Here is a 111,109-nt window from a genome sequence, read left to right as displayed (position 1 = left end):
TTTGTGGCTATTTAATAAAAATAAATTAATTATATTTTTGAAACATGCTTGAAGTGTTGTTTACAATAGAATGCTTCTGTTTGTATTATGAGAACGACTGTTGTAGGCACAGACTGATGACTACTGTTTAAGGTTCGGTTGGAAGATCACACTGTACTGCAGATTGTGCTGCATCACTTTCAGCGCAGTAGAATGTCAAGACATTATCACGATAGAATAAAAGTTGAATTTTTAGGTCTCATTTTAACTTCTGTTGTTTCTGACTTTAGGGATTATTTATAGATGGTGTTGTTTTTACATTAAAGAAACATGCTGAATCTGAGCTCAGGCCATGGGAACTTGAATGTGCCAATGTGACATTTTTACTGTGTGAAGAATGAAGTGCTCTGATGTCACTGCTGGATTCTTTGTGCTTATTTGCCCTTGGTGTTTTGCTGCAAATGTCTCTTATGATCAGCTAAAGCGTCTTAACATTGTATCAGTGCAGCACAGAATAATGTATGCATTTGTTATTCAAAATTAAAATTATCAGTAGTACTATGTTTAGAAATAAACAAGGACATGCTGTCATGATCTCCGTTGTGTATGAGAGACTGTTGAATAAATGTCATTTCCATATGAAAATCCTGAACTGGATCAATTGTCTTTACTTTTTTTTGTATGAAAGTTTTTAGTTACAAAATAAATGTAACCAATCTGTTACAGTTACCAGCAAAAATGTGTAATTACAACTACTTATGAAAATGTTAACCACTACAAAGGGGGTTACATCTGAATATGTTCACACATACACTGATTTTATTGATTTCTTTCCCAAATTGCATTGCCTGCTCTAAAATACGAGACACCAATGTTTCAGGAGTTTAGGACACATGCTTATTCAATAACGGTTTTATTTCCTATTTGGGTTTATGTACTTTAAATGCTTTATTTTTTTAAATAAAAGTTTTTTTCCAAGGCATTGTTAGATGCTTACGGTCATAGCCATGCAAGGATTAAAAAAAAAAAAAAAAAAAAAAAAAAATTATAATAAGCATTACCATATTTTCCGGACTATAAGTCGCACTTTTTTTTCATAGTTTGGCTGGTCCTGCGACTTATAGTCAGGTGCGACTTATTTATCAAAATTAATTTGACAAACCAAGAGAAATGAACCAAGAGAAAACATTACCATCTACAGCCGCGAGAGGGCGCTCTATGCTCCTGTAGTATACACTGAAAACAGAGCGCCCTCTCGCGGCTGTAGACGGTAATGTTTTCTCTTGGTTCTTGGTTCTAAATAAATGCGACTTTTAGTCCAGTGCAACTTACATGTTTTTTTTCATCGTCATGATGTATTTTTGGACTGATGCGACTTATAGTCCGAAAAATACGGTAAACCTGTTGTTCATGGGGACTCGCGTCAAGGCAAAGATTTGTTTTCAAACATTAAACAAACATTTTATTTATTAAAATTGGTGAGAACAAATACAAAATAACGAACAAACACAAATAATGAACACAAAATACACTAATAACCATGCTTTTGCACTTTAAGTAGCAGGTCATCACACAGTTCTGTGACATCTTTGACTTCTTTAGCCTGAGAAGAGAAAATAGTCACATTATAGATGTAACAACCTTTTTTAAAAAACTATTCAGAATTACATTCAAAAAAGGACACCAATGTAAGAGTGTCTTCCCTGTGTTTGTTTACCTTTTGTTCCAGATCCTTTTCTAGGGACTGAACTTTCAGCTGTTCTCTTTTGAGCTGCACCTGCAGTGCTGCCACTTCTGCACCCTGTTTAGTACGAACCTCATTTATGGCCTTATTCGCTCTGAAACAACATTAGTGCCATTAGTGACGCTTCTAGTCATGTTTATCAATTATGCAAGATTTTATTATCACATTCATAAGAGAGAATGTGTTTCAGACTGCTTGATAAGCACATACTGATCTAGCTTCTCCTCAGCATGGGCTTTCAAAGCTTGATAACGCTTTTCCTCTTTCTGCAGTCTGTCCATGCAGTTCTGTGCATACTGCTTCAGAGTTTCCTCATTCTTATAGAAGAAAAAGTGAAAAAAAAAAAAAAGACCATTATACAGTAAACTAACCTCTTGATTTGAGATGAAGTCTTAATTCAGAAGCATACCTTTTTGAATCCCTCAATGACTTCCTTGCATCTGTCAAGACGTTTGACAACGGAGGAGAAGGATCTCTCCAACTCATTCAACTCTTTGGACAGCTGGTCTTTTTCCTGGAGGACTCTCTCTAACTCAATTTTGGCCAAATCTTCCTTCTGTTTATGTTCATCTGTAAACACACAGGAGTGCATTATTATCTGACATACTGCCTTCAAAATAATGTACTGAAAATAATCAAGCAACGGTCATACCAGTGATTTGAGTGATGGTGGCCTCAAATTCTGACACTATAAACCTGAAAAGAGAAGAAAAGCGTTGAAGACTGGCGTGCCGTCCAAATGTCAGTCATACATCAGGGGTCCCACACAATTCAATCAATCCAGTAAATCACAACTAACTGGAAAAACACTTTCAATCATTCATTAGAGAAGCCAGTGATTGACTCATTTGAGAATTAAACTAAAAAAAATAAAAATAAAAGACATGAATGAATGATTTGCTCACAATTCAAGAGTAACGAATATTAGCACTTCAATCACATTCCCAATTCTAAATGACAACTCCAGCGTTTCCATGATTGTAGAAACCCTAATAATCCATTCTCTAGGTACCATGTGAAAGTGTTTCTCTAATCAGAGACTTACAGCATATGCTGATTCTCCAGTTGCAGCTTCTCAATCTGAGTCGTAAGCTCTTGCTGCTGTTTCTCTGCCTAAGAAAAGAAAATTCAAAACATTAAGAGACCAATCAGACATGTGTGCCAGTCATCTTGTGTGAGGCTATGGGAACTAACCAGCCTCTCTGCTTTCTGTAGTGCAGCATCCATGTCTCTCTGGCTGTACTTCAGAACCTCTATTATGGAGTCCTCGGTCTTCATTGGCTGTTTTAATGTGGGAACCAGCAAATCCAGAACAGTTGGATCTGGCACCACAGTTTCCACTGCCTAGAGGTTAACAGACATTGTAAAATGGACTCCACTGTGTGAAAGACTGAATGATTGAGTGCCTAGTTAGAATGTTAAAGTGCAAAACAAAGCATTGACATGTGTCATCTTACTGGTGGAGGCAGATCATCCAGCAGCTTCATACGGTCACGGTGTGATTTCTGCTTTACTTCAGACTTCGCAGCTTCCATCATCCTAAAATGCACACAAAAAAGGTTTGCATGATTACTGTTACATGCGCATTGGGCCAGTTAACTCCATTTGAAACCTATTTTGAACAAGGAGGGTTGAAGACTATGAAACATTGTTAATATGGATGTTTGTGAAGACTGACCTAATAGCAAGAGAAGGCCGTGGCATGCTAAATCCAGAGTTGCCACTGTCCATTCCAGTTTTCTTTGGACTCTCCTTAAACAGTGGGTCAAACTTCATATACAGTGACTGCTTCCGCAAGGCCGACTCCTTAAACTAAAAAAAGTGTTTTAGTAGAATCGCTGAACAACTGAAATGTTGCTTAATTAATAAACAATGTACTCTACTATATTTGGAGCAACATTCTAAACAGATGAATGCATTACTCACACACTAACTGGGTTTATGGAAAGGAAAAACTCACAGTGCTTGATCCAAACTGCTCCAGATAATCAAATTGCCCATCAAAATCTTCCCCTGGCATGACTGAGAGAAAGAGAATGATATTGCTCACAATTTCAAAAGCTTGCGCTGGATGAGTCCGTGTAGTTCAAATACAAATGCAACCATGTATACTCACACAATGCTCCTGGCACAAACTCATCTTCACTTGGTGCCGCCACACCAAGATCATTAGTCTGGTTCTGTAGATCCACTTTAGAGTCTGGTGTTGCCATGAGGTCTGGCACCTGAAATGCTGGATTCTGGGGCATGTTAGTGCTGGACACAGTGAATGACTCTACATCTTCTGCCTGCTATTAAGAGAATGAGCATCAACAGGATCATAATTTGTGGGAACACATATTTTCTGTTGAATTTGTACATTTAAGACACTCTTACCCTCTTAGTGACCGGAAGATCAGTTTCTGCAATGTTTTCATTGGTTCCAGAAACTGCTGGGGGAGAACTGAAGGAGAAAAAGGAAAAAGTCTGAGCTCAATTATTATTTACATTCATGAATTTTGGCAAATGCTTTTATCCAAAGACACTTCCATTGCATTCAGGGTACTTATTTAACCATTCATGCATTCCCTGGGAATCAAACCCATGACCTCAACTTTCAGGATCAGAAGCATACCAGTATCTCAAAAGAAATTAGCTTATACAGATAAGAAATCACTTGTTTTATGTTTACATAACCTGTACAAATTCTAGTTTCTGTACCTATGCTCTGGTTGGTTATCTTTTACAGGGGCTTCAGGCTGGTCATCCTGTGCAAAAGCCTCAGGCTCCTGAACCGGGCCAGTCTGAACACCGCGTGGTGGAGAGTTACCCATTGTAGCCTTTGTGCCAAAGGGGTTAAAGTTGGTGTAGTCAAACTTGTCAAAATCTATGGTGTAAGAACCTTTAGGAGGAGGAACATCCACAGGTTCCATCTCTTCCGGATTGTTAGGGAGCAACTGCTTGGGTTCTGGTTCTTTCTTTTCTGTTGCAACTGCTTTTTTGGTCACAGGTTTTGCACCTACAGATCTTTTGACCCCAAGACGTTTCGGAGGAGGTTTGCGCTTGACTTCGGTACCATCGTCAAAATTAAACTCCAGTAACATCTGGTTCTCTTTAGGGGGCGCTGTAGATAAGGAGCCCTCTGTGGCAGTAGAGTTCTCCTGAGGTGATATGGAGGCATCTGAAGATATTGACCCTACATCTTCAGCTGGCTAGTAAGAGAATGAGCATCAACATGATCAATTTGTGGAAATACACATTTTCTATTGAATTTGTACATTTAAGACACTCTTACCCTCTTAGTGACAGGAAGATCAGTTTCTGCAATGTTTTCATTGGTTTCAGAAACTAAAGGGGAAGAACTGAAGGAGAAAAAGGAAAAGTCTTGAGTTCAACGATCATTTACATATGCATTTGGCAAATGCTTTTATCCAAAGACACTTCCATTTAGGGCAGGGACAATAAATCGATTCGTGGGTCGATTTTGAGATTTTCAGAATGCATCATGATTATCTGTTGGATAGATTCTGAGCTTAGGTTTTAACAGCAGATGGCGCTCTAAGCTAATTTTTAACGGCACACTCAGATGTTCACGAAGAAGAGCGCTTGTTTAAATGTACTTGCACATCGACTTATGCTTTTACGACGCAAGATTAATGTAAACACAGCCCACTGTGCACATCCTTGAAATTCACTTTAACCTTTTCCAACTTTATGAATGATTATTTCAGGTTCAAGTATTGCGTGTGTAAGGAAATCGAAGAAAGCAAATTATAACTACTTCTAAAGCACGCAGGGCCATCTGCTGTTAAAAACTAAAGCTCCGTTCACACCACCAGTGACTTTTTCGCTGCTTGTTGCTGGCAACTGAGGTCGCTTGTGAGTGTTCCCAATACTGGTTGCCTAATTACCCCCATAACACTCCACTACAGCAGATGAATCAAGTGCTCTCCACTGACTTCACTCCCATTGGTTGTCGCTTGCAAGATTTGCTGCTTATTTGCATAAAGTTGAAGAATTATTAACTTTTGTAGCTTGACACGCCAACATTCCTTCGCCAGGGTCACGGTCGCTCATGTCACCGGAAGTCACCAGCTCTCCATTGAAAATTAATGGAATTATGTCGCTCTGTCACTGGTAGTGTGAATGGGGCTTAAGCTCAGAATCGATTCAAGAGAGAACTGCGATACCTTAAAAATATAATCTCAGAATTGATGCAAATCGAGAAATGATTCTGCAATGCATTGATTTACTGTTCCAGACCGACTTCCATTGCATTTAGAGTACATATTTAACTAGTTAATGCATTCCCTGGGAATCAAACCCATGACCTCAACTTTCAGGATCTGAAGCATACCACTAGCTCAAAAGTAATTAGCTTATACAGATAAGAAATTATATGGTTTGTGTTTACATAACCTGTACAAGTTCTAGTTTCTGTACCTGTGCTCTGGTTGGTTGTCTTTTGCAGGGGCTTCAGGCTGGTCATCTTGTGCAAAAGCCTCAGGCTCTTGAACTGGAGCTGGTGCTTTCATCAAAACCGGGCCAGTCTGAACACCGCGTGGTGGAGAGTTACCCATTGTAGCCTTTGTGCCAAAGGGGTTAAAATTTGGGTCATCGAACTTGTCAAAATCAAAGGTGTAAGAACCTTTAGGAGGAGGAACATCCACAGGTTCCATCTCTTCCGGATTGTTAGGGAGCAACTGCTTGGGTTCTGGTTCTCTCTTTTCTGTGGCTGCTGCAACAGTTTTTTTGGTCACAGGTTTTGCACCTGCAGATCTTTTGACCCCAAGATGTTTCGGAGGAGGTTTGCGCTTGACTTCAGCTCCATCATCAAAATTAAACTCTAGTAACATCTGGTTCTCTTTAGGGGGCGCTGTAGATAAGGAGCCCTCTGTGGCAGTGGAGTTCTCTTGAGGTGGTATGGAGGCATCTGAAGATGTTGGGACATCTGCAGTGTGGACTGAGAGGTCTGGTTCCTGTTTAGCTTCTTGGCTTAAGAGGTGTGGATCGGAAACTACTGATGCCTTGCCAATTAGAGGAGAGTTTGGGATCTTTGAGCCACCGGTTTGGAATGGGTTGAGCGAGTCAATGTTGTCAAAATCCAAGTTGTAGTATCCCACAGGGGGTTGTGCTGAGTCCTGGGCCACAGGCTGATCTTCCAAAACAGGAATCTGTTGTGACACTGGTGCTGGTTCAGTCATATCAGACTCCTCCACATCTGTGGCACTGTTTTCAATGTTGTCAGTCTTGATGATGACCGTGCCCTCTGCTGAAGACATGCTGGCAGAACATTCTGCAAGGGAATTCTCCACTGATGGGACAAAGGGAAGAGTCTCATCAAGTGCAGTTTCAGTCACCTCTGGCTGAGGTTCAGAAATGGGGGCTGCAGTTGTATCTGATACTATAATCTCTGATGTCCAGGACTCAGGTAAGGTCGAACATTTAGGAGGAGAATTCTGCATTTTACTGGACCCCTGGAAAGGGTTGATGGCATCTAGATTGTTAAGATCAAGGGTATAGGCCCCTATGCTCTGAACAAGCATATCTTCATCAGGGTAGGCAACGCTGTTACTCTGCATGTCAATTGATGTGGTGGAAGGTTTACTCAACAGTGAACTCCTGTAAAACAAAAAATAAATGTTATACGTTAGTGGATTGTTCACTCAGAGCACAATCGTTATTTGAACATTTCTGTTCCTCTGAAACCAGTTTGAGAAGAAAAACATACCTGTTAATAATGGTATTTTAAAACTTTTCCTTTGCCAATAGTAATAACAACAAAAGTACAGTGCACCGATTTATCGGCTACTGATCACTATCGGATGATAATCATGTTGGGATGATTGATTGGTGGTCTCTAAAAGGCTGATCTCAAGCTGATGATGAGTTTTTTGGCATGACATGCCACGACACCATCTCAATCTGTCTGCTCGGGTGAAATAAGTTATGCTGAAGGTGTGGTACCCACCTTCATATTTATTTTCATTAAATAACTTTGTGAAATTTGAAAACTTTGAGTGAGATGTAATTTCACAAACAGCATGAGTGAATCACCGCACACTCTCTCTCTCTCAAAATACGCAAATTGCTTCAAATTACCACACATTGCATTGGTCTATAAGCTGCACAGTTGACAATGGAATTGTCACTTGCACAGATGAGGCAGTGTCACATCGTCACTAAAGTTTATAAACTGAATTTCTATTTACTTTTTTGCCAGTGTTTAACCATTCAGTTTTCACGCGCTCTCCTGGAGACCATACGCTCATTCACTCTTGCAGCACACAAACATACCGTATTTTTCGGAATATAAGTTGCACCTGAGTATAAGTCGCATCAGTCCAAAAATAGGTCATGATGAGGAAAAAAAGCATAAGTCGCACTGGACTATAAGTCGCATTTATTTAGAACCAAGAAAAAACATTACCGTCTACAGCCGCGAGAGGGCGCTCTGTGCTGCTCAGTGTAGGATACAGGAGCACTGAGCAGCATAGAGCACCCTCTTGCGGATGTAGACGGTAATGTTTTAACTTGATTCATTTCTCTCGGTTCATGTCAAATTAATTTTGATAAATAAGTCGCACCTGACTATAAGTCGCAGGACAAGCCAAACTATGAAAAAAGGTGCGACTTATAGTCCGGAAAATACGTTAATGCCAGGTTCACATAACTCCGTTTACAGTGCATATGTGGTGTGTATTTTTTCAGAGCTCATGTTAACAGATTAAAGCATTCAATGTACACGGTTGCTGTCCGGCATTCAGGAGCGGTGCGTCTCCTGCAGTGCAGAGATCATTTCCACACCGAGTCTATTGCAGCGCTACAAGTGTTGAATTAAAGTAACAGTGCATTGTTTGCAGTAAATATGAACAAAAATGTAGTAATTACACCATAAATGCATGTTATTAAAGTCTACTGTATTTCAAAGTCAACACATATGGCTTTTTGGCTAGGTTTAAATGCAAAGAGCACTTTTAGATAAAAATAATAATATATGGCACTTGTGGAGGTAGACTGACAACAACCGTGTAATAAATGTTGTTACTTTTGGTCAAATAGCATTATAAAAAGCTTATTTCTCAGGCTAGATCAGCCAGTGCGCATGCGCATGAGCACGTCTAAGAACACTGTTTCTATAGCAACCGAGACACTTTTAATGCGATGCCTTTACCAATTAGCTACTGGCTCTTTTATTCAGAAGGAGGGGATCCCTGCGATAGACCAGCCATATTGAGCGTTGCATTTTCCCCATTCAAAACTATACAAGTGACATGTCTTGGGTATTCTATAGTCTTGGTATGGTATTACTGTAATGTGTAAAAAAAAAAAAAAAAAAAAAAAGAAAGAAAAAAAAAAAAGAATTGCAATGCTGGAAAATCTTTTTCAGTGAAAATGTTTGGATTTGAAATCAAAATAATCGATAATGTTGTGTTTGTGGTATAGACACATTTGCATATGGCCATACTATGGCGCCTAACAAACTATATTTTGTACAGATTTTATTCTGATAAGTATTTAATTATTTTGCCCAGAGAAAAACATTGGATTATGCAACAGATTAGGGGAGTGTTGATCCGATATTCAGTATCGGTATCGCTCCAATATTGGCATAGAGGTATCGGTCAGACGAGACCAATCCAAATTCCGATATAGCACATATACTATTCTGTGTTATTATTAAGCCCCATGAAAGCCACAGAAAAATTATAAAGCACCATAAAGTTTCTGTGCACTATATTTCAAGTGTTCTGGTTGTTCTATAGTTTAATGTGAGGTACAAATGAATATTAAAGTCAAGTTTACGTAAACTCTTCTCTCTGCTGCAGTGGTCTGTCATCCTCCATTCAGCATTCAAAATGCATGTTGGTTCGGTTATGACAGTCAAGGCGATAAAACTCTCTCAAAGATGATTAAATGTTTCTAAATGTTATACTTGATCTTTATTTAAAGATAAATGGTTTTGCACAAAAAGGAAATTATCTTGCGGGATTATCTTGCAATGAAAGATTATTAATAGTCTCTCTTGTTCGTCTTATCATATGTTGCTACCTCATTACTCTGCTATAGATTTAAAAGAAATGTCTTTTCATTTATACAGTAGTAAACATTTGAAGTGGATCAAAAAAGTTAATAAAAGTTGTCCTAAGACAAGAACGAGTATTGTTTGGGTTTTTAGGACAAATTTGATGAAAGTTTTTGATCCACTTCAAATGTTGACTACTATAGTATATATTCATATATAAAAAGATTACTTGTTTTTCCATGAATGTATTTTACAACCATACATAAAACAATGTGTAGGCCTACCAGATTTATTCCTACACTTATTCACTTATTTGTTACCCACTAAATATTTTTTTCACTAAAAATTAAGGATTTTATTAAATTATTGTGCACTCATGATTTTTTTAGAATAACTTTTGCTACGGATTTATCCATTAACCTAGTTTATAATAGTATTTTTTCCACAGATTATGATTATATATTTTTTTGTTTGTTATTTTTTCTTTAATGAAGCGGTCTATATTTAGTAGATTGTGCGTAACATACAAAAGAGTGATGATCGACCTACACTTAAAAAGTATAGAAATTCTACAATAAAAAATAAAAAAATGCACTGGTATAAGATTGATATCGGTAGATCCTCAGAATTTTTGGTATTGGATCAATTCTGAAAAAGTGGTATCGAGCCACCCCTACAATAGACATGCAACTTGTAGTCTCCATGCAGTTAAAGGGATAGTTCATCCAAAAATGAAAATTGTCATTTACACATCCTCATGTCGTTCCAAACCTGTATGAGTTACTTTATGTTGAACAATAAAATAAGATATTTTGAAGATTGCTGGTAATCAAACAGTTGGTGGTCCCTTTTGACTTCCATAGTAGGAAAAAAAAATACTATGGAATAGGGCTGGGACAACGGGTCGATGTCATCGATGACGTCGACGTATTAAATATGCGCATCGATTCGTCGACCTGTTTTTATTTCTCTAAAAAACGTTTGCAAAACGTTTACCTTATGTGCGCTGAATATACGCGATGGCCGGATCAACATTCTGTCCAACGTTATATAACCAATCCAGGGGGTTTTTTGCATTGATCTTTTTTTTTGGCGGCTGTCAAAGCCTTATTTGATCGGTGAGTGACAGTGACAGGGCGCGTACGAGAGAGAGCCCCGGCTGCGCGCACACTCACAGTCTTCAAACAACACGAGCGCTTCTTGCTCTCTCCCTCCCTTGTGCATATTAATCAAAATCATTAAACACGATAGAAAAAGGGCGAAACACCAAAGTTTCACGCGCACTCACAGTCTTCAAACTACACGAGCGCTTCTTGCTCTCTCCCTCCCTTGTGCATACTAGAAAAAGGGCGGAACGCCAAAGTTTCACGTGGAGCATTCAGAGATTTTTTGTCTCCATGACAGGCTGCTGGCTCCCACTGTTAATTTTTTTTTTTTTTTTGTAAAAGCACTCTCTGTATTAGCTTAAAGCCCTCAAGTTTACATTTACATACTGTATTCTTTCAATTGCTCTAAACAAGTATTTTGGGTGACCTTTTTTATTGAATACTAGACATCAAGTTGTTGTTATTTTCATCTGAAAGAACTTCTTTTTTCAGTAAGCTAGGCCCTATGTGTTCAGTAAGCTTGTTTCAGTAAGCTATGTGTTTTCAAGGTTTCATTGAATGCTATCTCTATACAAGTGCAAAGTAATGCATTCTTAGTCAGTCTTTTATTTTGTCATTTTAAGAGCAATAAACATATGTTGCAATGTTAAGCAATTGATGTTTTTTTCATTCAGATATGTAAATCAACATGTATAAATTGTTAGTAGTCAATTAATGGGGAGATAATCGAAATCAAATCGGTCTGAAAAATTAATCGTTAGATTAATCGATGCATCGAAAAAAATAATCGCTAGATTAATCGTTTAAAAAATTATCGTTTATCCCAGCCCTACTATGGAAGTCAGTGGGAACCACCAACTGTTTGATTACTAGCAATCTTATAAAAAATCTTGTTCAACTCAAACAGGTTTGGAATGACATGAGGGTGAGTAAATGACAACAGTAAAGCCATTAAATTAATAAACCATCAGTATCGGCCCTTTTCATGCCATTTCCGATATGCATATGGCTTTAAACTAATTTTTTTTTTAAATCAGCCGATCAGAGGTGGTCAATGGTCCAGGACCATTTTGAAGGAAACTGGTTTTGAATATGTACAAACAAACAGGACACTTAAAACATTGAGGTCCAGGAAATTTGCTCACTGGTCAGAGGCCGCGAGAGTTTCCAGGTTTTTACTGCTGTCCTCTTGGCTGGATGGCCTACTACCACGGCTCGGGGACATGATCCTCTTTGTGACTGGGTCTCGCCGTGGAGTTTGAAAACAAACCTATACAAAAGCAACAAAAAAAAACTATGTAAATCTAAACTCTAGTACAAGCCTGACAATGCAGTAAACAAATGCTTAACTGACGAAAAAAAAAAAGATGAATACACCTACGTTAAACACTTCAATAAAAATGTTGCCATTTTGAAACTCAAAAACAGAGTATATGCTTCCAACAAAAATAATCACCACAATCGGTTTTAAAATTGATAAGTTTCCTAAGCACCAAATTAGCATGTAGGCATGATTTCTGAAAAATCATGTTAAACTAAAGACTGAAATGTGTGTGTGTGTGTGTGTGCAAGTAATTTACAACAGCTGAAACAGCTGTTTAATTACACAAAATGAGGAGCACACAAATTGCATGGAAACCTCATGAAAACCCACCTTTGCTCCTCTATGCACAGTCCTGCTGATGTTGTCAACCTGTGACTGCCGCAGGATCGAGGGCCTGCCAGTAGGCTGTTCCAACGCGAAAAGGTCACAAGCGGCTTCAGAAGTGCTGTTCATCCGTACAGCTCCCTGATTCTCCTTTAGCGCCTCAGAACTCATACTGCAAAACAGAGACGCATAGAACATGACAACATGGGTTCTGGAAAGCCACGCCCATTGGGCAGCACACACACAGCTGGTTTTACTGATAAGACCCGGAGGCGGTCATCTGACCTTCTCAACGACACCCAGCGACCCTTCAAATCTGTTGCATTTCTTTTGAGCATCAGTAAGTGATCAGACTAACCCACTGTGAACCCAAACATGTGATATCAACCGTTGCAACTCAGCCATGTGCTCAGGGAACAAAGTGGTTCTGTAACTGTGAAGGAATAATGCCATGTGCAGCAAAGGTTATAACAGACAACCAGCAGATAACTAAACATTTTGATGGTGGCAATATGGTCTTTGTGATCGGGATAATAGTGGCATATAGTTTACCAAGGCATGTTTAGGAGAATAAGGAGGAACAAGGAAGAGACTGATAAAATCTTCAAAGAATCATTACCAATTTTGGCCTCATCTGTCCTTCCCTGGATTCTGCTCAGCTATGTAGGACTGACAAGATGATTGTCAGCTTTGTAATGACAGGCACTTTTGACAGCTTCTCTCTTCTACAGTCTACCTGGACAGGTGAGAAACAGCTGACCATCATAAATTAGATTATCAAGTTGTAACCAGGACAGAGAGAGAACTCAGACCAAGCCCTCAATCCAGAGCGAATGAACGCAAGAAAGAAACTAAACAAGAACAGCCTGAGTGGGAAATTGAACCATTTCAGAAATTAACTCATTAAACTAGTGAAATTGAAGGAATTTCCAACTAGTTTCCACTTAGACTAACTTGTGCCCACACGGATGACAAAGCTGATTAGAAACCAAAACATGAAACTACCACAACGTTACATTTCAGCACAGGGAAAACATTAACTTTTTTTTATTTGAAATAAAATGTCGCTAACGTAACGTTTGATCGTCTAGTAACGATCAAACAATTTATTTCCAAAACAATTCGTTATCATTTAAATGGTTACATCTGTTAACAAAATAAGAAGTAAAAATTGATGCATAAAATTATACGTAAACATGGCAGCATCATATGCGCAGTTATCAACGTTCTATTAGCACTAGCAAATTGGTCAATAGCAACTAAGTTCCATGTAACGTTACAGTTTATTATCAGGCAATATTTCATTATCGTTTTCCTAAACATTTGTTGAGGGTTTCCTAAAATACGTACCTTCTTCAGGATGCTCAAATCTAACACATAAACCGTTTTCTTCTCAGAGAAAGACAAAGTGACACAGAGAAACTCCTGTACGTTTATAACATTGACCCTGTCCCTGTTTGAAACGATTCAAATTTAAACTGCGCTGTCTCAGCCAATTAAACGCAAGACTCGGCGCCCGTCAGGCGGGGCGATCATATGAATTGACCAATAGCAAGGCACGTCGCCCTGTGTCATACTTGTGGACGTTGCTTTGATAGACGTCCAAATCATCCAATGGAGAAAAGCCGTGCGGAAGACAACTTATGAAGCCAAATAAATATGACCCCGTCTTACCCTTTTACCAGTAGACTATTTGTCAACGTACACTATTGCTGTTGCATTTTAATATTATAATATTAAAATATTAAAAGTGTCAGTGTTGTTTTCGTCATAGAGTATTTCACACTTTTTCTAAAGGGATAAAGGTTTTATATTGTTATTTTTCGATGTTAAAATGTCACAATTTACTTTCATTATATCTTTTTTTTCATATGATGAACATGACCACGGGGTTGCAAATAAAGTAATATTGTCAGAATTATTTTTTTTGGTTGACTATCACTTGAACGTAAAGCACTGAAAATAGATGCTCATTGTTGTGGATTTCAATAAAAACGAATACAGGTGACCTGTAGGCAGTAAAACAATAAAACGGTTCATAACATCACAAACAACAGAAAAGATCATTGGCTCCAATCGAGACTATTATTTATGCGTCTTTGTTCCACCAGAGGGCAGCATCGGCTCAACTTACCGTATATCACACTGCATGGCTTTTGTGAGATCATCAATGGGTTGAGTCAGATGAAAACAGAGAAATTGCTTTTATGTTTATTAGACTGTTTATGCATAGACTATGCATGTATATAAAATGCTTATTAATGCGTTTGCGGATTAAAGCTAATTTTATTTTCTGCCAAAAAGCTTAAAAATTCAGAGTATGAATATTAAAAAAAGCAAGAGCGAGAAAAAGAGGGAGGGCAGAAAAGAGAGTTACATAACAATGGCATGTCTGTGCTGAGGTCAGCCAGTGCACTCGCTCTCCCCACACTACTAACCTATATTCAGCTTATATCAGTCAAGGTGACTGTATTTATTTATTTATTTTTTTACATTATTGTACAGTTTTAAAATATATATGCATTAAGTCTGAAAATCATTTAAGTATAGCTTTTATAGTACCTGCACAGTACAAAAATAAAATTAAATATACACCACAAAAGTACAGTTCTTGGTTTTGAACATGATGAATAGATCCCATATACAGAGAAAATGCATGCAGACAAGAGTAAGTAGCACCTTTTTCCCCTCTCTCTCTCTCTCTCTTTTAAATAATTAATAATTCAAAGCATTTGCCTAGCTGCATAACACACCCTCACATATTTAAGAATTATTGTTCTACTGCCTTTTAGAAATTATGCATCTCCATACCTAATATATCTAGCTTGTACACAGAATTCCTGTAATTTAATACTGCATTCATGCAAACTGTAAACGGCTTCAGTGATTATGCATTGACAGTCGTGGTGTTGCCAATAACTGAAGCTTTGGTCTGATGGCTGGGAGTCTAAAATCTCATTATAGACAAAACCCCGAATAGACAAAGACCCCCCACCAATCTAATCCCCCCCTCCCCATGTCTGAGGTACAACCTCTTCAGACAATCACAGCACAGAGGGCTGTGAGTTTCAAATGATGCCACTGGGTCTAGTTGAAGGCTTTCTCTATTCTTCTGAGATTGCATCCACACAATGTAACCCCTGAAATCCTAAAACCACTTAGGAATGTAATACACTGTATGACACACACACAACTGTTACAATTGCATTTGTAAATAAAACAAAGATTAGGGTATATTTTACAAGAATATACAATTTCAGTTTTTCTACTCTAAAATGTTTAATTGTTGAAATTAATTAATGTGTTATAATTTACCAAAAACAGCTATCTTTGTTTTTGTTTTTCATTGTACTATTGTACTATTTTATGTCCACAATATCAAGCACAGGCATGTATTTCCTGCATTTAAGGCAGCAATTTAATTTAACTGCAGTTAATTAGATGTAATACAAGATCATCATTTAAATCAAAGTCTTCCAATAATAAGGATGGCCCAATGTCTCAAAGCAAGTAAAACACACTGCAAATGCAAAACTTGCTTCTGTGCCACACCCAGACCAAAACGTTCAAAGACAGAGAGGGAGAGACATAAACACTGCCTGTTCTCTATCTAACTGCAGTTACATAACTCTCTGACGAAGAAAAAAGGAGAATTGAAAGAGACTGAAGAGAGAAAGAAACACAGTCAGGGATTAGGAAGTGGTAATGAAATTAGAGAGTGTGTGTGGCATTGATTAGCTTCACTAGGATCAGTGGGTCACTGGTTGTTCGGAGCTGTCTGACTTGCTGTGATTTTATGGGAATGGAATCTGGGTCAGTCGTTGGCTGCGATGGTGTCAGTATAAGGTCTGTATGTCTGAGAGAGAGAGAGAGACTTTTTATGTGTGGATTCTTATGTAATAGACTTTGAATAAAAGGGAGAGCGATATTACCTTTTTAGCACTGATGGAAAATAAACACACCAATAGCTGCACTATAACAAAAATGTCTAGTAGCTAAAGTTAACATTTTTAACAGTGGGAACAGTACGCAAGTGTCATATCCAACTTCACCCATAACACTTCTTACTCTTTTTTTTTTTTTTCAAATTAAAGCAGTAAAACATTAATATTGTTAAATGTTATTGGTTAAAAAATGAAATTACACCAATTATTTAAAATTGAAATTTCAGCAACCATTTCAGTCTTCAGTGGCACAAGATCTTTCTGAAAGCAATATAATATGCTGATTTTGGTGTTCAAATAACATTTATCACTGCTGAAAACAGCTGAGCTGCTTAATACTTTTGTGGCAACCATGATACTTTTTGTTCAGAATTTTTTTTAATCAAAGTTCAAAAGAACAAAATTTATTTGAAATAGAAAGTTTTGTATCAACAGACTAAACTAAACCCAATGTGAGGAAATTCAAAGGAAAAGGCATGCTGCTTACATCACTTCCTCTTTGGGCTTCCTGCATCCCAAAATGGACCTTTCCCACTTCTGCAGATTGAATTCATTCGAACAAATAAATTCATTCGAACAAATAAGACACGGGTGACTGCATGAGGGAACGAACAAGCTTCCGTATGTAACTGGCAATTTTTTTTTATTCAAATAAAATTAGTAAAATGATACTCCCATAAGCACAAGTCAGTTTTCACATCTCTATGTTGTCACCGTTTAACCTGTTGTTCAGGATAACTGGGGTAAAGGTGATTTTTGAACTACCGGTTTTTCATTAAATATCCAGGCTACATCCTCTTTCTGCTTTAACAGCAGGCACACCGAGGGAAGGATCTGAAAACTTTAAAGCTTTACTTTAGCCTTAATCGTTTTGCTGCACAAGACTGATCAAGTAGTGCAAGACAAACATCTCCCTTCGGAATCAAATTTTTACACTAGCTTAAACCACATTTTATTAGTTGGATTTTGTTCCAGTTGCTTTAGTGGATCAAGAACTAGAAATAATCTCAATTTACAGTTATTTGGCAAGTCTTAGTTTTGGACCCAAGTTCTGCCCATTAATTAAAACAAACAAAAAGAACAGGGAAAACCACTTATCATTTTAGATGCTTTATTCTTTAACAAAATAGAATCTCTGTGCAGTTTGTGAGTAGATACAAGAAGAGGACATCCTCTGAATATAGTATTTACAGCAGATTTTGTACAGATCATGTTATGAACAAGACTCTTCAAATTTTCTACACAACGTGTTCAGACACCATGCTCCCCTCACATTATACACCCTACACACCACCCACATGCATACAAACACCCACCCTTATCGCTACGGAGGTAAATTCATCAATATAACTCCCTCTGCATCGCCATCTGCTGAGGTTTATAAAAAGGCATTGCATGTGCACATTGAGTTCCCCACAGCTCAACTCAAGTGTAAAGTCCAGCACACACACATATACAGATCAAGAAGGGCATAATTCAATGTGGTTTTAAAGACCTCCCTGCAGTGTTTTAAGTGTCATTTTTGTGAATGATAAACAATCTTGTCCATAATGAGCTTTGGAAATATTGTTCCTAGTTAAAGCAGACTTTTTCTTTAGGAGTTCTGTAAAACACTGATCCTGCGGAGAAGCTGCTGTTGTTTGGCTTTGAGTTTTCTCTTCTCCTGAGCTTGACGCCGCTGGCGTGTGTGCAGCTGCAGCAGGTATTCAGTCGCCTGCGTCAGAATCGCCACCTTTGAGGTCTTTGAGGTTGCAGACAAACCTGGAATCTCCTCCCGGAGCGCCTGGAACCTCGAGCGAAGGTCGTCTCTCCTCTTTCTCTCCAGAAAGTTCCGACGCAGCTCACAGGAGTCCTCGGAGTCTGATGTGGCAGGGGAAGAAAGTAGATATGAGGGAGAGGATGAAGGCTCCAGACGAGGCCGCTTGCTCACAGACTCAATCTCATCGAAGTCATCCTCAGGATCCGTGTCAGGGGATGGGGCGGCGTAATTGTGCTGCTGCCGATGCAGAGATACGTGGAAGCGCTTGGGACATGGTCCAAATGGATCAGCACTCACTGTAATGGTTACTGGCGTACGCCGACTCTGAGGGCGGCCACGTTTTGGTCGGTTGTCTACGGTCACCACGTCAATCTCGTCATCGTCCTCATCTGAGGCAATAAAACATTTGGCACATTTAGCAAAAGCACTTCAAATCAATCAAGACATTTTACAAATGCTAAAACACTTGATCAGACTCAAAACATTTCACAAAAAACAAAAAGGACAAGGAATCAAACGAATTCCAATCAATGCATCCACTGTCAATCTGTTGAATGTTTACGGGTCTAAGCAAGAAGTTGCAATCTGTCTCTACAGCTACATAAGCCATTTTTAAACTTGTTTTGCTTTTTTTTTTTTATTATGCATGGTTTAAATGACCGAACTATTTAAAACTAAAAACATTACTTTAAAGACCCATTATAATAAAGAACAATTCCCAAAACTGATGTGTGAGCAGTGCTGTTGTTGTTGTTAGCTAAAACTATACAAAATTAAAACTGGAACAAAAATTTTACAAAAAAAATGCATTAAAATGTGTAAATAATGCCGTCTTGGCCACCATCTAAAAAATAATTTTTTACATAAATACTTTATTAAAAAAGTCTGAAAGTTCTCTTTACATGGAAACGACACATTACCTTGCCTGCAGCAAAAAAATGTGTTTTATGAAGTTAAGTGTCTCTGGTGAAAGGGAGTTTCCCCTCGCTACTGTACAGAGAGTAGGAAAAACTGGGAGAGGAGATGGAATGGACTACAGTACAGTGAGGAGAGGAATGGAATAGCATCAACTAATTCACATCAGCTTTTAGCCGCTAAGTGGCTTCGGCTTCTTGTGGAACAATATTCTTTGGAGATATGTGAAGTTAAAGATTACTTAAATTCCATCTTCATAAAACATGGTACACAGCAGACCATCACCTCATTGTCTCAGCATCATTCTGAAGTACAGATCAACTCATGCCATTAGTCTGGGAGATAATCACATTTAGGCTCTTACCGGATGAGTCGGAGCGACACTCAGAACCGGAGGAGCCCGCAGTCACTTTCTTGTTATGCGGGACAGGGAGCTCCAGGACTGCGGCGGGGCTCACACATTGTGACGCTTGGGTCCCGGTCACGGGCGTGCCCGATGCGGCACGAGCAGCTTTCTGTGCGCTCGAGGTCTGAATCAGAGCGGTCACCGGAGCTCGCTCCCCATGAGCCACTTTTTCCAGCCGGTGACTCGTGGAAAAGCCGCTCCACATGCAGTCTTTGATAACGATAGAGCCCAGATTCCCAAAAAGGTCTAGTGGGTCAAACTTGTGCAGCCCCTCGTACTCCTCATCACATGTTAATAGCTTAGGCGGCGCCCACCCGAGCCGGTCCCCCGGTAACGACAGAAGCCAGTCCCCATCCAGCGTCCTTGAGGGCGACATGGGTGGGGTAGGAAGCAGCTCGAATTTCTTCCATATATTCTCGCTAGGAGCTGTGGACTTCAAGAAATCTTCCTCAGTGTCAATCTCGTCGTAAAAGTAGTGCTCCATGTCCCAGCCGTACAGTGTGTGAGTGTTTACTCCAGGCATTGCTGCAGAACTTCTACAAGATTATCTGTGAAGACAACGAGTCATTAGATCAAATGATGCCTGCCCACGTGGAGTTCAACTGCGTCGCAATGCACAAGCAAAATCGCACACCCTAATTACAAATGCTCGCTCAATGCATTGCTCAATGCACACTTGCAATGCTAAAAAGCTCAATATTTACATGCAAACTCATCACTAAATGCATTACAAACTTGATTTTTACACGCAATCCCTTACGCTCGCGATTTATCAATTGCATTTATGAAATGCACTAATTAAAGCAAACATAACATTTCTGTATCACATGCATACTTGCATATAATCTCATATAAAGTGTTTGTGCAACACCAAAACAACTAAAGTAACAAGTCATGTTTACGATCACTAACAGGAAATTTTATAACCAACCACTGCAGATTAAAAGTCTCAAAGAAACCAACGGTTTGCAATGTAAATACGTTTTTGCCGTAAAGATTAGACGCACTAATGAGGGGGTAATGTTAAAGGGAGCACCCGGTCCGATTAAAGGATCCAGGAAATGTTCAACAGCCCACGGGTTCACTCCAAAGTTTACAAAGAAATGTACTTTGAATTAATGTCAGAAAAAGTTAATGGTATTCTGGTGTAAAAATGCACTTACCATGGGGTCGCAGACCTGCAAAGTCCAGGCAGAGTCCACGGGACGCGCAGAACAGAACAAAGAAGCGCAGCGTCCGGTAGAACTCCGGTTCACACGCGCTCACTAAACAATAGAGCGCTTCTCCAGCCGCCTTTGTTTTACGGTCGTTTAACCTGAACAACGAGACAAGCTTTTTTTTCGCTTGCGGAAATAAAGCGGGTGTCCTGTTACAACGGCAGCAACGATCGATCCGCGTGGTGCAGTGCAGCCGCACCCTCCCCCAGCCCGCTGCCGGTAAAAGTGCTTTCGCGCCAGATCTGCGTCTTTGTGTGCGAGAGCCCTCCGTGGACCCACCCACCGGAGGCGTTGGGCGGGGAGAGCGTGTGAACCGCCGCTTATTGTGAATGTGAATGCAATTTGCAGCACTAAAATAATTATTTGAATGAAAATAGAAGCCTCTACGTCACAACTCCAATCTAATCACGACTGAGCTGATGAGTTCTTCTAATTTTCTTCTGATGCATGGCGCACTAATCAATATTTGTGTCTGAACTGGCGATGAAGACGCGCATTACTGCACTCTGTACCTTTTATTAAAGGATCTGTTGATAAATTCAACAGATTCTTTTAAAATTATATTTGTTGTTTGTTTTATTAACACGATAATAGGTATTAAACATCACCAAAGTGTTGCAGGCAGGAAAAGATAAAATAGTAGGCTACTTCTAAAAATAGAAAAATTAAAGCAATGCAATTTTTAATAAAAACGGAAATAAAACATAAAATGCCATTAATTAAAATAATAAAATCAAACTACTAGATTTGATTATTGTTTTGCATCCTTATGCAAATACGCTTCAAATCCTAATAAAAGAAAAAGAAAGTGTGTGTCATAGAATATTTGTAGCCTATTAATATTATCTTCTCTTTCTGCTTCGATTTCTTACAATTATTTTTCCCTCGCCCATTAAATCATCACTTGTCCAGAAAATGCTTTGCCTTTCCCCCAAAAGTCCCAAACAATTTCTTTACAAGATTATATCTTGACACTTTGCTCAAAGCCTTCATGTATAATGCATTAAAGGGTATAATGCATTCATAATGTGTTTTATAATATATTAGTCTATATCTTGTCATAAATACCAAATTTAAAAAACATATTGTTACAATTAATTTATAAGTGATATAATGTATTAACCGTGGTTACAATTATTCAAGAGATTGTACAATGTTATAAATTGCATTATAAGGCATAATCCATGCATTAAAACTACTTTTATAATTTATTATACATAAGGGCTTTAAGTAAAGTGTTACGGATTATCTTAGATGAAATATTTATTATATTTATTTATTAATAAATATTACATTTATTTATTTTTAGTAAATCTTTTTATCTCAAATAATCTGTTCCACAGACTAATTGCATGAAGTTCTTTTGTCCATGTCTTATTAACATTTGTTGGAGAACTGTTTGTGCATTTCTTTTTATTACATGACTTCAGTCAGATATTCCAACTCTGATACTTTTGTTCTGGCAATATAGCCACATCTATTGTTCTTGTGGAGCCAAGATTTATTTTTAATTTTTTGCCATTTGGATTTTGCACTCACACAGAAGATTTGTGGTTTAGTATAGAGGAGTTAATGGTTGTGTTGCTGTTGACGTCAGAGTCTGTCCATGCACCCCTCCACCCCTGGCCACACAACACACTCCTCACTGAGAGCACAGCATGAATGATAGACGAGTAGAGGTGTTATCTAATGCTTGACCTCACAGGGAATCACACATCTACGCAAATGACCGGAGCACATCCAACAATATGTGGAGAAATGTCTAGCAGGTCATATCATGCCAAAATATCTCTAACTGGTCTATTTCAGAAGCTGTGTACAGATAATTTGTAGATATGGAAAGTAAAAAGTTTATGTATTACAGTAAAAAATGTCAATGCTAAAAGAGAAATGTGTCTGGTGTGCTCCTCATGCATGATGAAGGATAAAGACAAAGAAAGGGTCCACTAATGTAGGAATGCAGTGGTTGTCTTTAGTAGCCTATACTTTTGTAATCTGAAAGTGTTTACAGCTGAGCAGGAAAGGTGGAGAAATGTGAGTTCTGGAACAGTGATTTTTGTCCTAACAACCAGTTCAACATTTCTTATAATGTACTGGCCAGAACTGTTGTGTACAGTCAGTTTATTTTTACTAAATATAAAAAGTCTGGGAGACACATATTTGAGCGTGCTGTGCTCTATTAACTGCAATGGACATCTATTGTATAAGTCTGGTCAGTCAAAACAGACAGTCAAGGGGTCAAAAAGCTTATAGAGGGCAGTCCGTCCACGTACAAAGAACCCCCCCCCCCCACCTCTCTAGAAGCTAATGTACACACTCACCTCAGACGCTCGGGCGCCTCCTACTGCATAAAGGATCCATGACATTTCCTTGCATGAAAGAAACAAAAGATTTTATTTGCTTTCTTCCATCCCCCATTCAGAAAGAAAGCTCATACTCTCTTCTTTCCTGCCGGAAGGGTTTGCATATAGAGAATTGCATAATACTAACAGTAATAAAATGAAATGACATAGGACAAATATCAACAACAACAGCAACAATAATATAATGATATAGAAAAAAATAGACAAGTAGGACTATCTATCTATCTATCTATCTATCTATCTATCTATCTATCCGTCCGTCTGTCTGTCTGTCTGTCTGTCTGTCTGTCTAGTCTTTCAGACCAAACAAAACCAAATAATGTAATCCGTTTTTAAATTTAGTTGAATTTTAGCATCTTATACCTTTATCAATGAACCGTGATGTTCATGTAACATTGTTTTATTGTTACCTAATGTTTCTTTTATTTTATAATACTAGAATATTTTTACATTTAACTTATTTTTACATCCTTGGGTATTTAAACTCTAGACTCAACCCTCTCTGAGCATCACTTACTGACACAAAAGCTGTTGCCCAAAGACATGCCAACAGTATCCAAATCGCCCGCTCCTCAGTTCTTTTTTTTCGCTCCTCTTCTCCCACTCCCTTTCTTCTTCACCCCACCATCCCCCTCTTAAGCTTGCCAATGTCTTTGTTAAGGCAACAGATTATCCACTAAGGACGCTCCATGTGCTGGGAGCTGGTATTGTTCTAGCCTCAGTCTCATATGCGCATGTGAAGGAAGGATGGAGGCTTGACACCTTTTGGCAGTTATTATAACCTCTTATTTACACACATTCACACTCTCTACAGAGGAATTTAAAAAGAGTAAACAGCTTCATTAGGTGAAAATGAGGTTCTGTACATGAATAATAATTGATTGTACACATGCAAATTGACTGACGGTGAAAGGCCTAGTATGTTCAGACACAGAGTTAAAGTAAACATAAGCTATAGAAGAAGACAAAAGATCTGCTGAAATAGTCCCTCAGTCATTTGTAGAGTGTTTGAGAATAGTCTGCATGATCTTTAGACCAGCTCTTGTTTCTGCTCACAATCCCTTTTCATCTCAGCTCACCTTTAACCCCTTTGACCCCCAATAACCTCAGACTTTCTTGTCTTATAGAGACCACTATGCAGAAAGATTTTATGTGAGAACTCTGAGCTGTGTGCACATGTTGCAAGTTTATGAAGTTTATCTTGTTGTTTATACTGTTCAAAAGTTTGGGTCAAGATTCAATAATTTTCTTTTTCTCTTTAAAAAAAAAAATATTCAGCAAGGATACGCTAAACGTATCAAAAGTGAGAGTAAATATGTTTGCAATATGAAAATATATATTTAAAATAAATGCTGTTCTTTTGAACTTTCTATTCATCTAAGAATCCTGAAAAAAGTATCAAAGAAATGTTAAGCACCACAACTGGGGGTTGTTTCATAAAAGAAGCTTAGAAAAGCGGGGATTAAAGTCCAAAACCTGACTTGAATGAGCCGAGCTAAACATCCGCGCTTAAATTGGTTCCATAACAGTAAGTTGAGGATCATGTGATCTTACTAATTTGAGTCAGGTTTAAATAGTCTAGATAATTGCGCGTGCACGCCATTGTTTAAAAGTCCTGAAAAGTCGAGCATGGGTCAAACTATTTACTGTGGGCTACCATGGCAACAAAAGGAAAAGATAGAGCAGCGATGTTCACGGCAACGGAACAGCGTTTGCTATTGGAAACATATGAAGAATTTAAAGATGTCATCACCAAAAAAGGCAATACAGCAGTAATAAATAAAGCAAGAGAGAAAGGTTGGCAGGAAATTGCTGATCGTCTCAATGCGTAAGTACGCTACTGTGCTATTTAAAATACCTTATCAACATTGAATGTGTGTCACAATACATTGCAAAGTTTGTGCGTGAATAACCGTAACGTTAATTGCTTTCACGCAGCAGCAACTTAAGTGAAGGAAAAAGAACCTGGCAGCAGGTGAAAATAAAATATAAAAATATAGTTCAGAATGGTAAGTAAATCCAATGGTATGTATATATGTAATCAATGCCAGCTTGAAGTTACAACTATTCAGGTTTTTTTAAATGTATTTTTTTAAATTGCAGCGACCAAAAAGAAGGGAGGGCCACCACCAGCCAGCTTCACTCCTGCAGAGGAGCTGGCTTTGGAAATTAATAAAGGGAGGCCCGTCCTTGAGGGTATAGAGGGGGGGGGCATCATCTAAAATTATATCACGTAGTATAAGGAGTGAGTATATAAAAGGTGTGTGTGTGTTTTATTATCATTATTCCTTCCTGACTAACTGATTTCCTCCCTCCTTAGGCATTGTAAGCCTAAGTACACCATAGCAGTAATATCACGTAGAGGTACTTGTGCTACTGTAGTGGTGCATTTTGGTAAAACAAAAAAAAAAAAAAAATTCTATCAAGATTCTGTATGCTTTATGGATCCACCAGACATCATGTTGCCTGTGAGTATGAGACCTTTTAAATCAGTCATGTAAGCTAATGAGTTTAATCAGTGGTCACCAGGAGAAGGCCCATCAGTTGAGGAGGATGAGGAGACTGTGTCTGTATGTTCAAGGAGGCCTGAGGTAGTCACAGGTTCCATGTGATGCTGTATTGAATATTAAAAAGTGTACTTGTGTGATAAAATGACCATAATGTGTTTTCAGGATGCTGACACTGTTCTAAAGCCCTCTCAGTCTGGGACCACATGTGACAAAGTGAGTATTAAGAAATGCAAACAATGTGACAAGAGTATTCAATGAAATAACTTGAATCTATGTTGCTACAGAACCCAGAAAACATAAGTAGTGTATAAACGCTACCTCCTTAAACAAATGGACGCGATTTATATCGACATCCAGTATAAAAAACTGAAGATGAGGAAGTTGGAGCTGGAAATTCAACAGCTACAGAAAAATGCAAGTAGAACTACCATTTTTAAAAAAGGAAAAAAAAAACGTTACCTTTTTGATCACTTTCCACAAAATTTATTTGTGTGTTTTCACCCCTAACAGGCAGATTCACTCTGAATAAAGACAAATCACATTAAATACTTTGACTTCTGTGTGTTTGTTCAACTAAGGAGAAAGTTGAGGGGCCAGTGGAAAATTTTAAAAGCTACACATGGTTTAGACCATATTAAGCAAAATAATTATTTTCATATGTGTCTCGTATAAGTCTGCCTGTTTAGTTTTCTTCCAATACTGCTTCATTGCCCCAGTCTTCCTCTTCAACAATCCTTGGTTGCCTCCCTCTCCTCAGACAAGCAATGTTATGGAGGACTACACAAGCAACTACAATGTCACATGCCCTAGGTGGAGTCACTCTGAGGTGCTTCAGACACTGAAACCTTGACTTTATCAGCCCAAATGCCATCTCTATACGACCTCTTGTGCGTGCATGGGCAATGTTGTAGTGGTGCTGTGCCTCTGTCTGGGGCTCCTGATAGGGAGTCAAGAGGTAAGGCAGGCATGGGTATCCCTTGTCTCCCAGCAAAACTCCTGAGAATTATCCTGCATAGACAGAATGAATATATATATAATGTAGTGTGTTTTTTTTTTTTTAAGACTTTTTGCGATTTAAGTGATTACTAGCATACCTCTTGCTAGTTGCTGGTAGAGAGATGAGGCTCTAAAGATTCTGGAGTCATGCACAGAGCCTGGCCATTTGGCCTCTACATTTGTGATGATGCAATCTGCATCACTAATCATCTAAAATAAATTAAACCTGTAGGTCACTACATTTTAATTGCAATGAACTAAACACTGGTGCCCAGGTTAGTACAGAACACTTAGTGCTAGAGCATAGCCTTCAATATCATCTCAGTGGGACCGTACCTGTACATTGATGCTGTGTACTGATTTCCTATTCACAAAGTCCGTTTCATGTGGACCAGACGGACACTTAATACGCACATGGGTGCAGTCCAATGCACCGATAACATTTGGGAAACCTAGGAAAATTATGTTTGTTTTAAATATGTCCCATGTAAAATCAACAGTCAAGAAATATTTCCATGTTTTATAGTTATTTGAACTTACCAGCTATTCCATAAAAGGCATGTTTAATGGTACGAATAGCTTCGTGGCCAGGGAATGTGATGAACACATTGAGTAGTCTTTTTAAAGAAAGGTACACCGTTCGTACAGAGCGGCAAACTGATGCTTTGCTGATATTCTCTGCATCCCCAACTGTGTACAAAAATGTTCCACTGGCAAAAAAGCGAAGTGCAATGCACACCGTCTGTGGGACTGCGAGCGCTCTGTTGCGGCGAGTATTATTTTCAATGTATGGGTTTAGTAATCTACAAATATATGCAATCCCATCTCTTGAGTACCTATAACGCTCATACAGGTAGCTGTCATTAAAAGCCAATGGGTCTGACCTGTCTCTGAAAGTTCTCTCTCTTTGAAATGCCCTCCGCAAGACTATAGCTCCCTCATCCACCACCTCATCTATGAAAGGACATTAAGTTTGGAAACGATTTCAGCTCCCTATTTATATAATTTTAATTACCAAACTCACCAATTAAACACACAAGTTTTGAACATTTCTTAGTGTATTTATACCTTATAATTTCTTACATTTATTAGTAAAGTACATTTGCTTATTTATTTAAAAAAAAAATTATTAATAGTGGTTAAGTAAAATAAAATGACATCGAAATACCAGAAGGTGAGTATAAATGGTATGCTCGTTAAGCCTGAACTCAGACTTAGCCTGACAGTTAGCCTGCCCCGGACCAGGTTAATTTGCCAGCATAAGTTGCCGGGGTAACGGAGTTTGAACTTTTGTAAGTTTGATTTATGAAACCGAATCTACCAAAAATAAGCCTGACTAACCGAAATAAGCCTGGCTTATACTCTAATCTTGGTTTATGGAACAACCCTCTGTTTTCAATAATAAGATAATGATAATAATAATAATAATAATAATAGGAAATGTTTCTTCAGCACCAAATCAGCCAATTAGAATTATTATATAATAATGAAGACTGGGAAATTCAGCGTTGACATCACAGGAATCGATTGGATTTAAAATATATTAAAACAGTAAACAGTTAGGTTAGATATTTAAATTGAAATAATATTTCACAGTACACTACATTTTGCTGTAATTTTGGTCAAATAATCAGTTTGGGATATAGTTAAAAAAAATAATGGCATTGTTTTCTGAGTATGGGCCATCCAAAAAGCACAATTCACATGATAAGTGAACTGTAGAGATCAGAGAAGACTGTTTAAAATGTATTGTCATTGTATTTGTTTGTGTGCTCATACTGATTTTTCACAGTGACTTTAGAAAGTGACGTTAGAATCTCTCTAAGGTGGCATTTTATTTTCTATTTTGCAGTGTTTGGCTAAATCATATGCGTTTATTTTTCAGTCTATGTAATTGTATTGCTATCCAGCAGATGACGCCACAACCTAAAATTCATGCAGTCATATCCTCAGTCAGAACGCAGTTTTTGTTGATAGTTGAGTTTAATTTGAATAGTTTAAATGCTAGTCATGTTACTTCTCTGAAGCCATATGATAATAATAGATAACAAGAATACAGAGCATATATGTAGCAAATCATGACAATAACAGAAGAGAAATCAGTTTTAGAAATTAAATAAACTCTTACGAGTAGGCTACACACAGAAGAAATGGAGCAACGCATTTAACAAAAATCTCAAGCCATTTTCATGCCTTATCAAGCAAACAACGTGTGTCCATGAATGAACATACATGCTTATGAGAACACATGCGAGTTACAGAAGACAAATCCACAGTATCAGTTTCACATTCAGCATACTCATTTCAGAATGTTTACGTGTGTTTTGTTACTGACCACAAAAGCTGAGTGCACAAAACCCACTCACACGCTCAGGTTTGATGTGAAGATTCTAAGTATATGCGTCAGTCAATCTATGAATATTTACACTGTCAAACATCGTATAGATTTTAAAATATTGCTTATTTATAAAGCCCTGACCCTTACGAAAAATAACCATGGTTTTATTATAGTAAAACTGTAGTAACCCATGGTTTTTTGGCGTGTTGACTACCATTTGTATAACCACAGATTTACTACAAATACCATGGTTAAACTATGGTTAATATAGCAAAACCATGGTTAATTTGTGGTTACCATGGTTTAACTGTAGTAACCATGGTTTTTTGGTTTTATTTGTAGTAAAACCATGGTTAATTTTCGTAAGGGCATGGTATAGCACCTCAGTATTTGAATGAGCTCTTGTTACATTATAATCCTCCACGTCCGCTGCGTTCTCAAAACTCAGTTAATTTGAAAATACCAATATCAAAATCAACTGCGGGCGGCAGATCCTTTTCCTATTTAGCGCCTAAACTCTGGAATAACCTATACCAACATTGTTCGGGAGGCAGACACACTCTTGCAGTTTTCATCTAGATTAAAGACCCATCTCTTTAACCTGGTTTACACATAACATAATATGCTTTTAATATCCAAATCCGTTAAAGGATTTTTAGGATGCATTAATTAGGTAAACCGGAACCGGGAACACTTCCCATAACACCCGATGTACTTGCTACATCATTAGAAGAATAGCATCTACTCTAATATTAGTCTGTTTCTCTCTTATTCCGAGATCACCATAGCCACCAGATCCAGTCTGTATCCAGATCATAGGGTCACTATCCAGTAGGTATCCAGACCAGATGGTGGATCAAGTCAAGTCACCTTTATTTATATAGCACTTTAAACAAAATACATTGCGTCAAAGCAACTGAACAACATTCATTAAGAGAACAGTGTGTCAATAATGCAAAATGATAGTTAAAGGCAGTTCATCATTGAATTCAGTGATGTCATCTCTGTTCAGTTAAATGGTGTCTGTGCATTTATTCGCAATCAAGACAACGATATCGCTGTAGATGAAGTGACCCGAATCGGCAAGGAACCGAAACTCCAACGGTGACAGAATGGAGAAAAAAAACCTTGGGAGAAACCAGGCTCAGTTTGGGGGCCGGTTATCCTCTGACCAGACGAAACCAGTAGTTCAATTCCAGGCTGCAGCAAAGCCAGATTGTGCAGAAGAATCATCTGTCTCCTGTGGTCTTGTCCTGGTGGTCCTCTGAGACAAGGTCTTTACAGGGGATCTGTATCTGGGGCTCTAGTTGTCCTGGTCTCCACTGTCTTTCAGGGCAATAGAGGTCCTTTCTAGGTGCTGATCCACCATCTGGTCTCGATACGTACTGGATCCGGGTGACTGCAGTGACCCTCTGATCTGGATACAGACTGGATCTGGTGGCTACAGTGACCTCGGAATAAGAGAGAAACAGACAAATATTAGCGCAGATGCCATTCTTCTAATGATGTAGCAAGTACATAGGGTGTTATGGGAAGTGTTCCCGGTTCCGGTTTACCTAATTAATGCAGCCTAAAAATCCTTTAACGGATTTGGATATTAAAAGCATATTAGTATGTTATGTATAAGCCAGGTTAAAGAGATGGGTCTTTAATCTAGATGAAAACTGCAAGAGTGTGTCTGCCTCCCGAACAATGTTAAGTAGGTTATTCCAGAGTTTAGGCGCTAAATAGGAAAAGGATCTGCCGCCCGCAGTTGATTTTGATATTCTAGGTATTATCAAATTGCCTGAGTTTTGAGAACGTAGCAGACGTAGAGGATTATAATGTAAAATGAGCTCATTCAAATACTGAGGTGCTAAACCATTCAGGGCTTTATAAGAAATAAGCAATATTTTAAAATCTATATGATGTTTGTGTATGATGATACATCTTCATTCACTGCTACGAACTGATGGCGGTCATATAAGTACGATTTAAACCATGCTAATGCACTTCCATTAATGCCAACAAAGTGTTCAAGTCTATGCAATAGAATGTTGTGGTCAGTTGTGTCAAACGCAGCACTAAGTTCCAATAAAAACTAATAGAGAGATACACCCACGATCAAATGATAAGAGCAGATCATTTGTAACTCTAAGGAGAGCAGTCTCAGTACTATGATAGTCTAAATCCTGACTGGAAATCCTCACATATACCATTTTTCTCTAAGAAGGAATATAATTGTGAGGATACCACCTTTTCTAGTATCTTGGACAGAAAAAGGAGATTTGAGATTGGTCTATAATTAACTAGTTCTTTGGGGTCAAGTTGTGGTTTTTTGATGAGAGGCTTAATAACAGCCAGTTTGAAGGTTTTGGGGACATATCCTAATGACAATGAGGAATTAATAATAGTCAGAAGAAGATTTATGACTTCTGGAAGCGCCTCTTTTAGGAGCTTAGATGGTATAGGGTCTAGCATCCATGTTGTTGGTTTAGATGATTTAACACGTTTATACAATTCTTCCTCTCCTATAGTAGAGAATGAGTGGAACTGTTCCTCAGGGGATCTGTAGTGCACTGTCTGATGCGATACTGTAGCTGACGGCTGAATGGTTGCAATTTTATCTCTAATAGTACCGATTTTAGAAGTAAAGTAGTTCATAAAGTCATTACTGCTGTGGTGTTGGGAAATGTCAACACTTGTTGAGGCTTTATTTTTCGTTAATTTAGCCACTGTATTGAATAAATACCTGGGGTTATGTTTGTTTTCTTCTAAAAGAAAAGAAATCGGATCTAGCAGTTTTTAAATGCTTTTCTGTAGGATAGGTTACTTTCCCACCAAGCAATACTAAAAATACCTCTAGTTTTGTTTTCTTCCAACTGCGCTCCATTTTTCGGGCTGCTCTCTTTAGGGTGCGAGTATGCTCATTATACCATGGTGTCAAACTGTTTTCCTTAACCTTCCTTAAGCGTAAAGGAGCAACTGTTTTTAAAGTGCTAGAAAAGAGAGTCCATAGTTTCTGTTACATCATCAAGTTGTTCTAAGGTTTTGGATATGCTAAGGAATTTGGATACATCAGGAAGATAACTTAAAAAGCAGTCTTTTGTGGTAGAAGTGATGGTTCTTCCATACTTGTAACAAGAAGTAGAATTTACAATTTTGGCTATATGAATTTTGCAAAGAACTAAATGATCTGAGATATCATCACTTGGCTGCATAATTTCAACACTATCAACATCAATTCCATGTGACAGTATTAAATCTAGAGTATGATTTCGACAATGAGTGGGTCCTGAAACGTGTTGTCTAACCCCAATAGAGTTCAGAATGTCTATAAATGCTAATCCCAATGCATCTTTTTCATTATCAACATGGATATTAAAATCACCAACTATTAAAACTTTATCTGTAGCCAGAACTAACTCGGATGTAAAATCACCAAACTCTTTAATAAAGTCTGTATGGTGCCCTGGTGGCCTGTATACAGTAGCCAGTACAAACATAACATGGGATTTATCATTAACATTTGTTTCTCTGGATAATGTTATATGAAGCACCATTACTTCAAACGAGTTATACTTGTAGCCTGCCCTCTGAGAAATCCTGAAAATGTTGTTATAAATTGAAGCAACACCTCCCCCTTTGCCTTTTTAGACGCAGCTCATGTTTATAACAGTAATCTTGGGGGGTGGACTCATTTAAAATAATGTAATCATCAGGTTTTAGCCAGGATTCTGTCAAAAAGAGCACATCTATATTATGATCAGTGATCATATTATTTACAAAAAGTGTTTTCGTAGAAAGGGATCTGATATTCCATAAGCCAAGCTTTATCATTTGTTTATCCATATTGCATCTGTTTTTTATTTGTTGAACCTCAATTAAATTGTTAATCTTAACTTGCTTTGGATGTTTTTTGCATTTTCTAGTTCGGGGAACAGACACAGTCTCTATAGTGTGATATCTACGTAGGTGAAAGAGTCTCTATGTGCTGAGAATAAACTGACCTCTGTTTAGCGAGTCTGTCTGCTTCCTGACCTGGGCCCCAGTTAGTCAAGTATAAACACCAAGACTATTTGCCATATTTCTAGAGAGAGAATAGTGGCGCCACCCCAGGAGGGATGAAGACCATCTCTTTTCAACAGGTCAGGTCTGCCCCAAAAGCTTGTCCAATTGTCTATGAAACCTATGTTATTCTGTGGGCACCACTTAGACATCCAGCCATTGAGTGATGACAATCTGCTATGCATTTCGTCACCATGGTAAGCAGGAAGGGGACCAGAGCATATTACAGTGTCTGACATCGTGCTTGCAAGTTCACACACCTCTTTAATGTTATTTTTAGTGATCTCCGACTGGCGAACATCATTAGCGCCGGCATGAATAACAATCTTACTGTATTTACGTTTAGCATTAGCCAGCACTTTTAAATTTGCCAAGATGTCAGGCGCTCTGGCTCCCGGTAAACACTTGACTATGGTGGCTGGTGTCTCTATATTCACGTTCCGTACAATAGATTCACCAATAACTAGAGCACTTTCATCAGGTCTTTCAGTGGGTGCATCACTGAGTGGGGAGAACCCGTTTAATGTTTTGATCGGAAACAGAAGAGTGGTGTTTTGACCCAGGACTACGCCATCTCACTGTCACCCAGTTGCCCTGCTGCAGGGGCTCTGTTGCCGGAACTGAACAATGTACAAGAATCCCTGAGCTAGACGCATCCAAAGCCGCATCTAGAGCCCTAACATTCTTACTGTCCTCAATTAAAGTTTGGATGCGTGTCTCTAATTCTGAAATCTTCTGTCAGCCTAACTATTTCCCTGCATTTATCACATGTGAATCCCTCATCTGCGACAGAGATAGATCTGTACATGTGACAAGAGGTGCAAATAATAATAGCAGGAGAAGCCATTACTCACCGTGCTTGATGAAATATTCTTACTGAGGTTGTTTGATGAACTTGTGAAAAACTGGAGCGAGAGAGGAGATGAGAAAAGAAAACAGCGATAGTTTCGAATGAAAACGCTAATGACAAGCTAACAAGTGCTCACCTAGAAAGGACCTCTACAACCCTGAAAGACAGCGGAGACCAGGACAACTAGAGCCCCAGATACAGATCCCCTGCAAAGACCTTGTCTAAGACGACCACAAGAAACAGATGATTCTTCTGTACAATCTGACTTTTCTGCAGCCTGGAATAGAACTGCTGGTTTCGTCTGGTCAGGGGAGAACTGGCCCCCCAACTGAGCCTGGTTTCTCCCAAGGTTTTTTTCTCCATTCTGTCACCGATGGATGACATCACTGAATTCAATGATGAATGCCTTTAACTGTCATTTTGCATTATTGACACACTGTTTTCCTAATGTTATGTCCCACATATGTCTAGGGGTAAATGTGGACGCAACAAAAGTAAAATATTTTAAAGAGCGTTGCTCTGAGTCCTGCCACAGCACCACAAGTTGTTCAGAAAAAGATTTTATTATTTTACAGCTCGTGGAACACGAACAATAAAAGAAAGGAAGCATTAACTTCAGGAGAGGATAAGGCCAAAACAACAAACAAAACAAGCTAACTGGAATTAGTGACCTATAACTATACTAATAAAGAAGAGAAACAAATAACAGGTTTATACCCTAGCTCCCTTCCTAGCCCAAAAACAGGAGAAAACAGGGTTAAACAGAAATGGCATCCACCTCCCTACAGCTTCCAAATCAAAAATAGTGAACAAAACACAAGTAGGCAAATAAAGTAGCCACTAAGAGAGATGTTAATACTAGCAGCTACCAACTAAGCAACAAACTAAAAAGTGAAGGACAATACAAATCTCTTAAACTAAGATAACAAAAGGTAAGTATTAAAGAATCACAATAAATAAAGAAACAAAACTACTACAATACCAAAGCACAACACTAAGCAGCTCAACAACCACCAACTGAGACAACAAGCTGGGCAGAACACAGGCAACGCTCTGGAGAAAGCTCTTGGGGAAATGTTCTCTCTTCTCTGGTAGCTGGAGCTCTGCTTTTATTCGGACTCACTCTTGATTGGTAGGCAGGTACAGCTGGGTGCAATCAACTACCTGTCAGACAGTTTGAGTAGGAGAAGTCAAGAAAAAACACGGAAAGAAAACACATTAAGAGAAACTATAGATCAATAAAGACTTCGTCTCTGGATGTAACACCCCCACCCGTAGTTACAAACTATGATTTCTTGTAGTTTGTAAAAGAGAGAAACAAACCACACATTTGAGCGGTTCAGTCCTCAATATGAGCTCTTTATAAAGCATCTGCTACTACATTCTCCACTCCTTTTTTATACTTTATATCAAGAACAAACTCTTGCAGCATAAGAGACCATCTCATTAATCTCTGGTTTGAGTTTGCCATCCGAGACAGGAAGATGAGAGGGTTGTGGTCAGTGTATACAATAATAGGGCCCATATTACCGTTACCCACGTAGACCTCAATTTTGCAGTGCCAACAACAAGGCGAGAGCTTCCTTTTCGATGGTACTGTAAATTTCTTTGGCACCTGGTGAATTTCTTAGAGAAGTAGCATACTCGATGTTCAATTCCTGCTTTGTCATCTTGCAGCAACACTGCCCCGGCACCCACGCCGCTAGCATCCACCTGTAGCTTAAGGCAAATCAAAATTCGGAGCAGACAACACAGGAGCATGACATAACAGATCTTTAGCAGAATAAAATGCAGCTTCACACTCAGCATTCCACACAAACTTCTGTTCTGCTTTAAGGAGATCAGTTAAGGGTGTGACAACAGTGACAAAGTTCTTACAAAAGCCACGGTAGTACCCTGTCATCCCTAGAAAACGGCGCAGCTCCCGCTTGTTACTTGGCTGTGGGAAATCTATTATAGCCTGTATCTTAGCTTGCACAGGCCTCACTTGGCCCTGGCCAACTAATTTGCCGAGGTAGGTCACTCTTGCCTTAGCAAATTCACACTTAGCTAAGTTTAAGGTAAGCTTGGCTTCCAGCAATCGTTTGAACACCAACTGAAGACTCTGAACATGTTCCTCCAACGTGCAGAGTAGACAACGATGTCGTCTAGATAGACTTCACAGTTAGGCACACCCGACAGTACCTTCAGCATCAACCGCTGGAATGTTGCCGGTGCATTTCGCATGCCAAACGCCATAGATTTATACTGTAGGAAACAATCAGGGGTCACAAACGCTGAGATTTCAGAGGCACGGGGGGGGGGGGGGGGGGTGAGAGGAACTTGCCAGTATCCTTTTAATAAGTCTAGCTTGGTAACAAAGTTAGCCGACCCCACCCAGTCAACAGTCCTCAATTCGAGGAAGAGGAAAGGAATCAGGCTTAGTTACAGAATTCACCTGCCTAAAATCAGTACAAGATCGCCACGAGCCGTCAGGTTTGGGTACGAGCAAACATGGTAAACTCCACGGACTTTGACTTGGCACTGCAAAGCCGTGAGTCAACAAATATTCTACCTCCGTCTTCATAACCTGACGCTTATTGGGATTTGCACGGTAGGGATGCTGTTTGATAGGCCTGCATTCACCAACATCAATGTCATGAGTGACCACGGTAGTTTGTGATGGTACATCATTAAACAGCATATGATACTTTTCAATTAGTTGGACCACACGATCACACTGGGGGGCAGACAGAGAAGATAGATGTGACTGCAAGATAGGCAAGAGGGTAGAGTTAGACAGGATATCACATGAAGCAGTGGCATCTTTACTCCAAAGACCATCTAAATCTGGTCACTTTGGATGACTCTTGGCAAGCCAAAAACTGAACAGAACTTGATGAGCTCATGGGCTACAGTTTTAGCTTTGATATTCCGCAAAGGAACAGCTTCAGGGTAACGAGTACTAGCACACATAATTGTTAAAAAGGTATTGGTGTCCAGTTTTAGCTTTAGGCAATGGGCCTACGCAGTCAATAATAAGCCTCTCAAACGGTTCTCCAAAAACTGGGATGGGCTGTAGTGGAGCAAGTGGAATTGTTTGATTGGGCTTTCCACCTAACTGACAGATGTGACATGAGTGTACGAACCTAGACACAGCAGTTTTCATGCCCGGCCAAAAAAAAAAAAAAAAAGTGTCTGGCAATTCGATGATATGTCTTTGTGACACCCAAGTGTCCTGAACACACATGTTCATGGGCCAATTTCAAAATCTGATTACGGTATGCCTCAGGTAACACAATTTGGAACACGGTCAAAAATTCTGCATCTGTGGCACGTGGTCTCCACCAACGCATGAAAACATCATCCCAAAAATACCCAACTGTTATCTGAGGAATTACAGCCTTGTCCACAGTACCACCAATACATGTAGCAAGTGACTGATCAGAACGTTGTTCAGTAGCTAACTGGGTTCTATTCACTTTTAAAAAGGGAGTTTACCTTCACTACTCATGCCACTTAATTCTGACGAAACAGGACTGATATAGAGCTCACTCTCTACAGTCTGTGGCGAAGACAGAAAGGAATCAGATATATCGATCACATTTTCAAACTTCTGTGATTGAGCACGAGTTACTGCGCATGCTGGAATAGTAGTAGAATGCTGCATTAGGCCGTTTTGAGCAGACCAATCAGGATCTTCAGACACAATTGGAGAAGGAAAGACTTTGCCACCAGCTAAATCATTTCCTAAAATCATGCTTACCCCTTTGACGGGCAGTTGTGATCGCACACCAATGTTCACGCAACCAGAAACTATATCAGACTTTAAATAAATACTATGCAGCGGAAGTGAGATGCAGCCCAATTCAATCCCACGGACTAGTACACTAGAACCAGTGTAAGAATCAGCAGAGAATGGAAGCACGTTGTCTAAAATTAAGGACTGCGCTGCTCCTGTATCTCCAAGCATCAGGATTGGCCTAAAGTCAGAATCTTCAGAAAGAGCTACCGAGCTCTTCATTACAAATGGACTGAAAGTACTCGGGCCAAATTGTAAACTTACAGAACTCTGAGGAACAGCATTAACGAATGCTACGCTTTTAGATTTAGCAGAGTTTTTCTGTTTCCAGGCTTTGCAGTTTGAAATAAGATGCCCTGGATCAAGACAGTAAAAACATACCCGCTTATCCTCGATTTTCCTGGAGCCTTGCGAAATCGGTTTAACAGGGTTAGCCACAGACAAATTCTTAGCGAATTTCTCCTCAGAGGAGAAAGTTTTAACAAAATGCATAGAAGGAAAAACAGTTCTGTGCGTAAGCACATACTCGTCTGCCAAAACTGCCGCCTCAGCAAGCTTACTCACTTTTTGTTCATTCATATGAACTACGACGCCCTCAGGAACACAACTCTTGAAATCCTCCAGCAACAAAAGTTCCTGAAGTTCTTCAAAAGCCATGACCCTGCTTGCGACGCACCACTTCTCAAATAGTACCCACTTTACTCTTGCGAACTCAGTAAAAGTTTGGTTCGGCAGCTTCGAACACAGCCTAAACTTCTGCCTGTACGCTTCAGGGACTAATTCATAGGCACGGAGCACAGCGGATTTAACAGCATCATAATCTAATGAACTCTCAACTGGCAATGCCGCACATGCCTCTTGAGCTTTGCCAGCAATATTGCTCTGCACCAAAAGAGCCCACAAATCCTTTGGCCAGTTCAATTTTGTGGCAATACGCTCAAATGCTACTTAGTACGCATCCACTTCACCTTCACGAAAGGGAGGGACCAATCTCACATACCTACTCACATCAAACGCCGTTTCTACTGGTGCAAAAGCACTGTCTGAGGGAGGACGAGACCTAGGCAAAGGAGTCGGCCTATTATGAAGAGTCTGGGCTTCAAGATCCAACTTTCGAAGCTTAATATCTCGATCTGCCTCAATTTCTAGAGCGCTCAACTTTAACCGCTGAGTTTCATACTCCTGCTTCTTGAGCTCAAGCTCTAATTCTTTTAAACGAAGTGCAATCAAGGATCAGAACTTGCATCGCCACCTTTACTAGGAGAAATTGACTGTTCTACCGTAGCTTCCCCACCCACGTTAGAATCTACTGGCAAAATACCTTCTTGAACAAGCTTTCGGTACAACTCATCTTTTATACGTTGTTTCTTTGCCTCCTTGCTGACAGGAATATTAAAAAACTCTGCAATCACAATCAGATCTTTTTTTCTACACCTGTCAAACTCTTCCACTGTCGGAGACAAAGTAAACTTAACCAAATCAAATTCCATTATTCAAATTATAAAGTATACACTTCCTCACCCACACAAGTTCGAAGCTGCTGAAAAACTTACGACACTCAAATTTAGGTTAAGAGAAATGAACTAATATGTTCCACGAAATAGTTGAATGGACGAGCCCCCAATTGTTACGTCCCACATATGTCTAGGGGTAAATGTGGACGCAACAAAAGTAAAATATTTTAAAGAGCGTTGCTCTGAGTCCTGCCACAGCACCACAAGTTGTCCAGAAAGAGATTTTATTATTTTACAGCTCGTGGAACACGTACAATAAAAGAAAGGAAGCATTAACTTCAGGAGAGGATAAGGCCAAAACAACAAACAAAACAAGCTAACTGGAATTAGTGACCTATAACTATACTAACAAAGAAAAAGAGAGACAAATAACAGGTTTATACCCTAGCTCCCTTCCTAGCCCAAAAACAGGAGAAAACAGGGTTAAACAGAAATGGCATCCACCTCCCTACAGCTTCCAAATCAAAAATAGTGAACAAAACACAAGTAGGCAAATATTAAAGTAGCCACTAAGAGAGATGTTAATACTAGCAGCTACCAACTAAGCAACAAACTAAAAAGTGAAGGACAATACAAATCTCTTAAACTAAGATAACAAAAGGTAAGTATTAAAGAATTTCACAATAAATAAAGAAACAAAACTACTACAATACCAAAGCAGAACACGAAGCAGCTCAACAACCACCAACTGAGACAACAAGCTGGGCAGAACACAGGCAACGCTCTGGAGAAAGCTCTTGGGGAAACGTTCTCTCTTCTCTGGTAGCGGGAGCTCTGCTTTTATTCGGACTCACTTTTGATTGGTAGGCAGGTACAGCTGGGTGCAATCAACTACCTGCCAGACAGTTTGAGTAGGAGAAGTCAAGAAAAAACACGGAAAGAAAACACACATTAAGAGAAACTATAGATCAATAAAGACTTCGTCTACGGACGTAACACTAATTAATGTTGTTCAGTTGCTTTGACGCAATGTATTTTGTTTAAAGCGCTATATAAATAAAGGTGACTTGACTTGACTTGATTGTTAAAAAAAGGGGGTTGTAACCTTTTAGGTTTTATGGATAGAACTGAAATTGACCTAACCGAAGTAGCCTTTTGAAAAGTTACAGTTTAACAGCACAGATGTAGCAGTAAACCTTAATGTGCATAAGCGATGACAAAAAGCATTGTTTCTAACTTTTCAATGAAACCCCATGTAATGTGTCACATAGGTACAATACTGTCAAATACATTTTTACAATGAAAATCACAACAAATTTTAATACTTTTTTACAACGACTATGAAAAAAAATCCCTCTAAGTACTTTAATTGTGGCAAAATCCAGTACACTTAATACCTGACACCCATCCCTGAGTTTAAATCTTTTTCAAAGGAACATCATGTTAATGGATCAACACTTGTGATCTTTTCCTGCAGCTGTGATCTTTAGTCTTTTACTCAATCTCCATACAGTTGGTTTTGTAAAGTTTCCAACTTTCCTGACATTCCACAGAGTCTCAGCTGGATTGAGATCGGGCTTTGACTCGACCAATCCAGGATATTAGCTTCTTCCTCTTCTTTTTTTTTTTTTTTTTTAATTTTATTTTTTGCTTAAACCACTACAGCAGCTTATCTTTTGCTCTGTTTTCATTTATTGTTCTGCTGAATGGTGAATCTTCCTCCCAGTCACGCAGGCATTGTTAAACTTTGCTCCATCTATTCTCTCTGTTCTCGCTCGTGGCTGTTCAGTTTCTAATACTCAAAAATATAAAATCTAAAGAAATATATAAAAATACTCAAATAAAGGATGCCATTGATATAATGTGCTCTGTCAAATTGATCAGTTTGCACTGCACAAAATATATGTTTTGATCTCATATGATTATTTCCTGAAATTATTGCATCTTGATGGACTCAAAATTACTGCAAAAACAAATACTTTGAGATGCTCTGAACTCTCAGCTCATCTAAGTTCTTTAAGTGCAGTGTACAACATGATGGTGGTTTTCCTGCAAGGGGTTATTCTGCCCTCTCATCAAGAACCTTAACCACAGGTTGTTCCAAAGCAGATTTGACTCTGTAAAAAAAAAAATAATAATAAAAAAAATAAATAAAACGTTGATTGATAAAAAAAAGGTCATGGTCTGAATTTCTTTGGAAATTCAGTGGGACATTTCAATATGTAGACTTCAATAAGAAAAGAGGATCAGCAACTTTTAGAGGTAGAATGTAGAAGATTAATATTTATTTTCTGCTTTTAACTTTATTGATTTAATGAATAGAACTGATGAATAGAACCAAGTCCCTGACTTACTTTTTATTTTTCAAGAATCTGTTACAATATGTCACAATTTCATTGCAACTTTAATTTACACTTCTATCAATGGGAACAGTGAACTTATTACAGTAACATTCAAACAAAGTACCTGGCTCGAAAGTGATTTTGGGCTTACACCAATAACCCTCCTGTTACTAGTCCTGAGCTCTGGCCCAGGGCCAAATCATGATTCTATGAGGCCCCTGATTCTTTGGAGTATCCCCCACTTGTTAAACTTATCCTTATTAAGGGCAATTTGGCTATAGAATCAAAATAGTATTTTTACTATTAATATAGTAATAGCACAGTAAACGTGTCTCGTTGTCTTAGTGGTCATTTACACGGTTTTCAATTAAAAGTCACTTCTTTCACTAATCCTGGGCCATGCAAAAAAAAAAAAAAAAAATGTTTTTTGAGGGTCGATGAGGCTCTGGGGCTCTGCATTGGTCAATCATCAAACCTAATCTTTGCCACTATGCTTCACCAGACATATTTGTCATAATTAAAATTATTGCAATTATAAAATGTTTTTTTTTTGTGTGTGTGTGTGTGTGTGTGTGTGCGTGTGTGTAAATATATATATATATATATATGGTTGGGTGGGTGGATGGGTGTGTGTGTGTGTGTGTGTGTGTGTGTGAGTGAATTTATATAATCTTTCGATCCGTGTCAGTGGGGGAAAAAATCCGCGTGGGCGTTGACTCAGTCAGCAGCATTCAAACGAGGCAGAAGTAGATTAGCATCTCGTTCTTCGCTCGTGGAAGCAGCACTTTATCAAACAGTGTTATTTAACCTGAACACAAGCGTAAAGCAGCTCGATCTGCTCCTGAAATAAAACCCCTTTGATTAGTGTTATGGCAAGAGGAGAGGGAGCCGAACAGTTCTCATCCGGTTTGTTACATACACCCAAAACTGTGAATGAAGATGGAATCAAAATTGCCAAGGTAGGTTAACGTTACCTGGATAAGAATTAAATAATTTATATTTATTTTTTGGCTCCAAGTCGCTAATTTCAGAGCACATGGTGGGGTTTATTAATAAGGCGAGAATATAATAATTACAGCAGCACGTGCTGTACACTCGCGTTGATGTGGGTTTTGCGGAAGAGATTACTTGCTTCCCACAACTGACATTGATATCATATTTGTAAACATGGAAATATACGTTCAGCCGATGAACTGTATATTTGTGAATATACATATCTGTTTGTAATGCACACTTGCAATGCTTCATTATGGCGTGTCTGCGAAGAAAAGCCGGATTTAAAGGGGACGTGTTAATTTACCCCGGGGAGTTTGACTCGACAAGCAAACAAGATGTATTAAGGCATAATTTGCTGTTATCTACTAGGTGTTATTGGCTAACCGATTACAAAAATGTATACGTTTTCAGAAATGCATGCTGTCCTTGACGTAAATTAGTTATGACTCTTAGTGGCCGCTGATTACAGAGCAAAAATTGTGAACTGTCTCATGCTTTTCCACATCAAATTCAAACCTACCCCTAAACCTACCCCTCACAATAATGCAAAACAATCATTATTGATATACAGTGGGAAATTACTCCATATTGATGTGCGCATGCACAGTAGTTTTAGCGGTATCCCTTTTACCCTTAACCAGTGCACTTTTGATAGTAATAATAACATATATATAGAGAGAGGGACTAATGAAAATAATAACAATAAACTGTAATTCTCATAATGTGAGATCAGTCTTTCACAGCATTTTCCAGTCAGAGAAAGTTATTCTTTAAGCATCTCAAAGTTGTTAACTAGACCATAGATACAGTCGGCATCTAGTCATAGCTGGGGGCGTGGCGAAGGGCGGAGTCGGCGTGGGGGAAAACACAGCGAACATTGTGTGTATCTGAATGACAAAAATGCACATATTGAGCACTCATTCCCAGAGACACGTAGAACAATTGTAGTCTCTTTTAACTTTAATATTCATATACACTAGTCCATATCGATATTTTATTCATTTTACAGCCCTAATGTAGATGTATTAATTCAAAAATAGCCAAATTCCGTGACCTTCTGCTTTATACAGCAAGTTCTATTTTCGACTGGATTCCACGATTCAATCGTTTCGCAAACACAGACGGGGTGAATTTATGAATGAAAGTGTAAAAGTTCTGACACAAAACTAAGTTGTTACTTGTCCAAACGCTTTTTAAGTGGGTTTATGTTCGACACTAGGCTAACGTTACATAGTTTTGCTTCAGGTAGAATGATAAGGCTAATTATATATGCATGCCACTTTCTGAAACAACCTTACACCGTTTTGACAACGTTAATAATGAACACGATGTTAATATTGCCTGCCTGTGATGAAATGCCGACTGCACACATACACGTTTTGTCTTGGGATTCCACAACTTCCCTTGATCATCCTCACAATTTATTGCTTGTAGCCATTTTGTCATCCTTTCCGGCTCTGTATGTTTATTAGGAAGGATGTAGAACTTCAATTCATAATTTGTTGGTTTATTGGAGGTACAGAAAACGACACAGCAACTCTTCGGCATGATTGTCCCATGTATTTCAATTGGCGCCAAGGCAATGTTTTCCCCCACGGGCTAAATTCACATCACGTGACGGGGCGTTCCCGGGGGCGTTCCCAGACCAACCGTCTGTATCTATGAAAGACAATTGTGCAAGCAGTGACATTAGAATGAAGATACCCTTAAAATGCATGAAGAAGTGTTAAAAGTCCAGTTTAAGTGTAATGTCCCTGCAGAGGGTACTTGAGGGCTCTTATCACTGCTGGACTGAAATGTTTAGAGCACCCCAGCAGTTCTGAATGGTCTTTGATTCAGAGTACTGGGATTTTTTTTTGTAAAGCTTTAAATGAAACGTTACATAAACGCAAAGAGTCCAAACTAAATCAGCTCCTTCGGTTAGAATTTTATCGTGTCCTCTTGCGGTGAAGAGTTAATCTCTCATGGTTCTTGTTTTCCTTAATACAGTCATTGTCCATCTCTTCGTAATCTCTGTTTTTGTCCTCCTTTCAGGTCTCCCCACAGCAGGAGAGGAAAAGAGCTCTGACTGTGTGGAGCAAGGTGTGTTTTGCAATCGGAGGGGCTCCGTATCAGATCACAGCCACTGCCCTGGGCTTCTTTCTGCAAATCTTCTTGCTTGATGTGGCACTGGTGAGCATACATATGGGAACGCTATAAGTGATTGGTAGAGGATCTCAACACCTGATTATAAAAATAAACTGGCTCAGTGATCGTTTTTGTTTCTGTATCATATCACTCCATATCGCTAGATAGAATGATGAGAAAATTATCTCTCCTTGCTGTAATCAAACAAAGCAAGCAAACAATGGCTCAGAGCCCCAGGTCAAGGGCAGAAACAAGTGTGGGAAAGAGAGAAAGAGAGCATGTGAAAGGCCAGAAAGAAGACATAAACTTGATCTGTCTTACTGTGTGCACTGCATCCCTGTGACTTTAACAATTCTCAGCTCCAGTTATCTTGTTCAAACCTTCTGCTGCCTCATTATTACAACAGTTTCCATAGCGATAGCCAATCAGATCTTCTCATCGGAGTCAGCCGAGCAAATGAAGGATTGGCACCAGATGAAGTGTGATGTGGTTGAAGAACAATCAATTATTGGCTTGATATTGCACATTTTAATTCATTATCATAATCATTAACACACTGGTTTGTAGCGCATATAGTTTTAGTGTTTACTTCACTTTGTTATTTTTCTAGTTATTTACCAATAGTGGCTTATAAATTATACATTTCACACATTCAAACAGAATAGCTTGCTTTTGTGTTTTTATATCTAGAGCTGTGCGATAATGTAGTTAAATTTTGCGTGGGTATAAACGAAAGAATCATGTAACCAGGATTTGCTAGATAAAATCTCTTTTATGTGGGTATACTGTACATATGAATAAACATATATTTAACTATATAATAGAACGGTGTGATAATAGGCTACAGTTTACATTTTATGACCTTTTTCACATTTTTAGGTTTCTCAGCAGCAGAAGTCATCATGGTTGGGTAAACTTTGAGAGCAGTGAATGGGAAAGTACCACAGACATATTTTCCAAATACATTCCCAATTCCCATTTGCTAAAATGGCAATAGAAAAACTTCACGATAGTTTTTTCACAACTTTCAAAAAAAGGAAAAACATTGAGAGAACCTGAATGGCAGTCAGAAGAGAGAAAGATATCAAACTTACCATCCCTCCCACAGATGCTGCATTAGAAACCCCCTTGCATTCGTATTAACTAGCGGTTGTTTTTTTTGTAATTTGATGCAAACATGATAGTGTCATAAATGAACATACATTTAAAAAATCACAGTCTTGTGAAAAGTGTCCAAACAATCACACAGCTGAGAATTGCTATGTATGTGCAACTTTTTCGTTTATATACAATCATAGTCAAAAATATTGGCACCCTTGGTAAATATGATCAAAGAAAGTGGTGAAAATGTATCCGCATTGTTAATCCTTTGATCTTTTATAAAAAAAAAATCACTAAAAATTTATCCTTTCATTGGATAATAATAATTTAAAATGGGGGAAAATATCATTATGAAATAAAGGTTTTTATCAAATACTCGTTGGACACAATTATTGGCACCCCTAGAAATTCTTAAGAGTAAAATATCTCTGAAGTATATTCCCATTCATATTCACAATTTTGAGCACTCCAGCGTGATTATAAACATGAAATTATCCAGCCATGGCTTCCTGTTTCACAGAAATATAAAGAGGGGAGAAAAAAAAGCCCAAATTCCCTTAATCATCCATCAAAATGAGAAAAACCAAAGAATATATTTCTGATGTGCAGCAAAAGATAATTGAGCTTCACAAATGATTTAAGTGGCTTTAAGAAAAGAGCTAGAACAGTGAAAATTCCCATTTCCACCATCAGGGCAATAATTAAGAATTTCCAATCAACATAAAATGTTATGAAACTGCCTGAAAGAGGACATGTGCCTATATCATCCCAATGCACGGTGAGAAGGAGAGTTTGAGTGGCTAAAGACTCTCCAAGGATCACAGCTGGAGAATTGCAGAAAATAGTTGAGTCTCAGGTTCAGAAATCTTTAAATAAAAAAATTGTCAAACAGCACCTACTGTACATCACCATATGTTGTTAGGGAGGGCTTCAAGAAAAATTCTCCTAGCTCATCCAAAAACAAACTCCAACATATTCAGTTTTCAGACATGACTGGAACTTCAAATATGACTGTCTTCTATGGTGAGATGAAGAGGAGAAGCACCAACATGGAGATGGGAATCTAAAGGGTCTGGAGTGATTCTGGATGAAGGAATGGTCTCTGACCCCTTGTCCGGTATTCTCTAACCTCATCAGGCATTATAGGAGAAAATTTAGAGCTGTTAAATTGGCAAATGGAGGTTTCAAAAAGTATTAAATAAAAGGGTGCTGGTGTGGCCAATGTGTATTAGAGAAAAACATTTATTTCATAATGATATTTCTCCCCATTTTAAATTCTTATTATCCAATGAAAGGATACATTTTTGTGAATTTTTTAAATAAAAGATCAAAAGGATTAACAATGCAAACCTTCTTTGATCATATTTACCAAGGGTGCCGATATTTTTGGCTACGACTGTAATTCTGGGTGATACTATTGTTTACATTCAACCAAACACAGACTAGTTACACACACTGTATTGTGGTGAATTATGTCTTTTAAGGTGGGATGTTCCAAACAATTAAAATTTTTCTACAGTAATTCCACTGGAATCTGTATTTAGGACCTTTCAGAGAGAATTACTACATGTACTGTAAATGTTACATCAACTAATGACTGAATCTGTTTTTTTGTTTTTTGTTTAAACTTTTTTCAGTTGGATCCCCTCAATGCTTCTGTTATCCTGTTTATGGGTCGGGCCTGGGATGCTGTGACTGATCCTGCAGTTGGGTTTTTAATAAGCAGAAGTCCATGGACACGGCATGGTCGTATGATGCCCTGGTATGTGATAGTCAGAAATGCACACATTGAAATGATCCAGTAATGTCTGCTGGATGTGGAATATGCATGTAGTGTTTTCTAAATTCATGAGGAAATGAAAACTCTGCATCTATTAAGCTCTGGGACTGGGTGGGAATTTACAAAGAGAGAAAAATGAGCAGTAGCCATGGTGATAGAGCTGAGTCCATCTGCTCTGGGTCGTGTACAGGAGGTTACAGGAGAGTGTAAAAGATCACCACGTGTTATCATTTCTCTGGGATTTTGCTAACTGTTTATGCATGTACTTTCTGGTTGTTTTTATAAGTCTTCATTATGAATTCATTATAACACTATCCAGCCTAACAATTCTGAGAAAATTATACTTGTTTAATGGTGTGAAATAGAAATTTTTTAAGAAAACTAATGGATTGAAGATTGTCACACCAATATTTAGTTTGTGCAGTATGAATACAGGCATACAAAACAAGATATGATCTTTATTTGAAGTCAAATAAAATGCAAATTTATTGTTATGTTTGTAAGGTGTGTGTGTGTGTGTATACTATTAATGGCATGTGGGAAAACAGATGTTGAGTGCAGTAAAAAAAAAAATAATTCCTCTTGCTTTCTGATTGGCTTAGTCGACCACACCACCAGAATTGACCAATCAGAGTGTAAGCATCATACAGGAGAGCTGAGCTGGGCAGTTTAAAATGGTGGTTTGTTAATTATGCTATTAAAGTCTATGGTAAGACACTGTTTTAGTTTTAGAATAGACCACATTATAAATACTTATTTACAATCTATTTAGTAGAAATGTATATATTTTTTAAATGTATTTAAATAAAACAAAAAAAAATAGAAAAAAAACAGATTATACAAATTAATAAAAATTTAATTCAATTGGAACCACATATACTGGCAATATCTGAAGTCTGAGACATTCTACGTATGTCTTTTTATAGGATGTGATGCATTGTGTATATATAGTTTTTTTTAGTTTTTTAAAATTTAATACAAATACATTCCACATACATTCCACATATTTTGTTTTGACTGCGTTGTCCCTTCTAACTACGAGATTAAAAATTAATTTGCCCTTTCAAAAATCAGTACCTGCTGTCAATGAATTGATGTAGTATCATGAAAAGCATGTATTGTGGTGCTAAAGTGCTCTGCTAATCACCTGGTTTCTGTAGGGTATGCACTTTAAAAGCCTAGTGAAGACATCAGTCATGCATCTGCAAGACTGAATAAGACATTAACCGTTCCCTGTCTGCACATCAGGCAGCCGTCTTATGCTGGTGACTTCACTGCTGTTTATGCGGTGCTGAACAGTGATGAGTACACACTACCATATACACAGTCAGTCAATAATCAATTATGATATTAATATAAATGTCCCGAATTGCACAAATGTTGCTTCATTTATAGACTGACATTGCTTAAAGTAATAATACATTACATATATTCATTTAGCAGACACTTTTTAATCTAGTCATGCACCAAAATAATTGTTTGTCGAATACAAAATGAAACTTTTTTTTCTTTTAGCTAAAACCAAAAATGATGTTTTGAGTTATTCAGTTTGGGTGATTACATAATTCAGGATGCTGTTCTGTCATGTGGTCAAGGTGATAAATTGAACCAGTTATAGTTGGCTAATTTTGGTCATGGTGAAGCAAACACTGCTGTTGAATGTCCCTGATTAGATCAATGATTTTGCTTTCAAAAATTCTTTGATTTTGTGTGTTTTGGGCAAAATGTTGGTGCATCACTCCTTTCTATTAGAATGATTCCTTAAAAGGATTTCCCTTCTTTTAGTCACTTGTTTGTGACTCATAACACACAGATTGTGCTGCAAAAAGTATGCAATGGAGCACACACCATGGAAAATACTGTATTCCAAAATGAAATATGGCCAATACATATTCTGTAGTCTCCTCTGCCCCTGTGTTGATCATAGATATGAAAGAAGAGCTCATTGTAAGATGTTTTTCTCTCCTGCTGTATACACTGCCATCATTGTCAGTTTGAACTTTCGATTTCAAAGTGTCTCTTAATGGTCACTGTTTTCCTAGTTTCTTTGAATGGATTAGTGTCTGGAGTTTTGAAATAAGGTGGTGTGATTAGAGAAATCCTTTTCACATCCTGCCAAAGTCTAGCTGGCTCGGTTAGGTAAACATCCAGTGAAACCCTGCGCTAGAGAGGCTCTTGTTTAGAGCCACAGGGGAAAGATCAGGAAACCCTAAGAGATGAGGTTCACTTCATTACCTCACTTAACCTCATACAGATGAGTAAACTGTGACCATATTCAGCCTCAAAACTTAAATGAGCAGAGATGTGTGGGATTTTTGCATCAGTTCTTAACCGATCTGTGCATTCCCGGTTCTACCTCTAAAGCTTAACATCTGCAACAATCCTTCATACAATTAGATGAAGATGACTGTTTTCTCTCTGCAGGATTCTGCTGTCCACCATACCAGCTGTGTTGTGTTATTTCCTGATATGGGTAGTTCCACCTATAGAGCAGGGAAAGATGATGTGGTATCTGCTCTTCTACTGTCTCTTCCAGACTCTCCAGACAGTTAGTACACATTCTTGTAGTTTTTGAGGAATTCAATTTAACATTTAACTGTGATGCTATATATTTATATACTTGTATGTCAACTACTTATCAAACATTGAGACACAATAAAAAGGGTTTATCTAAATTATGCTTAAATGTCTTTTCAACTAATTACTTAAATACTCATTATTTAATGTATTTATTTTTTATTTATTTTATTTTTTTAAGATGTAGGACAAGATGCATTGGATGCATCCAGGAAACATGGCAAATCATAGCAAAAATAGTTTACATCACATATTCATACTTCCATTTGTGTTGTTTTGTTGTTTTAATAATAAGAATGAGAAGATGTTTTCAAAAGTTTGACTGGTATTGCATGATAATTGCATTTGTTAATTTGCATATTTATGCCATTCTGTTGTGAGCCAGCAGTGAGTAACTGTGTGTGTGTGTGTGTGTTTAGTGCTTTCATGTGCCTTACTCCGCTCTGACCATGTTCATCAGCAATAAACAGCAGGAACGAGATTCAGCCACAGCATACCGTAAGAGCATTTACACTCATTGTTATGCTTACTGTTGCAATCAGCTAGAAAACACATGCAACAACAACATTATAATTATAAATACATTAAACATTTTTTTCTTATTATCAATGTTGAAAAAAGTTGTGCTGTTTAATTCTTTTGTGGAAACCTTTATACATTTTTTTTAGGATTCTATGATGCACAAGTTAAAAACAACAGGATTTAATTGAAATATACATTTTAGATTATGATATAAGTGTTTTTTACTGTCACCTTTGGTCAGTTTAAATGCATCCTTGCTGAATAAAAGAATTAATTCTGAATGGTAGTATGTTATGTGTGACACCTGTTCTTCTCAGTGTATACAGTCTGACTATTCTTCTGTTCTCTTTCTCTCTCAGGCATGACTGTAGAGTTATTGGGTACAGTAGTTGGCACTGCCATTCAGGGGCAGATTGTAGGCATGGCCAACACCCCCTGCATTAACAACACATCCCCGACCAACAGCTCCAATAAATCTCAGATCTTTCTGGATAACAAAGCTTTTAATGAGGTGAGATTAAAAAGGCAATTTTAAACAAGAAGACGGCTTCATATCACATCAACATCTGGCACCTCAATCATCGTATCTTTCTCTTTCATAGAGGGATGCGTATATGATTGCATCTGCAGTCATAAGTTTGATCTATGTCCTGTGTGCTGTTGTGCTGTTTTTTGGAGTGAGAGAGCAGGACAGTGAGTTACTTTCTTTTACATACATATTCACATTATTCACACTGAATCTTTACAAAATATGGAAAAATAAGCCTAGAGAGACCAGTTTACAGCAAGGAATAGCGATATGATGGTAATACTTTTATTACATTACAATAGGACAATATTTGACCAAGACTTTTTGAAATTCTGGAATCTGAGGGTGCAAAAACATATTAAATATTGCGAAAATCACCTTTTTAGATGTCCAAAATAAGTTCTTAGCAATGCATATTATTAATCAAAAAATGAAGTTTTGATATATTTACAGTAGGAAATTTACTAGATATCTTCATGAAACATGATATTTACTTAAATGTCCTAATGATTTTTGGCATAAAAAAAAAATCTATAATTTTGACCCGTACAATGTATTTTTTGCTATTGCTACAAATATTCCCCAGCCACTTAAGATTGCTTTTGTGGTCCAGGGTCACATATTTGAAGTATTATCAATGAACATGGATTAACAATAAACAAAAGAATATTTATAAAACATTAAACCCAGATTAAAAAATGCTATTTGTTCAGTGTTTATTGATGAGATCAAATTAATTAATAATGCTAACGAATTGAACCTTACTGTAATGTATCATCTGGTGCATTACCTGTGCAGGTAAACAAATAAAATATTTCATATTTGTATTAAGTGTCTTATAATTTTTTGTAGATTGTATTTTTAAATGATTTATAATTTTACATTTTTAGAATTGTACACATAAAATACAAATGTTATTTTTATCATTTAAATGTTGTCATGTTATAATTTGAAATATTACCCTCTCTGGAACTCCCTGCAGTTCCCTTCATGAACCCCCAGGGGGTTCCAAACCCTGGTGTAACTGTAGACTTTTACATTCACAAAGAAACATGGTGCATCAACATGAAATGTGTATTTTGATACATTTATTGATTTTCCTTGTCTTTTTCAGATCGGGGTGGTTTAAAAGCACAGAAGCCTGTGTCATTTCAGACCGGTTTACGGCTGGTGATGGGTCATGGGCCGTATGTTAAACTGGTGCTGGCCTTCCTCTTCACTTCTCTGGCCTTCATGGTAAGAAAGCACTTTAGAGATTCATCTAAAACATGTCACATTTGTTCTGAAATGCTTAGTTGTACAGATGTTCATTTCTGTTGTATGATGAGATCTCATCCGACATAATTTACAAAGATGCAAACTAGACAGTTTTTCTGGTGATATGTATGAGAGAAAGCAGTTTCTGAAACTCACGACAGCACATCTCTACATTACAGAGATGAGCTCTGTGTGTTAAAATAAAGAGAGAGAGACAGGCTGCCATGCAAGTGATTAGTTTTAACATAGTATATATTGTAACATAGTCAGCATCAGGACAGGTTTGCAGTCAGAGGTGAAGTTCAGAATTGTTTTGAGACTGAGGTTGGGTTTGAAATGAAGACACTGTATGGGCAATAATCATCAGTCGCTTGATGGAATCTCATTTCATCAGTATGTTTTCCTTTCTCAGCTGCTGGAGGGAAATTTTGCTGTGTTCATCAAGTACACACTGGGATTCAGAGAGGATTTTCAGAACATCTTACTGGTCATCATGGTGAGATTGTTTTCAACCGAGTGTTTTTGTGCTTCTGAATTGTTTGGTTTGGTGTTATAACAGCACTCAGCAGTTTGGATGAGGTTAGAAGTCTCCTTAGTGATGAAAGACATGCGTTTCTGGTTTAGAAGCAGATGACTTTGAGCTGACAGATGAAAAGACTGTTTAGAACTTCAGCAGTGTTTGCACTATTATCTTGGAGTTGCATAATATGGTAAAGAGGTTTTGTGGGGGGTCAAATATAAATAACTGTTTGTGTGATTTGTCTTCCCAGCTGTCTGCCACTCTTACTATTCCTATGTGGCAGTGGTTCCTCTGCCGGTTTGGCAAAAAGACTGCTGTGTACATTGGAATACCAGTGAGTTTCTGAAGCTTGTTATACATTAGTGTGAGATGTGTGTGTTGGCAGCCATGCTAAATCGTGTGCATGTGTGTGTGTGTTTAGTGGGTGGTGCCCTTCATGGTCCTGGTGGTGTGTGTAAAGAGTAGTCTCTTGGTGTCCTACATCGTATCAATCGCAGCTGGTGCCAGTGTGGCAGCGGCCTTCCTCCTGCCCTGGTGAGTGTTTTTCTGTGCCAGTTATAGTTAAAGAGAAAGAGGACAGAGGTGTTAAAGATGTCTGCTAGCTGATATTAAAATGAAGCATCTATAACAAAAGGCTATAGAAATATGACTTCCCAAAAAGAATCATGAATGGGGAATATTTACATTTATACATTCAGCAGACATCTGTACCCAATGTGATTTGATTTGCTAGTTGCTAATGCATGGGAACCAAACTCCTGATGCTAGTGCCATTCACTAATATGAACGTAAATCATTCATACAACTAACAATACACTTTTCTTATTTTGCTGAAGATTATTCACATTTTTGGTACAATGTTAAAAAATTTGTAAGGAAAATGTATCAAATGTTCTGAATATGGTAATGGTAATAATACATTTAAGACATTTGGATTGTTTTATGTTTAAAAATAAATAACTGTAAAAACAACACAAAAAAAACTAAAACAAATATCCACATAGTTTATATATGCACTGCCATTGGGGTCGATAAGAGATTAATAGTTTGATTTAACAAGGATGTATTAAATTAATCAAAAGTGACAGTACAGGCACTTATAATGTTAAAGAAGATTTTTATTTTAAATAAATGCTGTTCGTTTGAAATTTCTATTCATCGAAAATCCTGAAAACTGTATCATGGCTCTAAAAATTTTAAACTGCTATTTTTAGCATTGATTATTAAGATTTTAGTTTTATTATGTTTCTTCTTATCATGGAAGTCAGCATATTAGAATGATTTCTGAAAGATCATGTGACACTAAATACTGGAGTAATTGCCGCTGAAAATGTGGTTTTGTTATCACAGAAATAAATTTAATTGTAAAAAAAAAAAAAAAAAAAAACGACAACACTGAAGTAGAATAGATTCATCTGATCCCATACCAGGATGAATGTAAGCATTATATACCAAGTTCATAATTTCACACATATAGATGCTTCTATTTCAGGTCCATGCTTCCAGATGTTGTAGATGATTTTAAAGTCCATAATCCCACCTCTCAAGGCCATGAAGCTATTTTCTACTCTTTCTATGTTTTTTTCACTAAATTTGCCTCTGGAGTGTCGCTTGGAGTATCAACACTAGCATTAAGGTAACTTTATATTCCTCAGTGTGTGTATTAAAAAGCCCTTTTATGGGTTTGTGAACTGAGAATGAGTAACATTCTGGCCTTCGTATTTCATCTGCTCATATTTAGGTTCTTCTGATTTTTGTTCAATTAGCTTTGCAGGTTATGTGACGGATGTTTGTGTTCAGTCTGATTCTGTGAATCTGACATTGAAGATGCTGGTGTCAGCTGCTCCTATATCACTTATAGCACTGGGGCTTCTCATCTTTAAAATGTATCCAATCAACGAAGAACGCAGGCAGTACAACAAGAAACAGCTGCAGCTGCTACTGCGGTAGGACATATACTTACGATTTTCTTTTTTTTTTTAAAGGTCTTATGAAATTACATTAAGAGGACTGTTTCTTACTTAAAGGAACGAAGAACAAGAGTCTGAGATGGAGGCCTTGAAGCCTGACATCACAGCATGAAATATCAGCTCTGACCTACAGAGGGCGCCACAATACATCTTAACAACTGCAATGAGGAAATCTATCAGCTGAACTTCCAGAGACACAACTTTCCTCTCATTCAGTTGGTTAACTGGACCAATGAAGGACCGTGAATCCTAAACAAATCTGCACTACTGTTTTCACAGCTACATATTTACACAGCTAACTAAAATATCATATTTGCTGCTTTCAGTAACAGTCACAGCTGTCCCTGGGAGAGAACAATGGAGACTTGTATGATCAATATGAATTTCTACTAATACATCATATTTTGTTGCTACTCTCTTTTCTCGTTTGTGATGATGGATTCATATTTTGGTTTCTGAATGTAAAATGATGTGTTGGGTTGCAGTTGTTTGAGGACGTTTTTCCTCACTGTGGTGAAGAATTGTTTGTTTTTGCACTTGGGGTGAAATATTAGTGGAATGAAAAAAAAATGTTTCTTTAAAGACGGCAGTTTATAACGTGAGGAAGATGAAACTTATTTGTCTGCTTCAGTTTTTTTTTTTTGGTTCTGTGTTTATTTATAGTGCCTTATACTGAGTAAGAAAGTGAAGAGATTTTCTAAAAACCTGATCAAATTATATTATAGTAATTAACCTAAGTAAATTTAAGTCACCGCTCATATGGAACATCAGTTCTCTGAATCTGTGAAGCTGTGCCAGAGATTCATTGACAGATTAAAGGAATGTTTAGATGAAAATTTTTAATGTTCTTTGGTGCAGTATTTCACCAACATGAAATGACGGTATATCTGTATGTGTATGTGTGTGTTAAAAAGCAGTTTAATTTCACAGACTGTGGATATAGTGAAATTACAGATGGTGCTGTGAGCTCAATTTCCATGCTCCGAGATCTAGAGTGGTCTGAGTTATGGACGTTATGTGCAAAATAGTTGTCTGTAATGTTATGAACCTTAAGTTTATTCTCCCTGTAAATACTGAGCTGAAATGTCTGGAAATGGTCATAATGGAAATTTTCTTGGTTTGTGGCGCGATCCTCAAACCAGGAATCACTGTAAAATAGAACTATACTTTACTGATTATTCCTTTTAGATTTTTAGTGGTTATTATAGTCATTACTTAGCCTAATAAATGAAAAATATATATTAATCAGTGAAGGTCTCTTTTATCACCTCCTTAAAAGTCCTCACATAGCCTACCTGCACAGATTTACAGCTCCAAGTGATTTTATATTTGATAGTTTCACACACACACACACACACACATATATATATATATATATATATATATATATATATATATACAGTGTCATGTGAAAGTTTGGGAACCCCTTGCAGAATCTGTGAAAATTTGAATAATTTTCGCAAAATATGAGAGATCATACTAAATGCATGTTATTTTTTTATTTAGTACTGCCCTGAGTAAAATGTTTACATTTAGTCCACAAGACAAAAAAAAAAAAAAAAAATTCAGAAATTATTAAAATAACCTAATTCAAAAGTTTTTCAGTTCTTAATACTGTGTGCTGTTACCTGGATGATCCACGACATGTCTTTCTGTTTTGTGATGGTTGTGCATGAGTCCCTTGTTTGTTCTGAACAGTTAAACTGAGCTCTGTTCTTCAAAAAAAATCCTTCAGGTCCTGCAGATTCTTCAGTTTTCCAGCATCTTTGCATATTTGAACCCTTTCCAGCAGTGACTGTATGATTTTGAGATACTTCCTTTCACACTGAGGACAACTGAGGCACTACAACACAACTAATAAAAAAGGGTCAAACATTCACTGATGCTCCATATATATATATATATATATTTCAACAAAATAAGAAAAATTCGGACATCTTCATCCTGTTGAAATGTTTTCACCTCCGGTATTTTGTTCTTTTTGTAAATTGAGAATGAGGAGTCACATGCCGATTTGAGTTGATTTGGGAGGAGTCTGAGCAGGGGGGCAGGGTTTAATATTTTTTGAAGCACCCCTGGGCGCCGCCATTGGCTAGCGGACCCCCACCTGCTGTTAGCATTCCATTGACTCCCATTCATTTTTGCATCACTTTGACAGCGAATAACTTTACATCTGAGGCGTTTACCTGCACAGCACTACTCGCTGGCCTCCGTTACACTCACCCCCCCTAAACCTCACTCCCATCCGGGTCACGGCACCAATGTAACTCCTCTCTCCCGGGTCCTCTCTGCTGCTCCTCGCACTCGCTCCGAGGGGGCTTGAACCCGGGTCTACAGCATGGGAGGCGAACGCACTAACAAGGAGGCTAAATGGCTACAGCCACTAGCGTCTGTCGCTAGTGCGTCTCTTGACATCAGGGAGTGAGGTTTACCTGCACAGCACTACTCGCTGGCCTCCGTTACACTGGCAACCTTTTACTGTCTACAAGGCAATCGGGGGGACGTGGAGGCATAAAGTCAAGGGAGATAATTATTCAGAATACTTACCAAAATTTGCTCCTGTTCACGCTCGCCTTCTCTGCAAGATTCGGTGGGTGATTCAGATTTCTCTTGGCACAGCGGTTAGAAGATTTCCAGGTTGCTCAAGTGACATCTACGTCATCAAGCTCAGTTTGAGTCTGCGCAGTACGCCCGACCCCCAGGAAGTGTGTGCTTCTAATTGACTTCATTTTTCTCCGCTCCCCGCCGAGTCCTGGCAAGATGGCGGATAGGGTGCATCATATGTTGTGAGCTCTTGAGGACTGTCCCAGTTTTTTTTTTCATGTTACACTTTCCAGTCGCTATAATGTGTTCCTTTTGAAGTTGAATATATTAAGAATCTGAAAAACAAAAGAAAATAAGGTGCACCATGACTACAAAAAAGAATCTTGCTTCATGCCGCAGTAACGAGGTAGTTGATGGCCATGAGTATGCTACGAGGATGGAAGTTTCCACTGAGAATACTAAAAGAAAAGATCCTTTCTCGCCGGTAAAGAATGCACCAACAGTTAAGAGGAACGATACGGGGACAGAAGGGAAAGAAGGAATGAATGCAGTCTTAGAAGCAATAAAGCAGCTAACGGATAAGGTGGACATACTAGGTACTCAGCTACAACAGAATTCCATCATGTTAACAAGTATAGCCAAGGCAGTTGAGTTCAACGCGGCTGAAATCAAGGACTGCAAAACTCAGTTACAGTCTTCGGTCCGCAAAGTATCGGCTTTAAAGAAAGATAACAAGGAGTTGATGGAGCGTGTCTTGGAGCTGGAGAGATACAAACACCGATGGAATCTGAGGATTCATGGTCTAAAGGAAAAGGAAGGTGAAGACATACGTGAGGCGGTTGCACAGGTGCTGGTGAAAATTTCCCCATCATGGTCCTCGAACATCAATCACATTGTTGACTCGGTTCATCGAATAGGCAGAAGTGAAGAAAATAAAATAAGGCATGTCATCATTCAATTTACTCAGAGAATACACCGAGATGCACTGTGGAGAATGACAAAGGACCACGCGATCTGCAAAGAGCTTCGTATCAACTTCATCGAAGATCTCTGCAAAGCCGACAGGGAGACCTGAGCTGCTCTGTGGCCAAAGATTAAAGAAGCTAGAGATGCGGGGAAGCATGCGTACTTCAGAGGAGGTGTTGGATATATAAATGGACAAAGAGTTACTTAGGAACACATAAGGTTTATGAACAAATGCTTTAGAATTTAAGGCTTGAAATAACCTTTTGATAAATAGAATTTGTTTGGAGGGTCATTTTGCATTGAATGCAGTTTGAAGGGACAGTGCCTGTTTGGGCTTTCATTACTAAATTTTTTCCGAAGTATATTTTTTTGATCTGACTAATATTTGTTGGCAGTTGCCAGTTTTGTTTATGAATAATTTAGTTTTTTCTTGTATTTCACTTAATGTTAGGGGCTTAAGAGAGAACACTAAGAGAAAGTCATTATTTTTGTTTTGCAAGGGCGAAAAAGCACAATTTATTTTGCTGCAAGAAACACACTCCAAACCAGAGGATGAAAGATTTTGGATAAATCAATGGGGAGACAAAATCCTTTTTGATCATGGGTCCACTAAATCAGCAGGTGTGGCTGTTTTGTTTTGTAACCCACCTGGTAAATTAGTGACATCTAAATTCGGCAATAATGGGCACTGGTTAAGCTGTGTCATGAATATGGATGGCCATTATTTTATTATGTTCAACGTTTATGGTTTCAATAACGTAATTCAAAACAGACAGTTGATTTCAGATGTTTCCAGTGTCATTGTAAACCTTAAACTAAATTATCCGACTGCTAATATAATTATGGGTGGTGATTTTAACATGGTCAGTGATGAATGCCTTGATAGTTATCCCTCCAGATGTAGCCTTAGTTCTTATAACCCTGTTTTAACTGATTTCTGTCATACTCACAATTTGCTGGATCCTTGGCGCTTTAAATATCCTAACATGAAACAGTATTCTTGGTTTAAGCCAAATAATGTAGTCAAGAATAGATTTTTGGCTAATTTCAGTTTCTATTATTAATTTTGTCAGTGATTGTTGTATGTCAGCAGCTCCTCTTACAGATCATCCTGTTATTAAATTAATTTTTAAACCTCCTGGTGTTAGCCGACAAAATAAAGGATATTGGAAATTCAATTCTAATTTATTAAAATGCCAGTCATTTAATGAGGGTATTAGGACCATGGTCTCTAATGTGATGTCTGATGAGTTAATAATGTCCTATATCTCCAAATGGGAATATCTTAAATTTAAAATTATGCAATACTCAATTAATTTTGGTAAAACACTGAATCGAAGTAACAAATTATCTGAATCTAATATTATTAAAGAAATAAATGTATTTTATAATAAAACATCACCTACTGATAATGAAAAACGAAAACTACAAAGTCTTCAAAACAAACTTGATGAAATCTTTGTAAAGCAGAAGGAGATTTTATCAGGTCTAGGGCTAAATGGATTGAGGAGGGGGAAAGGAGTACTTCCTATTTCTGTCGGTTAGAAAAAAGAAGGCAAGAGAAAGTTTCAGTTAAAGCCTTTTTGATCCAGGGCCAAGTAATTACTGATCAAGCTTCAATCACTAAGGAAGTTGTTTCCTTTTACAGTAACCTATATTCCTCAACCTTTTCTCTGGATGATACAACATCCTTTTTTGACCTTATTAAAGACTTTATTCCCCATATAGATGATGATTGTGTAGCACTGTGTGATGCAGCTATTACATCTGATGAATTGGATAAAGCAGTAGGTAGTTTATCTCTAGACAAATCTCCAGGGTGTGACGGCCTCACTGCAAACTTTTATAAGCACTTTTGGAGCATACTTAAAGAACCTTTTATGCTTATGTTAAAAGAAGCAACAGAAAATATGACATTTCCATCCACCATGAAACAAGGTATAATAACTTTAATCCCCAAGCCTGATAAAGACCCTAAAATTTTAGATAACTTTAGACCAATTACATTATTAAACACCGATTATAAAATTGTAACCCTTATATATGCTAATAGATTAAAAACATTTTTACACAAAATTATAAGTGAATCTCAATCTGGCTTTATGAAGGGAAGATCTATATATAATAATATTCGATTAGTGTTTGATATTCTAGATTATAGACATCTAATAGAAGACGATGGTTTTATTCTCTTTATTGACTTTTATAAGGCATATTACTCAATCAAACATCCTTTTATTTTTGATTGTTTAAGATTATTTGGTTTTGGAGATAAATTTCGAAACATTATAAAATCTTTGTATGAAAATTCTAATAGTTCTGTTTCCTTGTCAGGAGGTACATCACCAAGATTTTCCATCAGTCGTGGTATAAAGCAGGGTTGTCCTATTTCCCCATTTCTTTTTATTATAACAACAGTACTGCTTTCCATCTTTATCAAAAACTCAACGATAGCCCCACTAGAGGTACTTGGTCAGACACTTATCATCAGTCAATTTGCAGATGATACTGCATTTTTTATAAAGCAATTATCAGAAGTCCCCAAAATACTACAATCTATTCACATTTTTTCCAAAGCTTCTGGTTTAAAAATAAATCTGACAAAGTGTGAATTAATACCAATCCATCAATGTCAATTAACTGAGGCTTATAACATCCCTATAAAATCTAGAGTTAAATATTTAGGCATGCTTATTTCAAAAGACTCCTCTGAAAATGAACTTATGAATGTGTGCAATACAATAGATAAATGTCAAATTAAACTCAACTCTTGGTTATTAAGAGATATAAGTTTATTAGTATTTTTGACTAAGACTAGGTTAATCTATCCAGCATACACAATTGCTATTTCAAAAAGAGCTATTAAAAAAATCTATCAAATTAACTTTTGGCTACATCTGAAAAAAGAAGACCCATTATATGAAGAGAGTAGAGATGATAAAACAATATAAAGAGGGAGGTTTACAAGCTATTGATTTTGACTCCCTAAATGGGACCCTTAAAATTAATTGGTTAAAATCCCTTTTAAATAATAACAGTTTTTGGTTTCATATTCCCAGAGAGTTATTTAAGAAATTAGGAGGAATAGAGTTTCTTTTAAGATGTGACTTCACTGCTCAACGTCTCCCCAGTTGAAAATTATCCCAGTTTCACCAACAGGTCTTGTTATATTGGAAGATTTTATATAACCATAATTTCACACCACACAATACACCATTATGGAATAACAGATACATTACAGTTAGAAACAAAACATTGTATGACAAGGATTGGATGGAAAAAGGTATTTGGTCAGTGTCCCATTTAATTGAGAATAGTGCTATTATATCATATGAGAATTTCTGTTTTAAATATTTAAATTGCAGTCGAGCTAAATTTGAATCTATTGTTAAAACTATATTATTTGTTTGATCAAATAAGCTCTTTATAAACCCTGTGTTTATGAATGATTGTCTTTGATTTTACTTATTTTGGCAATAAAAGTTAAATATCACCATTGACCAAAAAATAAAACATCCATATTGACCGACTACCCCCCTGTATCTGCATGAAATGGTTTGGTCCTGTTAGCGCACTCATCAGTGACGGTGTTTAGTTAGTTGCAAACAGTCAATCAATGCACGGTGCGCTAGCAGTGTTAATTTCGTTAATGAAGACAACGACGAAAAATATTCGTTAAGGAAAATTTTTTATGTGACTAGACTTTGACGAGCTTTAAATAATATCTGATGACGAAATTATGAAATTTATGCAGCTTTTTCTCTAACTAGACGAGACTGGGATATAATGTTATTTGAGGACTATTGGACATTCAAAATGCACCCTGTAGACTATTGTCTTTTAAAATGTGCGTCCCTGTCGTTGGATTGCGATCGGATAAGGGCCGTTTGCATATCTATTCAGTATAACAGCCGCAGTGGATGGATAGACTAATAAAACGCGATCTAGCGATCTGAAACAATGGCCTCAGCAACCGAAGGGGTAGGGATGAGGTGACGTTTTTCCTGGGAGTCAAAATTTGTGGATTAACTTAAAGTTAGTGAAGGCGGTATAGGTGAAATCACGCTGATAGAAGTGCTCTCTCTCGCGCACGCTTCCACTTCCTCAGTTCTGACATACAGCGCGCAATCAGTTCTCAGCGCTCAAATACACACACAGTCCAAATGTTTATCGTGTAAAGTATTTCACGTAAATACAGTAGATTATGGTTTAAGTGAACGTGAACAGGTGGGTGAAAACTGAACGTGTGTCTGTATTCCATGCAGGTCTTCCGTCTTAACAGGACATTTCCAAATTAAATACATATCTGTCAAGATGTTAAATAAATGTATACATGTTAAGTAAAACCTACAGTATCTGAAAAATGAGTTTAATATATATATATATTAAATAATAAGTTGCTCATTTTACACTTTGTTAAATGGATAGTTCACCCAAAAATGAAAATTGTCATAATTTACACAAGATTTTCCAAATGTATTCCTTGACTCAAATTTCTCATTAGCTTAATTGATTTGGTCTAAAGAGAGAAGAATTAAAGATTATTTAAATTTGAAAACTACATATAAATTAGCTACCAAAATACATTTTGGTAAGTTTGGCTAAAAGTAATGACTAAAAGTTGACAGAAATGCAACGACTTTTCGTCGACTAAAACTAGACTAAAACTAGACTAAAACTATGAAAGACTCAAATTACTAAAATGTGACTAAAAGACTATTAAGACTAAGACTACATCAAAAATGCCTGCCAAAATTAACACTACGCGCTAGAAATAGAAAGACCATAATGTTGAGTGGTAAAATAAAATGTGGTTTTCAGAAAAGGAAAGAGAGAAAAGAGAGAGAGGAAAGACAAAAGAAAGGGTGTTGTTCTGTGTCCCAGTTTTTCACCAAGAATGGTGGGTAACGTTAGCCTTTAGTCTGTGAGTGGTATTAACCTGTTGTCCATAGTGAAATAAGCTAGCTAGCTGCAGGCTAGTGTTAGCCTTGATTAGAGTTATTTAAAGCTTTTGATGGGACAGTTAGGTCCTAGAGATGTGGTGACAACAGCTGCGCAGATGGGGCCCAATTAGATTTTTTTGTCATGGGTGCTGCGGCACCGAGAACTGGACCATTTACCTCCATGCACACATATGGACATTGTGAATTATATTGTTTACGATGTAAGTCACCTTGCATTCACACTGTTAATGGCTTCAATCTGACCAGGACATTTACATCTTGCGATCACACATTTAACTACCCTAGCCAACCCAGAACTGGTTTGTCCACCTTGCAGCCCCCAACACAAAAACCTGTACAATATGTGTCCTTTGGCTAAAATCAAATTATAACTAAACAGACACAGCTTTAGCCTACATCAAAACATGTTGGAAACGTTTGTGTACATTGAACATCTCGTTACAATCTAGTGTTTACGAAACAGTCGCAGTTATTTAAGTTACTTTGTCATTTTGGTCAAGAAGTGTCTGCTAAATGCAATGTGTAATTACAACATTATAAAACGCATGTGAATAAACTTACTTTGGCCAGTACAACGCAGTTTTCATCACCTGGAGGCTTGTAGTAACCAGCACCCAGCCACAGCAGAAAGCCTCGTAACTTTCCAAAGACTTGTGGCTTTTAAACTCCTGAATTGTGTAGTAGCCTAACTTACACCAAAAACTAGATAATTCACAATGTCCATATGTGTGTGGAGGTATGGTCCAGGGTCTCTGTGCCATTCCGCTGCAGGGAGCTCGTATGGGTCGATATTTTGGATGCCTGGGAGCTTCTCCAAATACTGCTGTTTTGTGCTTGGTGTAACCTAAAAAAACTGTATTCCATTGTTCCTATGTTTTCCATATGTATCGTGTGAGGTACTGGAGCAGTTTTTAATGCAGCAGTAACTTCCGGGCATGGTAAAACAGTGCGGAATTGCAAAGAACTCCTCTACTACCGAGTTAACAACACATGTAAACAATCCTGTTTCGCCGCCGGTGTCCTGCCAACATGGCAGAGACTGTGCTATCGAGGGGAGGGGCTCTGTGCTATGAGGACAACTCCTCACTCTCAATAGTTTTGCAATGAAACTAGGTTAATTAGGAGATGGATACATAAATAACTGGATTTTTTATACCTTATGTAACATGGACACTTATATGCTATAAAATAGGATCCTTTAAAAACTATAAGAGAACCAGTATAGGCTCAGATATTTTATTAAGAAGGAAACATCCCACATAGCAAACGGACTTGGCCCAAATGTGGCCTCAAGGTGGCACTGCTGGCCTCCGGTTGGCAATGGCAGAGCTGGGCCATGTGTGGCACATAGACAGTAAAAGAAATGGACACAGCGACCCCATTGGAATTTTCGATTTTTCAATCGATTTTTAGCACTTCCGTTTCTGATGCACAGACTCAAACTAAGCTTGATGACGTCAGCAACCTGTCTGACAGATGTAAATCTTCTAGTAGCTGTGCGTGCAAACTGCCATCGTTAATCTTGCAGAGACGGCGAGCTTGAGCGGGGAGTTCTTTGGCGTGAGTGAGCAGGAGTAAATATTCTGATTAATTATTTTGTATAGTATTTTAAAATGTAACGCCAGGGCTTGTATCTATGGGCTTCTTTCTTGATGTCTCCCCGATTGCCTGCGAGCTTCTCCTGTCTGTACGGTAATTTCTCTACTGTGCGACAGAGAGTCGAGTGGTTATGACGCAATCGTTAGCCTATTTTTACAAAAACTGTTTCTACGGGGCCATAATGTAACATAGAACGTAATGGAGCCCTTTATACATTGTCGTGTATCTTTAGAAATAAATAATGGACAAATGGAGTCTTTAGGGAAGTCGTGGCCTAATGGTTAGAGAGTCGGACTCCCAATCGAAAGGTTGTGAGTTCGAGTCCCGGGCCGGCAGGAATTGTGGGTGGGGGAAGTGCATGTACAGTTCTCTCTCCACCTTCAATACCACGACTTAGGTGCCCTTGAGCAAGGCATCGAACCCCCAACTGCTCCCCGGGCGCCGCAGCATAAATGGCTGCCCACTGCTCCGGGTGTGTGCTCACAGTGTGTGTGTGTGTTCACTGCTCTGTGTGTGTGCATTTCGGATGGGTTAAATGCAGAGCACAAATTCTGAGTATGGGTCACCATACTTGGCTGAATGTCACTTCACTCACTCACTCACTCACTAAACGCCTCAGATGTAAAGTTATTCGCTGTCAAAGTGACGCCAAAATGAATGGGAGTCAATGGGATGCTAACGCAAGTGAAGTTCTGCTACAAGATGGCGGCACGCGGCCGACTTCAACTTCCGGTCGACTTCCTTCCTGCCTGCAATGAAGGCACAGCGGGGATCCGGCAAACAACATGAGGGACGATTGTAGATGGGAGGAGTGTGGCCCAGATCAGTCCAGTGATATGTGGCCCAAATCAGGCTAAGATCTGGCAGCATATTATATGACCCATGATAAACAAGATAAACACAATATTGCATGATAATGGTTAAATTATCACATACATTTTAATGAAGTGTAGTATTGTTAAAATGTAATCTTTGAAATGGCAAGTCAAAACAAAATGAAAAATTATAATTAAATAATTAATAAATAATTAAGCAAATCAGTCAAGTGCATTCAACTGCACTTAATTATAATTTCATTACATTTTATATTATTATTTTTGGTACAAATAATCTTAGAATCTTTACACAAAAAGAAAGAGAGAGAGTATTTAACCGTTATCATGTAATATTTATTTGGTTTACTGTGGGGGCACACCATTTTTATTAGTATGCTGTCATGCACAAGCATTAAATAAAATGATCATGAAAGTATTTTATTTTTATTTAAATCCTGTATCCATTTGATGCTTGATGTGAGGAACAGATCCCAAATTCAAACCGTATTCATTGGCGTATTCATTCATCTCCTTCCTCTGTAGCTATAGTAAAATCTGACGTTAAGAAGTTTTACAACAAGTTTTACGGCAGCGATATCAAACGTTCATTGGCTCTCGTCGGTTTTGTCAGAGATTGCGACATGCCGTGTTTCCGGTGATGCGTGTTTTGAATGAGAATTGGCACCAATAATAAAACCTGTTTTGGCCCAGATCAGGGCCAGCTAAGGCTGATTAACTGGCTGAGATTCGGGCCGGTTATGGCCTATGTGTAGCCTGAGTCTTTAATCCAGTTCTGGGCCATTTCCGGGCCGCCATTCTTTGAGGCACTTGGGCTGAGGGAGAAGTCATTGTGTGTCCAGGATCTGGGCCAGAAGACATTTCCTATGTGTTCATGAGTAGCCTATGCCATGAAAACATTTTATTAGCACTTTATACAAAATAATGTTTGAGACGCATTGAAAACTTAAAATTGCCGCTTACGTTTGTGTTTGTCTATTACTAAAATACAGTAAATTATCATCATTTGATTAAAAAATCCCGACTTTGTGCTGATGCCCTCATGGAAATATGAATGACACACTAATATAAACCAGCTCTATTCAGCCTGAAGTACACCAAGCTTTTATTTGTAAACAATAACTTCAGCTAACTAAAATTACCACGGTTACTAAACAGATAATAAGATTCGATTCTAGATTTAGCACATAATATTTCTGTAATATGGCCAAATCAATTACAAAATCGTCCACAAAAGAACGCGCATTCTCTTGCTTCAATTAAGCGTCTAAGCACCAATAAGATTAGCTGATTTAGAAACCAATGGGATTGGAGGTGGGCGGGGTGATCCTCTATGCTGCACTCTGGACACCAATCACCCCTAACCCCGACCGAACCTTTCTCAAAAGGCCTTTTTGATTGTGTAGTTTTCACCTGTAGTAAAAACGATAAGACATAATAAAAAACCTACTAGTAGATTATTGATATGAAAGTGAAAAGCATAACTCGCGTAGTTCTATGTTTGATTCTTGGCAGTTTCTCCAGCCCAACACTGTTAAATTGTGTCTCAGCTTCATCTTCATTAGATAAAAAAGCCAATCACCAAAGAACAGCTCGCGAGAAAGTCTCTGGGAAAATTCTATTGCGCGATCCGTTCACAAACACGCCAGACATCACGCGCCGGAGGCCAGTGCCTGTCCTGCGGATCCGTGGCCGAACACCTGGAGAGGATCACCTGCACACATACAGCCGGCTCCCTGAAGTGTCGGTGATCTGTTCACGCTCTGGATTCGTTTTAAGGGTAAAAAAGAATTTCTACGGTTTCTCAGCCATCGCAGAGGAGCTGACACTCGGAGAAACCTGCAAAAGTAACGGGGTGCTTCAGCCGTATAACGATCTGCTCTTCACGTACGCACTCACCGACTGTCAGGGAGAACAACAGGTGAGCGTCATTTCAAAAGAATGTAGTTTGTCATTTATCATTGCCAAATAATGACACGACCCATTTCCAACTGAAAGGTGTTTCCTGATTACGTTGCCTACAAATATGTCCTGCATTACCGGCCGCGATCATACCGAGACTCACGTTTCTATCACAGAGTCCACGTGGGCTTGGAGTGTCGCTATAAAAGGTAATCCATCCGGTTCTCAATAAGAGTAAGAGAGGCTGCACAAAAAATACGAATAATGTTCGTGTTACATGAACATTTGTATTCATTAATAACTCCCATTGACGGGTTTCCTTGAGATTTTCCAATGGGTTTTTAGTTTCTATAAAAACAAAGTATATGGTAATTTTATAAATTGAGGTAAATATAAATTGACTATAGAAATAAATTGGGAAAATGGACGATTTAAGGATTGGGGGTCCTAGCCCCTCTGGAATTTAGAACCAATGACTACAAAATATTTCAAACTATTGTCATAACTGTGCTTGACAAGTAACAGGTGATTCAATTGGTTTATGGTTATGGTGGGCGGGGCAATAATTCTTATCAAGACTGCACCAGAGAGCTGCATGGTAAGTAGCCTGGCATACCAAATGTAACTAAACCATTATAAGGATGATAAATCTATAAAAAAAAAAACATGCACATAAAAAATATGCATAATATCTGTCTTGATGGCATCAATCAGAAATAATATTGTTAGTTTGGTATAGGAACATATTTGACACACCCTCACTCTCACACACACACTCACCATGACCCCCCCCAACAGTAATAATGGTAGTAGATATTTTATTTACAGTGAGAATGGAAAACGAGGAGAGGAGAGAGGGAGAAGGAGAACAGGTGAGGAGAAAGGAATGCAGAGGAAATGTGAGGAGACCGAAAGAGAGAAAAGAGAGGAGGAGCAAAGACCAGAGAGGAAAGGATAGGCTACAAAGATAAAACAGGGAGGGAAAGTAAGGCCAAACAACTACAATCTGTGGAAAGAGGAGAGGATGAAGGAGGCCTTAGGTGAATACAGGAAGGGAGTGAAGAAAGGAATTACAGTGAGTGTGCACCTCTTATCACAAGCATGGGGTGTGCCGCGATCCACACTGCAAAGACTCATCAGTGGAAAGGTGACTGGCAGTGAACATGCTTCCAGAGGAGGCGGAAAGGGAGCTTAAACAAAAAAGTAATCCAGCAAGAAACCAGCCAAGCAAGCCAGCAAGCAACCAGCCAAGCAAGCCAGCAAGTACCCAGGCAGCAAGCAATCAAAAGCGATCAAAATATAGCAAATCCCCTTTTGAAAGTACTGCGCTTCAAATAACGTTCGTGTCGATTACACCGTTTTGCCACTAGGTGGCAACAAGTGTCTTAAAAATTTATTTGTCAATGAATTAATTTTTTATTCAAGAGAATCATTCAAAAACGCTGATTCATCCAGTAATGAAACAAGTGAACTAGGTTTATGAGTGAGTAGTTGAATCAGTGATTTAAACAACTCTTTCATCATTTTAATATTAAAACGTGGGGTATTAAATAATATAATATATATACACTACGTCCAAAAATTTTGAACCGTAAGATGTGTACTTTTTTTTTTTTTTAAAGAAGTCTCTTCTGCTCACCAAACCTGCATTTATTTGATACAAAGTACATCAAAACAGTACAATTTGAAAATATTTTTACAATTTAAAATAACTGCTTTCTACTTGAATGTATTTTAAAATGTAATTTATTCCTGTGATGCATAGTTTTACAAAATTTTCAGCATCATTACGCCAGTACTCAGTGTCACATGATCCTTCAGAAATTATTTAAATATTCTGATTTGCTGTTAAAAAAACCATTCATTATTATTATTATTATCCTTGCAAAATAAAAATATAAATTTATATACTTGTGATAATAATAATAGTAGTAATAATAATAAAAATAAATGTTTCTTGAGCAGCAAATCAGCATATCAGAATGATTTCTGAAGGATCATGTGCTGTATTTTGGATAAAATAAATGTAGGCTTGATGAGCAGAAGATAATTATATAAAATAAAAAAATCTTACTGTTCAAAAACTTTTGGACTGGTAGTGTATTTTAAAATGCTTAATAATTCATTCAGATTAATTAGACACTTTTAAATAGACTGCAGCAATAATATTTTGTCACACATTATTTTATTTAGTTCAGAATCGTGGGAGCCCTATATATATATAACATACAGATCTCAGCTTTAGTTTGGCTTCAGTTTGTTTTCTATACTATCAGTTTAAATAGTTTATTTTGATATTATATGATATAATGTTAGGCCTGTATTATAAACCTAAAAAATTATTGACCTTGATTTTAATGGAGTCTCTTGCTCACCTAGGATGTATTTATTTAAAAATCAAGAAAGTATAGAAAAAAACAGTGGTATTGTAAAATATTATTGTAATTTCTAATTTTGGTTTCCTATTTCAATACCTATACTTTACAATATAATTTATTCTATTGAAGCAAAGCTGAATTTCAGCATCATCAGCCTACTCCAGTCTTCAGACACATAATCCTTCAGAAATCATTCTAATATGCTGATTTATTATCAGTGTTTAAACTGTTGTGCTGCTTAATATTTTTCTTTTGGAAACTGTTACTTTTTTCTTTGAATCTTTAATTTATAAAAAGTTAAAAAGAACAGCAATTATTCAAAATATTTTCTAACCATAAGTCTTTGCTATAAATTTTATCCATTAACCCATCCTTGCTAACTTTTTCATTAACTTTCATTATTTTTCTTTAAAAAAGTTGTTTCTTTAAAAAAGAAAGAAAACAATTTCTGACCCCAAACTTATGAATAGTATATTTTGATTATAAATTTTGATTACATTGATAACAAATCCGCATTATTAGAATGATGTCTGAAAAATCTTGTGACACTGAAGACTGGAGCAATGATGCTGAAATTTCAGCTTTGCTTAACAGGAATTAATTATATTTTAAAGTATATTAAAATAGAAAACATTTATTTTAAATTGCAATATTTCACAATGTAAATGTTAAATGTAAATGTCTATTAATCACATTAAAATGCACAAATTCAATAAAACAAATTATTTAAATAATTATCACATTTGATGTTCACAGTTGTCTGACATTGGTTAGGTCACATGACATGACAACACTGTTTTGTTTATTATTTAGGGAGCATCATGTGCACAGTCTGGTGGTGAGACCCACATCTAGGACCCTATTGCACAAACTTATCAGGAGCAGATCTGGTGACTTTTGGATTCAGCTGATGGACAGTAAGACAACGGGTCACACGGAAAGCTGTATTTTTCTGAACAAATACACTAGATTATATAAAGGAATACATTATCATTATGCAATAACATTCTTGTATCACACATTTTCCAGGCTGTACTTGACAGATAAACATTGCATACCTTCAACACAACAGATTTCTACAGAGACTTCTTGCCAGTTGTATCATTGTATAATTATATAAAAAGTTTTAAAACAACATTAGAATAGTTTGTTTATGAATATGAACTTTACTAAACAAAGGCAACATTTTAATTGTGTTGTCAGTTGTGTTAGGTTAAAATGGCAAGCAGTTGCAACAACAGGCATGGACTTCATAGATCAACTCTGATATATGTCAGGGAATCCCTTATGCAGTGCTTGTAAGCATGTAGCAGAGGAGATTATATATAGCAGGAAATATCTTGTATAATGCACTGTAAGCATGCAACGGGAGATTGAGGAGTTGCATTCCAAAGTCTGTGCTAACACAATGCATGTTGTAACTTGCCCAGAAGCATTTTGGTTTTTACTTTCCCACACTCTGAAGTACGTTTTTGACCTAACCCTGATTTAATCTGTAAACCTGACACTGTAAAATGATACTAATGGTCTCATGTATCTATACTGTAGGTTCCTGGTCCTCTCCAGTCAGGTCTGCTGTGTACCTTCTGGGTCAGCAGGTGAATGTGCAGGTCTCCACACGACATCATTACCAAGGGGTCAAGCTTTTTATCAACAGCTGTTATGCAGCTACAGCCAACACTTTGAGTCAAGCAACCAAACACAGTATCATAGACAATTATGGGTGAGTGGAGCAAAACACTGACTTTGTGGAACATTTATCAGACAAACACTGTCTCACACACATTCAGGTGTTTACGAGAAAGCCGGATAAATCCAGGTGCTTCAACATTCAGGTTCTCCAGGGCAGACAATGTTGTTCAGTTCTCTTTTGGTGCTTTTCAGTTCATTGAAGCCCCAGATACCCAGGTGTGTTTGTACATTTGATTCTTTTCTCACTGTTGAAAAGGCAAAACTGTGCTGTGCATTGTGTTGCATTAAGTCTTAGTGTGATTCACTAAGTTCTGTTGTGTGGTTTATTGTAGATCGCACTCCACTGTGAGCTCTCTGTTTCTGGTGGTGGACCTAGTCCAATGCAGAAGTCTTGTTTTTACAGCCACACCCATAAAAGGTTAACAAGACTAAACAAATGTCTCTGTGTTGTAAAGGGCATGAATAACTCTTTTCAATCATAAAAAAACTCTTGTACCACAATTGTTCAACCAAAACAATTCATTTGTTAGATGGATCTCCGTGTTTGGGCCAGATTCTATTTGTGACTGCTGTGATTCAGTCTGCAACCAGACCAAAACCAAACGAATAACGCACGAAGGCAAGTAAATCATCAAACATAAATCCAGTTGTAGTAGTCACACATTTTTAATATGGGATCATCACTTTATTTCTTGCTATGCTGGTCAAAAAAGTCCTTATCAGATGACTGCACCAAAAAAAACATGTTAATTTGGTGTATCAGCTAAAAAAAAAAAAAAAAAAAAAAAAAAAAGTCAAATTAAAGGAAAGACAAAAAAACTGCACATTATGTCCACAGAAGGAATGTTGAAGAACATATTTAGTACAAAGTATTTTTTTTATTATATAATACTTATTAAATTACTTTTAATGCTTTATTTATTTTTATATTTTCAATTTATTAGTTTAGTAATTTTACGTGGATTTTGTCATTTTATTAGTGTTTATTTCTATTCTATGTTTACACTTTTTTTGACTAATTCGTTTTAATTCAGCTTTATTTTAATTACTGAAAACACATTTTAGCAGGTTACAACCGTTGACAATAAGTAGATTTTGTCATTAGTGCACAAACATCAGTGAAATCGTAATATATATGTCATGGGGTGATCTTTTCTTTTTCCTCCGTTTAACTGTGTTATTTTGGTCTCAAATTATTTCCTGTATATTTATGGGTGCAAGGTTGTAGATTTAAATGGATTGGTATTTAGTAAAATGTTACGTTTTAGGTTAAAATGGGGAAATTAGTTCACAGGAAACAACAACTCGCTCTCAACTGTATAAAGTTCACAAAGAAAATAAAGGTTTTGACCTCTGCTCTCTTTTTCTTCTGTGCATCAGGGTTTGTAAGCAGTGATCAAGTGCTCTTCTCTGACCCTTTAACTTCTCCTTTCTCCACTTTGCCTTCCTCAAATCTGGAATCAATTCCCATTGCTCATAGAAGTGATGTTATCTGGTTTGAAGCTAAACTGGCCAAAGAGTCCCAGAGCTCATACACCCACAAGGACTTTGTTGCCTCTGTTTCCCTGATATCTTCTGAGGAGGTCCATGATAAGAGACCGCATGCATCTAACACCAGCACAGTTGAGTTCATAGAGGAGGAAAGGAAAGAGATAGAGGAGAAACATGGGGATGTGGAGATTATTATAGCAATCAGTAAGAGTATTGTAGGATCTGAAAGGCCAGATTTTGACCCTATAAAGAAGCTTGGCATTGCATCCTTGGATTGGTATGGAGACAGGAAAATGCAGAACCTGACAAAGGGTTCAAATTACTCCCAGAAGAAAGGTCAGAGAGTGGAACAAGTTATTCAGGAGGACAAAGGTTCCACAAAGACTTCACTTATGATCAATGAAACCATGGAGGAACATCCTAATATGGATGAATCAACAAAGGGAGACACTGGTACTGGGCAACTAAATGTGTTTCTGCCACCATTCATCTCAGAGGAAAAGAATTCTTCTGAAAATAATAAGGAAGGTTTGGGATTCCTGCTAATTTCACCATTTGAGGAGAAACCAGATTTTCCACTCGGATCTGATGAGCTGATAGAGAAAGGTGTTGTAAGAAAACTAGACCTTGCCGATGACTCAGATGATGATTATTTTTCAGATGGAATTTAATTCTTTACAAAGAAACCAAAGAGTCATGCAATGCTTAGAAATTCAAACTGGGTTTGCAGGCAATTTTCTTGGTTTATAATCCATGTATTGAGAGATATTAAATTACTTTTGTTACATGATTTCCATGGTAATGCCTTTTTATTCTATGTTTAAACCAAGCCTTATTTAAGTCTTGAATCAGAACCTCCTGTTAATTGTAATCTTTAGAAGAAGCAGTTCATATCTAATGTCATTATGGGTTTTCAGGCACACGTTTAGTCTTGCTCTCTGTACAATGAAATTTCAAGACCTTTGGGGAAAATCAGATTAACTTTTGTTTACTCAATGCATGGCCTATTTCCATCACGTCAGTTGTAGATATAAAGACATTTTGTGTTCCTCACTCACACTGGCCTTTTTTATGTGTGTGATAATCTCCACAGAACTGTAATGGTTGTGAATTTGAATAAACTGTGTCTACTGCCATTATTTCTGCAACAATTCCACCTGATTATTTGTTTTCTGTTTGCACTAACCAACATGATTTTTTTTAAAAGGAAAAAAAAACTAGATGTACATGTACAGTCATGTTCTGTGAAACAACACTGCTGAGATTCTTTGCATGTATGTACTTTATTTTTTTTAAATGTAATAAGATCCACCTATCACAGATGCAAGTATGACCGTTCTGAATAGAACATGTGGAATATTACAATCACAAATATCATTAGTGGTTTTACACAGTCCATACAAATTGAAATATCTATACAGTTTACATTTTTAAAAAAGGTTTCACACAAAAAAAAACAGTCTGAAAATGTTGATTTTGTAAATTCCATTTTTGACAAATAGTTTAGCAAACATTTTTAATTGACTGCAACATCACTCTGCCATCAGGTAAAATAAATGATCTCAATATTGAATATTGCACAGCAGAAAATAATGCTGCACATAATGTTATGAGTGACAAAATTCCTGTGAAGACTAGCACCAAAAAAAGTCCAGGGGCCAGGTGCATAAACTGTTTAGACTAGTCTTAAAAAGTGAATAATGCCATTTTCTTTTCTTAGATTGGTCATAACTTTTTAAAATCAGTTTCTAAAATGTATACTGCTCTAATTTGCATTCAAATGCAAGACTGGTTACCCTTTGGCTAACTGGTAGTTGGTTAACATACATTTTAAGACAGTCATAACATGACTATATTTATGCAACTGGCCTCTGATTAGTTCAGATGGGAGAGACAATACAATTCTGTTTTATATGGCACTAGAATGATTGTTTGAAATGTTACGTACAGTAATGTAAAGGATCAGTGCATGTAACTAATAAACTTTGTACTATTTGTTAAAAGCTGCCACGGTTAGTAAATAACATCAAATAAATATATAAATGCACTAGTCAACAACATTTGAAGTGGATCAAAACCTTCCATCAAAGTTGTCCTAAAACCTAAAGCATTTTTCAACTTTACGGACAACTTTGATGAACTTTTTTGATCCACTTCAAATGTTGATTACTATATATATATATATATATATATATATATATATATATATATATATATATATATATATATATATATATATATATATATATATAAAGTGTATTTAATTGTAAACAATATAAAAATCTATGTAATGTATGTTATTGTAACATAAGCATTATGGACTTATTAAACTTTTTCTATTAAGAATATGGATTTAATTTCTGTAAAGCCATTTTGTTTCGTCTGTTCTCTTCTTTTTCTTGTAATGAACACAAACAATACACTCATCACGATCAGCAGCAGAAGAATAACTGGGATATATATGAAGCACCCATGACATCTGTATGCGGACTCTCCTGGTCTCTTACTCTTATCTGTACAAACAAATTGAATTGAAATAAAGCAAAAATCAGTTAAACACTTATTGAGGATTCAAGAGCATATTAAAATGACTTCTGTTTTTGAAAATCCTTACCGGAGTAGAGCTGGATGTCTCTCCTGATGTCTTGTCTCAGGGGTTTGTTGTGCAGTACGAACGTCAAAGAAGAATTTGATACATTTGTGAGATTTATCCAACTAGACACAACATAAAGTCCTGACTGTGTGTCCTGCATGAGGCGTGTTTGTGTCTGGTTAGTGATGTCTGAGTTCTCCATCAGCCACTGCAGTGTAGGAGAAGGGTAACCTCCATCTGAAGTCACCAGAAGATTCACTCCATCAGTTAACAATGAGAACTGCAGACGAGGTTCAGAGTAGAATGCTAAAAAACACAACAGTAAAAGCCATTAAACACAAGGGCAATTACACAAGGACCTTAACATTGATTTACATGATTTTCTAATAACATTACTTAGTACATGTTGTTTTTTTACCTGCAATTTTCACTCCAAAGCTCTTCTTCTGGCTGCCAGTGTTTGTGCTGATGGAGCAGGTGTACACACCGGCGTCCTGAACAGTGACTTTGTCCAGTCTGAGTGATGCGTTTCCTCTTGCCATCTCCTGAATGAACAGACTGGTGCGGTTGACAAAATGCCGGTTCTGACGGTCGAGCTGGTCCTGACTGTAGTAGAAGCTGTGAACAACATCCAATCCACGCTGCCAGGTGATAACGGTGCTTTTCAGATCCCATGAGCTGTCCACAGGGAAGGAGCAGATGAGGATCAGCGCCTCACCGTAAAACCCAGTGACAGTGTCTCTGGGAACAGTAATCTCAAACTCAGCTAGAAAGTGAAGGAGAGAAAAACAAGAACATTTGATTACCATAATCACTCGTTACTTGGTTGATGAGATGATTATTTCGGTATGTTCATATAATTTAAAATTTTAGTTGTATTTATAAACCTTTATGAGGAACAGTGTAATGATCTAGCTGTTGAGGCTGTAATGCTATTTTTTTGGCAACACTCTTAAAGATAAATGTGCTTCAAAGGGTTCTTCAAGCGATGCTATAGAAGAACCATTTTGGGTTGAAAGGTTTTTTAAAGAACCATCTCTTTCTTACCTTTTTATAATCTGAAGAACCTTCTGTCGCCACAAAGAATCTTTTGTGAAACAGAAAGGTTCTTCAGATATTAAAGGTTCCTTATGCAATCATATAGACAAAAAGTTCTTCTTTGGCATCACGAAGCACCTCTATTTTTAAGAGTGAAGGATGAATGAAATGTGGGGATTGAACCACACTGAAACTCTAAATAAAACTGTTTCCTTATGACATTATACATGAGTTATGAAAAACCCCTATGCCACCTACACCACAAATCTGGCAGAACAAGGAATGGATAATCGTTATTTTTAGTAAGTTGATAGGAATGCTGAATAGTCTCAATTTTGCTTGACTGATAAATAGAGTAAAAGATCAGTTAGTTCTAAGCATTTCAGTAAGTTGAAGAATTTTAAGTTCTACTGAAACTCAACATAAGTTTGTGATCATATTACGGCTGTTTTTTCTACATTTTAATTCAGTTTTTTAAAACTCTTTTCTGTTTACTCTTAGGACAGAAAAAAACGGTCACTGTGGTAACCTTTTAAATTGTGCTAAAACTGAAAATTTATTTTTAAAGTACTAATAAGTACCTTTAAGGTATTAAATAACCATTTGAGATTAATAAGGTACAAATATGTACCTTGTATCCTGTGTATCTTAGGGTACTCGTAAACTGCTATGACCATAACACATTGTCAATATGCTAACCTAATGCAGAACACAGCATCTGTGCTGTAACAGAAGAGAGTTTGCTTCTGTTATTGTTTAGAGAAAGTGCCTATGTTACAATCAGAATTTTTCAGTTTCGGTGTTAACATATTACAGGCTTTACTGTTAAGACTTATTTTATGTTCTTAACGTTACAACATTCTGTACTGAATAAAATTCAAAACACGTGCACTGAATAGACTAACATGGATATCTTAACATGGATATAAACATGGATATCTTTAAAAAAAATAATAAAAATGTTAAAGTTATCCCTAAACTGTGGTATGCAGAGCCTATTGACTACTTATTACTGTTATTTTGAGAAGCCTAATGTTTGTTTAGCCCTGTTTTGGAGTCTTAGAATAGGTAATATCATTGTATTGTATTGTAATCGTTCAGTTTTACCTCTATGAATATAACGACTCTGTAAATATCGTCTGAATAATTTGGACTTTTTTGAGCGGCTCCTTAAAGATTATTTTAAGATTTTATTATAGTCTGAATAATTTATGAGAAATACTCACTGAAACATGAGGCTTTCAAAAGAAGGAGAGACAGGCACAACACTTTCAGGTTCATATCACGGTCCACGGCCGTTAGTAACAGGAAAATCCTCTGTAAAGCCCTGAATCACACCAGATGAACTTTGAGATGGTGTCCTCTGTTGTCTGTCGGGGAAGCGGTTCGAGATCAGCAGCAGAGATCCTGTCTATGATCACACCTGACGAACTTTGAGATGTCAGTCCACAGCGCCATTTTATTTATCTTAAACTCCGCCTCTCTCCAGCGTCATAGTTGCGCTTGTCACTGATAAGAGAGAATTATATGGAACTGAACTCTCTTGTTTCATATACTTATAACTAACTTAAAGGGTGGTATGTTTTTGATGTATTATGACAACTTTTCCAAAAGAATGTAAGTTTATTTCAGTAAGTACATTTGTAGTAATATCAAAAAATAGATTGTTAGTGTCAAAATTATCGATTTTTCTTTTAGCCTATGCCAGAAATCATTAGGATATTATGTTAAGACCAGGTACTATGAAGATTTTTTTTACATTTCCAATGCATTGCTAAGGACTTAATTCCAGATTTTTTAATAATTGTATCTCGGCCAGATGTTGTCTTATCCTTACAAACCACACTGTAAAAAATGATGCAGGGGGGTGTTAAATACAACCTGTGCAAATCAGTTATATTTTACTTAAGTATATTAGTTAGTAAGTAAAATATATAAAAATGGGTACATTTTAACTGCACTACCTATTTGTTAACAGTAATATCTGCATCATTAAAAAATGAGTAAAAAATACCCCAATATATTAGTTCAGTCATTGCAAATTGCGCATGCGTCAACTTCAACATCCAGGCGGGAATCGCGGATTTCAAATTTAACGTCTTCCAGAGGGACCACGAAGTGTTGAGCTCCAGGTAAGATTTTTGTTGTTGTTGTTTATCATGTTGATATCATATAACCCAAATATTAACTCATCAAAAGATTTGTAATTTGCTCGCTTCTGTTATATTGTCGGTGCTACAGCCAAGCTGACAGGTTGGAATTTGAGGTTGGTCGATTTAGCTTACTGATAGTGGCCTACACACTGGGTCTTATACCGGCAAATGCGAGTAAAATTCTATATTGCTAATTAAAATATTAGCTGCCATTAGTTTCATGTACATTGCTGAAATTAGTGAACAGCTTAGCGAAGGTGCAGCGCATGTGACTGTGTGATTTGTTCAGGCCAACGGCGTTTTTATTTGAGACACGGTTGACGTCGACGATGTCCTGAGGTGATCAAGGCCGAGAAAGTAAAAACAATAGCAGTAAAGCTGTTAATAAGGCAGGCTGGATAATTAATGTTACATTTTCTTGCATTTATATAATGATCTGCAGTGTTCTGTGTTAGAAGGGATCAAATCATAAAGTTGTCCTAATTTTATTATTGTTATTATTACGGATTTATATTAATCTGTCCATTTATGTGGGGTTCATTAATGTAATGTATGTTAAAACTGGTTTGGGTTTTATAATGGACATTATTTTACAAATCATGAGTTATATATTTGGGCGTTTATGCGTGTTTTCGTTTGCCTTCGCAGGGAGCTTGATTGACAGGCGATCTAACCAATCATAATCCGCCATCCCCCATTTTGTCCGACAAAGCAGTCAGGAGAGATAGCAGATGGGAGGATTTGAACTTGAAAAACGGAATGTACTGACGCCTTTCCGCGGTTTAAAACCTTCCTTCTTATGTTCATTCATGTTTATTTGATGCTATAAATGAACTAGAAGGAAGAGATGATCGGTTCACGAGCAGCTTTAACTGATGGTCTACTACAGCGATATGTCAGACACATTTAAGAGCCACAAAACGGTATAAATCGTTTAAATTTCTTTTAAAAAATGACCAAATTTGACAGGTGAGACTTTGTTTACTATGTTTAATATCAAAAGTAACCGAAAAGTAACCTGGTCTGTCCTGTCTGTCAGCGTGTTGTCAGTCTCCTCTTTGATATGCGATGTATTTCTCACTGAGTGAGAACATGGTGTGGCGTGAGAGCAGCGTAAGTTAGCTTTACGGACATATCGACAGTAACTAAGGGGGGCGGGTCTTTGCGAACGGTCAATTCGTTATAAATATCCTGCTTTACAAATATTTTACGTGCACAAATTGTTCACAACAAGTTCGCAATTCTGTATAATTGTGTTTCTCGGTGCATACAGTAAGTACATCAGCCCCAGAGCACATGAGTAAGTATTAAAATAGCCTATATCACACTAGCATGAAAGTGCAGTGATGAGCATGTGTTTTTGTCACACCGACAAAAAGTAAAAGATAGAACACATGTAATGTTTTTATGTTCCTTTTGTGATCATTAATATATAAATTCTATGATTTTAGTCTATTTTGTGCCAATTCACTTTAATTGAGTTATGTTAGGCTTAGGCTATGTTTTTTTTAGTGAACTTCGGTTTGTAGATTGCACAAGTGTAGTTATTGTAATTATTTTCCAAAATATGTGGATTAAACTTTAAGGGAATTTTAAACTTATATCATTTGCGTTTATGTAAATGCAACATATATGAATATAAATTATGTGCAATATTAAAATCAGGTTGTAGTAAATTATTAAATAGTCAGTATACAAATGTGGTGTTATAAATTATATTTAAAGGTGTGTCTAATGTTCATGAATATGGGATTCTTTTATTTTTTTCTTAATTAGCTTGTCTTGGTCTATTTGCATGTTTTCTTAAATTGTAGCACTTTGACCTGAAATTGAGTTCAAAGGGCCACTGTATTTGTCTCTAAAATGAATCTCCTTTTAGTTACAGAGTGTTGAGAAAAAAAGGGATGCAGTTGTCTGTTGCCTCATTGAGTACCTTGGGGAAAACCAAGAAGAGCTCTTCCAAGACTGCCAGGTATATTATAAAATGACTGATCAATGTTTTGACATTCATTGTCGTAATTTTGACTTTATTCACAAAATATTACGAGTTTATTCTCGTAATGTTTCCACATTATATTCGTAACTTTGACTTTATGCTCAAAATATTATGACTTTAATCTTGTATCGCTACAGCTTTATTATCGTAATCTAAGTTGTTTTTTTTTAGGAATGAAATATGATCAATAAGAGAAAAACACTGTTAATAAGTAGATGAGTACTGGACTTGATTGGGAATAGGCTTGCTGCGATAGTCAGTGTTACCGGTGTTCAGCCGCAACACCGGTTACATCACTTTCCCACCGCGACTTTCAAATGAGTGATTTAAAAGTGAGGTGCAAACCCCCCCAATCAGAATGCACAGTTAGATATATATTTATAAGAACATTTCAGCAGGTTCAAGATAATTCATGAGATAATTAGAGCAATAATTAATGTTGATGACAATGTTGACAGTTGATGGTAGCCATTACCTTCCATAGTAGGGAACAAATACAATAGAATTCAATGAGTACCATCAAATGGGTTTAACAGAAGAAAGAAACTCATACAAGTTTGGAACAACTTGAAGGCGAGTAAATGATTACATAATTTTCATTTTGAATGAACTAACCCTACAATACTTATGTGTGAGCATTTATTATGCTTAACTAAATTATGCTTAATATTATTAAAATATATTGAACGGGATGTTGACATTTATTTCCTTTTTAGTTTTTACTTGTATAATTGTTTAATATTAAGCATTTCACATTTTATCTGGAACATTGGCAAGTTAATGTTTGTTCATGAAAGATACAGATAAGGGACATTTAATTATGAAAATCTAAATGTTCACCTATATAATCAGGTAGTAGCAACTCTGTTATCCCTTTGTTCTATGGTGACATTTATTTCCTGAATGTTCCAGGATGACCATCTATTCCAATCCTTACAAGATAATTCCATCTAAAGTAAAGGATTAGATTGGTAATTGTTTTATTATGGGATACTGGGGTCAAGAATTCAAGTATTGCTTTCGATATTTATTTTTTTATTTTTTTACCTGTTGAAATTGAAGTGCTGATTTGAAACCCTGCTTTGTCTTGAAATAAATGACGTGACCAAAAAGAAAACTGTTTTGGAACAAAATGTGGTTAATATGCTTAAACTAACTTGAAAAAATTATTTTCTTTTTCTTTTTAACAGGAGGACGAACTTGAGGGCAACACAAACCAAATAATGAAAGTTTTGGTGATTCATAATCCCACAGCCGAGGAGGACCCATCAGATGTGTGGGTTGTTATAGAGGGCAACAAAGTACTGACTGGATGTGGAAACAAAACCACAGCATGCATTCTGTTGATGGGGCTGATGTATGCCCTCAACCTGGAGTACCCCAAAACCCTTAAATACACTTTTGACGTGTTCCAAAAACTTTTTTTGGAACTTGATGCAGCAAAACCACTCAAAAAGGTTCAAAGCCTCAAGTGCAAATTAATGGAATGAGCTGTTGTACTGACACAGACTGTTTCATCCCATGGAGACCTGTTTATAATTAGAAGTTTAAAGTTGTTAGTGATTTAGGCATGATTCCTCTTTTTGGTGGGAATTCTATTTTTCCCAATTTTCGGTTTCACTTTTAAGGTGTGGCCTTGCGTTCCCTCTGCAGTGGTTCAAACAAAGTTTACAGACTCAAGGCTGCAGTTCGTGTCTGCTGTTAAAGTGGGGGAGTGAGAATGTGTGAAGACAAGTAAGGGTTCTTTATTTGCATGATTTTGAAGACCATGATTAATAAGAGTCTCAGACCATCAGCAGAACGACCACAGTTGGTCAACAGATTTGTCTTTGTTTTTTTTGTTTTTTGTATTAGTTTTAAGAATTGTAAATTATTTGTTGTCAATTGAAATTAATGAAATGAGTTGTACTGGCAAAGACTGTTTCATCCCCTGGAAACCAGTTTATTTTTTAATTAGAAGTTAAGAAGTTGTTAGTGATTTGTTATGTCTTTTGAAGTGAAATGTACCTTATGCATTAAAGGTATAGTTAATCCAAAATGAAAATTATGTAATCATTTACTCACCCTCATGTTGTTCCAAACCTGTATGAGTTTCTCTGTTCTATTGAACACAAAAGATGATATTTTGAACAATGTTGGTAACCAAACAGTGATGGTAGCCATTGACTTCCATAGTAGGAAAAAATACTATGTAAATCAATCAACTGTTTCATATACCAACATTGTTCAAAATATCATCTTTTGTGTTCAATAGAACAGAGAAACTCATACAGGTTTGGAACAACATGAGGGTGAGTAAATGATTACATAATTTTCATTTTGGATGAACTATACCTTTAATATTTTATTAAATTAAATGTTTTAATCCATAATATTTGGTCAATAAAGAGTAATTTGACCAATAAATTACTGTGTCCCATGTCTGGCCATTTTTAGGTAAATTTAACCATCTCTGAAAAAGTAATGTTTAAATATTTATATTTACTGCTTATTATTAATAATAATTAAGTAGATTAACTGTTTTCTGCTAATAATAGAGTAATTATTACTCAATTTTTATAAGTAATTAGCTGTGTGCTATTGAGAAATATTAGGTAGATTTTACCTAATTTCGTTTAGTATATCATAGCTGTTAAAGTCAGGTACTCCTTACTCAAAAATATAGGATGAAATCTACCCAAACAAAATGAGTGCAAATTGTTACCTCACTTTTATTGAGTAGATTCTATAGGTTTGTTTTTACAGTGCATCCATCAAACCATAATCCTATATTTAGATATCAGATGATGTATGAATCTCAATTTTTATTTAATAATGCGAGATTATTTTTGTGTTTTTTATTTTGTTTACTGTTACGTGATCTGCTTTTTTTCGAATGTATTTATTTATTTTAAATCTCTGTCTGTCTCTCTCTTTCTCTCTCTTCTTTTGAATTTTAATTGCTTTGTATTGTTTGGCTATTCTTGAACCCCTGGCTCTTTTCTTTGGCGCATGTTTTTTCACGTTTGTATTTCCTAAGCAAGTGTTTAATAAAAAAAATAAATACAAACAATAGAGAATGATCTTATATAATTATATAGGCCTACATTATCATAGAAGTAGGCTACTAAACAAAAGCGGGATAATATGTATGAATAATGTTAATTACTATAGTATTAATAGCTATCAATTAATGTTTAAGAGCACACGTTTTTTAAATATAATGTGGTGATGCCATTAAACATTTTAGTTATTGGGGATGAAATGGTATGTTCCACGGGTATAAATGGAGATGAGACGTACGTTAAAAAGGATCATTTGAGACTCTCTTAATTCACAGTGTGGCTGAGGAATAATACGGACACGTTGAGCGAATGTTTATCTTTGTGAGTCTTTAACTTGAACGCCATCAAGTGCGCGCGGTGTGGTGCGAGTAATGATCCACAGATATGTTAATATTTTCATTCATGCCTGGGTTAAAGAGATGGTAATTTTTCTTTTTGTAAATCTAAAAGTTCTTATGTTTTAATAGTGACATGAGGGCCAGGAGGTATTGCAACAGGCTTTGAGTGCGCTTTTAGGAATTGTGATCATTCTTGAGCCATATGAATTGCTTTCTGCCACTCTTCTGCCTCGTATCGGATGACGCATTTGTTGCAGTTGTAATATTCATCCAATTGATTGACTATCTCATTTCAGCAAGCAAGGACCACCCTGGCGACATGAACGACTGTGTATTTCCTGCCGGAGGTGGCGCATTTAGTAGTTTCCAGCATTAGTTGACTAGAGGACTTGAGGTGGGGTAACTACAGTGGCGATACGCTACGTGTGTGTCACTATTGTGTTTCATTGTGAATGTTGCTGCATTTTGATCGTTTGGAAATGTTTGTATTTGTTCTTTGCATGTTTTTGTTCTTGAATGATATTTTTAACAGCAAGACGAATACCCCAGTTCTGAAATGGTACAAATTTTGTGTGTGGGTGTGTAGTGTTTTGTGATTGTAGTCCTTTTTAATGTTTATAAAAGACCGGATTTGTATTTCTTTGAACGAAATTGAATAAATTGTGTGACACTTTTCATCGTTGTCTGTTATCTGTCTCAGTGCTTGTGGTACTTGGGTAGCCTACCTGTGAGTCCCGGGATAGTTTCCGGGGTGGGGTAGTCGAATCATTGCCATAATTGGTGTGGTGTAAAGCTTTTGATGGCAGACTGCCACAATAACAGCAACGCCCCAAATATTGTGCTCTATTGATCTAGGCTATTGGCTACTGTTGCTATCATAAAAAAGCTCGTGACAAAGGCATAAGCGAAACTTTTTAGTGCTTGTTTCATAACGCTTTTTATAGCTGTTTCATGATGTTATTTTGCATCTCTTATCCTTGCAATCTCTTTCTCTCTCTCTCTCTCTTTCACACACACACATACACACACACACACACACACACACACATTGATTCACTGGCACAAATCAAAGACGCAGTGTTTTACATAGAAGTGATATTTATTAAACCCCAATCCTCGCCATCCTTAATCAAACCCTAACACACACCTCTACAGTTCACGAAGGACAGAAGTTCATGAGATTAACATTATCAGGTAAACAAAAAACGCTACAAAAATAACAAAACTTTGTTTTTGTGTTGTCGTTATACTGGTTATTAACGCAATTAAATCGCTTAAAGACAAAGTTACAGAACCATAGCAACCTGAACAACTAGAATGGCAAGAACGCTCTCGACGCGCCTATCTGACATCACGGAAACATTACGTAATACGTCACAAGGCACGATTGTTTACATAGAAAACTGTAGTATCGTTAAAAAAAAAAAACACTGTAGTATCATGTTATCAAAATCACACACTGAGGGCAGAGTAATTATTAGGGATTGTGTGAAGACAACCCAAAGGTCAGTGACAGAGTTTGGACAAACTTGATATTAATTAGTATAAATTAGGCTAATTTATTCAAGACAGTCCTGTTACTTGTTTCTCTAATGCACTTTTGAAATGCTTGTCCATCAAAATATAGTATAACTTTGTATGTATAAACTATATATTTTATATTTTTTATCAAATTTCCTAGATGTCCCCACAAGTATATTAATACTAGTACATTTTGACCTTGTGAGGAAATTTTTTGTTCCCCATGAGAAAACAAGCTTATAAATCATACAGAATAAAGTGTTTTAAAATGGTAAATGTTTTCAAAATAGCAGAAAGTTTTGTGTGAGGGGTAGGTTGTTGGAAGATTTTATATTTTGCCTTCAAAAAGGCCAAGGCAATGCCTGTTGTTGTTGTATGTGTTTGTTGTTAACTAAAATGAACTAGACAACAGCCAAGAAATTCTGACTGCATTTAACTCTTCTATCTACATAACGACATAGGCCAATTCATCAGTGCATCGTTTTGTATTATTTGTCTGATGATGTTCAGTTATCCATACTTCAACCATACATAACCAAAAGCATTTTACTATTCCACATGAATTAAGGTGATTTTGGCCTTTTATATATTTTTCAGTGTCCCACATTAGGAACACAGCTGTCCCACATTAGGAAGCTGCAAGCCGGAAGAGCACTAATATGTCTATAATTTGTTTTATGAATGTGTTTTCTGCATTTTCTCTTATGATTTGATTTGTTCACATCCTGTTTTTTTTTATATTGATGCTTTTTATATTGATGCTGAGATTTCATGTACATTTCATGGATGTAGCCACAGAAAAAAAGTAATGTAACTATAGTAATGTAACTAATTACTTTAAAAAATAAAGTAATCAGATCAGTAACGTGATTACTTTTAAAAGGAGTAATCAGTAATTTAATTAAATTTTCAGAGAAACTTGCCCAACATTGCTCATTAATTCATTAATTGATTTGTCTTTTATTTTATTTTATTTTCCCATTGTTTTTTTTACTTTTATGATTTTGTGGTTTATGGGAGTATTTTTTCTTCATTAGCAAGAGAAAATTTTATTGAACAGAATGTCAATGTAATAAATGTAATAAATTAATAAAATGCTAGGAGGCAGGGACATGCACAGACATTCTGAGGGGTAGGGGCTCAAGTGGGAAAAAGGGCATTCCTCATATTTATTTAACATTTTGTTATTGTTATTGACAAAAATGTTTCTCAGGATTTTCTGGGATTTTATCGATAATGATAATTGGATTATATTTTTCTTAGTGTGTTATTGTGCTGATTTCTTGAGGACTACAGTGGACAGTTGATTCTTAAAGTTTTTGATATTGTTCATATTCTGTGTGGTGATAAGTTCACAGCAGTGATAGAAATTAATATTTTCCAATAAGTTTAAATTGATTTTTACCTTTTATGGGCACTTTATAAAGCCATTTTTCTAAAGGTGTGCATCATCTTTTCAGTCAAATTCTTAAACTGAATCAGTCAATTAGAATAATAAGTTATTACCAAGCAAATTAAATCAATGTTGACAAAATTAATCTGCAATGCAGAGAAAACCCAGAAGCTGCATTAGAAGTGGCATTTAGATGCATGTACACACTGTTTAATGCAGGACAAGAATGTATTTAACCTGCAGTTACAAATGCAGTAATTCTGTTTTGATATTTTAAACATTGAATACTGATATTTAAAAAGATAAAAGAAAAGAAAAAAATATTTGAAATATGAAATTAAAACTGTCAGTATGTTGCAGCAAGTCACTGTTAATAAGTGAGTCATTTGGATTGAACCGAATCATTTAAATGGCTGATTCATTCAGGAACAAAACAGCCTCATGTTGCTCAGAGACATAAATTGTAATTATATATTTTGGCGAAATAGAGCAAAAACAGTCAATATTGTGTCTAAAACGTAAGTGTCTTAATATTAAATTCTTGTTTATTGAACTTCTGTATAAAATCAACATCACATTTGTAATCATGCTTCTTTTTGGTGGAAAAAAAATCTTCACGTGATGCTGATTAACTATATGAAATGATATAAATATATAAATGTTTGCCCCCATATCTTGAATTTTGTGATAATTCTAAATGCATTTTAATAAACTGAATCATGCAGCGAAAGAATGCCTAATTTACATGGTATAGCTCTTATGAGTTATGGATGTTAGAAAGACAAATTAACTATAATTGACCTTTTGGATACTTGGCTGTAAATTCGAGGCATTGGTAGCTTATTCTTTTGTTCATCACTACTCATCTCCAAAGCAAGACAGACACAACTGGAAAGGGAAGGACGCTCTCTCTGTGACTGTGATGTGCTGATACTGTGTGCTACACTGCTGTGCTGCGGCTCCGCGGAGGGGACAAAGGCTCAAAATTTCCCGAGCTGATATTTAGATTTTTATTTGTTTGACAGGGAAAGCTATGCACAGAAAGAAACACACACGCAGTTAGCATCTAACCAGAAGTGCAATAAGCAGTAAGTACAGAATATACAAGGTCTACAGTATGTACAATAACTATACAGATAAGTACACGGACATAATTTACAGATTTTAAATACTATCAGCATGATATACAGATAGGTGTACTATGAACATACTATACAGATGGATTATGTAAAAATGTATGTACACTATTGGCAGAACTATGAACATATGAACATCATTTACACTATTGCAAAGGACAGTAAAGTGTATAGAAAATATTTCAGTGTGCAGATGGGTTACTTATTGTTTCTGGATGAACAGACAGTAGTGCAAGTAATAACAAGTTTACTGTTTTTTGCTTGTTGTAAATAAATAAATCAGTCAGATGTAGTGATGAGGAGGGGTGATGTCTGTGTGCACGTGCCTGCTAGGGAGAGATATATACAATATCAGGAACACATGAAAGACTGCACAAGCTTGCGTAATTCGAATAGCTTTTTTTTGTTTCTTTTCTCATCACACAAATTAAATTAACAAATGTCTCTGGCTTCCACTTATAAAAGCTAAATCTTACATCTATATATTTTTTTATTTCGTTTAATAAAGTTCAGCAGGGTATACTCTTTGAAGTAATTTTAAGAGATATCTCTTTGACCTTGTTTGTTAAGAGAAAGTGATTGGACAGAAGCCAGAATTGTTTTTCCAAACAACACCACTTACAAATTGATTCCAATATACCATTTTGGTTTCAAAGTAACATCCTTCTGGAAAGGGGTTCTTATTGATCTGTAATAATTATTACAATGATAGGAAAAAATATATTTTAACTATTTGCACTATTAACTATTTCAACTCTGTCCCAAATACAACCCGAATTCCGGAAAAGTTGGGACGTTTTTTAAATTTTAATAAAATGAAAACTAAAAGACTTTCAAATCACATGAGCCAATATTTTATTCACAATAGAACATAGATAACATAGCAAATGTTTAAACTGAGAAAGTTTACAATTTTATGCACAAAATGAGCTCATTTCAATTTTGATTTCTGCTACAGGTCTCAAAATAGTTGGGACGGGGCATGTTTACCATGGTGTAGCATCTCCTTTTCTTTTCAAAACAGTTTGAAGACGTCTGGGCATTGAGGCTATGAGTTGCTGGAGTTTTGCTGTTGGAATTTGGTCCCATTCTTGCCTTATATAGATTTCCAGCTGCTGAAGAGTTCGTGGTCGTCTTTGACATATTTTTCGTTTAATGATGCGCCAAATGTTCTCTATAGGTGAAAGATCTGGACTGCAGGCAGGCCAGGTTAGCACCCGGACTCTTCTACGACGAAGCCATGCTGTTGTTATAGCTGCAGTATGTGGTTTTGCATTGTCCTGCTAAAATAAACAAGGCCTTCCCTGAAATAGACATTGTTTGGAGGGAAGCATATGTTGCTCTAAAACCTTTATATACCTTTCAGCATTCACAGAGCCTTCCAAAACATGCAAGCTGCCCATACCGTATGCACTTATGCACCCCCATACCATCAGAGATGCTGGCTTTTGAACTGAACGCTGATAACATGCTGGAAGGTCTCCCTCCTCTTTAGCCCGGAGGACACGGCGTCAATGATTTCCAACAAGAATGTCAAATTTGGACTCGTCTGACCATAAAACACTATTCCACTTTGAAATAGTCCATTTTAAATGAGCCTTGGCCCACAGGACACGACGGCGCTTCTGGACCATGTTCACATATGGCTTCCTTTTTGCATGATAGAGCTTTAGTTGGCATCTGCTGATGGCACGGCGGATTGTGTTTACCGACAGTGGTTTCTGAAAGTATTCCTGGGCCCATTTAGTAATGTCATTGACACAATCATGCCGATGAGTGATGCAGTGTCGTCTGAGAGCCCGAAGACCATGGGCATCCAATAAAGGTCTCCGGCCTTGTCCCTTACGCACAGAGATTTCTCCAGTTTCTCTGAATCTTTTGATGATGTTATGCACTGTAGATGATGAGATTTGCAAAGCCTTTGCAATTTGACGTTGAGGAACATTGTTTTTAAAGTTTCCTCAATTTTTTTACGCAGTCTTTCACAGATTGGAGAGCCTCTGCCCATCTTTACTTCTGAGAGACTCTGCTTCTCTAAGACAAAGCTTTTATAGCTAATCATGTTACAGACCTGATATCAATTAACTTAATTAATCACTAGATGTTCTCCCAGCTGAATCTTTTCAAAACTGCTTGCTTTTTTAGCCATTTGTTGCCCCCGTGCCAACTTTTTTGAGACCTGTAGCAGGCATTAAATTTTAAATGAGCTAATTAAGTGGATAAAAGTGTAAAATTTCTCAGTTTAAACATTTGCTACGTTATCTATGCTCTATTGTGAATAAAATATTGGCTCATGTGATTTGAAATTCCTTTAGTTTTCATTTTATTAAAATTTAAAAAACGTCCCAATTTTTCCGGAACTCGGGTTGTATGATGAGCCTGCTTACCACAATCACACTTCACAGGAATTATAAAAGAAATTAATAAATATAATAAAATAAATATTTAAATTTAAATGGAGAAGGGTTTCTACAGTAAGGAGAAGTCAAATGTTACTTAAACCAGGCAGTATGTCCTGTATTACAGATGATAAGCTTGTGTGTCTGATGAAAACAACATTAAACGTATTAAATTTTAATATTAAGTTTACATATCATCAAACGGTAATCTTCTACATTCCACATGTCCTTCAAACCCCATTAAGTCCCATTTTATTTTTCCGTTAAGCAGCTGCATTTCAGAATGGAATCCCATTTCCATAAAGCTGTTTAATTTAGTCTGTTCTCTTGTCATTCATAAGTTTCATAAAAAGGATAACTCTTAGTTGAAGTGGTTTTGTAACATAAGCATTATGGACTTATTAAACTTTTTCTATTAAGAATATGGATTTAATTTCTGTAAAGCCATTTTGTTTTGTCTGTTCTCTTCTTTTTCTTGTAATGAACACAAACAATACACTCATCACGATCAGCAGCAGAAGAATAACTGGGATATATATGAAGCACCCATGACATCTGTATGCGGACTCTCCTGGTCTCTTACTCTTATCTGTACAAACAAATTGAATTGAAATAAAGCAAAAATCAGTTAAACACTTATTGAGGATTCAAGAGCATATTAAAGTCCTTACCGGAGTAGAGCTGGATGTCTCTCCTGATGTCTTGTCTCAGGGGTTTGTTGTGCAGTACGAACGTCAAAGAAGAATTTGATACATTTGTGAGATTTATCCAACTAGACACAACATAAAGTCCTGACTGTGTGTCCTGCATGAGGCGTGTTTGTGTCTGGTTAGTGATGTCTGAGTTCTCCATCAGCCACTGCAGTGTAGGAGAAGGGTAACCTCCATCTGAAGTCACCAGAAGATTCACTCCATCAGTTAACAATGAGAACTGCAGACGAGGTTCAGAGTAGAATGCTAAAAAACACAACAGTAAAAGCCATTAAACACAAGGGCAATTACACAAGGACCTTAACATTGATTTACATGATTTTCTAATAACATTACTTAGTACATGTTGTTTTTTTACCTGCAATTTTCACTCCAAAGCTCTTCTTCTGGCTGCCAGTGTTTGTGCTGATGGAGCAGGTGTACACACCGGCGTCCTGAACAGTGACTTTGTCCAGTCTGAGTGATGCGTTTCCTCTTGCCATCTCCTGAATGAACAGACTGGTGCGGTTGACAAAATGCCGGTTCTGACGGTCGAGCTGGTCCTGACTGTAGTAGAATCTGTGAACAACATCCAGTCCACGCTGCCAGGTGATAACGGTGCTTCTCAGATCCCATGAGCTGTCCACAGGGAAGGAACAGATGAGGATCAGCGCCTCACCGTAAAACCCAGTGACAGTGTCTCTGGGAACAGTAATCTCAAACTCAGCTAGAAAGTGAAGGAGAGAAATATATGACGCTGGACCACAAACACTTTTTTTTTATACATAATCTGAAAGATGAATAAATAAGCTTTACATTGATGTATGGTTTATTAGGAACTGACAATATTTGGCCGAGAGACAACTATTTGAAAATCTGGAATCTGAGGGTGCAAAAAAATCTAAATACTAAGAAAATCGCCTTTGAATTTGTCCAAATTAATTCTTAGCAATGCATATTACTAATAAAAAATTTAGTTTTGATATATTTACGGTAGGAAATTTACAAAATATCTTAATGGAATATGATCTTTATATCCTAATGATTTTTGCCATAAAAGAAAAATAAAATTTTTTGACCCTTACAATGTTTTATTGGCTATTGCTAAAAATATACCTCAGGAACTTAAGACTATTTTTGTGGTCCAGGGTCAAATAAAAAGCTTATTTATTCAGCTTTCAGATGATTTATAAATCACTTAAGACTGCTTTTGAAGTCCAGGGTCACATTTGTACATTAGTTGTAATGTATTATCAAAAAAACACCAATTAATAATGAACAACTGTATATTAATACTAAACATATACATTCTACATAATTGTTTTTTGTTAATTCATAATACATAGCCAAAGTTAAAAACTTTAACGTTATTATTCCAGTGCACTTTTCATAAAGAACATTTTGAAATTCCATAATAATTTCAATAATTGCTCAAAATGACTCACTATAGCACGGTGCTTTAAAAAGAAATAGAAACAGGCAGAAAACTGTCACTCGAAGCTTAAGTGGGTTCATATTCACTGCGGCTGCAAACAGGTAAACACCCTCCGTGAAGAGCTGGAGTCATCTGCACAGATCAACACAAGCGATCCTGTTATGATCACACCAGATGAACTTTGTAACTTAAGTCTAAGCTTACTGCAGCTAAACATACAGGTGAAACATAGCAAAATACGGGCTAAAAGTATTAGCTATATAGGTATCATTCATTTCAAAGTCAATGTGATTGGGTAACCTAGACTTAATGAGATGCTTTATATAAGATTTATACAAGGTCATTTTAATAATTGGAAATACTCACTGAAACAGGAGCCTTCAAAAAGGAGAGACAGTTAGAACACTTTCAGGTTCATATCACGGTCCACGGCCGTTGATAACAGGTAAATCCTCTGTAAATCCCTGAATTCTCTGAAATCTTTAAGCACACACATTTCTGAATACATGTTCAAAAGCAGGGCCCAGAGCATAGGCGGTATAGGCAAATGCTAAGGGCGCCACTCATCCATAGGGGCGCCAGAATGAGTGAACGAGTGAATTTTTTTTTTTTTTTTTTTACATATTTTTTTTTTATAATAGGCTACTATTTAAAAACCATTAATTCGAAATACTACCAAATAAAGCTAAAAAAAGAAAAAAAGTCCGGCTCTTCAATCTTCCCCGCCCATCGAGTGCTTGAAGTGCGTCAGAAACAGAGCGCGCGCACGATCAGTTGTTGGTAATTTGTTGTGTAGCGTGCCCGACGCCGCATCCAATGTAGACAGCACTGCTTTTGTTAACACACAGCTCGTAGAAACGGGCCTGGCAGCTCGCGCCAGTTCTAGACACGGTGAAAGTTTCCTGATTGTGACGGAAGGCCGAATTTACATGACACATTATAAATGAGCATAGTCTGCGATAGATACAGTGCCAAAAAGAAGAGAAGAGGACAAAGACAGAGGTAAAGAGATGTAGTGAAAGAACAATTTATTGCATAGAAGTAAGATACTATAATTTCATGGCAGTTATTTTTACCTTAAACTTAATGTTAGCAGTTATTCTGAGTTCTGAGTCCCCAGACTGTGATTTTGTACAATCATGTCAGTTTTAAGACGCATTTTTTATTATCACTTTTTTATTAATGTTTTACTCTACAGTTGTGTAGTTTTGGGGGGATACAGTACAGGCCAAAAGTTTGGAAACATTACTATTTTTAATGTTTTTTAAAGAAGTTTCTTCTGCTCATCAAGCCTGCATTTATTTGATCAAAAATACAGAAAAAAATGTAATATTGTGATATATTATTACAATTTAAAATAATTTTTTTTCAATGTATTATACTTTAAATTATCATTTATTTCTGTGATGCAAAGCTGAATTTTCAGCATCATTACTCCATTCTTCAGTGTCACATGTGACATCAGGTCTATCACATGATCCTTTAGAAATGATTCTAATATGATGATTTATTATGAGTGTTGGAAATAGTTCTGCTGTAATGTGTGTGTGTGTGTGTGTGTATATATATATATATATATATATATATATATATATGCTAAATCATGAACACAATGACAGGGTGAAATGGGCTGCGATGCATCGGGCGCCAGGTAAAATCTTGCCTAGGGCAGCAAATTGGTCAGGGCCGGCCCTGTTCAAAAGGTTGTGCTTTCATTTGTAGTAATAAATTCCTATTTTCTTAAACCGAGGTGCTGTTTAAAAAGGTTTCCTAATATCCTTGTACATAAGCAGTAAAAAAATCCCTATGCCACCTACATCTCACAAAACTGCACAATAACTGATATAAATGAATAGATCAATCCAGTAATAGCATTAAACCCCAACTGCTCCCTGGGCACTGCAGCAATATGTCTGGCCACTGATCTGGGTGTGTGTTCACTGCTGTGTATGTGCACATGGATGGGTTAAATAAGAGCACAATATCCATCTGTGCAGTAACAGAAGCGTTTGCTTCTGTTATGGTTGAGAGAAAATGTCTTAAAATCAATTAAAATCAGAAATGAATCAAAAGACAAGCATTTTTGTTCAGTTTCAGTGTTGACATAATAGGCTACAGCATTTTGTCTTAACTGGTGTGTGTCTAACATTACAGTACTGAACAAAATTCACATTACTTGCACTGCATACATGTATTGTTTAGTTTTTTTCGACTGCTTACACACAAAATCTTTACTCGTCACACAATTTCTGAAACCTGACGCTCAAAACACCAGAACCACACACACAATCTGCAAAACCATACAAATCTACAATTATCAGTTTTCAATTTCATAAAACACTTACTGTAAAACACAACACACAATTCTCTATGTAACAATAAAAAAAAATGTAACAGGAATTAATATTATGGCAAAGGCATTTGCAAATGTTTGAGATGTATTTGTGATATTTTGAATGCAGTGCTTCGTTTTGCAAGAGATGTGAGGCATTTTTTGTAAAATTATTGGATTTGTGTGTTTGTGTGAGTTATTAAAAAAAGAAGCAAAGTTTTGAACGTAAGCATTTGAACAAAACTGTAAAAAAAAACTTTTTTTCTTTTTTTTTTTAGTAATGTTTCGCTATATTTTATGGAGTCTTATAGGCAGAATATTTTCATATGTTTCAGCTTTATGAATATAATAACTGTAAATATTTTGAGTGGCTCCTTGAAGGTTATTTTAAGATTTTATTATAGTTTGAATAATTTATGAGAAATACTCACTGAAACATGAGGCTTTAAAAAGAAGGAGAGACAGGCACAACACTTTCAGGTTCATATCACGGTTCACGGCCGTTGGTAACAGGAAAATCCTCTGTAAAGCCCTGAATCACACCAGATGAACTTTGAGATGGTGTCCTCTGTTGTCTGTCAGGGAAGCGGTTCGAGATCAGCAGCAGAGATCCTGTCTATGATCACACCTGACGAACTTTGAGATGTCAGTCCACAGCGCCATTTTATTTATCTTAAACTCCGCCTCTCTCCAGCGTCATAGTTGCGCTTGTCACTGATAAGAGAGAATTATATGGAACTGAACTCTCTTGTTTCATATACTTATAACTAACTTAAATGGTGGTATGTTTTTGATGTATTATGACAACTTTTCCAAAAGAATGTAAGTTTATTTCAGTAAGTATATTTGTAGTAATATACAAAAATAGATTGTTAGTGTCAAAATTATCGATTTTTCTTTTATGCCAGAAATCATTAGGATATTATGTAAAGACCAGGTACTATGAAGATATTTTTTACATTTCTAATGCATTGCTAAGGACTTAATTCCAGATTTTTTAATAATTGTATCTCGGCCAGATGTTGTCTTATCCTTACAAACCATCCATCAAACCATAATCCTATATTTAGATATCAGATGATGTATGAATCTCAATTTTTATTTAATAATGCAAGATTATTTTTGTATTTTGTATTTTGTTTACTGTTACGTGATCTGCTTTTTTTTTTGAATTTATGTATTTATTTTAAATCTCTCTCTCTCTCCCCCTCTCTCTCTCTTCTTTTGAATTTTAATTGCTTTGTATTGTTTGGCTATTCTTGAACCCCTGGCTCTTTTCTGTGGCGCATGTTTTTTCACGTTTGTATTTCCTAAGCAAGTGTTTAATAAAAAAATAAATACAAACAATAGAGAATGATCTTCTATAATTATATAGGCCTACATTATCATAGAAGTAGGCTACTAAACAAAAGCGGGATAATATGTATGAATAATGTTAATTACTATAGTATTAATAGCTATCAATTAATGTTTAAGAGCACACGTTTTTTAAATATAATGTGGTGATGCCATTAAACATTTTAGTTATTGGGGATGAAATGGTATGTTCCACGGGTATAAATGGAGATGAGACGTACGTTAAAAAGGATCATTTGAGACTCTCTTAATTCACAGTGTGGCTGAGGAATAATACGGACACGTTGAGCGAATGTTTATTTTTGTGAGTCTTTAACTTGAACGCCATCAAGTGCGCGCGGTGTGGTGCGAGTAATGATCCACAGATATGTTAATATTTTCATTCTAAAATCAAATCTAAAAGTTCTTATGTTTTAATAGTGACATGAGGGCCAGGAGGTATTGCAACAGGCTTTGAGTGCGCTTTTAGGAATTGTGATCATTCTTGAGCCATATGAATTGCTTTCTGCCACTCTTCTGCCTCGTATCGGACTCAGTGCTTGTGGTACTTGGGTAGCCTACCTGTGAGTCCCGGCAGGCACTTGCACACATAGACATGAAAGGGGGCTTGAGCACCTGCCCTTTTTATTCCTGGAGAGAAAGTGCCCTTTTTTCTGGGATGCTTTTTTTTATTTTTGAAAAATAATATATATTTCTGTTTGCACACAGCTTCCCTGTCAAACAAATATATTTATTGAAATATAGTATCTAAATATCAGGTCAGAAGTTCTGAAGCGCTCCCTCTTCCGCTAAAGAAAATAGTCCGCTCCGTCTCTATGGTTATAATCATGTGAGTCCATAGCAACGCTCTGTTTTTCATGGCAACGGTTTGTTATACTCCGCACAGCGGTCTGTTGGTTATAACCAGTGTTGTGCCAGTTCATACTTAAAAAGAACTAGCTCAAAGTTCAGTTCACACAGATGATAATGAACTAGTTCATGTTCATAGTTCATTTTTTTTTAAATGAACTAAGTTCACATATCTAAAAACGAACTACTTCACGTTCATTTGTATCATTTAGTCAGTGGAAATTATTTTAGTTGGTTCAGTCCCAGCTGATGGCATATAAGAAGGTGTCTCATGACCAATTTGTCATACAAGAAACATTTCATGATGGGTATGGCAAAGAGCTTTCTCAAGACCTTTGCAACATTATTGTTGCAAAATATGCTGATGGCATTGCTTACAGAAGGATTTCTATACTTCTGAATGTTCCAGTGAGCACTGTTGCGGCACATCATCCAGAAGGGGAAAAACATAATTTCACCATAAACCGGTCATGACCAGGTGCTCCTCACAAGATTTCTGACAGAGGAGAAAAAATAATTATCAGAAGAGTTGTCCAAGAGCCAAGGATCACTTGTGGAGGGCTTCAGGAATTAGACCTAGAAACAATAAGTAATGAACTCAGCTACGGCCTGTATACATGCTCACCACACAACATTTAGACAAGCCTGAGAAATACTGAGAGAATATAGTCTGGTCAGATGAGACAAAAATTTTACTCTTTGGATGCCATAATACAAACCATATTTTGAGGTCAGATGGCACTACATATCACCCCAAAACATCATGGTGTAGCACTGGCAAAATTCATGTAATTGAAGGAAGGAAAGACATTCTTGATAAAAATCTGCTGTCATCTACCAGGATGATGAAGATGAAACAAGGGTGGACATTCCAGCAAGACAGTGATCCCAAACGTATAGTCCAGTTGTTTTTGTATGAAGTAGGCCTATGAAAAAAAAATTCAGTAATGTGTGTTCAATACTTTTTCCCTGGGTCATTCTATTTTATTAAACAGAACGTAATTTATTGTTTTATTGTATTGTTATCTTTGTATGGATTGTTGGATTTTTACATTTTGACATCTGGTGAAAATGTCATGTCAACAACACCTTTAAAATATTTAGGCTACTGGGAAAAATGTTGCGTTCAATACTTATTTTACCCACTGTAAAAATAAATATGTAAGAAAACCAGATCACATAACAATAAACATAGCAATCTTTCCTACAAAACAAATGAATATTATAAAATAAGAATTACACAAAATTACCAAAACATCAGCACATGTTAAAAGTTTTAGTTGCCAGTTTGTTACAGGAGGGAGACATAATCCTCTTGACAAAGACTATAGAAATATACTATATAGAAATCCTTGAAATTGACTTTTATTATGAATGTTTTTGTGGTCAAGGGTCACATATAATTCTCTCTTATCAGTGACAAGCGCAACTATGACGCTGGAGAGAGGCAGAGTTTAAGATAAATAAAATGGCGCTGTGGACTGACATCTCAAAGTTCGTCAGGTGTGATCATAGACAGGATCTCTGCTGCTGATCTCGAACCGCTTCCCCGACAGACAACAGAGGACACCATCTCAAAGTTCATCTGGTGTGATTCAGGGCTTTACAGAGGATTTTCCTGTTACCAACGGCCGTGGACCGTGATATGAACCTGAAAGTGTTGTGCCTTTTCCCTCCTTCTTTTTAAAGCCTCATGTTTCAGTGAGTATTTCTCATAAATTATTCAAACTATAATAAAATCTTAAAATAACCTTCAAGGTGCCACTCAAAATATTTACAGAGTTATTATAAAGCTGAAACATATGAAAATATTCTGCCTATAAGACTCCATAAAATATAGCGAAACATTACTTAAAAAAAAAAAAAGAAAAAGTTTTTTTTACAGTTTTGTTCAAATGCTTACGTTCAAAACTTTGCTTCTTTTTTTAATAACTCAAACTCATAACACAAACAAACAAACAAACAAACAAAAAATGCCTCACATCTCTTGCAAAACGAAGCACTGCATTCAAAACATCACAAATACATCTCAAACATTTGCAAATGCCTTTGCCATAATATTAATTCCTGTTACATTTTTTTTGTTGTTATATAGAGAATTGTGTGTTGTGTTTTACAGTAAGTGTTTTATGAAATTGAAAACTGATAATTGTAGATTTGTATGGTTTTGCAGATTGTGTGTGTGGTTCTGGTGTTTTGAGTGTCAGGTTTCAGAAATTGTGTGACGAGTAAAGATTTTGTGTGTAAGCAGTCGAAAAAAACTAAACAATACATGTATGCAGTGCAAGTAATGTGAATTTTGTTCAGTACTGTAATGTTAGACACACACCAGTTAAGACAAAATGCTGTAGCCTATTATGTCAACACTGAAACTGAACAAAAATGCTTGTGTCTTTTGATTCATTTCTGATTTTAATTGATTTTAAGACGTTTTCTCTCAACCATAACAGAAGCAAACGCTTCTGTTACTGCACAGATGGAATTTGTGCTCTTATTTAACCCATCCATGTGCACATACACAGCAGTGAACACACACCCAGATCAGTGGCCAGACATATTGCTGCAGTGCCCAGGGAGCAGTTGGGGTTTAATGCTATTACTGGATTGATCTATTCATTTATATCAGTTATTGTGCAGTTTTGTGAGATGTAGGTGGCATAGGGATTTTTCACTGCTTATGTACAAGGATATTAGGAAAACTTTTTAAACAGCACCTCGGTTTAAGAAAATAGGAATTTATTACTACAAATGAAAGCACAACCTTTTGAACATGTATTCAGAAATGTGTGTGCTTAAAGATTTCAAGGAATTCAGGGATTTACAGAGGATTTACCTGTTATTGTAGTGTATTTTGTCTGCCATGTATCTGAGGAATCACACAGTCACGGGGTTTTGTTTCCAGAAGATAGACTTGATTTCAGTGAGAAGCAAAGCCGAGATCCTCTTTGCGAGAAGATCTCTCGATTGCTAGGTAGCATCTCATTATATACCCTATACAGGGCGTTTCCAAATAGTCAGACTTTTCCTTATGCTTGCAATTTTGATACCTCCCTAGGGAGAAGGGGCCCCCTACTTGTTTTGGTATAAAGAAAGGCCCTTTCTGTATGTCTGACCATATGTTTCTCATCAGTTCTGTACATTCCAGCATGTAGGAATATTCCTTTCTATCCTTTACCTTTAGGTTTATAATGGAAAAACAACTAGCAACAAAAATGGCTAGATTCACATTGATTATTCTTGATTGATTAAAATCTTATTAATAAAAATCTTCCACATATTCTCCCCTTTGAGACTTAATAAGTCTCACATTTGATTATTCTTATCCAGAGTGCTACTCCATAATCTAGTCATATTAGTTATACTACCTAGTGACTAAATAAATCACATTGTATTATCACCAGTGACTAGATTATGAAATTCCACTCTGAGGGATTACTGGACCAAACATCTCTCTCCTACTTTGACAAGGAGGGAGTAAAAGATCCAGTCTCCCTAATTCCTTCTTTAATAGTACACAATGTTATAAGCATTAACATGCAATTGGCTTGGCATTTGCCTGGTTATCACAGTTCTGTATAAAAGGCATAAAAATACATACATCACATCACATCACACATTGAATATCACAAGATTATAAGAGTTGATCTTCAGCTCAGATACCTTATGTATCAATTTCCCATTATCTTGACATCTTTGAATTTAATTTGATTAGCTGTGGCTTTGACTAGTGACCTCAATATAGGAGGTATACAGTAAAATAGTAAATCTCCTGTCAATAATGCAATTCCTAAAAACTTTCCCAATTTAGTTATAAACTATGCTCCTATTTTATTATCTTTTCCAACATTTTCTTTATCTACCATTCTAAGCCTTTTCAATTTGATCATTACTTCATTAAATGCTCCTTCTGGAGCAGTATTATTTGGTATATACATACAGCATTGCCCCCCAAACATAACACATACTTTTCCTTCTTCAATTTACAAATAATCTCGAGCTTCTCTATTTTGCTCCTTTCATTCTATTTGTTGCATTCAATTGCTCTATTCTCCCTTCAAATCTTCCTACATCCATATTTCCCTTCTTCTAACCTTCAAATTCTTGATCTGCCATTACTTGACATTATCTTTCCACTTTTTCTTTTCCATTTCTTGGCTCACATCTGCTCTTTGCGAGTCGTTGCAATGGTCTTTCCCTCGTTGGCAAGGGTGGGTCGTTACTAGCACGCCCTTCATCCCTCACTTCATGCTGTGTGGAGTTGCCGAAGCTGGTTGGCGTATTTTAAGGTTAGAGATGTGAACTCAGGTGTCACTCTGTAACCGTTTTGCTGATTAATGCAAGGCTCTCCCTTGAGATCATAACTGCACCCTCACTGGTTCTCTTTGATGGAGCGAAGCATTCCTTGGCCTTACTAGAACTGCTGTTACCTGTAAATGGAAAACTTCAGAGTTTTTTGTTAGTGTTATCAAGCATGCTATTTTGCTCATCTTGCTAGTCGTCCTTCTTGGTGTGACCTGTGGAAATGTAATGTGGGTTGAGGGCTGTCTTGGCCCCTTTTTGAGCTTTCACAATTCCAGTGCTGTCTTTACAATAAGAAAAGGGTGAATACCCATTTTTTATAATATAACAAAGAATTTGGTTTTACTCCATTATCGGCATCCTTATTATTTTTAAATTCATTTCAATTTTATTCTCAAAAATTTGCTTATTTAGTTATCTCCTTGTTTTGTAAACTGAGCTCCACTATATCACTGGATAATTTCCTAGGCCTATCTTTCTCAGTAGCATATGCCTTTTGACCTGGAGAACACTCAACGCACTTTATTTATTTTAACAGTCAGAAAGATATTTCATCCTTTTGACACAATCAGCTCCATCCTGATATGCTGAAAAGGAAGTTAGATGTGGGGTGGACAGAGCAAGCTTGCTTTGCTCTGCCTTCCCATGTTATACGCTGCGCATGTGTAGCACTGTTTTTCTTTCTGCCACAACAAAGACCTAGGTACTGACCAGGACATTTAACCAAATTCATCCATGGTCATTATTTTACTGGGCATAAGTTTGCCCTGTGGGCCCACATTCAAATTTGTATACAGCTGTTTTTGGCAAATTGATTGAATTACCTCAGTGTCTCGTCAGACACTCTCTTTCATGCCATACAACACCATCATTCATACTTTTTCACACACTTTTACACCCCTTTTTGGCCAAAAACATATTTTTTTCTCAAAAAGTCAGCTGATTGTGAACTAAATTATTTTAGCTGTGGAACGGCACATTTTGTGAAGGATAGCATGAACCTTTTATGTTAGACTCTACTTAGCGTAGACCTGGTATCCTTCCACATAGTTTCTAGATGTCATGTAACTGGGCCATATCAGCCACCATAAAGTTTAGTTTAACACCACTGTATAAACTTCTTTTTCCTTCTTTCCTTTCTTTTTTCAAAATCTCATAGATTAATTTGTTTAGAATATTAGGCCTAGGCATTGGGCATTTGAGAGAGCCAATTATATTTCTCAAATATCTCTTGTTTGTCTAATTTAAAGTTTAGTGAAATACTTTTTTGTTATTGCTCATGAGCAACTCTGAGAAGAGGATTGGAGATCTCTGCATAATCTAGGATCCATGGCCATCAACATTTCCATCTTGTTATCCCCAGTGATGACAGTATATGTGATTTCATGACTTTGGAAATAATTTTTTATTCATTATTATTTTATTCAATTTTACCTTAGAAAATTACCTTTAAACAAAATGGAGTGACCAATATTTCTATTTTCTCAAAGCTCCGTTTTTATCTGATTGGTGAGTCAAGTACTCACATCTGTCTATCAAAATATTTTTTTCTTTAAGATATAAGACTGGACTGGTACCCATTGAAAAGCAGATTGAGAGAGTTAGTTAAAACACTGAATTTAAAGAAGTGCTGTGAGACCAGTGAATAATCAAAATTAAAACATAGTAAATAAGATAATGAAATAAAATAATTAACATTTGAAGCAGTCTCTATAGTGTTCATTGAATATGCAGCACCTGTGCACTGAAGGGATGGAAGTCCTTCTGGTGACATCATCAGCCTGCGCTGTTGTAGTGGGTCGTCAGTCTGTGATGGCATTCAAAGACCTGATGTTGTGGTGTACGGGTTTTTCTGCTTCTTTTCAGTCTGGCTTCTGGTTGCTTTCTGCCAGAGTTTTGCATTTCATAATGTTCTTTTCACCGTCAGGGAAAGTCTCAAGTGAAAGATTCACCTTTTCCTGCTTTATTTCAGTCTTTCTCCTTGCTAAAGTGTGCTCTCCTCTTTCAGGAGGGGAGGGGAACATCCGTCAGCCCCTCCCTCTTCTTCACTCTGTAGCTGTGTTTGCTGCTTTGCCATTTCTCGACAGACAGTTCATTGCGTCCTTTTGTCAAGGCACTGTTCCAGAAGTCATCTGAAATTTTAACACTCAGAGACTGCATTAATCAAATGTACCTATGTAACTTCTGACCAAATTGTGTCTAAGCAATCAGCTCTTTTTCTAATTTTCACTTTTCAACCTCTTCGTTCAGTGGTCCCTTAATAAAAACAAAATCATCTGGTTGAGAACAGCAGTTCTCTTATTCTATGTTAGTAAAGCAATTTCTTCATTGCAGGAAAATAGCAAGCATTTTTTTTTCTTTGCAAAATGCAGAAATCAGCTACCTTTATAATCTAAGTATACTGCAATAAAACAAAATAAACCTTCCTTTTATAGCAGCATGACACGCTTATGGTAAAATAAAGACTTCAATCATCATTTTTCTTCTATATTTGCATACATGATTCAGAATAATCTGGTATTGGTGAATTAATGTTTCCTAACCAACATAAAATAATTCCTATTATTGTAATTATAATAATTTAATTTAAATATTTAAGCAACTAGTTCCCTTCCTATTGTAAAATGCCTATGGCTTTTGAATCAAAATGTCTATTAACTTGGTCACCCAATCTTGCTCTCATTCCACATTGCACAAGTTATTTATTTTGATTTATTTATTTATTTATTTTTTTTAATTTACACAAGCCCATTCTCTGAAACTCTGTAATGGATTAACTTTCATACTGTGTCCCAGGGATAACAAGATACAAATTTTAGATGTCTTCACATATTAGATATAAAGTTTTAAGCACGTGCATCTTTTAAATTCATATATTAAGACAAGTTATGAAATAATAAATGCATATCTTATATTCTGTACAGTCCCTTTCTTGGAACATTTTTATTTCTTTTTTCTCTAAAACAACATTCATACAGTTAACGTTATTGTTTTAGGGCTCCTGCACTTATCCTTTCTCAACACCAGCCACACCCGTCTCTGTAACCTAATCACTCCCAAGTGATGGTCCAGGAGGGGAGAGCACCTCTTGCTCCAAAAGATATAGTCTATTTTCTCACACCAACACAGCCAGTCACACAGACACTTACATTAAAACGTACATAAATACAGAGTACTCTACACTCTCCTGAGTGACCTGTTAGCTCTACTCACTCTTTCACTGATACACTTCCTCAACAAAGTAAAAATCAGTACTATACAGGATTTTCTGCCTTCCCTAAGGACTTTTCCGCCTTTCCGTTCAGACCTCTGTATCTTACATATACAGAGCGGTATCCAAAGGACTTTTCCTCTATAATACATCTGGCTCACGTGTATTGCTGTCCCTTATAGGCCCAGCCCACAATGCACACAGACCATTGCATTCAATGTATTTCTGCCTACACTATCTAGATTAAAATCAGGCCTTTTCCAAAAGACCTTTTAGTAAACCAAATATGTATATGCAGTTTTTCTTCTGGAAACAAAACCCCACATTTTTATTTATTTAATTAGTTCTAAATTTGGAAGAGCAGATTTTAAGTGACCTTACCGCTCAGAACTGACCAGTCAACAACACACACTAATTATATAAGCAAAAATGCTTACCTTATTCTATGGTGGCCAGCACTGTGTGTGTGTGTTGCTCATCAGTCAGCTCAAAAGCGGTCGTCCACTCTGCTGCTCCTTTCCAGTCCCATCTGGGGTGCCAAATGTAGTGTATTTTGTCTGCCATGTATCTGAGGAATCACACAGTCACGGGGTTTTGTTTCCAGAAGATAGACTTTATTTCAGTGAGAAGCAAAGCTGAGATCCTCTTTGCGAGAAGATCTCTCGATTGCTAGGTAGCATCTCATTATATACCCTTTACAGGGCGTTTCCAAATAGTCAGACTTTTCCTTATGCTTGCAATTTTGATACCTCCCTAGGGAGAAGGGGCCCCCTACTTGTTTTGGTATAAAGAAAGGCCCTTTCTGTATGTCTGACCATATGTTTCTCATCAGTTCTGTACATTCCAGCATGTAGGAATATTCCTTTCTATCCTTTACCTATAGGTTTATAATGGAAAAACAACTAGCAACAAAAATGGCTAGATTCACATTGATTATTCTTGATTGATTAAAATCTTATTAATAAAAATCTTCCACATTATCAACGGCCGTGGACCGTGATATGAACCTGAAAGTGTTCTGTCTCTCCTTTTTGAAGGCTCCTGTTTCAGTGAGTATTTCCAATTATTAAAATGACCTTGTATAAATCTTATATAAAGCATCTCATTAAGTCTAGGTTACCCAATCACATTGACTTTGAAATGAATGATACCTATATAGCTAATACTTTTAGCCCGTATTTTGCTATGTTTCACCTGTATGTTTAGCTGCAGTAAGCTTAGACTTAAGTTACAAAGTTCATCTGGTGTGATCATAACAGGATCGCTTGTGTTGATCTGTGCAGATGACTCCAGCTCTTCACGGAGGGTGTTTACCTGTTTGCAGCCGCAGTGAATATGAACCCACTTAAGCTTCGAGTGACAGTTTTCTGCCTGTTTCTATTTCTTTTTAAAGCACCGTGCTATAGTGAGTCATTTTGAGCAATTATTGAAATTATTATGGAATTTCAAAATGTTCTTTATGAAAAGTGCACTGGAATAATAACGTTAAAGTTTTTAACTTTGGCTATGTATTATGAATTAACAAAAAACAATTATGTAGAATGTATATGTTTAGTATTAATATACAGTTGTTCATTATTAATTGGTGTTTTTTTGATAATACATTACAACTAATGTACAAATGTGACCCTGGACTTCAAAAGCAGTCTTAAGTGATTTATAAATCATCTGAAAGCTGAATAAATAAGCTTTTTATTTGACCCTCGACCACAAAAATAGTCTTAAGTTCCTGAGGTATATTTTTAGCAATAGCCAATAAAACATTGTAAGGGTCAAAATTTTGTATTTTTCTTTTATGGCAAAAATCATTAGGATATAAAGATCATATTCCTTTAAGATATTTTGTAAATTTCCTACCGTAAATATATCAAAACTACATTTTTATTAGTAATATGCATTGCTAAGAATTAATTTGGACAAATTCAAAGGCGATTTTCTTAGTATTTAGATTTTTTTGCACCCTCAGATTCCAGATTTTCAAATAGTTGTCTCTCGGCCAAATATTGTCAGTTCCTAATAAACCATACATCAATGTAAAGCTTATTTATTCATCTTTCAGATTATGTATTAAAAAAAGTGTTTGTGGTCCAGCGTCACATATTTCTCTCCTTCACTTTCTAGCTGAGTTTGAGATTACTGTTCCCAGAGACACTGTCACTGGGTTTTACGGTGAGGCGCTGATCCTCGTCTGCTCCTTCCCTGTGGACAGTGTTGGGGAGTAACTAGTTACATGTAACGGCGTTACGTAATTTAATTACAAAATTATTGTAACTGTAATTAGTTACAGTTACTAAGAAAAAAATGAGTAATTAAATTACAGTTACTTATGAAATTTTTTACGATTACATTTGAATATTTACACACATCCACATACAGATTTAACTGATTTCTTTCCCAAATTGCACTGACTATTCTGAGACATACCGCCCTCATAATTTCTGGGATTGCGGAAATACAGTCTGGTTCGTAGAATCCAGTCATAAAAACGGAATGCCTAACACGGACGGAATATGCCACATTTTGAATGACTAAATCAAAAGTAGGTCAGTACACTTGAATCAAAACATGACATCGACTAGTGTCTGTGAATATAAAGCCCCAAAAATGCAATATGTGATTTGCACATTCTGCGTGTCTGTGGAAATCAGGCGCGGACTGGACACCGGGAGAACCGGGACAATTCCCGGTGGCCTGGCAGCCGATTTTGCCCCACTATTTAATATCATTATTGTATAATTGCCTGCCGAATGTACTAAAGCGATCATTTGCGAATCCGCCATTTGATAATTAAATCTCTAATAAATCATGAATTGTAAATCATGACTCGCGCGCTCTCCGCGCCTCCGCAAAACGGTTTGGATCAGACTCAGAGTTATCAATGCGAGAGAGAGAGCGAGAGAGAGAGCGAGAGAGAGAGAGAGAGAGAGAGAGAATAGAGTGGACTGCTGGAGCAGAGAAGCAGAACTACTGTTCAGGGTTTCAGGTCATTTTCATCTGTAAAGATGCTTTTTTGACTTTGTTTATTTATTTTTTTAATCAAGCAGCAGCACGTTGCTCATCAGTCATCACTCAAAATACTATATAAAGGACATCATTATTATCGGTTGTAAAGTTACAGTAGTAATTTAGCTGAAAAAAAATTCCGATTTTTTTTTTTTATAGGTTTAGGGGGAGCTACGACAGTTACGACGAGAGTACGACGAAAATTAACATTTTAATATTTAACTATAAATCCAGAGAAAATGGTTACTATTGTTTAACTGTGATAACCAAAAATGTAAAATTATTTTACAAATGTATTTATTTAAAAATAAATACAAATCCATTTGCAAAAAAAAACAAGGTTATTTTACTTTTATATAGGCTAATAAAAGCATGGTAATTTTTTGTAAGGGAAAAAGATGACTCGTGTACATTATTAGGATTTTTCTATAAAGATATTGTAGTATTGTAGAGTATTGTATTGTAAAGTATAGTTTTGTTCAATCTTGAGTATTAAAGTCATGAGAGATGGATAACAGGGCAAAATAAAGAGACTGAAGAGAAAAATGGAAGTGAAGGTGCAGTTCAGGAGAGAACTTTTAATTATTTTGCATGTCCCCAAATTAAAGATTTAAACCTTTTTTATGTCAGGTCCATACAAAAAATAGTTTTGTCCATGAATTTGTTTGTATATGTTTGAATTTTCCAGTCTGAATTTTTTTCCCAGTCCGCCCCTCCTGTAAATTAATGGCAAAGACATGGTTTCATTTACTACACATAGGCCTACTGAAGCTTGCAGTGTTTTCAACCTCTGCCATCTCAATATAGGATTACATGAGCACATAAACATAATTTCTAGAACTGCTCTGTGTCACTTCATGTGAATTTTACTTATTTTGACAAAACTATCATCATATACAGAGACAGCAGTTTAAAAAAAACACCAATGTTTCAGGAGTTTATTACACAGAATACGTCACATGCTTATTAGATAGCTGTATTTAAGTTGATGTATATGCTTATATTTATTATTCTTTAATTTTCACAAATTTAGAAAAGTAATCAAAAAGTACTCAAAAGTAATTAGTTACATTACTTTAATAAAGTAATTGAAAAACAGGGTAACTTGTAATCTGTAACCTATTACATTTCCAAAGTAACCTTCCCAACACTGCCTGTGGACAGCTCATGGGATCTGAGAAGCACCGTTATCACCTGGCAGCGTGGACTGGATGTTGTTCACAGATTCTATTACAGTCAGGACCAGCTCGACCGTCAGAACCGGCATTTTGTCAACCGCACCAGTCTGTTCATTCAGGAGATGGCAAGAGGAAACGCATCACTCAGACTGGACAAAGTCACTGTTCAGGACGCCGGTGTGTACACCTGCTCCATCAGCACAAACACTGGCAGCCAGAAGAAGAGCTTTGGAGTGAAAATTGCAGGTAAAAAAGCAACATGGAATAAGTAATGTTATTAGAAAATCATGTAAATCAATGTTAAGGTCCTTGTGTAATTGCCCTTGTGTTTAATGGCTTTTACTGTTGTGTTTTTTAGCATTCTACTCTGAACCTCGTCTGCAGTTCTCATTGTTAACTGATGGAGTGAATCTTCTGGTGACTTCAGATGGAGGTTACCCTTCTCCTACACTGCAGTGGCTGATGGAGAACTCAGACATCACTAACCAGACACAAACACGCCTCATACAGGACACACAGTCAGGACTTTATGTTGTGTCTAGTTGGATAAATCTCACAAATGTATCAAATTCTTCTTTGACGTTCGTACTGCACAACAAACCCCTGAGACAAGACATCAGGAGAGACATCCAGCTCTACTCCGGTAAGGACTTTAATATGCTCTTGAATCCTCAATAAGTGTTTAACTGATTTTTGCTTTATTTCAATTCAATTTGTTTGTACAGATAAGAGTAAGAGACCAGGAGAGTCCGCATACAGATGTCATGGGTGCTTCATATATATCCCAGTTATTCTTCTGCTGCTGATCGTGATGAGTGTATTGTTTGTGTTCATTACAAGAAAAAGAAGAGAACAGACAAAACAAAATGGCTTTACAGAAATTAAATCCATATTCTTAATAGAAAAAGTTTAATAAGTCCATAATGCTTATGTTACAAAACCACTTCAACTAAGAGTTATCCTTTTTATGAAACTTATGAATGACAAGAGAACAGACTAAATTAAACAGCTTTATGGAAATGGGATTCCATTCTGAAATGCAGCTGCTTAACAGAAAAAGTAAAATGGGACTTAATGGGGTTTGAAGGAGATGTGGAATGTAGAAGATTACCGTTTGATGATATGTAAACTTAATATTAAAATTTAATACGTTTAATGTTGTTTTCATCAGACACACAAGCTTATCATCTGTAATACAGGACATACTGCCTGGTTTAAGTAACATTTGACTTCTCCTTACTGTAGAAACCCTTGTCCATTTAAATTTAAATATTTATTTTATTATATTTATTTAATTTTTTTATAATTCCTGTGAAGTGTGATTGTGGTAAGCAGGCTCATCATATTTGGGACAGAGTTGAAATAGTTAATAGTGCAAATAGTTAAAATATATTTTTTCCTATCATTGTAATAATTATTACAGATCAATAAGAACCCCTTTCCAGAAGGATGTTACTTCGAAACCAAAATGGTATATTGGAATCAATTTGTAAGTGGTGTTGTTTGGAAAAACAATTCTGGCTTCTGTCCAATCACTTTCTCTTAACAAACAAGGTCAAAGAGATATCTCTTAAAATTACTTCAAAGAGTATACCCTGCTGAACTTTATTAAACGAAATAAAAAAATATATAGATGTAAGATTTAGCTTTTATAAGTGGAAGCCAGAGACATTTGTTAATTCAATTTGTGTGATGAGAAAACAAAGAAACAAAAAGCTATTCGAATTACGCAAGCTTGTGCAGTCTTTCATGTGTTCCTGATATTGTATATATCTCTCCCTAGCAGGCACGTGCACACAGGCATCACCCCTCCTCATCACTACATCTGACTGATTTATTTATTTATTTACAACAAGCAAAAAACAGTAAACTTGTTATTACTTGCACTACTGTCTGTTCATCCAGAAACAATAAGTAACCCATCTGCACACTGAAATATTTTCTATACACTTTACTGTCCTTTGCAATAGTGTAAATGATGTTCATATGTTCAT

The 111,109-nt window shown here is 36.8% G+C and overlaps 5 protein-coding genes and 1 pseudogene across 8 annotated transcripts; 2 read left to right on the top strand and 4 right to left on the bottom strand.

The window, feature by feature from the left end:
• Positions 1-1,414: 1,414 nt before the first annotated feature.
• Positions 1,415-13,983, bottom strand: LOC132156877 (transforming acidic coiled-coil-containing protein 3-like). 4 transcript variants are annotated; one of them, XM_059565937.1, is made up of 17 exons: positions 13,833-13,983; positions 13,102-13,141; positions 12,489-12,654; positions 11,980-12,104; positions 6,146-7,324; positions 4,998-5,064; positions 3,840-4,014; positions 3,684-3,745; positions 3,402-3,535; positions 3,181-3,262; positions 2,918-3,067; positions 2,769-2,836; positions 2,376-2,419; positions 2,133-2,293; positions 1,934-2,040; positions 1,697-1,817; positions 1,415-1,582 (listed from the first exon to the last, which is right to left on the bottom strand). In XM_059565937.1, exons 3-17 carry the CDS (start codon positions 12,651-12,653, stop codon positions 1,511-1,513), a joined length of 2,712 nt encoding a protein of 903 aa, XP_059421920.1. In that variant the 5' UTR covers position 12,654; positions 13,102-13,141; positions 13,833-13,983; the 3' UTR covers positions 1,415-1,510. The 4 variants fall into 4 exon arrangements, with proteins under 4 accessions (XP_059421920.1, XP_059421917.1, XP_059421919.1 ...); XM_059565934.1 differs by lacking the exons at positions 11,980-12,104; positions 12,489-12,654; positions 13,102-13,141; positions 13,833-13,983 and adding exons at positions 4,100-4,166; positions 4,424-4,914 and having other exon boundaries at positions 6,146-7,350; XM_059565936.1 differs by lacking the exons at positions 4,998-5,064; positions 11,980-12,104; positions 12,489-12,654; positions 13,102-13,141; positions 13,833-13,983 and adding exons at positions 4,100-4,166; positions 4,424-4,491 and having other exon boundaries at positions 6,220-7,350.
• Positions 13,984-17,520: 3,537 nt separating this feature from the next.
• On the bottom strand, positions 17,521-20,994 carry mycla (MYCL proto-oncogene, bHLH transcription factor a). Its single transcript, XM_059565933.1, has 3 exons — positions 20,670-20,994; positions 19,465-20,054; positions 17,521-18,574 (listed from the first exon to the last, which is right to left on the bottom strand). Exons 2-3 carry the CDS (start codon positions 20,027-20,029, stop codon positions 18,021-18,023), a joined length of 1,119 nt encoding a protein of 372 aa, XP_059421916.1. The 5' UTR covers positions 20,030-20,054; positions 20,670-20,994; the 3' UTR covers positions 17,521-18,020.
• Positions 20,995-26,278: 5,284 nt separating this feature from the next.
• Positions 26,279-27,559, bottom strand: LOC132157570 (putative nuclease HARBI1; annotated as a pseudogene).
• Positions 27,560-42,097: 14,538 nt separating this feature from the next.
• On the top strand, positions 42,098-56,028 carry mfsd2aa (MFSD2 lysolipid transporter A, lysophospholipid a). Its single transcript, XM_059565932.1, has 14 exons — positions 42,098-42,363; positions 44,435-44,572; positions 47,266-47,390; positions 49,833-49,956; positions 50,405-50,483; positions 50,867-51,018; positions 51,110-51,200; positions 52,151-52,272; positions 52,706-52,789; positions 53,064-53,147; positions 53,235-53,347; positions 54,306-54,449; positions 54,580-54,759; positions 54,841-56,028. Exons 1-14 carry the CDS (start codon positions 42,274-42,276, stop codon positions 54,893-54,895), a joined length of 1,581 nt encoding a protein of 526 aa, XP_059421915.1. The 5' UTR covers positions 42,098-42,273; the 3' UTR covers positions 54,896-56,028.
• A 10,985-nt stretch (positions 56,029-67,013) lies between these two features.
• si:ch211-67f13.7 (uncharacterized protein LOC565426 homolog) lies at positions 67,014-74,291 on the top strand. Its single transcript, XM_059565931.1, has 8 exons — positions 67,014-67,610; positions 67,688-67,800; positions 70,783-70,886; positions 71,518-71,692; positions 71,760-71,877; positions 71,994-72,079; positions 72,192-72,280; positions 73,042-74,291. The coding sequence occupies exons 1-8, from the start codon at positions 67,155-67,157 to the stop codon at positions 73,821-73,823; spliced, it is 1,923 nt and encodes a 640-aa protein (XP_059421914.1). The 5' UTR covers positions 67,014-67,154; the 3' UTR covers positions 73,824-74,291.
• A 1,121-nt stretch (positions 74,292-75,412) lies between these two features.
• LOC132157569 (CD276 antigen-like) lies at positions 75,413-95,861 on the bottom strand. The gene is made up of 10 exons (XM_059566936.1): positions 95,651-95,861; positions 93,254-93,367; positions 92,898-93,043; positions 91,832-92,179; positions 91,435-91,719; positions 91,167-91,352; positions 78,010-78,114; positions 76,164-76,511; positions 75,767-76,051; positions 75,413-75,665 (listed from the first exon to the last, which is right to left on the bottom strand). Exons 3-10 carry the CDS (start codon positions 92,965-92,967, stop codon positions 75,478-75,480), a joined length of 1,815 nt encoding a protein of 604 aa, XP_059422919.1. The 5' UTR covers positions 92,968-93,043; positions 93,254-93,367; positions 95,651-95,861; the 3' UTR covers positions 75,413-75,477.
• Positions 95,862-111,109: the final 15,248 nt, after the last annotated feature.

The sequence above is a fragment of the Carassius carassius genome, chromosome 14 (assembly GCF_963082965.1).
Source record: "Carassius carassius chromosome 14, fCarCar2.1, whole genome shotgun sequence".
In the NCBI taxonomy this organism is placed as follows: domain Eukaryota; kingdom Metazoa; phylum Chordata; class Actinopteri; order Cypriniformes; family Cyprinidae; genus Carassius; species Carassius carassius.
This window is presented reverse-complemented; position numbering and strand designations above follow the sequence as displayed.

Excerpts from the sequence above, each read along its gene's own strand:
- LOC132157569 (XM_059566936.1), bottom strand. The coding sequence starts at position 92,967 with ATGAACCCACTTAAGCTTCGAGTGACAGTTTTCTGCCTGTTTCTATTT. Across the intron at positions 91,720-91,831 it reads CTTTGGAGTGAAAATTGCAG|CATTCTACTCTGAACCTCGT; the intron begins GTAAAAAAACAA and ends TGTGTTTTTTAG. Across the intron at positions 76,052-76,163 it reads CTTTGGAGTGAAAATTGCAG|CATTCTACTCTGAACCTCGT; the intron begins GTAAAAAAACAA and ends TGTGTTTTTTAG.
- mycla (XM_059565933.1), bottom strand. The coding sequence starts at position 20,029 with ATGCCTGGAGTAAACACTCACACACTGTACGGCTGGGACATGGAGCAC. Across the intron at positions 18,575-19,464 it reads GTGTCGCTCCGACTCATCCG|ATGAGGACGATGACGAGATT; the intron begins GTAAGAGCCTAA and ends TTATTGCCTCAG.
- si:ch211-67f13.7 (XM_059565931.1), top strand. The coding sequence starts at position 67,155 with ATGAAAGTGAAAAGCATAACTCGCGTAGTTCTATGTTTGATTCTTGGC. Across the intron at positions 70,887-71,517 it reads TTGGATTCAGCTGATGGACA|GTTCCTGGTCCTCTCCAGTC; the intron begins GTAAGACAACGG and ends TCTATACTGTAG. Across the intron at positions 71,878-71,993 it reads TTGAAGCCCCAGATACCCAG|ATCGCACTCCACTGTGAGCT; the intron begins GTGTGTTTGTAC and ends GGTTTATTGTAG.
- LOC132156877 (XM_059565934.1), bottom strand. The coding sequence starts at position 7,284 with ATGCAGAGTAACAGCGTTGCCTACCCTGATGAAGATATGCTTGTTCAG. Across the intron at positions 4,015-4,099 it reads ATCTTCCGGTCACTAAGAGG|CAGGCAGAAGATGTAGAGTC; the intron begins GTAAGAGTGTCT and ends TTCTCTTAATAG. Across the intron at positions 2,294-2,375 it reads CACCATCACTCAAATCACTG|ATGAACATAAACAGAAGGAA; the intron begins GTATGACCGTTG and ends GTGTGTTTACAG.
- mfsd2aa (XM_059565932.1), top strand. The coding sequence starts at position 42,274 with ATGGCAAGAGGAGAGGGAGCCGAACAGTTCTCATCCGGTTTGTTACAT. Across the intron at positions 51,019-51,109 it reads ATAACAAAGCTTTTAATGAG|AGGGATGCGTATATGATTGC; the intron begins GTGAGATTAAAA and ends TCTCTTTCATAG. Across the intron at positions 54,450-54,579 it reads GTATCAACACTAGCATTAAG|CTTTGCAGGTTATGTGACGG; the intron begins GTAACTTTATAT and ends TTGTTCAATTAG.